This window comes from Convolutriloba macropyga, chromosome 4 (genome assembly GCF_964194025.1).
Source record: "Convolutriloba macropyga chromosome 4, txConMacr16.3, whole genome shotgun sequence".
NCBI lineage: Eukaryota > Metazoa > Xenacoelomorpha > Acoela > Convolutidae > Convolutriloba > Convolutriloba macropyga.
Genome location: NC_134471.1, coordinates 25,566,346 through 25,669,053, shown reverse-complemented (window position 1 = coordinate 25,669,053; position 102,708 = coordinate 25,566,346). Strand labels below are relative to the sequence as shown.

The 102,708-nt window shown below is 36.4% G+C and overlaps 3 protein-coding genes across 3 annotated transcripts; 2 read left to right on the top strand and 1 right to left on the bottom strand.

Moving 5' to 3' along the window:
• Positions 1 to 34,201: 34,201 nt before the first annotated feature.
• LOC142337554 (uncharacterized) lies at positions 34,202 to 83,737 on the top strand. Its single transcript, XM_075386864.1, has 9 exons — positions 34,202 to 34,288; positions 42,310 to 42,330; positions 42,910 to 43,028; positions 58,780 to 58,874; positions 59,296 to 59,479; positions 69,722 to 69,823; positions 69,901 to 70,074; positions 73,029 to 73,146; positions 82,829 to 83,737. The coding sequence occupies exons 1-9, from the start codon at positions 34,228 to 34,230 to the stop codon at positions 82,888 to 82,890; spliced, it is 936 nt and encodes a 311-aa protein (XP_075242979.1). The 5' UTR covers positions 34,202 to 34,227; the 3' UTR covers positions 82,891 to 83,737.
• Positions 83,738 to 88,900: 5,163 nt separating this feature from the next.
• LOC142338339 (NADH dehydrogenase [ubiquinone] iron-sulfur protein 4, mitochondrial-like) lies at positions 88,901 to 97,265 on the top strand. The gene is made up of 4 exons (XM_075388046.1): positions 88,901 to 89,095; positions 89,374 to 89,555; positions 96,765 to 96,838; positions 97,055 to 97,265. The coding sequence occupies exons 1-4, from the start codon at positions 88,940 to 88,942 to the stop codon at positions 97,162 to 97,164; spliced, it is 522 nt and encodes a 173-aa protein (XP_075244161.1). The 5' UTR covers positions 88,901 to 88,939; the 3' UTR covers positions 97,165 to 97,265.
• A 239-nt stretch (positions 97,266 to 97,504) lies between these two features.
• LOC142338033 (uncharacterized) lies at positions 97,505 to 101,287 on the bottom strand. The gene is made up of 5 exons (XM_075387666.1): positions 100,039 to 101,287; positions 99,459 to 99,791; positions 99,013 to 99,266; positions 98,367 to 98,637; positions 97,505 to 98,189 (listed from the first exon to the last, which is right to left on the bottom strand). Exons 1-5 carry the CDS (start codon positions 101,285 to 101,287, stop codon positions 97,993 to 97,995), a joined length of 2,304 nt encoding a protein of 767 aa, XP_075243781.1. The 3' UTR covers positions 97,505 to 97,992.
• Positions 101,288 to 102,708: the final 1,421 nt, after the last annotated feature.

Sequence of the window (102,708 nt, the reverse complement as noted above, 5' to 3'; positions counted from 1 at the left end):
AAATGATTACAGTTTAAGAAATAAGGTTTGTTCAACTCAATCACGAACAAGGAAGTAACTTTTAGACTTATTTATAGTATGAACAAATGAGTTTTCTGCATAGACAGTATGAACAGACATTACATTACTAAAAATGGGAGGAAGTAAAGTTAACTGAAATAAGAGTAGCACTTGCCCTTCAAATGGAACTAAATAATGAAATTGAACTAAATACGGACATGGATATGTGAAGAGTATCCATTGCCGTATGACAAGATGTACTGCATTTGGAATAAATTAGCCTTGAACTTGAAACTAAAAAGAAATACTGCTGTAATTGACATGAATCGGCAACTCTGCCCAACAGTTGTTATAGTTGAAAATTGATTACAATATCAGTAACAGAAAAAAATTTCTGCCCCGACAGTCCTGTTCACACTGTTACCTCTGAATCAGTGATATCCCATTTATGAGCACTGAGCTTATCGGGTCACACAGTGATGCACCCTAAATTGTTAAACTTTGTTTCAAATCTGGGCAAAGAAAATAAAAATTTTAAAAAAGTTTTCAACAAAATCACAAAAACCAAAAATTTTTAAATTCTTTTTTCCATTTTTTGTTATTTTTTGCTTCAAATATTAAATTAGCAATGATTTGTTTTTTATAGTGTATTAATAAAAGGCTTGTTGCTTTAGGTTTTTTTTTGTCTACAATCTCATTGATATCAATTTTTCACAAACTGTTTTCAGCATTATCAAGTTCCACTTCCCGCTTGTTGCTACATATCATGTACCACAGACCAAATAGCAGTAAAAACTGCTCGCTTGCTTAAACATTCCTTCTTTACCGCTTGCTTTATATCTTGAACTGAATCTTTTATGATCAAAATAACTACCTGAAGAAAACTTATTTCTGTTTTTTGTTTTTGAATAACATTGTGAATTACTTATAAGACAATGAATTCCTCAACTCCGACGGAGTGCAATATAAATTTGGGAGTGGAGAAAGAGCTGCAGGGTATATGCTACATAGATGCTGTACCATGTGAGCAAAACGGAAAAGCAAGTTTCACTGATCATCAAGAATCCCCCGTTGAAGACAGAAAACTGAAGAATTTTTTGAAACCATCAAAAACTTTTTGCAAAAACTTATTAAACTATTACATTGTTGAAAGTAATATGAGAACGTATGACGTGCTAACCACTAAACGCGTACTGCCTGGTAATCTTATGCAACTAGTAATTTTAAAATTTGAGCAGTCTTATGTAAAGGATAATGAAGACTAGCCAAAAAAGACAAGCTTTGAAGACTACTCAGAGAAGATTCCAAAAACAACCGCTACCCCGCTAATCCTGTGAATAGTAAATTGATTTATAATAATGAGCGCTTGCCTCCTATTGAATCAATGATCAAATCTGCAGGAGAAGACATGAACTTTGTAACCTCTACTTAAAAAGGTGCAGTTTCAGCCGTCTGTTCCAATCACAGTGACCCAAACGGCATCAATAAACTGTTTGTGCCAGTAAAAAGTAAAGAAGATCTGAATCAAATCCAATACCCGGTTGTAAAAAAAGATGAAATGCGTAACTACTCGGACAAAAGTGTATACAATAACCCCAATCCTTTCAAGAGAAAATCAATTGCACTTAATGATGGAAGTTTTGATGAATTCAAAAATATTTAATAGCCCTCAGACAAGAAACTATGTGAAGTTGCTGTGTCTGATTATAGTCTTCATAATATTATTTAAGAGTACCTGTAATATGTTTTTTTATTCTAATTCTCCTCTTATGATGATATGCTGAATTGTTAAAAATTTCTGATCTTTTGATTTCAGCAAAGACTGATATCTGGCTATTAAAATAACATAAATAATTTTTAGTCGCTAATATTGCTTATTATTATTAAGTTTTTCCTCTTTTTTCCTGGATGATTTTCTGATTCTTATCTCTTTTTTTTCTATTTTTCTCTTTTCTAGGCGCGCTTTCTTCCTCTAATTTTTTAAGCCAAAAAATTGTAGACATTTATAAGGCGTTAATCACTCAAAACTGTCAGTCAGAACTTCACATGCAGTAATTTTTTACACTAAGCAATATTGAATAAGATCACAAACACTCTTTGATTGTTACAAAAAAGGCTTGCCCGTTGCTATTGTCCACAGACAGTAAACTATAAAATGAAAGAAAATCGAAACATATCTTCAAAAACGTTAGCTTTGTCCAAGGTGTGGCGTTTGCTACATGCGATTGTCCTCATGCAACAGTCTGCACGCCTGATTTGACTCTTAAAAAGAGAATAGAAAGAGAGGAAGACTAGGGGGAGGAGAGGGAGGAGGGAGAAGTGAGGGGAGGAGGGTGGGGGAGGTTGCGGGAGGTGAAGAAGGGGATGAATCAGGGGAGGTGATTTAGATGAAGAAAAAAAGGGGGGAGAGAGAAAGAAGGGGGAAGAAACAGAACTTTTCCAAATTTCAATTGTTTCAAAAGCTCAATTAAAGAGTTTGCCTGATGCGATTATCCACTTCAGCAACAAACGCCAAACAGTTTATCACTAGACTCCATTATCTCTAATAACGCTTGCCTTGACCATTTTGCGACATACGGTTGACAATTTTGCAATTTGGACATATTACTGTTGTTTAACAGAATTAAACAGCATACGTAATTTCTGAAACTAATTTTTGTAACAAAAAGGTAAAATTCAAATTATGATAACAGAAGAGGTCATACGACAGTGTAAAATGTTACATCAAGAACAAGGGAAACTGCTCAATGAAGAAGAAAGGTTGAATAAGGCTTCAAAATAATGGTCCGCTAGGCGCTATTTACAATGGACTTACATTTAATGTCAAAAACATTTTCAACGAAGCTTCTTTCATTGCTCTGACTGGGAATTGGTTCGAAATAATGTCCAACCTATCAACAAATTGTCAAGATACAAACAAAAACAAATTAACAGGTAGCCGACAGAGAGGCGAAATTAGAGTTGTTGCAATTATGTATCGTGAGAAAACTAAAATGCACTCGTACAAAATGTGACTGTGAAAACTTACTTTTCGGTCCAACAGGGTTCATAACAGTCTTTAATTATGTTGCTAAATTGAGAGATGTATCATTTCGAGATGAATTGATGACTCACTTAATAAAAACTGGACATCATAATAATGGCAGGATGTAGTTTCTGAGGAGTTCAATACAGAATTTTAAAAAAGTCTTCTTTAAGAAAGACCTGATCTTTAAACAGGGTTAAAACTTAATCTCAACAACAAGTGAAACAACGAGAAATACAGCATTATCGGAAACCACGACTCAAGAATTTTTTGCAGATTTTAATTGCAAGTCAAACGTAATTGAAACTACGACAGATCACTGTAGTTTTTTGTTCGAACAACTAAAAATTTTAAAAACGATACTAACTCAATAAGAGGAAATTAAGAGGATCTTATTTGGTAGGAAAATATTCAAATCTTAAACAGCAAAAAAATTCAGCACTTTTGAGTTGTAGTTTGACATCTAAACTAAGAGAGGAAAACAAGTCGTTGAAAAAATCCTCAACACAGGAACTCTTCCGTTAAAATTAGGAAATACTGACCTTTGCCCTAGACAAAGTTATACCTCCCAAATAACTCTCAAATAAAACAACCCAGAGATCATGGATCAACAACGAGGTGAAGAACTCTTGTGTGAAAAACAAAATTATTTTCAAGTGTACCTCAAATTAAATACAAACAAAAACAAATGTATATATGTAAAACAAAAAACATTATAAAGACCGTAGCAAAGGAAATTAAATACAATTTAAAAAACCCATTAGCAAAGACAACGATTCGAAGAAATTTCTCTTTTACAAATTTATTAACAAAACTCAATTGGAAGCAAAGCAACAACCGCTGATAAATTCATTTTACGAACTGCCACCGAGATAAACTACTACGGAAATGGGCCAACATTCGACGCAAAATAGTTGCGAAAACGTAAACCATGTGAGAGAAATAGGCAAAAAATATATAGCAAAGCAAATACAGAAAGTGCAGTTCACAGCAAAACTAAAAGACTAAAAAATAAACTCAGCTTTGATCAGATGGGTTTTTAAACAAATTAAAAATTATTGCGCCAACCATTTCGTCATGTCTTTTTAATCAATTTGATAAAACATCAGATAATGGAGTCTATCCAGAATGTTGAAAATTTTCTGGCGTTATTCCTATAGATAAAGAGGGTCCTCTATCCGACGGGGGTAATTACCGGCTAATATCACTCATACCACTATTTGGAAATTTTTTCGAAAATCAGCATTGAAGATGTATTGTAACAAAACAACTCGTCTTTATACGTAAACGGTTGACAATAGGTGTTTTTTTGTGATAGTTGAACACATATGAGACTTGTGATTTTAATATACGTTGCTCACTGCTTTTTACTGGATCGCTCAATAGCATTTTATACTGTAGGTCATAAACTGTTAATCAGCAAGTTTGTGAGAGGTAAAGCATAGATTATCTTGGCATCGTATTTGAGTAATCGTTAACAGTTTGTAGACTTTATTGGCAAAAAATTGAGCAATGCAGGGGTTAGCTGTAGAGTACCACAAGGTTCTGTTTCGGTATTTGTTCCATATATCGACGACTTGGCGAACCTACAAAAGCATGGTGTTCTTGTACTTCATGCTGATGACGCCGCAATTCTTGATGAACTAAAATTAAATAATATACATAATGATCTGACAGCAGATGAAATATAAATTTCTCGAAGCAATTTTTAAAAAATCAGAGCAAAACTAAGACTACCACATTTGGGTTGAAAATGCCTTCTGAATTGAAATGGAATTAGGTCACACTAGAGCAACCTGCATTGCTCGGCGTTTCGTTAGATACATATCTTAATCAGAACGTGTACTAGTCTTAAAAATAAAGAAATAAGATCATCTCTCCCTCTCTTCTATCCGACAAAAATGTCAACCAGCATGATGATAATTATCTTAACAATATATGTTCAACCCATCTATCAATACGGATATTTCTTATGGCACAGCCGCAAGAAGTTACCTAGGGGATCTTCAAAGACAGCAAAATCATCTCAGAATAATTTTTGGGCTGAAACGAACTGATAGAGTGAGAACCTAATGAGAAAGATATCCCATTCTTTCATTATTTGAATTTCATGTATTCGAATTGTATAGGAACTTTGCAAAATAGTTCGCAGAAACGATCACAGTTCATTGGTTAACCACTTTGTATCTGCCGCTGGAATTTAATGATGGCTTTTTTGATCAGAGAAGACCCAAATCATTTCCTACTAAATGTAAAATGACAACTGCTAACAAAAAAGGGACCGGAACACGGATACTTATATTGTTCAACTCAATCATTAGTATGGACCGACAGATTTTGCGAGATATTATTAAGTGCTGAGAACAGCAATTTGAACAACTCTGTTCACACTTTCAGAGATTTGTATATAGAAGTCTCACAAGGTTTCATCAGTTTATTTTGGTTAGGCTTTTGATAAGTTGAACAATTCCTTTAAACTATCAAGTATTGTTTTTCTCTATGCTTTCTCTTCTTGTAATTGAGCAAAATTATTTTCAAGATATGATAAGCCGTCTGAAAACAGGCTTCTAGCATAACTGACGTACGTGATGTATGGATTATAGCATAATCAAACGATTTTTTTTTACTTTTGTTAGTTACATAAGTCAGAGTTATGGATAATGTTAATTTTCAGTTTGTATGGTATCTCTCTGTATTGTTAAGATCTGGCTTCAGTTCCAGCCATCCTTTTTTCTTGTTCTGCATTTTTTTGTTTGTTTCCTTGTCTTTATCGTTCCGACCAACTTTTAATGGGGGAGAAACTATATACTCAACCTGGTTTTTTTATTCAGTCAATATTCGCCGATCGATATATTAACAGTACAGGATTGCGAGTAATATCATTAGAAAGCTTGTCAAATGCTAATTACTAATATAAAGTGTGACAAAACTAAATTTCCGAAAATCAAGAAAACAGACTCTTGCGTGAACTGCAGTACAAAAAAAACAATGGAAATTGTTTTTGGTCGGTTCTACTTCTCCTCAAAGTCTAGCCAATATCGTTTCTCAACAAAAAGTTTCCTGAAACCGTTGAAAACTCTAACCGTGATCCAGTAGCTCCGATCGTAGAACGTCCTTATAATAAGTTTCAACCAGTCCTAAAATGTTTAGAATTTTTTCTTAAAAGATTATGACTGGGTGCTTACCTTCGTGTACAGAGAATCACATGATCTGTTGTGACAATGAAGCATTAACCATTTGATCTGGTCATTGCAAAGCACTGGAAATTTGAAGAAGTAGTTGAATGTTCTACGGATAACGCGTTCGGGGCTGAGCCGACCACTTTAAAAAACCAAGCTCCTCAGATTTTTTGATGAAAATAAAAACTCAGGAGCCAAGCCTAACTGGAAAAGCCTACTACGTCAACAAAAATTTTTGATTAGTAATACCAAATGCAGTCAAATTTGATATTTTACTATAGCAGGAGCATTTTTATAGGTCAGAAATCAATTTCAGTTTTTTGATAGTCTGCCTCAAAAACTATCAATTAACCATGTATGCATCGCTTACATCAAGGATCATATGAACAACAAATATTCCCTACTCTTCTACTCAATTCATGGGGTCAAACTTCTGAAACAGTTATTTCTTCTGATGTTTTTGCAGCAAACTGATCTGCTACTATCAAAAAATTATTCAGCTGTTGATGTAAAAATTGAACTGAGACTAAACGAGAGCGTCGAAAAAAACTTAGTCACCGAGTTAAATCTAAGCAGAACGCAAAAGGAGAAGGTGCGCTCCAAAATGATCTCTTTTACTTGCAAAATATGACGTCCCTGAAGTCTACTTCAAATCCTGAACACAGTAATCTTGTTCTATAATAATTGTTGAGCATAAATTTCCATTAGATGAAGTATGAAAATTGTTACCCTCTAAACAATGTGAAGGAACTCTACCTTTTATATAATGTGAAAAGCTTATTCTTTCTTCTACAATTATTATGTAAACAAGTAAACTTTAATTATACTACCATTGAAACCCACGGAAATCGATTTTACCCGGAAGTTGCTTTTTACCCTATTGCAAGAAATCATGTTGTTATTAAAGTAAATTTTTAAAGATTGCAAACTCACTACCCAGTTTTGTGAACAAGAAGTAAAAAGAGTCAGCCCAAGCATCTTTTGCTTAAAATTACTGCAGAGCGCATCCTCTGTCATTATATAAACAGGCAGCAGATATACACCATACCAGTGGTAAATTACATGATGACGAATTGAAGACTCAGCACCACTGCTTCTTGATTCAATTTCAACAGATTCCTCAGCTTTGAAAGAACTAACTGCACAACTTGATGTTTGATTCAGAAACACATTGGGCCGTTCAGCAGCTTCTTTAAATAGAAATTTTTAAGGCAGCATCAGAAGTTGATACCAGCAAACCATATCTTTCACGCAATGCTTTTCCGAATCAGCATTAGAAGTAGCCGAGTCGACCTTGGAGCCAAATTGGGCAGCCACTCAGCGCCCTTTTTTCGATTTTAACGAAAAATTCGAACAATTAAGTCCATAGGTAACAAGTCAGCCTTCCTAACAAGACGCTTTGTCGGCTCATAGGTGTTTCTACCGTCTGCTGCTAATTGGTTTGCGGGATATGAGCTACCATTACAGGTCTAGAGAATCTTCTTGGCTGTTGAAACTTAATTAATCATTCTTTTAACTATTGCAGTAAATTAATAACAGCAATGACTTGATAGGCACTCAGTTAATACGTGACAGCTTATAAACATGCATCTGAAACCATTCTTACTTGATGTTCAGACATTTGGAGTGCGCGAAGTAAATAGTCTGATACTGTAATAAATTTCTATAGCCCAAATCAAGCAACACTTTTTTCATCATTTATGATTATTGAAAACTGATCAAAAATGGCGCTCAGATAACTTTCGCAATTTTTTGCGGAAGTGAAACAGAATACTTTCATCAATTTGAGCAATTATTTCGAGGATACGTAGCAATCGCAGCAGTCAATCATTTGCAACAAGCAAACTTTCTGCAATTGCATTTTCGAGGTAACGCTCTACGTTTCAATCAGAGCTTACCGGAAGCCACTTGAATATGTTTTAACCTCAGTTTTGAGGCTTTACAAATCGATCTAAGCAATCTACAGGACCTAGAAATGTAAGTGCTCAAAAATAGAACAAGAAGAATTTGATCTAAAGAAAATCACGCCAAAAAATTTCCTTGTGAATCTAGAGCGAAAAGCAATTCGTGAGCACCAAAACCAATTTTGCCAGCGATTGTGCCACTTGATCCAAGAGCGCCAGATGCAGCGATAGAAGGAGCACGTTTCGCAAGAGAGATAGTGCACAGACAAGAAAAAGTCAATGCTGTAACATACGATGGAAATCAAAAAGTGAAACATTTGTTTACAAAAACTATGCGAGGTTGGCTGCGATCGAAACCCAATGTGCAACTTACAGCTACACCAAGTGAAGGTTTGTGTAATCTTTCGAGACGCCAGATGAAATTTCGAGAGATAAGCAGGAACCTAGATGATGGATTTAATGAAATAAGTGAATTTTTATCTGCAAATCTGATCAATGCTCTGTCAATGACCACATCAGCTCAATAAAAACTCAAAAAGAGATTCACGGACGTTGATCAAAGATTAGAATCACCGGCACCAAAAATTTCCAGTATTAACAAAGTGCACATATGTCAAAAAATTGGCGACCACATGGTCAAGGAAACTGCAGAAGAAACTCCAGAGGAAACAAAACAAATTGTCAACCTGATAACACTCAGAAAGGAGATGATAACAACCCAGATTAGCAATCATTCTACAATTCAAACTACAGACCTTATATATTCCAAAATCAAACACCTGGATTCCGAATCCGATCGCCAGGAAACGATTACAGTCGACACAACGGATTTACCAACTGGAATTAAAATTAGCATCTCAACGATACCACAATCCAGCCTTCCAAATTCAAATACTAGTTCATCTTAATTAAATATTCATGTAGAATATATACAAACACCAACTGGAACCTGCATGCCGGCTATCCATGGAACAAACAGCTTTAGCTAACTCTGTGGATATCCAAGTAACAAAGCCTCACAATGTGCAGCAAATAATCGGAAAACAGAACGAAATCAGTTTTTTCCCTGCAACAATAAAAATCTGAAAATGCCCCTGAATCCCCAACAATCACAATCATAACAATCATCTGGCTGAATAATTCATCTTTATGTAGTAATACCATTGAACGGGTTGACACTTTTGTCAGTTAAACTCCGATTTTTATTTCAAATATCGTTAAAAGAACTTATCAACACCGGTTCATGCGCGAACGAGATCCAAAAAAAATTGCGAACTGCGTCAAATCAGAGATATCAAAAAATTAATTCAGATTGAGAATACAACACTCTCTAATGTTGAAATGGCCAGTGGTCAGCTTTTTTTCGTTGATTCTGAAGTATCAAAACCGTTCAAATTGGGAAGCCAATGCTTCAATAAGAAGTTTATTGTCCTCAACTCTGCAAACTCTTTGATCCTTGGTAACACATTCTTCAGGAAACACAGCATCCAAATATGCCCTAAGCACAATCTGCAACAATTTCCTTACATGAGAATACAAGTAAATTCGATCAAGGAAATGGAGCATGAAACAACAAAAACAAAAAAATTGACATAAATCCTAGTTCTACTTTCAAAAAAGTACATCCTCAAACCAGAAAAACGAACGTCACTTGAATGTCAACTTCAGAGAGACAAAAAGTTTGAAGTGCTGGAAGAGCTTTGGTCCTAAATGAGTCAATCGAGGAATCAACACAAACTAGACTCATATCTTCATTAAGTACAATCTCGTCCAAAAATAAATTGTATAAAGCCAAAATAGGTTTCCAATTAACCCTAGTATTATATAACTAGCTAGAATGAAGAGCTTGGATGGCGTTAAAACTAAAATTAATCTGTTAATCCAAAACACAATTGCAAAACTTGAACGCCAATCTGCAAAACCTCCAGCCGAATACAACAAAGTGTGGCTCCCTACGCCATAAAACTTTACTGATTTTAATGGTTTATCTCACTCGCAGCCGGAAAACCATGAGCAAAACGTAATCCTGCAACAACTCAAAAAAATTGACCTTCCAGCTCAACGAAATAAAGAGAGACCTTTTGATACAAATTGATTGGGAAAACTCAGTTTTGACTGAAAACTAAAAATGAAAAAGTAGAATTACAGGTAGCATTTAAAGACGTGCTTGCAAAACACCAATTCGATGTTGGCCACACCCGAGCTAAAGATGAAGCTAACGCCCGAGCCCAATTTGACCATCTACACACAAGGACAACCGACACCGATACACCCTCGCGAGTATCTTATGATCGATTTTGGTCTGATGCCCTATTACACTATTACAGATTAATTACTACACTATCCAAGTCAAATTATACTAGCCTTCTGTTCGCTCATCGAAAACTATCGGGGAAGCTCAGAATCCTGATTTATCTAGGACGAATTAATCGCCGTCTTTGAAAAAATTATTTCAGCAGCAATTTGCCAATATCGAACATGGCCGACGCATCAAATCACTTTGCTTGGAAAATTCTGTTCACCAAGGTTGACTGGTCACAGGCTCATTATTTTGTACAGATGGCAGATGATATATCTACGCAAATGTTTGCCTTCAACTTCAACTCACGAACTTATGCATACAAATGTCTAGCCCCAGGACTGAGCAAATCAGTAACTGGATTCAGATCCTTCATACGACATTACTTGTATCTACACTTAGCAGCGGACTTGTGCACTCAATTCATGGATGACATAGAAAGTGCAGTCGAAAACTCTGATGGGCTTTTTTTTACGCTTAGAGAAACCTTCACGTATATTCAAGAATGTGGTCTAAAACTTTCGTCTGAAAAATGTGTGATTGGAACGCAGAAGATGAAACTTTTGGGAAACGTAGTTACACCATAAAGAATATCACCTGAAAAGACAAAAATCGATGAAGTCCTCAAAAAATTCAACTGCCGAAAACAAAAAACAACAAGTTAAACGAATAATAAGATGCGCACAATTGTTTCAAAATTACATGCCAGACCTTAAAACAAAGTTGATGCCATTTAATCATCTAACAAAAGCCAGAGAACTTGAAATTACTGAAGAACACCGGAACAGTTCAGGAACAATTGAATAGGATTTCTTCAGAGCAACAGAGATAACACTCAGACTACAAAAACCAGGAGGGCATTATGTATTACTCTGTGATGCTAGTTATCACGGAACTGGATTCGTATTGATTGTGGAATACTATAATAAGGAAATTATTTCAGGAGAAGAGAAGATCTACGCAACCATTCGATTTGGTTCCCGATTGTTCACAAGCCCGCAACTCAAATTTTCAGTTTATTGGCCGTGTATTTTGCATTGGATCATTTTGCAAACTATATATGCGGTAATACCAAACCAGTCAATATTCTCACAGATAACAAAAGCTTAACGCAATTTTTTCAGGCAAAATTAATACCACCTTTCTTGTGGATTTTATTGACAGAGTTTTGTAATATTGACGTTCAAAATTGTAATTGCACATATTCCAGGAAAGCTAAACCAAGAAGCACAATTTTTACTCGACTTACAGAAAAAGTGCCAGTCAGAGAATTCGAAATGAAATCGGAAGCAGAAAACCAGATGTTTCTTTGAACTCAATTGAGAAAACTATTGATGCTTTCAAAGAGGAAGACAAAAATGATAGGCAATGGCAGAAAAACTGAAACAACTCTCGAAATGAAAAAAACCTATTGCGGAGAACAAGTTATGAACCCAAAAAACTGAAAAGCAGAGATTTGATAAGACTGAAACGATCATTCAGAGCAATTTCAGCTGCAACCTTCCCAGACCCAACAGAATTACTGACCGACAGTGATGAGCAAATTGAACAACTTGAGATTAACACTGAACAAGATCAAGATCAAAGCATCCGAGAAGTCTAACAAGGGTTGCAAATTGGCGAAATTGAGGACCTTCGATGTGCAAATATCAAACTGAAGAATTATTACAAGCAATTGGACAGACTAGTAAAATAAAACGACATCATTTTTACCGCCAATTCTTCGACGATGATTAAACAGTTAAACATAAAGAACTCTATGTACCGCAAAGGTTTTGCAAAGAGTTCGTTTATTGCATTAGTTTAACTCGAAAACGGCAGGACAATCGGGAATTTAACAAGAAGCACAAGGGTTTTGGAAACGATTCTATTTTCCAGGTCTCGTTGAAAATCTCATCGAAGAAATAAACAATCGTTTGACTTATATGCAACTAAAACGAGCAAACGAACAACATCATCGACTTAACTCGCAAACTGTATCAACAGATCAATCTTTTTCCGGAGACATGATATAGGTTGATGTGATAGGACCACTACAGTGACCAATTTATAAGTACGGCTTAAGTGGAATCGGCGTTTTTTGAAATACCTATTTACCATCCCCCTCACAAATGCATCAGCAGATACTGTTTCAGACCTCGGAACAACCCTTACATCTATTTTGAAGTGTTGCATGAGCTCTGTCAGTTAATTAAAATTGGACTGAAGCAGGCAACACTGGAGTATCTACAAAATATCGGACTTATGGAACGCTCAAAAGCATCTCTGAAGCGCACATTGAAATTAAACACAAATAAGCAGTGGAACGACCGGCACAAAAACGTATCCTTAGCAACATTTATACAAAACACATCTTACAACTCGTTAATTTCTTGTTGCCGTAGTGCTGTTTTTCATAGACGAGAGCCTATAAAGCCGTTGAATTTACGATTTTTGGTCCAATCCTTTGAAAAAGCAACCGCCCAATCCGATTATGTATCAGCATTATTAGATGCCATGCTGGAAAAAATCAATGAAACCAGATGCAAGTTAATCGCATCGTACCAGCGTTACCGAAAAAACTACGAAAAAAAACAAGCGCACAACCTCATTAACTTCACGAAAACTGCATGCTTCTCAATTGAAAACTCACAGCACAGTCAGATTTTGCTAGTAAGTCATTGTCAATTTGTTTACCATTGTATCAAGATGAAAAATTTCAAATAAAATCGAACTACATCACTGGAAAAAATGGAACAAATTGTTTTCAATGCGTACAGAGAATCCGTCTCAACTCATTAAAACCAAACAAGGTACCCAATGATTTAGAACAGATTGACCATCGAAAATTCGAAGCATACCCAAGTCTCACCAAATACAGAAGTGACCCAACAATGTTCGATAATTGACTCATCATCAAAAAAAATTGTGCCAGAAAGTTAGTCTTGTGATACCTATAGGACGAGACAGATCAACAGCACCCGCACCACAGCAGCACCAATTCCTGCGCCAATGAGAATGCCACTTGTGGCAGCACCAGTGATGGCGCCCCCTTTATTATCCCACCAAACCAATAGAATCAATAGAACCACGTTTTCAACAAGCAGAAAATAGAAATGAACAAGACAACGATGATGATGGCAACGAGCAGGCAGACCACGACGGGTTCAACAATCAAGTTTTTCGACAGAACGGACAGGGAGCTGATAGCTTGGAAGTCCTCAACATGGAACGTTTGTCGAGAGAACAAATACCTGATAATCAACCAATCTCTCAACAAGCATCTCCGGCTTGTGTTAGTTCTAATGAAACCGTGAAAATTAGACCAATATCTCCAAGGGAAACATTCTAATGTCCTAAAACAAGAATGAGAACAAATAGAGGACATAAAATAACGCCACAGGTGTTCATGGACAAAAGTACACCCAGAGCAACCAAAAAATTCAAATTCAGGAACAAATTGCACAAGCGAAATGAAAAGGACTGTCAAAATAAATAAACCGAGACCGTTCAAAGAATGCAGGATACCGTTCAGAGTGGAAGCAGAACAACAAAAACAAAACGAACGGACGACGGAACTAATGTAATCGACAAGCAAAACATATTTTGTGTTCATGGCAGCATCCTGCAACATCCCAGAAACAATGCTCATTGCGTGTCTAGTGACATGAAAATGGGAAAAGGACTAGCGCTTAAGCTTAACGGAACCTATTCAAAAATAAACAAGCCTACATTTTACACAGTTAGGTTTCAATCGGATCTTCATTTTCTTACTTTCTACCACACGAGAACAAACACATCTTGAACTGAGTCACAAAGGAAAGTATATACGACAAACCATCATATTACTCACTATTGTGCAGTCTCAGTTCATTAGCGAAACAAATCGAAACAAAATAAAACAGAAACTGGGTTACCAAAACTTGAATGTGGACTCGACGGACTAAATTGTGAAACAGTTTTTCGTTTGATCGAAAACAAATTTTCTAATTCAGATGTCACTGTCATCATCTATGCTTGATGGTCACCTGTTTGTTCCCGCCCCACAGTCCGTGAGCAAGTTGCGAATGATGTCATCAGAAAATTTTACAATCAGTTTTATTTGAATAATTATTATAACAATGATTATTTCAATGATGATGATGAATCAATCGTTATGTTTGAATAGAACCCATCGCTATTTCACTTATGCCTAAATCAAACCCTAATGGGTTCAGTGCAACAGCTACACTTCTATCTGCGCCAAAGAGCGAAAATCGGGAAAAGTTGGTTTATTTATCTCGCAAAATTAAAATTTAGAATTTTATCAGTTTTTGTAAACTGGAATCTACTACAATGTACACGCAACAACTTTTTAAGACATTGGCAGCTCCTATGGACAGGTACACTGAAGAAGAATAGCAGAGAGGTTGAAGTAATCGACAAGATTGAACTTTGAAAGTAGAATTTGATCCTGCAGACAAAGTCGGAGATACCAATATAGGGGGTTTCAACCTTCATTTTAGACGAATTATACTGGGGAATCGTTGGTTTGGCGAAATTCCGACGAAAACCATTTGCCGAGCACGCGCATGCAAAAAATTTGGTGTTTTGGTTATGTTCTCTTGGAATTAACTTTACCTCACTGGCCAAAAGCAAACTCTGTGTCAAAACAAGAAAAGTGTACAAAACACTGTACAGCTTTTACGTACCTCTCAAGATACTCTGCAACTGGCAGGCCGTGGAAATGAAGTTCACTTTTCCAAAACCTCTCCTCACTGCACAATAAGAGTGTGGGATGGAGAATACCGGGCTGTGCATTCCCAAATTGATGCACAGTCCAATCAGAGTTGAGAGAATATTTGTAAAACACAGCAATGTCCACTCTGAGTAGACAGGCTAAGCCCAAATACTGAAAACAAAGCTAATATTATTAAACACGGAACATTATTGAGAAAAACTGCTAACTTGTGACTCTGAAAGTGGAAAATGAAGCCGGCTGATGTCGAAATTATGCCTCTGAGCAAATATCAAAGCCTTAATTTTATAAACTTGAGGAAATAACGTTCACTAACATAGTGTTCATCGACAGACACCGTATTCTCTCTTGTAAAGAGCACCAAACTCAATGGAGGAACATCCGCTTGTGATTGGCATTTGTGATTGTTATCAGGGACACCGAGAGGAATGCTATCGAAAGGGCAGAAACATGAATCCCTATTGAATTGGACCCCTTGTTCGGAGCACATTGCTTTTCTCCTGTTCTCCGTCATACCCCAATTTGATTTCACTGCTCTGAAAACTTGTCCATGTAGCAATCAGAACATGACCGCAGGATCCAAGCAGCGTAAATTTTGTTAGAATGAACGTGTGACCTAAATACGTGAAGTTACAAAGCTTAAAGAATATTGCGTTGAAAAGAAGTAAGAGATCTTGCACTAATTCTCGGACAACTCCTCCTAAGAAGGCCAGTGTAACCATAGATACGGACCCTAGAGCTTACTCTAAGGTTTTCAGTGGAATATGGCTACGCCCTTTACTGATATATTTGTCATGCAACGCAGTGATGGTCTCCTCTATGGTTGGCACCTTCCAAAACATTTTGTGCCATATATGAGTCGGCCAACTTGACGTCGAATCGAGCGAGCGCGATGGTGAAGAGTCTTCAGCAAGCCATCATCTGGCTTATACCTCTCCCTGAATTCTCTCGATTCGTCCAAAAAGCAGACAAGAGTTGGAAACGGATTCTGTTTCATTAGATCTGAACGGTTAATTGCTCTTTTACTTCCGTGGCGCCGATAGCCAGTATTGTTCACCAATTTTTATAAGATGTACTTGGGATAAAACCTATGAGGCTACGAACTTTCAAAACCGCAACAATTTGCCCTCCAGTCCCACTAGTATGTCCTCTACTGGATCTGTCATTGGAAAGCTTTCAGGAGCAATCATCAAATTATTGAATATAAACAATTCCAATGTCAACATAAAATTTGATGTTACCAGTTTGCTGTGATATTGTTTTGCCTTTCTAAACTCAAGTTCAAAACCAATCTATTTATGTCTGAAACTGAAAATTCCAAAAATTGATAAAATATCTGAAGTTTAGATTGCCCTCGATTTAGTGAAATTCGAAAATTCAACTCGAATGCTGAACGTTCAACACAAACAAACCAAGATTTTAAATGTCTAGCAAATAAATGATTATCACTATTTCTCATTTCACCATAATAATGAAAACTAGTGATGCATAGAATTGCCAATCTCAATTTCTGACAAACCACTTAAAAATCAACATTGAACAGGCCGCAGTCCAACGAACAAATCAGTTCGAACACATTGTCGTCGTTCAGACGGCTTTAATGCTGCATCTGTTCACTTCAGACGAAGCAACAGATAAGTATGACAAAGTTCTGAGAAGTGGATTATTTTTTCACCAAGAATCAAAGATTTTTTATAGTAAAGAATTTGCAAAAGAGAAGCTTCAACTCTTAATCCACAAATCCACAAATACAACTTCGAATTGAAAGTCGAAACTGCGGAAGTGCTATCAAAAGTAGGATACCAATGGTGAACCCCATCAGATTTTTGTCCAATTGATTTTTCTATACCATTTAATGCAACAGATGACCCTTTCACTGTATAATGGCCCAGACAAAAATCAACGAGGAACTCAAACTGGTACAACGGGAAACCGATTTAAATCGAATTGATACCGCCCTATTATTATTCAAACCACGAAAAAAGTCAAATTCTGTACAAAAGGGAAAAAGGCTCTTTTTAGGGACCATTGTCGGAGTTGTATTACTTGGTATCGGAGTTCTACTGACAGGTATTCGAGCGGATGCTTCAATACACAACAGACACTAACAGATTATGTCAATGAAATGGAAGACGCAACGCACAAAAAAATTTTTTCTCGTTACAAACGAATTTGCTGAAAATCGACGCATAGAGCAAATGATGGCTGAATACCAGGATAAGAATTGTAATATTACAGATAAAGTATTTCGAACCAAAGAAAGTAATTTTCTCATCCTAGGAGATTGCAGGCAATCCTTATACACTAATCAACAACTAAATTTATTCTTGGCACCATCGCTTTACTTTCTTAATCTTGTTCATGCTGACGTGAAGAGCTACAAAGCCGCACTTAATTGCTTCAAAGACAATCTTTTGAGCTCGGTGCCCACATTGCTGGATCAGAGATTGACAATATCATTGCTGCCATGCGAATAAGTACTCGCAGTCTTGAACTCAATATATAATAGCCAATCTCATTCTGCAGTCTGAGCCTAACAATACCAACAATCAAGCTTCACTCGTTTTACGACTCAAAACTGTCACTAGAAGTAGCAACAGTCCCAGAAGGTTTGCTGTTGATTGTTGCGATACCCCTTGCTTCCAGTCAGATGTCCTTTTAGATCTACAATGCGGTGACCGTGCCTACGTTGCAGCTTGACACAAAGCAAGCCTTTCGGTGGTCAATAGAGGGGAAATATCATAAAGTTCCTTGGAATCTACTGATCTAAGAGAGGAGTATTTTGACAACTGCCTCGGCTCCTCTACTTACAGAATCTGTCACCAGACGATGGAGATCCTGCTCACACCGCAAATAGCGCACGTTATGAGTCTTCTTAGGTCAACTCTAACATCGAAACTGGAAACTTATATGCCACTAAAACTTTCACTCGTTCTTACTGTAATATTCTTTTGCGCCAATGTTTTACTTTATATCTTTTTCACGCTTCCTTACCACAGGTTCAAAATTCTTCTAGAACTTAGACCAAACTTCTAAAAACGCAGCACGGTGACCTTCAAGTAAAACCTGTTTTCCATTAGAATCCAGATAAAATTGACATCATAGATATATCCATTAATGAATGAGAAGGCAAGATTGAGATGCAACCTGAAACTACGAGCCAAGAATGGGAAGAGGATACCAAAGAATCCTGAAACGAACTGACTTAGTTAGACGCGATTCCGTCGTCAATTTACACTTCCACGGCAAAAATTTTTGCGAGGTTTTAGAACTAGATTCGACAAAAGCAGGACCCTTTGGAATAATAAAAGGTCAAAAATTGCAGCACACGCTACAATGCACGACACTAAAGATTAACGTACTCCGAAAAAACAGGAAATTTTACTTTGCCAATAAAATTCATATTGAAATCATTAATCAGTCTTCCTATTGATTGGTACATAAAGTGGTTATTACAATTTGATTATTACGAATTGATAAAATGTCTATCTATAATTATGTTTAAGACTGGAATTTTAGTCGTTATGAATAAATGAACCCAATGTACCTACACAGCCTACTAATATTGTGTTAAAATTTTCTATGTTCAATTATTAAACTAGTAACCGGAGTTAAATTTTAATTGTTACTCGTGTAATTGGAAACCAGCGCTTTCCTATAATTATCTTTCCAGTGGGGAAAATTTCAAAAAGCAGCGTATTTTGACGTCTCTGAAAGTTACCTCATATCATGAACGGAGTAATCTTGCTTATGAAATTTGTTCACCATAAATTTGCATTAGTTGAAGTATGAAATTTTTTTATCTCTATATAATATGAAGGAATTCAACCCTTTATACAATATGACGGAATTCTCTTTTATTTACATTAATTATGTAAATAAGTAAGCGAAAATTGTACTACCATTCAGAACAACAAAAATCGGTTGTACACAAGAGTTGCTTTGTACCCAAGTGCGAGAAATCATATTGTTATTAAGCTAAATAATTAAAGATTGCAAACTCACTACCCAGTTTTATGAACAAGAAGTAGATAGAGTCAGCCCAAGTAACCCTTTGTATGAAGATACTGCAGAGCTCACCCTCTGCCATTATACAAACGGGCATCAGAAATACACCATACCAATGGTATATTACACAAAATAAAATGCAAACTTCAACAAACTGGTGATTTTCAGCAAAAAAACTACTGGGAACATCAGAAAAAAGACATAGATTTTTGTATTTCTGAAACTAACGCTCGTAGGTGGCAATTGATATGTGATTTCAACGAGGCCATAAATACGTCAAACAGACTAAGAAACGATCATCTTCCCTCAACAATGATGTATATGATGAGCAGAGAAAGTCAGCAATGGTCTTAATTATTTTATGAATGACTTTTTAATGCACCATGGTTAGCAAAAAGCAAAAATGCCTGCTTAAGTGGCCTCGGTATGATGTACTTCCAAATTACAGCAGAGCACTTTTAACAGCCAATAAAAAAGCAGGTATAGCAGTTCTCGGGCAGTATAGTTAGGAGAAATTGAAGAGGTCAATGACCAAAAATTACATTTGCGTACAGGTAATAAACGGAATGCCTATATTTCAAAAATTCAATGAACAAAAAGCCGGAGCAACAAAAAATGAATGACCGAACAGCTCAAAATAAGAAAAAAAGAATAAACATTGCCTGTTCAAAATGTGGTCAAGGAATGAAAAAATGGGAAGGAGAAAAAACATAGGACAGCAAAGGTTTTATTGCAGCGAAAAAAAAATCTATAGTTGTCCGTTTTAATTTTGCTAATTTTTAAATTTATCATGAAATCACAGGAACAATGAACAACATTTGACCTTTTGACGAAACTCTTATTATTTTTTATCACACAAATAATTCTTCATCAACTAATAACCGGTTCATTTGAGCCAGTTGTTTTTGAGCAAATTGATAGTTCGAAGCTTTTTTTGATTCACTGCTAGTTTTTGTTTAATTGACGGGCTCTAACTATAAACCATCTAACCAATTTAACTTTTATTTTTTCAATCGCCTTTTAATTTGGGAATATGAGTGCGCGATGTCCTTCTCACTGTGTCTCAGTTAATTTAATATCGTCAGGAAAAAGTGATGTTTCTCAACAAATCTTGACTAACCTCATCATACAAATTTTCAGGCTAAAAAACTATTGTACACTTGAGAAAAACTCTACGATATATTGAGTAAATATGATGTAGAGATAAGTCATGTTCTCAATTTAAATTTTTTTCTGATGCAACCCGTAGATTTTTTGATTTGCGCATTTCTTTTCTTTATGAAATCTCTACAAAAATCTTTTGTTTTTCTGCTTCCTTGTGCATTTAGTTCTCAAAGTGATATCTTTTTATTTTTCATTTCGGATTTTTTTCTGTTTTTCCATTTTTTTCCTCCATTTCTTTGCATCAAAAGCAGAGGAGGCAACCAGATCATTGTACATATTTATTCACGCTTGTAAAAAGAAATTGTAGAAGATCTGACGATTTTAACGGTTGCTCACATTTGACCGTTATTTTATTTTACTTTTTTTAAAACTATTTTCTGAATGAAACGTCTAATATTTCTCCAACGGAAAAATAGGAGATGGTCAAGATTTATAAAATGCAAAACAAACAATCTTGCTCGCTCCACCTCTCGATTGGTTTCTTTGAATCAATTCTCTTATTTTGCTTGGTAAAATTTCGTAGTAACCCTTTTGTTGGCCATTTTGTATTTTTATTTCATATTATTTCCTAACCCTTAACAGTTATTCTCCGTTTCTGTACCAAATTGCAGCTTTCGTTTAGTGGACAATGAAAAATTACTTTCCCATTATTTTATGTCATTTTTTGAGGACCTCGAAAATCAGTGAGGTGGAGCTGTTATTGACGACATGAGTGTATTTTTTCGTCACCAAGACTTCAAGACTTTCTTTAGTTTCTCTTAAAAATGTATCCGTCTGAGAGTCAGGACAAACACAATTTGTTTTTTGTTATCATGCAACAGAAACATGAAAAAAGCAGCTAGACTCGAGCAGTCCCGACGCTTTTCAGTTTTCCAGTCGTTTTTCCTACAAGTCAAACTAATAATATTTTCTAAAAAGCATTGGTTGGTAATGCAAAATTCATGTTTAACTTCCGTAAATAATTGCATTTTTGCCAAAACTGTGCTCCGCAGAATAGATTATGTTTATAAAAAATGAAGCAACTTACCATTATGCATCTGAATTAAACAGTTGGGCAAGCAAATTTACAACGCTTCAATTTTCAATTCTCAAAACGTGGAATTTTTTAATTTGTAAAGACATCTTTAAATATCGCGTGACTAAACATTTGATCGAGCCATGGAGTAAAACAGTTTTGATCACTCGATATCAGGCTTGAATACTCTGAAACAATTCTCATCTTTTTTGTTTACTAAGGTTTTGTAGCAGCGCTGGTGTTAGCCATCTTTGTATTTCATTTTCATAACTTTTCCCGATCCTTTAAAATTTTGCTTTTTTTCTGCACCGGATTGCATTTTCCAAATAGTGGTCGGTGGAAAAGTCCGCCCAATTCTTTTGTTAAATTTTTTTTGTATTTTAGAGAGACATCATTAAAGAAAGCACAACAAAATGTTTTGATCCTGCCCTGGACTACAGAAAGAAAAAAAGATGTTTGCATTAGTTCCTCTCTCTCCTTAATAATTTCTTGCCCGACCGTTCAGTGGCTTGTCTTTACTAAACATTCTAAAACGCAAATTCGTTTCCTCTGAAATGACACTTGATCTTTTATGGGGCTGCATAACATACGAGGGCACAACCGAAAAAAAGGCCAAGCTTTTTACGACTCGAAGAGGAGTAGTGGAGAACTCCTTTTTACGACTCGAAGAGGAGTATTGGAGAAGTCCTTTTTTTAAATCAATTTTATTGGAGTGATTTTTGAAGCGGGAAATGAAACGCGTGAAAAAATTTGGAGTGATTTTGGTGCTGAACAAAAGTGAAGAGCGGAGCGAAAAGAGAGTGGTTTTTGTTCATACCGCTGTTTTTGAGAGAGCGAAAAATTGATGTGTGAAAAAATTTTCTCTAAGCGAGCGAAAATTTTTGTTCACGTGCGGCATTTTAAAGCAGTTTTTTTTCCATTTATTTTGATTAAGAGGTTTGGTTATGATTTTGTTTTAATTTTAGGCTAGTTTCGGTAGTGGTTTGAAGGTTTCTGGAAATTAATATGAATTTTATGATAATTCGGAGGTTTTTATTGTATTCTGCTGATTTTCGGGCTAATTTTTGCGATTTTTTGACGATTATTTTGTTTTACTGTCTCAAATGGGTATTGAAGAAACCCCTTCTATTTGAACAATTTTATGGTAACAATTGGTTACAGTTTTCTGGGTACCAATCATTTTTTGTTGAGAAATATGACAAAAAAGGGCAAAAATTGGAACTATTTTTCTTAATTTTTTGCAGTTTTTCGTTTTTTTTTCTGTTTATAGTAAAGTTTCTTTCCCTATTATGACTTGCCTATTGTTTTGCGAGCATCTGAATACCCTATTGGCTGAAAGGAGTTTTTCTTTGGATTTATATGTTTTTGAAATATTAAAAAATTCAGTAACTTTTTCCGGTTTTTCAGTGAAAGTTGTTTTTAAGAGCTTTTTTTCATAATTTTAGCCTAAAGTATTTTTTCAAAATTCACATAAGTGGTTTTCGTAAGTACTAATTGTTTTGATGAAGTTATTTTGGCAGAAATAGTTTTTTCGGGATCTCAAATTAAAACAAAATTTGATCAGATTTTTTATCATATTTTAACAGATTTGATTTTATTGTTTTTACTTTTTTGTTTCATGACTTTATTTCACGCTAATAAAAAATTAGTGAAGGCACGTTTTGTTTGATAAGTAGTTGGATGGCGTTTAAATGGATTTTCACTTCGAGTCGTTTCCGGAATTCTTCCGGCTATGTTTTATTAATTAATTTTGTATTAATTTTCAACCGCCCATTGTCGGACTTTAAACAATCAAAATTTTTGGTTCAGCGTACTCGTAAATGGAGAAACTTGAAAATTACTGCACTTTTTTTCCAATTGCTGTTTTCTACCTTTGGAGGCTGTTTTTTATTCCTTTCTATCTATTTGTAGATCATGAATTAGCTAAGATTGCTAACAAAAAGGAGGTTTCAAAACTTTGCTTTTATTGAAAAGCATTTGAATTTCAGTCTCAAATTCTCATTTTCTTCAATTGCCAAATTTTTCTGGCAATTTATTTTGGATATAATTAGTAACTTAGTAGTTGTACTCAATTCACAAAATATTTTCAATGCTAAATAACTGGGAGAAAGCGTCAAATCCTTATCCCTTCAGTTATGTTTTTGATGCTAGTCCGGCACCACAATAGATCATGCTAATCTTGCCTGATGATTCAGGAGTGGATTCAACCCTTTTCTGTTGATACCTCCAGGGTTAGTAGGAGCGTATAATTTCGCCCCCACGCTCTTGTCCTAGTTTTACATAAGGTTTTCTAAGTAGGGCCACGTTTTCTGTAACTGTGGGCTTATTGTTTGGATCGAAAACAAAAAAAATCTGATTAGTTTCAGCTGATCTCTTGTGATGAACAAAGTCCAAAATGATGAAAATGAACGCAGTTGTTGAAAAAGTTAAGGTTAAATAATTTACTTTTTGTTTAACTATAATTTATTTTGAAAAAAACACCCACACAAAAGGGAGCATGATTCATGCAATTAACAGAACAGTTAGCCCCCACTATGAAACATCACAGCAGCGTTTTTTTAATTATCCCGAATGAGCTTTTTCGTTTGAAATTTTCCGCATCATGCCAGGCTCTCAGAGGATTTATACTACCTCTAATAATTGTCAAGTTCTCCCAACTGCATATGTTATCGAGCTCATTCAGATGTCTCCAGGGCAAAGACCTTGTTCAGGAAAGTTTCCAAAATTTCTTTATGCAGCCTGGTGCATCAAGCGAAATAATGTCAACAATTCCATTCAGCGGTTTTTCAAGACAGCTTGATGATCTCTTCCGTTTTTGCCCTGTGCTAAGTGTGCATAATTTTTGCATCCCCAGGTGCATGAAGCACAATTTAAAATAATAAGTTGTTCTGAAATGACGTATGATCATTCACGAAATTGCATATCGCACGGGGGCACAAAAAATACTAGCTTTTGATTAATCAATTTTTAATCAGTTTTCAACAGCCTAATCTTTGAGTTTTAAAACAAGAAACTATTGGTTCAAGGCAAATGTAAATGGAAAGGTGTGAATTTCATTATGCAGTTAATTTCTGCTAAATTTTTCGCATTTATTTCACCATTTTTTTCCAATTTCTGTTTTTCTAATTTTTTCTTGGGTTTAAGCAGCTCATTGATCAACAAGTAGTAATTACCAAAAAGTAGGTATCAAAATTCCTGTCCTTTTCGTGCAAATAATTAAATTCATTCTTTAAATTCACATTTTCCTCAATTGGTCATTTTTGTAAGAAGGAAGTTTTTAAAACGGTTATTTTATACGGAGCCAATTATTAATTTTAGTGCAAAGTAAGTGGGCGGAAGGGACCAATCCCCATCCTTTTGTTTCGTTAACCAAAACTGAGTCAGCATTTTTGATGCTAACCCGGCGCTTGAATTTAATTTGCTGAACTTACTTGATGATTCTGAAGTGAAAAATTGGAGCCTTTCTGATGATAACATTGATCGTAGTGGGTGCTTATTCTTTCAGCCCGCCCCACGCTCTTGCCTTTTTGCATAAAGATTTTCTAAGTATTGGTACGTTCTCTTTAACTGGGAGCTGCATAAGGTAATTGGGGCGCAAACAGGAAAGATCCGATTAGTTCCTGCTGCCATCTTTTGATGAACCAATTTTAAAATAATGGTAATGAAAGAAATTGTTGAAAAAGTTAAGTCTTAATTACACTTGACTAACTGCGACTTTTCAAACAAAAACACGCCAACACATAGGGGGTGTGATTCACGCAATTACCAGAACAGTGAGCCCCAACTATGAAACATTTCAACATCGTTTATGTATTCACCAGAAAAGAATGTCGTGTAAAAAGTTTTCAGCATCATGCAAAGCTCTTAGAGAGTTTTTAATACTTCATAGGTTTTGATTGTTCCCCACACCATATATGTTTGTCCCACTTGCCTAGAACAACGGCTGCCTGTGAGACAGATACATGCACTGCGTAGGAACACAGAACGTATAATTGCTTCAAATTACGTTATTATTTAGCCGCAACTTGTTTCTGAATTTTTTTCCGCCAATTGCTAAATAGTTGATGTTGCAGACAGCTCTACGCCTCCCATGTAAAAAAACGCGAACGCAACTAAACTTGTTTTTTCAATGTGAAAAACCGTTGATGATTTTTCAGTTTTTGAATTACTTAGTGATTTTTGTATGCTTCCTTGGCTTTTGCTTCCTAAGTTCAGCAATGGTTTATCTGATCATTTTATTACCTGTCGAAGAGAATGCTGAATCTTGACTCATCCAATCACTTGCTTAAATGTCATGTAGACCATTGTCTTCAGTTCTAGTAGAGTTATTGTTAAAATTTTTGCCTTCTACCATTTGAAGTGATGGCTCATTTTCGTCATCATAGCATACGTTTTGCATTATCATCACAAAACTCACTCCGAATTGGTTGCAGAGCTTGTTGGATGAGCACCTTTTGCACAGTGGAGGGCATGGGTCAAAGTAATTTTTTCCTACAAATATAACTGATAGGTGCAATTTTTACCGTAGGTCAAATATTGTTATCATGAAACCATTGCGCTTTAGTTAAATGACACTGACCTAGCTTGAGGCGCTTTCCTCTGATGTCACTCCAAAGATCTGTCGTTTAGTTTTGAGGTAACGTCAAGGACCACCTCTTCTTGGCAATTTTCCATCCTGTTAAGTCAAAAGTTGTGTTCGTCTTGGCCCAGGCTGAGGTGCCAGACCCAAAGTAGATATGTCCAGACAGGCCCAGACGGAAAGCACCTATGTCCAGACCGTCCCAGACTCAAAGTGCCTATGTCCAGACCGTCCAAATATTGCAATATATTTAGCCAAAATCGAGCGTATAATCAGCTGAGAATCGGGAAATCCGAAAAAGCCTATAAGAAACCAGCATTGAGGGTATTAACGCATATTGTGCGAGGTTTTTCAACCAAGCCAATGTAGTGGTGACTCGAAAATCAAGAGCGACTTAGACGGGTGGTTTGCGGAAGAAGCATCTCTCACCGAACACCAAAAAGACTGGTGGAAGCGAGAGTACGAAAAACTCACTGTTGATTGCATTTTCTATTGTTATTTGTACTCGGTTTGCAGGGTATTGTATTGAAACAGAACTCCAGGCGAATAAACACGGAAAAATTGATTGATAAAAAAGTGGTGCAGTTTACTGTCACACCCCAAAAAAGATCAAGACTTCAAAAGTTAGAGTACTTTTTGTCGGACGAATAGCGCTCAATATTCACAGTTCACTTTCCCGTAGGTTGGGCACTAACCGGCCCCCTTCCGTCAAGTTCAAATTTAGTCTTAGTGCGTTTCAAAGCCAACATTGAAACTGATTATAAAATGGCTCGTCAGATTATGTCATGGTGTGATATTTAGTTGTACGGTTCTTACAGGCAGGTTGAACCACGATCAGCAATGGATGCTCGAGCGTATGAACTACTTAAAACAACAACTTTTCCTAATTAGTAAAGATACGATTTTGGTATGTTTGGGGCTGAAGATAACATCCAGCTCCCGAACAACCACTTTTTGTCCCTGGTACTGCTCAAACATCTCAAAAAACGGCTTTCGAGAGATAAAACATTATTAAAAGTCCCTGATGCCCACAAAGTTTAGCAGCGGTCAAATAAAGAAAGGAACCCATCGCGTCAAACTGTAGTCAAACCGAACAAGTCGGGGGAGTTGAGTAGGTACTAAATAGCGCAGCAAAGTTCTCCGGCACTTCATTGAACAAACTTTATTCACTTGGCCCTACTTGCTCTAAAACTTAATCCGTGTGCTACTTAGGTTCTGTCATTATCAACTTGCTGTATCTGCAGATATCAAGAATATGTTCCTTCAGGTTGTTATCCCAGGCTGTGAACAATCAGCTTTGCGTTTTTTGTTGCAGGTGGACCCCAAAACAATTACTGCAGGTTATCAATATTTGGGGCTAAACAATGCAATCCTATAAAGTTTTTTACCTGGACGATTACTTGGATTTGGTGGATTCCAAAGAGAGAAACCTCAACAGATCGAACGAATATTTAGGTTGGTCCAAGCGTGCTTAGTTTGAAAGCATTTTACCAAATCTGGCTGATCAAATTGATGTGTCACCTCAACCTATCGAACCCAATGTAATTGCGTCATCTATGGACGAATCTTAGTAGGTGCTAGGATCTAAATGAGATCACAACAATGATAATCCATTTGTGAGATCGGGGTCCCTCACTAAATCAATAACAACGTCTCAGTTATCTGATCCCATTGGCTTAGAGGCATCATTTACTTTCCGTGATCGATTGTTACTAAAAGTAATATAGCGTGTCAGCGGGCAGCACTGGGATGAAAAAGTACCAAAAGAAGCGGTGGAAAGTTCTTCGAATGGAATGTGGTACTAACCAAGCCTGCTCAAAACACTTTTCAAACACCTTGAACTACATATGTTTGGCGATTGTTCGCAAAAAGTTTTTAGTGCCATTGTGTTTCCTCGAGGGGGGAAATTACTCCGCGTGGTTCACAAATGGAGCTTGCGTTTGTCTTCGACAAAGCTCACGTAGCACCTATGAAGGTGATGACAGTTCCCAAATTGGAACTACAGGCGGCGCTTTTGGCCGCACGATTGAAACAAGATTTCTGCGAGCTCTCACAGTACATCTCAACTGGGTCTTCATGTGGACTAACAGAACTATTGTCCAGCAAAGTTTTTGAATCTACAATCAAGCAACAAATATTTATTGGAAGCCGTGTTTGAGAGATCTTTGAACACCTTAGCGATGACGAATGGAGCCACGTTGTCTCAAGTAATAACCCAGCAGACCTCAGTAATTGTGGTACATCCGCTGATGTTTTGCAATCAGGAAGATGGGTGAGTGTCACAGAAATGTTAAGCATCAAACCATTCACGTTCAGGCCAAGCATTAAAGTAATTTTTAAAATCGACCTTGTTTTAGCAATCAACGAAAAATACAAAACAAACAAACCACTAGTCGCATCCGTCAATATTTTGACTAAAAAACCGCGCCCACAACTAGTTCTCTCCGATAAATTCAGTTCTTACCCAGAACTGCTACGGATAAAAACCTACGCACGACAATTTTTACCCTCCTAAAAATAGTATTATAGATCCCAGTGAGTTTGCCAAACCTGAGCGGCATCGTCAGTATCTCATACAAGTAAGGTCGAAAGAAAAAACTTCCTCAAACACAAATTCTTTAAACAGAGTAACCGTATTACTTCGTTTTCTCTCTTGTCGGACCAAACGGTCCAAACATTGTCTGGTCATGTCAAAAGTTTGCGCAAAGTGGATTTTCATGTAAAGCATCACATCATCCTAGACGCACGCCACGTATTTGTAAAGCTGTATTTTTGACATATTCAATTAAAAATTTCCAATCAAGTTGACTTTTTGCGCACTAGTGTACAGGAACCTTATTCTATCCGCAGACTATGGTTTTCAATGCGTTCAATTGAAGCCAACTGCGTTACGTACGAACTGTGGTGCGCTGCCAGTATTCAACCTATCTTGGCTGACCAACCAGTAGCCTTTTTCAAACACCGGATCGACTGCTTCGGTCCACTTTATGTCACTGTCTGTCGAACAACCAAAAGAGTTGTGGTTTCCTTCTCACTTATTTGACTAATCAAATTGTCCATGTGAAAATCGTCCCATCCATGGACGTTAATTCGTGTGGAATGGGAATAGAGTGGTTTGTTTCTCGTCGAGGTACTCCTGCCATGATCTGGTCCGATAACGGTACTATCTTAGTGGGTTTGAAAAAAAAGAGCTTAGCGGGAATATTATGAAGTGGAATAAAAACAAAATTGCTGCTGAATTCTACCACATAGGCATTAATTGGAGATTCAGTCCGCACAGTTCGCGAAAACAAGGTGGCATCTGGGAGAGGTTAAGCGCACTCTACACCACTCATGGAACACGTTGCTTTCAGACGATGTTTTAAGTACTAATTTATGTCTAATGTATAAGGCACTTAATTCACGTCCATAAACGCGCGTGAAGGCCGACAACCAGTCCGACCTAGGCAATTTAAAAAACAATCCAGTTCTTGGTAACCAAGCAGAAGGTATACCTTCGGTCATTGGGGTAGATGAGATCGATCATTAAAAACGGTACGCCCGCGCATAGTCTTACGCTAACGCTATTTGGTCACGTTTCTCATCTGATCACTTTTTTTCTATGCATTGGTACAATATTTTGACTGACGCTGAACTTATTCCTGATCAGACAAAGTACTGGCCCAATGAGCATCAAAAATTTCCATCTCAAAAAACAGTTACCTTTCCTTTTATTACTATCAGGCAAAAGTTACTTAGAATCCTTTCAGAGCTCGAACGTATATTTACACCTCCATCAACTTCCTTACCGTCGAAAAAACTTTCTTTCTTTATTAAGGGACTAAGTATAGTATTAAAAAAATTTAAAAACGTTTTCTATCTTAAATTTGGATTCATGTTCTTGTCATTATCGCTTCTAAGATTTCTATAAGTATCTAGCGTTTTGGAACATTTGAAAGTTTTAATTCGCTAAATTGTATTTTTCGAATAAAGTAACATTACCATTGGTAACTACTTTTTTAATGTAAGCTCCTGGCTTCTAATCGAGCGTGTTCAGCGATTGCTTCCGTTGTCCTATATGTCTTGCTCCGAGAGTCATAGTAGTAGTAGCAGTAAAAGACTTAATTCACCTTTCGGGATGTACAAAGGAGTATATAAAACGAAATGATATGAAACAAAAAGTATATAGGATTAGCTATTCAACGAGAGAAGTTACAGTAGCATTTTATGAAGAATGTACATGACACAGTAGAATTAAAATTTGAAATGGATGACTTTAGGAAGTTGTGGAGTGTATTTTTGTAGGATGTAAACGGCATGTCAAAAGAAATGATGTTTCGTCGCAGATGCTCGTTTGCTGCGCGTGTTGACCTCACGTAGAAATTCGCATCACTGTTGAATTTTTGAGTAGCTGGAACTTCGAATAGGCAGCGAGCTTGAGAGCGAGTCTGTTGTTGGGAGAATGACAATTTGTGATGTATGTCTATTGGATTGTGTTGGATTTTCCACAAGAGTATGAGATCTATTTTGATGAACTGGAAACAGATCGGTAGCATATCAAGCGACTGAAGAGCTGAAACATAACCTAATGACCGAAGAATCCAGTGTAAAATCTTTTTCTGGAAACTTTCAAGTGATTTTAGAGAGGATATTGATGCATTCCAGGCAGGTTACCCATATAGTATAACGGAAAGCAAGAGACTTTGATAAAGCATTTTTATTCTATGTACATGAGTGGAAAAAGGAATATGCCTTTCTAGAAAGTAGAATATTTTGTTGCATTTCGCTAGCTTATCCTGAATATGATTATTCCAAGACAGACTTTTGCAAACAAGCAGACCCAGGTCTTGAACGGAGTCTACAGTAGGTAAGACCACTTCACCCAGAATTAATTCATCCGATAAAGAATAATTGAATGGCAGAATCTTGCATTTTGCAGGATGAAATTTAAGACCATTTGATAAGCTCCATGAGTTGATACTGTCCAGATCATCTTGAATACGTTCAAGAGAAGCGACGGTGAAAATTTTTAAGTCGTCAGCAAATAAAAAACATGAGCCATGGAGTATTTTGAGGGGTAAGTTATTCATAAAAAGAATGAAGAAGAGGGGGCCAAGTACACTCCCCTGGGGAACATCAGAAGTAACAGGAATAGTGTTCGAATATGTTTGATTAATTTTGACACACTGCTTCCCATTGGAAAGGTAAGAACAAATTAGTGTGAGAAAATTCAAATCGAGCCCAACATTTGCCAATTTGTTCAGAAGAACATCATGAGGAACGGTATCGAAAGCCTTCTGTATATCAAAATATATGGCAAGGCATGGTATGTTTTGATCACGAGGCGTGTAAACAAGATCCAGATATTCGATGAGTTGGCTAACCGTACTGCGTTTTGAAATGAAACCATGTTGACCACGAAAAATGAGAGGCCGAACAATTGGGAAAAGATAATCAAAAATAGCTCGTTCGAGGACTAGTGACAGCACTGGTAAAATGCTGATTGGTCGGTAATTGGATATAAGTGCTGTAGATCCGGATTTATGAAGTGGAGTAACTATGGACGTTTTCCAAATAGTTGGCCATTTCTGGTTTTTCAAAATCCAGTAGAATAGTACTGCAACGAGAGGAGCTAGCTGAGAGGTACAATCTCGGGCAATGAAGGATGGGAATAAATCATTGCCCATTAAAGTAGAATCTGCACATGATGCCAAATACTTTTCAATAGACAGGACTGATATATTTACATTATCCAATAAAGCATTTTTTGCCCCCACGGTGCTAGGTAGAGCGGTGATTGGGCTTTCGCGATAAACCGAACCAAAATACGAGTTAAATCCCTCCGCTTTTTCCAAATCAGTATAGAGGACTGATTTTTCATTTCGCAAGGCTGTTGGAATCAATGACGAAAATCCAAAACTTCGCAAAAGCTTAAAGCAGTTTCGTGTGTCGTGTAGGTTAAACTGATTAATAAACACTTCTTTATCCAGATCAATGGATTCGGAGACAGCCCTACTCAGCTCCAGTTGCTTGAGAGAGAGCTCCAAGGACCATTTACGGAATAGTTTTCGAGAATTTGTGAACTTCTTTTTCAGAAAATGGATTGTATGGGAAGAATAGTAAGAGGGGAGTGCCAGCCGTTCATTGCGTTTTTTACGCAATGATTTTTCCAACGACAAGTTTAACAGGTAAAACCACGAGGCGAGAAATGATGGATCTGATGAGTTGTCTCGAGAAATATAATTGAAGAGGTCATGGAGAAAGGAGTTAAAAACTAAAGGATCAAAAGAAGATCGAGAGTAGCTTGACTGTACATGAGCTGGGTGTTCATTGATAGAGCAATGAAAATTATAGGATAATGATCGGAGAAAAGTTTATCAACAATTATGAAAGAAACTTCGTTAGCAGTGGTAAGAATTAGATCAAGAAAATTGTTCTGTTTGTGTGTTGGGCGGTCAATTACTTGTGTGACACCCAACTCATTGATTAGCTCCAGAAAAGAGCACTCATTACGAGAGGATCCAGTGTAAGTTTGCCAATTGATACCGGGTAAGTTGAAATCTCCCAATAAGTAAATAACCTAAGACAGACACCCATATTGATTTCTAATTTTTTCAAACAGCTGAAAGTCACTTCTTAAACACACAGAGAGATCATCAAAGTGAACATGGTATGAGGAAGATGCTGGTGGGTTGTAGAGAAGTAAGTAAAACAAAAGTGTATCAGAATGCAGAACACAAGCAAGAGAAGTGATAGTCGGAAATTGAGATATCCGTAACATGAAGATTTGACAATTTGGCATCAGCTATTAAAGGTCCGCCATGTTTGCCTGCACGTCGATCATTTCTTGAGACAACATCATATCCTGCTCCCAAAGATAATTCGCTGGTTTTGACGTTATCAGAAAACCACGTTTCTGTTATAAATAAAAGAGATATTGCATTGAGAGAGCACAATTTAGTAAGTTCATGCCTTTTTGAAACGCTGAGCAAAGATTGCGCTTTTACCAGTAGGCATTTTAATTCATGTCATTTGGTCGGCACTTCAACACCAATCGGCTGGTTGTTGTAGAATAATTTAAGTTTTTTGATTCTGAAAAAGGAACGATCGTATCTTTTGTTCTGGATTAGGTTGTACCGTGTTGACAGTATCTCTTTTTCGAGCTTGCGTTCGTCGGCTGATAATAACTTTTTCACGTAAATCGGTTAGCGGAAGTCTTGAAGATGGTGACTCCTCGCAAAACAGTTGTTCATGAAGTTACTGTTGTTTGAGGTAATCAAAAACGGGCGACATTTCCTGGGTTGATTTGATTCCGGGTTCAAACGCTTTCCAAGGCGCCGGACACTGCTGATGTTTCCACTTGGGTGAAAACCAATATGTTGCACAGCTTCATCGACAACTTTTGAATCTGCTTCCAGTTGTTTAAGGTATGAAGTTTCATTCTCGGGAACACCAGTGATAACAAATTGCAGATCAGCCGACTGCTTTACCTGGGTTGATTCCTTTTGGAGAGCATCGCGGTAAGACGGGAGGGAATCTGTAACCGCCTTTTGAACATTTTCAGTCAAGGCAGTTGGTAGAGCATCGGATAAGATTTTTGGTAGCAATTGTTTCAAAGATGACGTAATTTTTTTTATCAATATTTTCAACAATTAAATTTGAAAACTTAGCTGCGGAAGGCGAGGAGAGGCACGGGTCGCAAAGCTCGAAAAAGCTTCTTTTTGCCACATTTCACTGATCAATTGTTCGCTAATCAAACGCGCGTGAGGTGCCGCAACTTTCGCTTACGTGCTGACTTACCGGTAATTTTGTTTTTTGATGCTCTGCCATCCATAGTAATATGTCTGCAGGTTTGCCCGACATAGGTCGATTTGCATCCACCACAATTAATTTCGTATACCACGAACGATTTTAGATGCTGATCAAAACGATTATAATGATGGTAAACAGGTTTTGAGTTTCCTTGTTGTGTAGATCACTAATATCCGTAATTTTTTGCAGCTTTTCTTGTAATCTCATGCTTAATTGGTCTCTATTTTGCAGAAAAAGTGTGAGCATCTTCCGGTTTATGTTGTTCTTTAGTAGCTGTCTTACTCGTCCATTTCATACTCGTGTGCCAGAGCCACATGATGACGCCTCACTTCCTGACTGGAGTCGAATTTCTATTGACAAACTAACTTCAATGCCTGAGCTTTAAGTGATGAAAATTGTTATAAGTAAGACCTTCTGATGGATTAAATTTTGTCGGACACTCTTTACTTTTTCAAAAAATTGTTCAATTTTTTAATCGATCGCACTCAGATGGTAAAGACAACATTTATCTCTTTATTTCAGTAATAGAATGGTCTGTTGGGAAGTATGAATGCCATTCCCGGGATGATAAGAAGCATTAAAAACACATCTGCGCAGATATTTTCAGGTTAGAGCAGTTTTTTGTCACCCTATTTACTGGCGTTTGTTATTAAAGCAGTTGAAATGGTTTACAAAAGCGGACTTGGTGTTCAAAGGGTTTTTAATGAAGAACAAAGTCGTTAAGTACTTTTGCTAAGTACTTAAATGTTTAAATATAAATTTTAGCGGAACGAGGGACTGTGCCCTGACACGCTTGCGCCCAAGTGCTGGGTTCCAGTCCCCAAAATTTATAGTTTAACTTATTCAGAGAAGCAAAGGGTAAAAGTACATCAAATTCTAGCAGAGCGTTTAAAAATAAAAGGAGATGGTACAATTTATAGGTTGAGAAAAACAGTGGAACCATTTGCTTTGTAGATCACCTGCTGCTGCACGTGGTTTTTGGATGCGTTTTTTATTTTAACGCCTAATTATTTTTTTGCCCTGGGTGCTCTGACAACTTTTGCTGACTTCAGCTTGAGTATTTTATCCGAAAACACAGCATCCCAATTTTTCAGCAGTGTTATTCTTGTTCGATTTGCATTGCATAGGTCTTTTTACAGCCTGGTACTATTATGTCTCATCATTGTATACAAACATATCTCACTTTGTTCTTTGAAATGAATGTTATTGCGTTTTCATCAGACCGTTTCAAATTGTATAATGAGAGACCATTTTTTACAAGCGCCATTATCCAACTCAATGGAAATCAAGTATAAATTTTCCAACTTTATAGGAAAACAAGGAAAACTGAAACATGTAGCGATAAAGTGGATACTGGGGAGCTCACGAGCCTATAAACAGGCTGATAGCGCTTGAAATACTACCTTGAAGTCTGATAAACAGGCTGATAGCGCTTGAAATATTACCTTTAAGTCTGATCTTTGGAATGCATGACCCACTTTTCTTAATTTTTAAATTGAAGTAATTTTTTAAGGTCAATTAAGAGAAAGCCCCTCCCCTAAAAGGGTAGTCGGTCAACTCGGGGGCAGCAAGTCAACTCCTATGTGTATTTATAAATCCTGACAGTAGTCAAAAATTGAAGCATCAGATGCAAAAGATAGAGAAATTAAAGCATCGGAATTATAATCAAAATAGACATGGTAAATAGCAATCAAAGTATAATGTGTAGTGATTTTGAATCAAGATTAGAAAGAAGTAAAACATTTAAGACAACAGCATCCCTTCCTCTACAATGCTTCCTATTGACGCGTCTACTGCAGGTGCATGGATCGTGAGCCACGGAGGCATAGTATGAAGCTACGCGAAACTTATTTTTGTCCTTATGTACGTCAGATCACGTCCAAATATGAATCTTCTTTCTTATCGCTGATCCTGGAAGCCAATCTCTGTATGGCTTTTGATGGTGACGGACCAGCTCCTCCTGTAAATGAGAAGATCAACGGACAGAAGGTGGCTTTCTCGACTTCGATTATCCGTTGCTCGTATTTCAGCTTCTTGATGGACTGGTGATATTTGTAGGAATCCGGTATGCTTCTTGGGCAACTCTTCGCATACGTATTAAATTCTTTAACAGCAAAGAACGTTCTGCTGAAACGTGAATCGACGAAGCCATTTTTTTTGATATCTAGTCGAGCGTCATCATCAGTAGTGGTAGTTCTATTAGCGAAGGTTTCCCCTTGTAAAGTCTGATGACAGGGCTCTACTTCGACAACATCGCAGACCTCATTGAGCAGGTTAGCAAAAAAAGTCGCGGAGGTCCTTATGTCTTATGTGCGTATAGCCACCTTTTGGACAATGAAGAGCATGCGCTACATTAAAATTTTCTCCACATGCGCATGTTGATGGCCATTTTTCAATATTTTTTCAAGTGAAGTGCGTTTAGCCAGCATGATGCTCCTTTTTCAATAGTCAAATCTACAGGATATGCCTTTTTCATTGAGATCTTTGAATGCCCACGTTTTCGCTCAAGCTTGTTCCTGTTTTTCTTTTCTGATTTTCTGAAGGATTTTTCCTGATGAAACTCTGAATCTATAGCGTTATGATTCTGTAACGGCTCACAAAGCCGAACAGATCTTTCATATTAGTTTGCCCTGTCTTCAGGAAAAAAAATTATTAGGTCACCGTCCTTATCCGGAAGAGGAATCCTTCCGGTATGTCATTGTAAGAGTGTAATACGACACGGCTCCTAAATGAGTTCTCAAACGATTAGTCCTGTGGTCTCTTATACAATTTGTGGCTTGACTGATTGCTTTGTTTGATCCTTTCGACGACTGGATAAACAGGTAGCGCCCGGTGGGCTTTCAGGGATTCAGAGCTTTTTAGCTTACTGGACTCTAAGTATGCCAAAAGGCGCCAATCGTTTGAGAGCAATTCGCTCCACGTTATTCGGCTAAGGAATTTAAAAGTTTTGGTCGAAATGCGACCAAACAGAGAAGTAGAGGAAATTTTTTATCCAAAAACAGATCAAGTCATTCAATTAACCTGTTTATTTCCTGCGATGCAGAGTAAATGTGATTTTGCTACATTTCTTGAGACGATTTAATTTCAATGTTCCATTCAGCGTTTCTTCTTTCTGCGGAATGAATTTGAAGTCCTTTTAATATCCAAAGCTCTTGGCATCTAATATCGAATATGAAACTACAAATTCTATTGGATTAGACAAATGTGGCTGCTGGGTACACCACACATGCAAAAAGATTCCAACTGAAGCATTGATATAAATGTCCACCGAAGGAGTCTTATGGTTTTGAAATGATTGCACTAAAGCAGTGAAGAAGCTTGTGAGATTGAAGACAACCACAGAGATGGAATTCAAGGATGTCATAAACAGCAGTCTACAGAAAATCAAATCGACACTCTCAGACCTGAAATCTAAGTCCACTCACTCTGTAGTTCCTAGCCAACCAAAACTGCTTAATGTCAACAATGAAAGCTTCTCAAAGATACAAGTTTGGAAATTGAAGTTGCGGGTATACCAGAATTTTCCTCTCAACCAAATTCAAAATGATCAAACATTATGCAACAAATGAAAGAAACTGAGCTAATCGTTGGTTTTCTTGGAGAAGTTGAGATTACAGTTTCGAATATCAGTCGATTGGGTAAATTTACCAAATTAAGCTCTAATCCACGATGGCTGTTTGTGACTTTCCACAACTCCTTGACGGTAAGAAAATTGCTTGCAAACGCTCACAAATTTAAGTACTATAGTCAAGGCATTGATGGAAAGATCTTTGTCGACAAATCTCTGGCCAAGGAAGAACAAATCAAAGGGAAGGAATGTCTGATCAAACGATGTAAACTGATTAACTAAGAAGTATACCTTCGCAACCAATTTCGAATCTTCAACCAGGTCCTCTTCTCTGATGGGACTGAAATTGACGTATCTCAATGGTTACTAAATGTGAAACAGGAGTCCGATGAATATCTCGTTTCATTTGTATTCAATATACGTAGTATTATCAATCGAGATAAACGCACCAGACTTGCTAACTACTTAAATCTGAAAAGTGTAGACTTCTTTATGATAACAGGGACTTGGCTTAATTGCTCATTTCACGATTACGAGCTCTTTCCCAATTACGCAATCTTTCGATAAGAAAGCAAAGCTGAAAACGGAGGTGTTTTGATTTCTATCAAGAATAATTTAACCTCCTCTTTATGAAAGCATTGGTGGAGCGGTCTTAACATGTTCTCTCAGTTTTAACCTTCGGGATATTTTACTTGTGTGTTTTTATGGCCCCACGAATTCATCAAACTCCAGTCCTGATGCTATATCACCACAAAATTGTTATCTGTTTGAAAAAAAATCTTTACACTGTCAAAATCCTGTATTCGACAAATGTGTATGGTTATTTCAATTGCCTGAAATTGATTGGCACGATTACTCAACTAAGAACTCAGATAGACAGAATTTCGTTGAACTTATTAGCTTTTACAGCTTTCAGCAAATCATTGATTTCCCTACTGCAGCTTTCAGGTATCCTCGATCTCGTCTTAGTCAACTCAAAAACAGAAGTTATATCCTACAAGAAAGTTAATCTGGACATTAGTTCTCGAATTATGATGCAATTGCCTTTAAAGTAAGAGTCGGAAACCTAAGCTCCTCGTATCTACGGGAAACAAATTCAAAGATAGTTTACAGCTTCTGTAAGGCTAGATTTGATGAAACGAACGAACAGATAAGTGAATTACTTTTTCATGGATTTTGAGTAACATTAATAATCTGCTTGAACAGTGGTACGATTGGTTTAGACCCATAATATTTGAAAACGTTCTAAAAAGGGCAATGTATCGATCTCATTTATCACCTTGGGTAAATCAGCTTACGTCAAACGCAATTAAGAGTCTTGAAACAGCGAGAAGCAACAATATAAAGAAAATATATAAAGAAACTAGAGAGCATTGCTGAAACGTGGTTTGAAGAAGATAAAGCAGAATTTGAATCAGATTTAGCAGCATCCCGATCCATTGAAAATTTTTTCAAATACTATAGAATCTTCAAAGCGACTGCGATTCCAAGCTCTATCTCCTTTAGGAACCAAATAGCTAATTATCCAGTTCGTCAATGCTCTCTGCTCTCAACATTTTGTTTCAATCTTCAGAATTTCTTCCAGCTTCTTGCGGAAGAATTCGCCACGGTTGCTACCATTATTTACAGATTTTGACATTTCTCAACAAACGATTGAAAAGACTCCTTAAACAAATTTTCTACAAAATAAGAGAAGATGCTGTTTTTCCAGTTAGTTGGAAAAACTCAGCAGTCGTTCCCACCTACAAACGAGGTTGTAAGTCCGATGTGGAAAGTTATTGGCAGGTTTCTCTTCTGACAATTGCAATCCAAAATTTTGAACGTTTGTTTATTTGTCTTTACGTCATTTGATACCAAAATTCCAAGCCCTATATGGTTTTCGAAAAGGCCGCTCTTGCGTCGAACTCTTGGTTTACCAAGAATCTATCTATAAATAAATTGATTTAATTTATACCGACTATGAGAAACCTTTTGATAATGTCGATCACGGCGATCTTTTAACATAACTATTTAATCTTGGTGTCCGCGGGAAAATTATGAAATAACTGCAATCTTACCTAATCGGAACGATGCAAAGATATAGAATAAATGGTTATTTTTCTGGAAATGTTAACGTTACATGTGGAGTTCTGCAGGGATGTCTTCTGGCATCCCTCTTCTTTGTAATTTACGCCACTGATTTCCCAGAAACTTGCAGAGCTGTTATTCCTCTCCTCTTTGCTTAAAAAGTGCACATACAGAAGGAATTAGGAGTTTATGTAAGGGAGTTCTTTTTATGCTGAAAAGAAGCGCACCACGCCTAATTCCGTCAGTTAAATAAATCTATGGTTTTGCGCGTTTTGTTACACGAAGTGTTTGTTGGTTTGCTAATGTAACAAACACAAAAGTACTCGAAAATGTTCAGAAAAAGAGTATGAAATGGATCAACAAAACGAGCAATTTTTTACACGAAGTGTTTGTTGGTTTGCTAATGTAACAAACACAAAAGTACTCGAAAATGTTCAGAAAAAGAGTATGAAATGGATCAACAAAACGAGCAATAACAATTATGAAGAACTACTTTATTGCAGTCGTATCTTACCGCTTTCTTCATATCTGCTATTACAGGATTTACTTTTTCTTTCTAAATCTCTTACTGGTCATTTCACCTTCAACATTGGACAATTTGTTCGAGGACAACCACACGTTCATTACGGAGTGAAACGATTTGAAGTTCGACCATTCAGAACCACGCCTTGAAATTTGCCGTTTTTCTGATTCTGACTAGGTGATTACTTTGGATCACTTTTAGTGAAGATCAGACTGTGAAATCTGTGTAGGCAGGATCTATCAAGAGCGTCTCCTCTCTTAAGAACGTCTCTTATGAATAATTTTAAGGATTAAATTCTCGATCTGAACCAGGTTCGATTCATAGCAGAGTTTCGGGACGGAATACAGTCTTGACTTTTCATGCGCCACCCTCACTTCAACACTGAAATCCACCTCTGTTGTAGTAGGACGCATCTCCTGTATATAACTCTATCCTTTATACAACGTAAACATATCTTGTCTTGGTTAAACCGAAGTCTCAGGACGGCGTACGAGGCGGTTGTGACGAACGTATAGACACTTCCGACATTTTACTCAATCCTTGCTGGTACTCCACCGGTTACTGCTTTAAATAACGATTGTTTGTCTTCATTGTTGAAGTATTAGCTCCTGTTTGTTAAATATGTAAATATTTTAGCATCATTATTTTACTATCAATTACAAGAGATGACACTATGTTAATATACCTTTGGTACTCAAATTCGAGGTATAAAACAAAAACATAGTCTATACCTTTGATCTTACATTTGTCAATAAGGTTGAGCATATAGTTGAAACATGTTACAATAGAAGCCCCTTCTCTCGTTTGAGATATGTTTTACGACGTAGGAGTTGATCGTTTTTAATTGCTTTCTCATGTTACCTTTCCGCTGTTAATTAGTAGGCTCATTTTATTCATTGAGTGTGTGGTTGTTGTGTAAAGGAACGTATATTTTGAGTCAGCCCAGTAGTCTTGCGGTTATGTTTGTAAACGTTTCGGTATTTTTAATGCAAAATTTTTGCCTTACTGTTTTAGCACTTTTGTTCTATAGCATTCTTTGACTTCTGAAGTGACTTTATCGCGCTGCAATTCTTCATTTTTGAGCGATCTCAATTGCTGTCATTGCTTGTTGCTAATGTAAATTCGATTCAAGATCAAAGCCGTTGCAGTGTAGTGGGTAAGATCTCAGACTGATATCCTTCCGGGTTGGTTCAAGAGCAATTCTTCCGCCGCTAGTCGTTTTGATTTTTTGTACTTTATCAATAATTCCCCGTGCGGTATTTGATTCGTTATGTTTGATTAGATGGAGAACTTAGAAACTAGTGTTCTATTTGGAAATACTATTTTTTTAAACTTATGTTTAATAGCCGCACAGCGATAGCGGGGATCTTCTCTTGTTTTTTTTACAATTCGAAGAATTTGAATTGTATTGGGGCGCTCTTTTTTAAGATCTGTTCACACATTTTCATGATTTTTGAAGTCAAATTAGAGTAATGATTTTGGTCACGCCGAAACAGGAAGTGGAGCGAAAAAGCAAGTGGCTTTACGGCGTAAAATTTTTTTACTCTAATTTTAAAGTAGAGAGAGAAAACGGTGCTTGAACAAAAATTCGCTAGTGGTTTTTTGTTCACATGCGGCAACTTCACTTTGGTTTTTACTGTTTTTTTTTTCAATTTTTTGAATCGGATTTTTTTTTTCTAAATGATTTTCCCAATCCATTCGTTGTTCATTCTAGACCTAATTTTTGTTTGAACCAAATTTTTTTCTCGCTAGTGGTTTTTTGTTCACATGCGGCATTTTGACTTTGAGTTTCATTTTTTTCTAAATTTTTTTGATTTTTTTGGAAATGGTGTTCCCAATTCACTCATAGTCCGTTTTAGGTCTAGTTTTTGTTAAGGCAATTAAAATTTTTTGAATTGTACGTCAGGACTTGTCCTGTTATGTTTTTTATTTCGTCGTCAAGATTTTTGTCACAACTACTTCAAATATGACGTAATAACGACTTCAAATCTTCTTTTTGTTCATTCGTTCGTGCAATTTAATTGAATTGCGTGCGTGACGTCATTTTTCAATCTTAGTGAAGCTAGTTTTGTTCATTCGCGTGATAAAGTTTTTGGTCATACATGACGTACCTCATTATCAAAAATGACTTCCTCACTCTGAAATTGACTTTTATTTTCAATTCCAAGAAATAAGGTCAAATGATTCTGTGTCACTCTAATTGAAAGTTATTTGTGAGCACCTAATAGAAGCTGCAATAAGTTATACAGATTCGTAATCAAAATATAACACCTGAGTAAATAACAAAAGAAATTTATTTATTCGTGTGCTTCTGTTACTATCGTTTGAGACTGCAGGTCTACGAAGTTATTGCGGCTATTTTCTGGCAATTTGCCAGCAATGTTCCTAAAGTTTACATATAGTGTCTTTGCATGATTCTCATTTTGATTAACGGTTTTATTTGGGCAAATGGTTGCTAATTTTGGTTTAGAGACGGTGAGGTATTGGAATGGCAAGTAGAACACTTCATTTATTCACGCTATTCTTTCCTATCATGGTTAACACTTTTCCAATGTAGATATAGAACCCGATACAAATCCAAAAAAATCAAGAAGGAACATTCATATCATTTTCAAATATTTTTGGGAGGCTCGAAAAGGCAAACAATTATTAAGGGGTTTTGTAGACTACATCTGTACCATTGATCATGTCCTCAGAAATCGACTCAAGTTCATAAGGAATACACATACCAAATCTATATTTAAACACCTCTCTTGCGATAACAACAGTTTCATAATTTACTGGTGAAATAACTTGTTAGCTGCCGATGAATACTGCAAACATCTGGTGCAAGGATATTTAGTCTAATCAGCTGCGGTGTGACGTAAGTTGTATGTAGCTGTCAATCGCAGTGAGAGTACACTATCACACGGTTGTTATCGACCTCTCGAAGGTATTCAACAAGTCGGTTTCGCCCGCAAGTTTGATAACTTCTCGATGGCGATAACCCTGCGGTAATGCTCATTCCTGTGGATTTTTCCCATGGGACAATAACGAAAGGATTTTCTTTTGTTTATAAATTGGTGTTTAGGCACAAAGCAGTTGCTCTACCATGACAGGCTGAGATATAGAAAGATTCGGAGGAAGATCAAAGATGAAAAATTGCTTCCTCATCAGCTCTCAATTTCGGATGCCTTGCATCTCTATACAGTAAGATTTATAACATGGCTCCTTTTCTGATATAAGAACTAATGATGACAACTAATTGAATGTTCTTAGGATCAATGGGTTTGTTGGAACGCATTGTTAAATTGTATGAAATCATAGACGACATTTTTGACAATAATTTTTCAGCCAACGGCTATCTCACTTTCAAGGTGGTTTTTCACGCTTAACTAATGGATTATCGACTTGATGAGATTCAGATGATAAATCGCTGCAGATTCAGCTCTGAATTTCCGATTTTTTATTTCATCTGTTAACAGTTTTTAATAGCTCTCGAACAAAGTTTAAACATGTGTGCCTTTTTATGGAAAATTTTTGTTTGACCGTTTTTGTTCTAGAACGTTCTATCGATTTCACTTCTCGAGTGACTTTTTCACGCTTGAGTTTTGCGTGATATGAATTGCTCTTTCAATGAAATTATGTTTCTTACATCTTTGAAGATGAATTAGTACAATGCCCTGAAAGGTGTAGTCTTGCACGCCGTACAGTGTTGGATTGAACCCCCTGGTCATTGTTTTTTTTGCACCCATAAAATTTATTAGACTCAGGACCCATCTGAATAATTTCCTGCACTTGTCGTTCGAGAGCATATTGTCCAACATTAGTGGGAATCTGTTATGAAAAACTCTGAAAATATTTAAAAGAAAAATTGGTCGCTGTGAAAGTGTTAATTACCCTCGAACGAAGTTTGAGGCAATTTTGTAAACGTATGTTTTTTATGCAAATTTTTGATTAATGCTTATGTTTTTGAACATTCTTTGAGTTCTTGAGTGAATATTTTGCACTGTAGTTCTTCATTTCAGTGATCGAAGTTGCTCTCTTTCTGAGATAATGTTTGTTGCTTAAAGGGATTGTGAGTGAACGAAAATCAATGCCTTTGTCATTAAGTGATTAAGATGTCAGGCTGCCAATCGGGAGGTCAGGGTTCGAATACGAGTGAGGAATGGCTTTTTGCACGATATTGCGGCTGAGCTTATCAACTCAGAAATCAAATTGAATAGCGCTTCAAGGTCATTTCAAGCCTTAAAGCTAGACTAGTGTGACAAGCTAAATTTAATGCTACATTCTATCGAAGCCAAACGGATTTGTTCATTTTGTTCAACATTTATATTTAGCAACTATTATTAGTACGCAATCGTCATTCATGAAGTCAAACTATAACTCTAACTCGAACTACCTTAACAACCAGCAAAACAATACTACGACTTAACAGTATTGCATCAGATTCTTTGCGATTGGATTGCGAATCAACCTATTATTGATGCAGAATATTCGACAAAACTTCTACATGCTTAACAAATTTCCCATGACATCAATTTTACACTGAAAAAGTGACGTTATGGAAAAGTGTTCATATTCTGTCGACATTATTATCTACAACCAATCAACAGTTGAATTTGACATGTAAATCCACGTGACTAGCAGCATAAAAGGAGCTTGAAAAACTACCAAAAATCAGAAGAAACATGCAATTTTGGTTAGATTAAACTGACATACAGTGCGTATTGGAGCACACTTTCTCGAGCGGTAAATTACTTGTTATCGTGTCTTGATTCTGTAGATCATATTTGTGATTGTACAGCCTAACTTTAACTCTGACTTATTAAAAAATAGAATTGACTTTGAAATTCTCAAATTTTCACATTGCGGAACGAAGTTCTAATAAGTAGAGTTACAGAGCAGTTAAACTGTTCGTTCTTGTTTCATTCATTTACCAGTTGCCTAGGCTGACTCCAGTTTCTTGATCGATAGATCTGAGAACTTGGTTGCAAAGATATAAAAGACTTTGTTTTTCGCCCATGTATTAAGATTGGGTATAAAATATAAAAGGTAGCACCACCAACGCAGTTTACCCAGCGTTGCTTATTTTTACATCAGATAGTAGGCCTACCTAACGTTTATAACCCAGTGAAACCTTATCTCACTTGCATTTGTGGTTAAGAAGATATCATTGAAAAACCTCTAATTTGAGACTATTTGGTTATTTGAAATTTTGGATTTTTGCTTAGTTGAAGCAAAGTTATTTGTTATTCGGCAAAGCCGAACAAGTAGTTATTTGAAATTATTGAGTATCAAGTAATGCAACGGCATTCTACAGTATAGCGGATAATACAGTTCACAAAAGTTAACTGCAAAAACACAATATCCGGACAGATTTGAAACCGCTGAAACGAACTGGGCGGTGTAAAGTTTTCCTTGACTTTGATAGGAGAGCAGCCGTTACATTTGGTCCGCCGACCCGGACAGTGGAAGGCAAACTGCTGTCCAATCTGATGAAGAGAGTGCCGAAGGCACCCCCCAAAGAGAATCAAACAAATCAACAGCGCAACGCCAGTGAGGCAGAGCGAAAGTTGCGAGTGCACTTCACAAGTTACGTTGAAGAACTAACCTCGCTTAAAAGGAGCAAGCAAAGCAAAAGGCAATCCTAAAACAATCAGCAGAGAGGAGCTTCAATCAACAGCACAAAGGTACGACAAGAAGTTCCAAGATTTATTAGAATAAGTCAACACCAAAACAGGGATTGGCTACAAAATTATTGAAGATTCAGATCGACCCAACAAACTAAAGGTCCTCTACCAACAGACTGTTCACCTTCTAGAGGAAGAAATACCCATGCAACTGCAGCGTCGAAACAAGCTTGTGCCCTATCAAGCTAATTTTGTTGAAGAGCATCTGAAAGAAGCAAGGAAGTGCAAAGCAAGTTTGGACTATCATTGGCTTGCATATATAAGCAAAGGCACGCAACCAGAAATGAATGCAGAGCAAAGCAACGCAACCCAAGCAGTGAACGACAGCGAGAGCAACAACTACCAAACAGACAACCCAGTTGCTCAAACAGTGCAAAATGGAGCAACAGCAAGCGGCCAAGAGACGGAGAATGCTTCGGAAACATCTTCAGCAAAGCAAAGGCGCGAGGAAAGGATGATGAAATTCGATATCGAATTCGAAACCAAGATGCGACTCGAACAAGCACAGTTTGAGCGGAGGAGGCTAGAGCTGGAAATGCAAATGAAGGAACTGGAAACCAAGCATCAACTGCTGGAGGAAGAGCGTGAGCTAGAGCGCAAAGTGAAGAGAACAGCATTAGAGAACGATGATGCTCGTTCCCAATCAACCAGTGCTCGAGACACATCACCCTTCAACTGGACCCCCAAGAAGAGAGTTGTCTCTGACTGGGCCAGCAGGATCGACAACCTTCTAACACCAGAACGACCAACAGCTCGCTTCGAAGTAACCCCTGAAGTGAACAGGCATAGTCACGTCTCACGATATCGCAGTTCACGAGACCGATCCTCAAGTGTTGAAGACCAAGACGTTTCCCCAAGAGCTGGTCTATTACGATACAACACTGGCTATTCAGGTAGTAGTAGCCTACCAAAGCTGAAGTTGAACAACTTCGACGGAAACCCTCTCGAATGGCCGGAGTGGGCTAGTATGTTCATTGCTACAGTGGATCAACAACCAATACCAGACTCAGAGAAGATGAGCCATCTGAAAACTCTGCTGACAGGCAAGGCAAGGTCAGCAATCTCTGGAATGGGCTATTCTGGACAGTTCTATGGTGCTGCATGGAGTATTCTGGAGAGGAAGTTTGGAAGGCCTCATGTGATCATTGATGCACAACTGGAGAGCCTTCGCAAAGCAAGTCAGGTGAAATCACACGATTCAACAGGTCTGATCAGTTTCTCAGTTATTGTTTCGAACTTTGTGAATGTGCTCAAAGAGTACAAGCAGATTGGTGATCTGCAATCAAGCTCGACACTGTATATGGCAGTAGATAAACTACCCCAAGTTCTCAAAGAGAAGTGGTGGTTCTATGTTGATGATAAAGATGAAGATTGGCCTGATCTAATTATGTTTGAAAAGTGGCTATCTAGGATAGCATTCGTGCACGAAGGGTTTTCAGCTTTTCAAGGGAGAGCGAAGAGAAGAAGACCGAAGAAGCACAAATAGAGACAAACGGTTCTCGAAAACGTCGAACTTCAGTGCAAGTTCCAACGTGAAAGAAACGAAGCAAACGCAAAGTGATCACTGTCCGCTAGCTGATGGCACTCATAAAATATGGAACTGTCCACTATTCAGGAGCATGAGTGTGAATGATCGGTACGCAGCAGTGAGAAAGCAACGCTTATGTTACGGATGTCTAGGCAAAGGACATGCAATCAAAGATTGTAAAGTCAATGCGTGCGGCATCAATGGATGCATCAAGAAGCACAACCGATTGCTACACTCAGAAAACCAAATGGACGAGGGCAATCATGCAGTCAACTTAAGCGCAGCAACAATCAACCAGAGTAACGAAGTTACTAGCTTTCTTCAGATAGTTCCTGTCTCAATACAGAGCGGTGGCTACAGGCTGAACACATATGATTTCCTCGATAGTGGATCAACGGTTTCATTCATCGATCAAAGTGTGCAAGAGAAGTTACGGGCCCAAGGCACCGGTGTGACGCTCAACATAGCTGGCATACACGGAACGAAAGATCTGAAGACAGAAAAGGTTCCTCTCAAAATAAAGGGACTACATTTAAAGGTGCATTCAATCGAAGCGTTTGCACACCCGTCAATCTCCTTGGGAAACACAAACTACATCTACAACAAGCTGAAGCAAAGCTTCAACCACTTGAGTGTTTTGCCCAACAAAAGCTTCAACTTGATGGAAGTTGGCATCATCCTTGGTCAAGATGCTTATTAGCTACAACGTCCATTGGACTATAAGATAGGAACACGAAGTGAACCTTTCGCCGTTCTAACAGAGCTAGGATGGGTAGTCAGTGGACCCATGACGGGCAAAAGAAGACAAAATGTTTGTCATTTCGCCTTCACTGAAGATGTGAAAGTGGCAGAGAATATTCAAACCTGGTGGGACATAGAAACCTATGCTTCCAAAATCAACGTCGTCAGTCAGTCAAAGAAGGAACTGCAGGCACAAAAGATGCTAGAAAGTACGACAAAGTTCACAGGCGAGCGGTACGAAGTGGGAATGCTGTGGAGTGAACCAGAGCCAAACCTACCGAACAACTACAGCTCAGCCTTGGGTCAGCTTTACTCACTGGAGCGAAGATTCCAAAGGGACCCAAACCTGAAGAATTTGTATCAACAGTCAATAGATACAGATGTAGAAAAAGGATTCGTAAAGATATTGGACGAGTCCGAAGTGAAAGGCACCTTCGGGAAAGAATGGTATTTGCCACATCATCCAGTGCTAAACCCGAACAAGCCTGGCAAAGTAAGACGTGTTTGCAATGCCGCATCAAAGTACAAAGACATATGCCTAAATGATAAGCTACTAGCAGGACCTGATCTTCTACATGGGTTGATTGGAACAATATTCAGATTCCGTGAAGGACCAATAGCCCTGACAGCTGACATCGAATCGATGTTTCTACAAGTGCAAGTTCCCGAACAGGATAGAAGTTGCTTGAGGTTTTTATGGCGTCCAAGAACTAACGAACCTGTTCAGATATACGAATATCAGCGTCACGTATTTGGAGCTAAAAGTTCTCCAACTTGTGCAAACTATGCTCTCAAGCGAGTGGGACTGGACAACGAAAAAGAGTATCCGATTGCAGCAAAGGCAATACAAAACAACTTCTACATGGACGATTTCATCAAATCAGTAGAATCCCCGGAAGAAGCAATTGAAGTCTTCAATCAACTACAACCTCTTCTCTCACGACATGGATTTGAATTGAAGAAGTGGATTAGCAACAACGATGCAGTTACCAAAGCAATACCGGAAGACTTGAAGTCAATCAGCAACACGAAGCAAGTCGAAGTGGAACCCAGTACGGAGGGATCCTCAGTGCTAGGACTACAATGGACCGTTACTGATGATAGCCTTCAAGTCTGTAGAGGTACCAACAAGGAAGTGGAAGCACCTATAACCCAGAGGAAGATTCTGTCACTGGTATCTTCAGTATTCGACCCGATCGGATTGTTTGCTCCGTTCAGTGTTCATATCAGACGACTTCTGAAAGGCATCTGGACCAAGAATGGACAACATTGGGACAACGAAGTGGAGCCTAGTGAAGAAGAAGAATTCCTGAGATGGAAAGAACAACTTCCAATAGTGGCTGAGACAAGCATCGATAGAAGATACTTCAACAGAGAGAGGGATAAAACTGAGCTTCATGTGTTTGCTTACGCATCTGAAAACACGATGTGTGCAGTGGCCTATCTACGTTCACAACCAAAATAATACTCAGCTGACTTAGCATTTGTCATTGGAAAATGCAGAGTGGCACCGATGAGGCATCTTTCAATACCCCGATTGGAATTGCAAGCGGCAGTCATGGCAGTGAGGTTGAAGGACCCGTCAATCTCCTTGCACACCCGTCAATCTCCTTGGGAAACACAAACTACATCTACAACAAGCTGAAGCAAAGCTTCAACCACTTGAGTGTTTTACCCAACAAAAGCTTCAACTTGATGGAAGTTGGCATCGTCCTTGGTCAAGATGCTTATTAGCTACAACGCCCATTGGACTATAAGATAGGAACACGAAGTGAACCTTTCGCCGTTCTAACAGAGCTAGGATGGGTAGTCAGTGGACCCATGACGGGCAAAAGAAGACAAAATGTTTGTCATTTCGCCTTCACTGAAGATGTGAAAGTGGCAGAGAATATTCAAACCTGGTGGGACATAGAAACCTATGCTTCCAAAATCAACGTCGTCAGTCAGTCAAAGAAGGAACTGCAGGCACAAAAGATGCTAGAAAGTACGACAAAGTTCACAGGCGAGCGGTACGAAGTGGGAATGCTGTGGAGTGAACCAGAGCCAAACCTACCGAACAACTACAGCTCAGCCTTGGGTCAGCTTTACTCACTGGAGCGAAGATTCCAAAGGGACCCAAACCTGAAGAATTTGTATCAACAGTCAATAGATACAGATGTAGAAAAAGGATTCGTAAAGATATTGGACGAGTCCGAAGTGAAAGGCACCTTCGGGAAAGAATGGTATTTGCCACATCATCCAGTGCTAAACCCGAACAAGCCTGGCAAAGTAAGACGTGTTTGCAATGCCGCATCAAAGTACAAAGACATATGCCTAAATGATAAGCTACTAGCAGGACCTGATCTTCTACATGTGTTGATTGGAACAATATTCAGATTCCGTGAAGGACCAATAGCCCTGACAGCTGACATCGAATCGATGTTTCTACAAGTGCAAGTTCCCGAACAGGATAGAAGTTGCTTGAGGTTTTTATGGCGTCCAAGAACTAACGAACCTGTTCAGATATACGAATATCAGCGTCACGTATTTGGAGCTAAAAGTTCTCCAACTTGTGCAAACTATGCTCTCAAGCGAGTGGGACTGGACAACGAAAATGAGTATCCGATTGCAGCAAAGGCAATACAAAACAACTTCTACATGGACGATTTCATCAAATCAGTAGAATCCCCGGAAGAAGCAATTGAAGTCTTCAATCAACTACAACCTCTTCTCTCACGACATGGATTTGAATTGAAGAAGTGGATTAGCAACAACGATGCAGTTACCAAAGCAATACCGGAAGACTTGAAGTCAATCAGCAACACGAAGCAAGTCGAAGTGGAACCCAGTACGGAGGGATCCTCAGTGCTAGGACTACAATGGACCGTTACTGATGATAGCCTTCAAGTCTGTAGAGGTACCAACAAGGAAGTGGAAGCACCTATAACCCAGAGGAAGATTCTGTCACTGGTATCTTCAGTATTCGACCCGATCGGATTGTTTGCTCGCTCCGTTCAGTGTTCATATCAGACGACTTCTGAAAGGCATCTGGACCAAGAATGGACAACATTGGGACAACGAAGTGGAGCCTAGTGAAGAAGAAGAATTCCTGAGATGGAAAGAACAACTTCCAATAGTGGCTGAGACAAGCATCGATAGAAGATACTTCAACAGAGAGAGGGATAAAACTGAGCTTCATGTGTTTGCTGACGCATCTGAAAACACGATGTGTGCAGTGGCCTATCTACGTTCACAACCAAAATAATACTCAGCTGACTTAGCATTTGTCATTGGAAAATGCAGAGTGGCACCGATGAGGCATCTTTCAATACCCCGATTGGAATTGCAAGCGGCAGTCATGGCAGTGAGGTTGAAGGAACAGATAGTCAAAGAACACGAAAAGAAGATAAATAGTTGCAGTTTTTGGTCAGACTCAACTACAGTATTGCAGTGGATACACAGCTCCCATCGTAAGCAACAAGTTTGTGGCCAACCGAGTGGCTGAGATACTGGATACAACTGATGTTTCACAGTGGAAACACGTGAGCGGTATTAACAACCCAGCGGACATTGGCACCAGAGCAATCAACATTGAGGAACTCAAGAGGAGTGAGTGGCTCACTGGGCCGGCCTGGTTGAAACGACCAGAAAGTGAATGGCCAGAGCAAGTGAACCTACTCTTTGCATCAGATGAAGAGAATATACCCTCATCAGTATTTATGATACAGGCTGAAGAGAAGAAAGCTGTTATTCAGTGGGAACGATTCAGTAATTTTAATAGACTGGTAAACACAGTGGCATACGTACAGCGAGCACTGAACAAACACAAACCAGCAACACTCATAGTCAGCATCGAAGAAAGAAGAAAAGCAAAAGCAACAGTCTTCAAGCTACTACAGCAAGAACAGTTTGGTGAAGAGATGAAATCTCTCAAAGCTGAAAAGGAAATTCCAAAAGGCAGTAAAATCTTACAATTCTCACCCTTCCTAGACGAAGAAGGACTTATTCGAGCCAAAGGCAGAATAGGCAAAAGTAAATTGGACTTCAATGCAAAGCATCCAATTTTGCTACATTGGAAACATCATGCGGTTGAATTATTCTTGCGAAACGAGCACAAGGAAAATCAACGCGAGGGCACTGAGCATGTAAGAAACATTGTTCAGCAGAAGATCTGGATACTAGGCATACGGAACGCCTTAAGATCAATCAAGAACAAGTGCGTTACCTGCAGAAAAGGCAGAGCACAAACGATAACACCACTCATGGCAGATCTACCCGAAGAGCGGTTAGATGCTTCAACAGCCTTTACAAATGTTGGAGTTGACTACTTTGGCCCTTTCATTGTGAAGATTGGGCGAAGGAACGAAAAGCGATGGGTTGTCTCTTTACTTGTCTAACTATGAGAGCGGTGCATATAGAAGTGGTACCCAAGTTGGACACAGATAGTTGTCTCAATGCAATAATGAGATTTTGCCCGAAGAGGCAAACCAAGTACAATCATCAGTGACAACGGAACAAACTTTGTTGGAGCTGAAAGAGAGTTTGCGGAGTATGTTGTGGCATGGAACAAAGAAGGGATCGAAGAACATCTAATTCAACGAGGGATCAGATGGAAGTTCAACCCACCCGCAGCACCTCACTTTGGAGGAGTATGGGAGCGGTTGGTGAGAAAGCAAGAGTTGCAAGAAAGCAATGTATGCAGTGTTGGGGAACAGATCAGTCACTGAGGACGTTCTTTCAACAACGATGTGTATTGTTGAGCAGACTTTGAACGCAAGACCTTTGACTCCAGTCAGTTCAGATGTTAATGACTTAGAAGCATTGACTCCCAATCACTTCTTGCTTGGCAACAAGACCGTTTGCTTACCCTACCTACCATGCGCGGAGGAATTTGTCGATCATCGAAAGCTCTTTCGACAAACTCAAGCCTATGCAAATCTCATATGGGACAGACTTCGTAAAGAATATCTGCCAACTCTGAATAATCGGCAAAAATGGCGATCTACGGCGAACGAAACCCTTAAAGAAGGCGATCTCGTTTGGTTGATCGAAGACAGCAATAGGCGTGGATATTACAATCTAGGTCGAGTTGCGGAGACCATCGATGGGTCTGACGGTGTGATTCGATCAGCGATAGTTCGAACGAACGACGAAGTGTACAGGAGACCAGTAGTGAAGCTCGCCCCAGTACTACCTGGAAAAGATGTTTTCGCGATGGAAAACAGGGCCGGCGATATTGCGGCTGAGGTTATCAACTCAGAAATCAAATTGAATAGCGCTTCAAGGTCATTTCAAGCCTTAAAGCTAGAATAGTGTGACAAGCTAAATTTAATGCTACATTCTATCGAAGCCAAACGGATTTGTTCATTTTGTTCAACATTTATCTTTAGCAACTATTATTAGTACGCAATCGAATTCATGAAGTCAAACTATAACTCTAACTCGAACTACCTCAACAACCAGCAAAACAATACTACGACTTAACAGTATTGCATCAGGTTCTTTGCGATTGGATTGCGAATCAACCTATTATTGATACAGAATATTCGACAAAACTTCTACATGGTTAACAAATTTCCCATGACATCAATTTTACACTGAAAAAGTGACGTTATGGAAAAGTGTTCACATTCTGTCGACATTATTATCTACAACCAATCAACAGTTGAATTTGACATGTAAATCCACGTGACTAGCAGCATAAAAGGAGCTTGAAAAACTACCAAAAATCAGAAGAAACATGCAATTTTGGTTAGATTAAACTGACATACAGTGCGTATTGGAGCACACTTTCTCGAGCGGTAAATTACTTGTTATCGTGTCTTGATTCTGTAGATCATATTTGTGATTGTACAGCCTAACTTTAACTCTGACTTATTAAAAAATAGAATTGACTTTGAAATTCTCAAATTTTCACATTGCGGAACGAAGTTCTAATAAGTAGAGTTACAGAGCAGTTAAACTGTTCGTTCTTGTTTCATTCATTTACCAGTTGCCTAGGCTGACTCCAGTTTCTTGATCGGTAGATCTGAGAACTTGGTTGCAAAGATATGAAAGACTTTGTTTTTCGCCCATGTATTAAGATTGGGTATAAAATATAAAAGGTAGCACCACCAACGCAGTTTACCCAGCGTTGCTTATTTTTACATCAGATAGTAGGCCTACCTAACGTTTATAACCCAGTGAAACCTTATCTCACTTGCATTTGTGGTTAAGAAGATATCATTGAAAAACCTCTAATTTGAGACTATTTGGTTATTTGAAATTTTGGATTTTTGCTTAGTTGAAGCAAAGTTATTTGTTATTCGGCAAAGCCGAACAAGTAGTTATTTGAAATTATTGAGTATCAAGTAATGCAACGGCATTCTACAGTATAGCGGATAATACAGTTCACAAAAGTTAACTGCAAAAACACAATATCCGGACAGATTTGAAACCGCTGAAACGAACTGGGCGGTGTAAAGTTTTCCTTGACTTTGATAGGAGAGCAGCCGTTACACACACATAGGACATTTCTAAGCTGCGCCCCATCTAAATTAAATTGACCCCCTGTAACGGAGAGCAATTCATCCGACGTTAGCTGGTTTGTTTTTTTGCTCTCAAACACGCACTAAGCTAGTTACATTCAGAGACGACCGCACGCCAGCTGTTTTAGGGCGATTCCCGGGCTTTTTAAGCTGAAAAACGAGTCTTTCTTAGTTGATATTTTCTTTGGAATAACGTTGGCAACTACTAAACTAGAGAGGACAGGCAACGAGGCCCTAGGGCCTAACAAATGCCCACCCTGAGAAATAAGCACCAAACGGGAGGAAACAAAAAAAACAAAAGGTTTTTAAATTTTTTGGAATTGTCCGAGAGTTTTTTCCAAGTAACCCCTGCAGTTTTAACTGCAGAATTCTCACCTGCCGTGAGTTTTCGATGTCACCAAAAGAGAAAAATCCAAAAAAATGAAAATTTTGTTTTTCAGTGGAAAAAGCATAAAAAAATCGCAAAAACGGCCATATCTCGAGAACTAGGTTCTGGAGGGTCAAATTTTTACACATGAAAGTCAATCCTATTTTGAACAGCCTGTAGCATGCAGGCAAGCAGTCCCTTTTTACATGACACATTTATTGATTGTAAAAAGGAGCATTTGACATACTGCCCACTAAAAAACACAGTTGATCAGATCGTTATTTCCAATGAAAAAACTATATCGAGAACGATGAACTAAAGTGCTGAGTTGGCTAGCAGACAAGCTTTCTACATTTTCTGGTAGTATATTTGCTGATAGATTTGTATTATATAATCTTGCAGGTGTGAAGTATATAGAGTTTCTCTTCAGTTTGGTTCTAAATAATTTAATCTTTAGAAAAGATTTGTATGAACTTTTAGTAGAATGACTATTTGCTTCAAATTCGAACAAAAGGTTTGAATATTTCTCACAACAGTGCCTATCAATGGACAGCAAACTTCAGGAGCACATATATTAGCTCAAAAACACAGCTTCTTATGCTTGTCGAACAAATCGTACGAATGATATTTTTTTCCGGAAGTGTATTAGTTTCAAGATTTTTTGTAGGGATTTTACGAGAACATTTTTGGATGTTCTAAGGGGAGCGAACTGGTCTGTTGCCTGGCAGACAGTTTTGTGAAAGCTAAAAAACGAATCTTCAAAATTACTATCCAACACACTGAGACCTGATTTCCCCAACTCGTGACTCAGCTTGAATATGCAGTTCATAGTTAATTGATCAAACTTCAGAAAACTGGTATCCCGGAAGACGCTTTTATTTTCTATTCCACGCAAATTGATGGTACAAGAGAAAAGGATTGGGAAATGATCGGTGAAATTTTGGTCCTCAAGTACTTCAGTTGCACTTGTATTAATGTCTTTTGATAGAAAGTGATCAAGGCAGGTGGTTGACTGAATTTGACCTAACTTCTGTGGTTACACATGAAAACAATCCTATTTTGAACGTCCTGTAGCAAGCAGGAAAGCGGTCTCTTTTTTAACAAGACACGTTTATCAATCGTAAGAAAGAACAGTAAAGTCGTAAAGACGCAGTTGATCAGGTCGTTATTTCCAATTAAATAACGATCTCGAAAACGATGAAAAGCGCTGAGTTGGCTGGCAGTCAAGCTTTCGACATTTTCTGGTAGTATATATGCTGATATATTTGTATTGCATAATCTTGCAGGTGTGAAGTATATAGAGTTTCTCTTCAATTTGGTTCTAAATAATTTAATCTTTAGAAAAGGTTTGTATGAACTTTTGTTGGGATGACTATTTCCTTCAAATTCGAACAAAAAGTTCAAGTACTGCTCACAATAGGTCCTATTAATGGAACTCAAACTTAAGGAGCTCATATATATGTAGTTTAAAAACACACTGAGCACCTTATGCTTGTCGAACAAATCGTACGAATGATCTTTTTTCCCGGAAGTATATCAGTTTCAAGATTTTCTTTTTTTGTGTTTGCGAAATGCACAAGAGCGTGGAGGAACAGCAGCATCAGGTTACATATTGAATAATTGATTTGACATTAGAGTTATAGTACAGCTTGAGCGCCTTGTTGGGAACAAAATGTCGAAGCTCCGAAATTATCCCACATGGGGTTCCTAATCTGTTCATAACGTAGTCTACGTGAGAAACAAATGATAGCTTAGAATCCAGCATTATTCCTAAATACTTACACACAGATTCACATTGCATAATACTTTTAATAAGATAAGGGTACCTTATTGGAAGCACTGTTTCCTATGTTCATACGAATGGTTTATTTATATCAAGACTAGCTTATTGGGGTTCAGCCAATTTGTCACAGAATTTAGGTCATTTGCAATACTATTGAGTGCCAACCACAACCAGACAGACTGGTGTCATCTGCAAACAGAAACACGTCAACGCTGTCGAAGCACAACGGCAGATCATTTATGTGACTCAGGAAGAAATAGGTGACCCTTGTAGAACGGCACAAGACGTTCCACGCCAGCCAGACGTACAACCCTGTAACTCAACCTTTTGCACTCAAATAATTTCTGAACCATTTAAAGGTATTTCCACGAATACCATATTGAAGCCATTTTTGTGAAAAAAATTAGTGGATGCTTTGTTCTTTTGATGTCTCTGCCTCTCTGTCAGCTCTGCATTGCGTCTATACAATTATGTTCTGCGAAATCCGAATTTTTTGCTATAGAGTAAATTAAACGTTTCAAAATAGTAATATCAATGGTTGCACATGACCCCTCCAAATATTTTACTGAAGACCATCCGAAGAGAAATGGGCCTGTCATTGTTTTCATCTAATTTTGAGCCAGATTTGTATGTTGGTATCACCTTTGCTCTTTTTAATTCACTCAGAATAACACCTTGTCTGAACGATTTATTAATCAATTTAGTGAGATGCGTAATTGTGGACGCAATAACTTTCACCAGAGTGTTGCTTATGTGATCAACTCCTGATGAGCTTTTATTATCTAATTGGTTTATCATTTCTAAAATTTCTAATTCATCAGCGGGAATCACGAACATGGAATATGAGAGTTATGTTAGGAACATTTGGGAGGTCCATTTTAAAACGTTCACCAATCGAGCTGAAGTATTTGAATTTCTCAACAACCTCCAGATTCGAGGGTGACTCAGAACCAGTAACGCACGATGACAGAGCTGGCAGAGCATTATCTTTTATTGATTGCACGCTTTTAAATTCTTATGTAACTTAAATGTTTGCCTTTAGTCTCCAATGCATGATTTGAATCTCCATGATACGAATTTTTTGAGGTCTCAACCTCTTTTTCCGTAATTTTTTTTTGTTTTTTTCCTCGTATTGGCTGGGTGCAATTTCCACTGCCTGTGAATTTTTTTGCGCTTCGAGACCAAATTTTTTTAATTTGTTAGTAAACCACTCAGGCATTTTACGATAACATTTTTTGGATGTTCTAAAGGGAGCGAACTGGTCTGTTGCCTGGCAGACAGTTTTGTGAAAGCTATAAAACGAATCTTCAAAATTACTATCCAACACACTGAGACCTGATTTCCCCAACTCGTGACTCAGCTTGAATATGCAGTTCATAGTTAATTGATCAAACTTCAGAAAACTGGTATCCCGGAAGACGCTTTTATTTTCTATTCCACGCAAATTGATGGTACAAGAGAAAAGGATTGGGAAATGATCGGTGAAATTTTGGTCCTCAAGTACTTCAGTTGCACTTGTATTAATGTCTTTTGATAGAAAGTGATCAAGGCAAGTGGTTGACTCTTTGATGGCCCGGGTTGGTGTGGTAACTAACATATCAAATCCATTTGATTCAGTAATAACCATATACCGCCTGGTGAGATGATTGTTTGGTAGTATGTATATATTGAAATCACCACAGACTATTGATTGTATTGAGCTTGGTATCTCTTCCCAACACTTGTCGAATTTCTCAAGAAAGGGGATTTTATTAGAACGCGGTGTGTAGCAACACATGACTCTTGAGGTGAAAATCATCTTTTCGAAGGTGCACTAAAGTTGCTTCTTCAAGGCCTTCTGTACTTTCTTTTATCATGGAGATATCCTCTCTGATTTGGATCACTACAACACCTGCCCTAGAGTCTAGAGTTTTTGAGGTAAACTGATTATATCCTTTTATCAATAAACACCGCGGGTCATTATCTTCGTGAAGCCATGTTTCACTTAAATTACTGAAGGTGCAGACTCAAGGCTGTATACCAGTGTTTCCAATTTAGTTCAGTTTTTTGAAGTGATCGCACATTGACATGAAGGATGTATATTTTAGATAAACATTGGGATGTGGTATTAAAAGAAATTTCGTGGTATTAAGGTTATCAACCTTAACATCACCTTGAACAATTTCTGGTTGTTATTGGCGGTATTTGTTGAAACATTGTTCCATTGTGTCAAAAGAATACGTAATGATTTATCCTTTAACTACATTAAAAATGCGATCAGGCGCTTATGAAGTGAAAATTGGAACATTATTATTTTAGCTATATACTGTTTTTGGGTCATTTGCAGAAACTGCTTTGTTTTAGCATAGCAAGAACATGGCTAAATTCCGTGTGGCCACTCTGCCTGCTCTGACATTGTTCTGTGTGCCTGTTGTGGGATACCTGGCAATACCAGCATTGTAAGTCTTAATGATGATATCATTAGTTAATTGTTTACTCTGACCAATCAAAAGTTAAAAAATATTAAGAAACCTAGGAGTACGGACATAGGCACTCATTTCGGCAAAGTTTTCGAAATGTCTACAGATTACACTCAATTACTACAAGTTAATCTTGCAACATTTTGCAGAAAATAAATCTGTCGCCTAGTTAAAAGTTGCTAATCCTGTAGGCTGACGTGACATTAGTTGCTCTCAACTTGAATTTCGATATGGCTATCAACCCTGGATTACTGTCTTAGCGAGATTACGTTGTGAGAGAATCAGGATGTTTTCCTCATCGGCTCAAAACATTGACTTTGAAATCGTTCTCCAATTGTATATAGAGACCTCAGCACCGAGACTGAAAAGAACTGAGCGTATGCTTGTTTGTATGTTTTAGTCTGTTTTTCCCAAAAATTTTCCTGGTGAATCCGATGATGACTTCAGAGCAGCAGAAGATGGTGACTGAGAAGCGACATCAAATGAGGAGATCAAACTACAAACTAGCTTTACTGTCGATGGGCGAAACCCTCTCGGACGCTGGAAGGCTAGAAGACATTGAACAGCTCAAACGGATTTGCTCGGTAAGTTGCTTTGTAAATTGTTTTTATTCTATCAAGAGTATAATTGGTCTTTTCTTGGGTTTTTATTTCATTTCAATTATTTTTGGGCTTTTCTCTATTGTTGTTTTACCCAAGATCGCCTTTTATTGCTTTCTTCGGTTTCTCAAGTAGATGATAGTTATGCCAAAAGCTGGATTTTTAGTGAAAACTACTTTTCCGGCTGTTTTTTGTTTCTTCGTCAGAGGCTTATTTTAGCTACGAAGCTAAAAGCTGAATGGAGCTATATTGCGGTGATCTTGGTTTTTACAATCCAAGAAATGGATTGTATTGGAGCTCTGTCTTTTTTTGTAAGATGTTTTCACACATTTTGCAATGACTTTGATCACTCAAAACAGGTTAGGGCCATTGGGCTTAAGTTTCATTAGAGGCCCAATGCTGGCTTTAGTATTCCTTCAAGTGCTTAGAGTTATGCAGCTGCTGCTAAGGCCTTAATTCAAGGTTAAAAGGTCAGTTTAGTTTTTGAGCCCAAAATGGTGCAAAATTTTTCACGTTTTCGATTTTTTTTGTTTTTTGGTTTTGCTGCTCCAGGGGCCATGGAATCTCCTCTAGGGTGTGATGATAGGTTACTGCCTAGTTTTTAGTGGCAATGGAAGTGTTTTTAAATGTTTCTATCACGGGTTTTAGCAATTTTTTGATAAAATTTGCCTTTTTTTGATAAAATTTGCCTCCTTTAGGGTTTGATATTATGTAACGCTTGATATTAGTTCATGGAATTGTTTGCAACATTTTAACATCACGAGTTTATGCAATTTGAAAAAATTTGAAAATGTTTGTCAAATTTTCTGACACCTATTGGCTTGTTCTTCCTAGCTTTGGGCCAATGAAACATTTTAAAGCTTCAAATAGGGTTACTGTATAGCCTCTGGGACAAGTTTCTGATGAAACTCTTTTAAGCTTAAAATTGGGTCGCTGGTTAGTTGGAATAGCTTTTAATTTTTTAAGACAAATTTTAGCAATTTTTTAAATAAAACTTGCATTTTTTGAGTTTTTTGAAAATTTTTGTTGGTTTTTAGGTTTCTTCAACGCAAGAGCCAAGGAACCTCTTATAGATTTTGACAATAAGTTACTGCATAGTTTCTAATTGTAATGGAATGTTTTTAAAGATTTCAACGCCACGAATTTTAGCATTTTTTTTTTACAAAACTTCCAATTTTTTTCATATTTTTGTCATTTATTGTCATTATTCGGGTTTTTTGAGCCTTACCGAAAGTCTCCGTTAGGGTTTGATAATAAGTTATTGTGTTTTTTTTGTTCATGGATTAGTTTTCAACTTTTATTATCACAAGTTTTATCAGATTTCTATGCAACTTCTAAAAATTTTTTAAGGTTTCTCCAACAACTTCTAATGTTTTTTAGGTTTCTCCAACATCAAAAGCCTCGTAACCTCCTCTAGGTTTTGATTATATGTTACTGCATAGCTTCTAGATGTAATGGAATGTTTTTCAAAATTTTAGTATCAGCAATTTTTAAAATTATTTGCAATTTTTCAAGTTTTTTTTTAACCTTTTTGAATTTTGTATCATTTTTCCCGGCACCAGGGTCCTAGTTATCGTCAAGGTTTGATAATAAGCTATCGCATAGTTAATGGAATAGTTATCATTTTAATGACTCCGGCTTTACCAATTTTTTGATATTTTTTTTCTAATTTTTGGAAATTTGTTAACATGTTCCAAGTTTATCGATCTTTATGAGCCAGTGAAACTATTTATAACTTGAGATAGGGATACCGGATAGTCTCTTGAGACAATTAAATGGTTTTAAAGATTTTATTATCTTGAATATTAGCAAGATTTTGTTAAAAATTGCTATCGTTTTTAAATTTTTTGAATTTTTTTCCTGAGTTTAACAATCATTACTGGCCAAGGAAGCATTTCAAATCTCGCAGATGGGTTACTTGACATAACTCAAGAGACTGAAACTAGTTTTTTTGCCTTTTCTATGCAAATTTTGGATGCGTTTCTGTTAAATTTTGCAATATTGCAAATTTTTAAAGTATCAGTGTTTTAAATTGATTTTTTTTTTCTAACAAGGCTAGAAAACTAAAAGTTGCTGAGGTCGAATCGAGCTAAAGTTAGCCTCACTAAACCGTGGCTAGCTACTGACGAATGCAACTGCTCGCCAGTTGTTTGAGAGGAGTTCGCTCGACGTTAGTCCGTTATGTTTAATTATGTTATATTTTAATATTGCGATATTAAGAAACTTCCTTTAAATTTTGCAATTGAAAACTATTTTTCATGTTTCTCAAATTTTTCTAACTTTACTGGTCAATAAACCTCCTTCAAGGCTTGCGATTGTGTTAATGGAAATATGTAAATGGACTAATTTTGGCCATCAGGGTAAAAACCTCAGGGCCATCAGGGTAAAGAGTTTTGGCAATGGTTCTTTCTATGTTTAGTTTGATTATCATCTAAATTTTTATAGCCGCCTTCATCCCTTCAAACTCTTGACTGCCGACTTATCTCACTCGCTGTTTCAACTGGATGGTTTTTAAATCCATTCACGCATTGCATTACGCAAGATAGTGAATACAGTCAAGGTCAAAAGAGCAAAATTAAAAGCGAATGGATAAACCGATAAGTCGGTAAAGTCATTGAGAATTAGGTTATCAAAGTTCATTAGAGTGTTTGCTAGCTGACATTGGTATAAACCTCTTTAGGTTTCAGTTTGGAAGCTGAATTAAGTGTAGTTTTAGAATCCAACTGAAACTGCACGCCGAATTAGAACATCTTTTTTCTTTTCCTGTTTCAATCCCGATGTGCATCAAACGCGTCAACGGCGGCTATTTTCCGGCAATCTTCCGGCTGTGTCAAAAGAATAGATCTCAGTTTTTATTCAATTCTTTCGATTGTATTTCAGGACTTCTATTTTTTGTGTTTTGTCGTCTAATGCTCTTTCCTTTTTTTGTTCACAGTAAAGCTGGAAAAGTCAAATTTTGTGAATTAGTTTTTCCTCTGATTCAAAGCATTTGCATACGTGACGTCATTTTTCTCTCTCCTTGCAAAATATAGTTGGTCATTTGCGTGATTAGATTTGATCATACGTGACTCGCCTCACTCAATAAAATACTTGTGCATTTTAAAACTGAAATTTAATTTGAGTTCGTTTACCGTCAAGGGAACTGACATTATTATTTAAGGTCCCTAATAGAAAGGCTTCTGCGGAATTAGTTTTTTACAATCGTTTTTAATTTACCGCTGACTGTTTTTCATAGCTTTTTAGTCTATGACTTCACGCATGTCTATTTCTTTCGCAGCTGTTCGGCAATGCGATGGTTCTGTTTGTTGGTTCTACTTTTCACACCGAACCTCAGAACAGAATTTTTGGTTTAGCGCTCTAAAACAACGTTTGTAGCAATTATTAAAGCCGCCGACAGCCTCTCAACGGTTATTATTTAGGCGCTCTCATTTTTTTATTAGCTTTACCTTTTGATCACGTTTTTCGTTTTACATAAGTCACGATTTTCACGGTTGACATCTGGCTTAGTTCACTAACTGTTTCAACTGAATGGATTTTAATTTCTTTCACGCATTGAATTACGCAATGTTGTGAATACGGTTAATGTCGAAAGAGCAAACTCAAAGGAAAAGGGCTATACTTATAAATCCCGTCCGTTAAGTCAGTGCATTAGGTTGTGAAAGTTCGTTAGTGATTGCTAGCTGATTTGAGTATTAAGCTTAATAGCTTTCGATTTAGAAGCTGAATTTTGTATAGTTTGGACTCTAGCGGAAACTGCACGTCGAATTAGAACACATGAAGTTGACTGGAAAAAGTTCTGTTATTTCTATGTCGTTTAACGCTCACTGTTTCAACTGAATGGTTTTTAAATCCATTCACGCATTAGATTAAGCAAGAAATTGAACACAGTCAGGGTCAAAAGAGCAAAATTAACAGAAGTGTTAAACCGATAAAGCCCTGTCTTTAAGTCATTGAGAATTAGGTTATCAAAGTTCATTAGAGTGTTTGCTAGCTGACATTGGTATTAAGCTCTTTCGCTTTCAGTTTGGAAGCTGAATCAAGTGTAGTTTTAGAATCCAACTGAAACTGCACGCTTAATTAGAACACTTTCTGACATTGAAAAAAATAGAGAAAAATTGGTCAATTTATTTCTTTTTTCTTTTTCTGTTTCAATCACGATGTGCATCAAGCGCGTCAACGACGGCGATTTTCCGGCAATCTGCCGGCTGTGTTTCAACTTTTTTGATTTTTTTTTGGATGGCTTTGTTTAATTGATCTGCTGGTCATTTAGAATAGATCTCAGTTTTTATTCAATTCTTTCGATTGTATTTCAGTACTTCTATTTTTTTTGTTTTGTCGTCTAACGCTCTTCCCTTTTTTTGTTCACAGTAAATCTGGAAAAGTCAAATTTTGTGAATTAGTTTTTCCTCTGATTCAAAGCATTTGCATACGTGACGTCATTTTTCTCTCCTTGCAAAATATAGTTGGTCATTTGCGTGATTAGATTTGATCATACGTGACTCGCCTCACTCAATAAAATACTTGTGCATTTTAAAACTGAAATTTAATTTGAGTTTGTTTACCGTCAAGGGAACTGACATTTATATGTAAGGTCCCTAATAGAAAGGCTTCTGCGGAATCAGTTTTTAACAATCGTTTTTAATTTACCGCTGACTGTTTTTCATAGCTTTTTTGTCTATGACTTCACGCAAGTCTTATTTCTTCCGCAGCTGTTCGGCAATGCGATGGTTCTGTTTGTTGGTTTTACTTTTCACACCGAACCTCAGAACAGAATTTTTGGTTTAGCGCTCTAAAACAACGTTTGTAGCAATTATTAAAGCCGCCGACAGCCTCTCAACGGTTATTATTTAGGCGCTCTCATTTTTTTATTAGCTTTACCTTTTGATCACGTTTTTTGTTTTACATAAGTCACGATTTTCACGGTTGACATCTGACTTACTTCACTAACTGTTTCAACTGAATGGATTTTAATTTCACGCATTGAATTACGTAATGTTGTGAATACGGTTAATGTCGAAAGAACAAACTCAAATGAAAAGGGCTATACCGATAAATCCCGGCCATTAAGTCAGTGCATTAGGTTATGAAAGTTCATTAGAGTGATTGCTAGCTGATTTGAGTATTAAGCTTAATAGCTTTTGATTTAGAAGCTGAATTTTGTATAGTTTAGACTCTAGCGGAAACTGCACGCCGAATTAGAACACTTGAAGTTGACTGGAAAAAGTTCTGTTATTTCTATGTCGTTTAACGCTCACTGTTTCAACTGAATGGTTTTTAAATCCATTCACGAATTAGATTACGCAAGATATTGAACACAGTCAGGGTCAAAAGAGCAAAATTAACAGAAGTGTTAAACCGATAAAGCCCTGTCTTTAAGTCATTGAGAATTAAGTTATCAAAGTTCATTAGAGTGTTTGCTAGCTGACATTGGTATTAAGCTCTTTCGCTTTCAGTTTTGAAGCTGAATCAAGTGTAGTTTTAGAATCCAACTGAAACTGCACGCTTAATTAGAACACTTTCTGACATTGAAAAAAATAGAGAAAAATTGGTCAATTTGTTTCTTTTTTCTTTTTCTGTTTCAATCACGCTGTGCATCAAGCGCGTCAACGACGGCGATTTTCCGGCAATCTGCCGGCTGTGTTTCAACTTTTTTGATTTTTTTGGATGGCATTGTTTAATTGATCTGCTGGTCATTTAGAATAGATCTCAGTTTTTATTCAATTCTTTCGATTGCATTTCAGTACTTCTATTTTTTTTTGTTTTGTCGTCTAACGCTCTTCCCTTTTTTGTTCACAGTAAAGCTGGAAAAGTCAAATTTTGTGAAATAGTTTTTCCTCTGATTCAAAGCATTTGCATACGTGACGTCATTTTTCTCTCTCCTTGCAAAATATAGTTGGTCATTTGCGTGATTAGATTTGATCATACGTGACTCGCCTCACTCAATAAAATACTTGTGCATTTTAAAACTGAAATTTAATTTGAGTTCGTTTACCGTCAAGGGAACTGACATTATTATTTAAGGTCCCTAATAGAAAGGCTTCTGCGGAATTAGTTTTTTACAATCGTTTTTAATTTACCGCTGACTGTTTTTCATAGCTTTTTAGTCTATGACTTCACGCGAGTCTTATTTCTTCCGCAGCTGTCCGGCAATGCGATATTTCTGTTTGTTGGTTTTACTTTTCACACCGAAACCTCAGAACAGAATTTTTGGTTTAGCGCTCTAAAACAACGTTTGTAGCAATTATTAAAGCCGCCGACAGCCTCTCAACGGTTATTATTTAGGCGCTCTCACTTTTTTATTAGCTTTACCGTTTGATCACGTTTTTCGTTTTACATAAGTCACGATTTTCACGGTTGACATCTGACTTACTTCACTAACTGTTTCAACTGAATGGATTTTAATTTCTTTCACGCATTGAATTACGCAATGTTGTGATTACGGTTAATGTCGAAAGAACAAACTCAAAGGAAAAGGGCTATACCGATAAATCCCGTCCATTAAGTCAGTGCATTAGCTTGTGAAAGTTCGTTAGAGTGATTGCTAGCTGATTTTAGTATTAAGCTTAATAGCTTTCAATTTAGAAGCTGAATTTTGTATAGTTTTAAACTCTAGCTGAAACTGCACACCGAATTAGAACACTTGAATTTCACTGGAAAAAGTTCTGTTATTTCTATGTACTCCCGATGCGCGTCAGCGGTGGCTGTTTGTCCGGTAATCCGTCCGCTACGGTGTTTGCTCTGTGGTCTTTTTTATGCCATTTTTTGCTCGACTGTTTTTTCGTCTGATCCTTATGACGTATCGTCCTCAAGAACAGGATGAACAGGTAACGCCCGGAGGGAATCATTGAAGGCTCTTAGAACTTTTCTTTTACTAAACTCCAAGTCTATTCACCGGAACTGTTTTGAAGACAGAAATTCATGGTAAATGGCGGTTGTTAGAGTTCCTTTGATAATTATCAACGTCGCTTTAATAATTCTTTCATTGATTTCCTGTTTTTTGACGTGTTTTTTTTTTGTAAAATTTTACTTAATTTCCGCTTTTCTGAGTTTTATAATGAATGAGCTTTCGAGGTTGAGTGTTTTTTTGTTCCTGTTAAATTTGAATTTTGTAATAGTTTGAAGTTATTTTAACAACGATATGCAACAAGAGATAAGTTTTTTGAATTGCTGTGATGAGTTTTTTGTATTCCTTAACTTTAAATTTCAGTTCAGTTTCTAAGAATGTTATCTGAGACTTTTCTACGTTAACAGATGGTTTTCTATAAATACTCGACGCTTAGAGGCGCTTCTCCATTTTCTTCCGGCTACGTTTTTCTGTTAAATATTATCACGCTTGAGATCTTTTGAGTGATCGAAGTAACTCTTTTTCTATAAAGTTTGTTGCTAATATAAAAGCGTTATGGAGCCGATGCCTTTGTAGGTTAGTAAGATGTTGGACTGACATCCCCAAGGTCCGGGGTTTGAACGCCCTGTGGGGTCTTTTTTGCGCGCCTAAAATACTTCTACGCTACACCTCTAATTAAATTGCCCTCGCCAGTCCCTCGAGAGCAATTCAGCAGACGATAGTCGGTTTTTGTCAATTGTAGCTGTAAGCTGATAGTAGTTATTTTGCGATGGTTTTGATTTCTGAGGACTACAAGAGTATTGGGTTTTCGTGCTTTTCTCTACCGGAAGCACTATTTGTTCGGTCCACTTTCTGACCTTAAGGGATTGTCACTAATATTGACGTGATGAATTTTTCATCTTCGTGTTTGACAGTACTTGGTAACAAAAAATAGTTTTGCAGTATTTCGGTTTTTAATGTTTGATTTCTGGTCTACATGTTTACATTACGATTTTCAAGTTTGACTTTTGACTTAGCTATACTTTATTGGCATAAACTGTTAGCGCCAGTTTAGGCAACGTGCAATAGGTTATCAGAATTTCTCTAGGCTGAAGCTTTTCAGTTAAGAAGCTGAAATTTAATAATTCTCTGATCTAAACTTACTAAATTAGAGCACATTCTGACTCGTTGAGAAAGCGTTAAATTTAAATAGCCGCCGTCAACCTCTCAACGGCTATTATTTAGGCGCTCTCCTTATTTAAAAATCGATTTACCTTTTTATCACTTCTTTCGTTTTACATAAGTCGATTTGCGTGTTTGACTTCTGACTTACCTCACTCACTTTTTCAACTGAATAGATTTTAAATTTCTTCACTTATTGAAGTATGTCGATAATACTGATTCAATACGGTCGAAGTCAAAAAGAGCAAAATCAAAAGAAACGAGATAAACGTAAGCCCGTTCTTATTGCATTAGGTTATCAGAGTTCATTAGAGTGATTGCTAGCTGACATTAAGCCTAATAGCTTTCAGTTTAGAAGCTGAATTAAGTGTAATTTTCGAATCTAACCAAATTTGCACACCAAATAAGAACACTTTGACACTTAGAAAAATTCCGTCAATTTCTCTCCTATTTTTTATCTTTTTCTTTTTCAGTCGCAATGCGCGTCAAGTGGGTCAACGGCGTCTATTTTCCGGCAAATTTTCGACTGTTTTTTTTCTATTTTAATTGCAATGCACGTCAAGCGGGGCAACGGATAAAGTTTTCCAACGGTAAATGGGCTATAGTTTTATGTTAGTTATCAGTTTTCGTAGTTTTTCTTTTGTTTAGATTAATTTCTGAATCCTTGTTGTTACATGTAGCTCTATATAAATAAAACCAAGTTCACAATTTTTGCTATGAATATTTGTCCCACTGTCTTTTGTAATGAGTTTTGGGTTCGTTTTATTACCATTCTTTCCACAATGATTGTTTTGGTCTCTTATTGCTCTTAAATGCAGTTTCAAGTAATTATTGTAAACGTGTGCGTTTTTTAATGGTCGACGTTAAAATTCAGCCTCTAAATTTTTTCACTCGTTGAATTGCGCAATGTAGTGATTATGGTCAAGGTCAAAAGATTCAAATCAAATGAAAGCGGGTGAACTGATAAAACCTAGTAATTAAGTAGCAGTTCATTAGGTTATCAAAATTCATTAGAGAGGTTGCTAGCTGTGTTAAGCTTAATAGCCTTCAGTTTAGAAAACGAATTGACTATAATTTTAGAATCTAGCTGAAACTGCACATAAGATTAGAACTTTTTGTCACTTCGCAACAAGTTCCGTCAATTTTATCTATTCTTTTTCTGTTTCACTCCTGATGTGCGTCAATCTGGTTAACCTCGTTTTTTTCCGGGAATTTTTCTACTGGTTTTATGCAAAAATTCGTCGCTGTGCAAAATCTTGTCGCGATTTTGTCTCGCTTGACTTCTTGATTTTTGCTTGACCTATATGGCTTTTCCAGATAAAAGTCTGCTCTTGAAACAAAAGAAAGCAATTGTAAAATAAGCTACAACCAGTTCATGATATCCGAGTGGCTAGTGCTTCAGTCTATTACGCCGGAGGTGGGGGAATTGAATTGGATTTTTTGCGACCATAGAAAATTATCTAGGGCACAGCTTTCCCTGAATAAAATTGCCCCGCCTGTCGTGCGTGAGCAATTTGTCCGGCATTAGTCGGTTTGCCGTGTTTTTGAGTTGTGCATTTTTGTTCAACGGAAACCTCAAGAGAGGTCAATTCTGTTAATCTTTTCGTTTCGCTCGTTAACTGCGTTTTCTGCTGTTTTGATGTGCGTAACCTCATTTCTTACACCATTTACCACATACTTTATGCTGACTTGCTTAACTAAGTTTTTTTCCGTCCTAAATGACTTACCTCACTCTTGATAAGTTTTAACACTAATATTAAGGTCCCTTAATGTTAATCTGAGCCTTTCAGGATCAATAAAGGAGTCCTATATAATGAAGTCTGTTTATAAAGCATCGGGACCAAAATATAAAGAATGTGTATTTTTCCTAAAAAGAACGGAATTTAAAACACTTAAAGGTTAAAATTGTTTTCCAATAGGTTTTAGATTTCATCAACGCAGTTCTCTCTTCACAGCTATTTATATATTACAACCCGTAAATCTGCTTCGCAGATATTTCGGCAATCTGCCCGCTGTTTAATTCAAATTTGTCCCTTTCTCATGGTTTTTGAAATGTTTGAATTACAATATAAGCATAATTAGTAGTTGAATGAAACTATTCTCGGAGTATTTTTTTCAAAGTTAATTGCGGAGCGAACCGAGAAAGGTTATATCGTGATTATCCATCCTGGTTTCTCATTTTTGAGTAAAAAATAATCTGTCTATACTATAGAATGTTTCAGAGTGCGTCGAAGAAACTGGATCCATGTGACTTAATAGTGGAGTCACTTCCCGTCTTCTCATCAGGCGCTCTTTCAATCAGTTCACTAAGCAGAGATGCTTTGGTAATATCTGATCAACCAAATATCATTTTTGAACCTATTTTTTTGTATGTAGTGACTTTAAGAGTTGCTCTGTTTAGTTAGACATAGCTGCGTGTTGTGAGGTACCTCAGCATAAAATGCTGCCCTCTTTTATCCTCAAATACGCCATTGAGCGACGTGCCAAAGGATACAAGCTGCTTACTGATACCCTACAAGAAAATCTCACTGATACATCAGCTCTGTCAACTATGGGCCAACATGAAATGAAAGCGGTGAGTCATTTTGACTGTTCTTCAGAGGGCAACGTTGACCGGAGTTAAAAAGTTCTTTTAAGTTAATAAAATGAGTTACTTAATCGACTCTATGAACTTGAGCTTGAATTCAAAGCAATTTTCCGTCGGTACGATTCAGCGAGAGGATTACTTATTTTGGTCGCTAAGTTGTTGGCGATGATAAGGACTCAAGAGTTAACTGAATTGTTGGGGATAAAGATGGGAACCATGAGTAAAAAACCTAAATATGCGTTGGCTTGTGCTGAGAACTAAATAAAACTCATAGCAGGACAAGTCATGAATTTTAGTCCGAAAAATTAAGCAACCTAAAGACCTACTATCAGCCTTATTAGAATAACAGCCGTTCATAGGCACGGCATAAACCAATACAAACACGAATAAAACTCTTCCAATTATTTAGAAAGCAGTTCTTTAGCGTTAAGTTAAGTCATTCAAACATATTAAGTAAACCTTTACACTACGGTTCCGAAGACAGAAAACACCACATTTGTACAAAACAAATAAGAGACGAAATAAAAGAAAATAACTTTGGAGAAATTGGAATTTCGCCAAAGTTTTTGCAAATGAGTGGCAAAAAAGTTATAAAATACGTTAATACATTTTCAAATTGTTGGAACATAAAAATATTACTTATAGCATTGCCTATAAAAACTTTATTAAATATCTAAGTTATCATTTATCTAAACAGAACAAATTAAGGCAATAATAAAACAGTAAAAAAACTTAGATTTAAATTGGACCCTTTAACTAGAGCTAATGTTGTCTCAAGGAAAGTAATAAGACCGGTAATACTGAGACTAAGAGACTAGAAACCAATCAGAATAACAAGCACGGACAAAACCAAAAACACTTCTGATTTTTTGAAAAATTGTCTCAAAGATCTATAACCAGCTACTAAGTAGAAAAAAACGACAAGTGTCAATTTTGCAATTTTGTGTTAATCAGAAGTCGTTGACACCTGTCAAAACTGAAACTGAGTTTCAAGACGACAAGCATAGCAACGAGCTTGCAAAACAAAAAAATAACTGATATTTATGTAGAAAAATAGTGTTAAAATGTTAGAATTTTGATATAGGAATCAAAAAGAGATATTTTTGACTCATTAAAGAGCCAATGAGACCTTCATTAACGGTACTGATATAGTGAAATAATTTCAAAGTCATTAGAAACGTTAAGTATGAATTGGAGCTATTGAATAGCTTCGATTATGCCTCATTAGTGAGTCAATGCTAACTGCCATTAACGAGACTAAGTGTCAGGATTACAAAAGGAAAAAAATGGACAATACTCTCAGTTGTGCCTCATCAAAGAAACCGTCATTAATGTGACGAAGTGGCATGGCAGTAAATAAACAACAAAACGAGCAAAATTCAGAAACCTGTGATATTTTGTTTACGAAATAATGTCAGCCACTAGAGACGTTAGATAAGAGTTGAAACTTTTGTATAGCTTTCATTATGCCTCATAAGAAAGCCAATGAGAGCTGACATTAACTAGACCAAGTGACAGGACTACAAAGAGAACAATAAAAATGGACAATAATTACTATCAATTGCGCCTCAGTACAGCCGTCATTAATGCGGTGAAGTGACATGAAAACAAGGAAACTTTCTTGAAATCAAACGCAAACAAGTATGCATTATTAGAACTAATTTGGCTTTTTAAGAACATTCGCAACTGAATAATAAAAAAATTATTTGAAATAGTCATAAATAATCAAAAGCAGGCCAGATCTTGGCCTAATTTGATGAATTTTCTATGATATAAACAACTTATTTGTTATTACTGATCGAATCTAAAGATAACCAAAGCCACCGTGAATATTAATAAGTGCAAACAAAACGTCCATGTAGACTGTGAAAAATTGAAAAACAATAAAACCGCTAAAAAGATTTCTAAAACGGCAAAAATGATATAAAGAATAGCTAAAATTTGCTCCAATAGCTCTAAAATATCTTCAAAGTTTTTAAAGAACCTTCTCACAGATCAACTAATTGTTAATGTAACTGAAAAACAATTTGTGCTGATAGAATTTTGTTAAAACTAAAAAGTGCTTTGAAAATGGTGCTCGTGAAAAATGTACTCAATTAGCTCTTACTTCGCTCTCAGAAAAATGCATGAAGGAAAACCAGTTTCTCTTTTCGTTCTTTTGTTCACCAAATTGACCGCAACCCTTTTTTTCACCTGCGGCATTGACACCATCCCGTTTCTTTGACACTTAACATTTTTAAAAAAAACATGATCACCATAACTCCTCCGAGTCGTAAAAACGCCCCTATACAATTCAAATTCTTCGACTTGCAAAAGAATTAGACTTAAAGCTATACGAATCCAGTAACTACGACTAACTGAAATAATGTAGGGCATTCTCTGGACAAAGAATACGCGTTTGTGAATTGCATTTTTGCATTTAAAGAGGTTAAGGCTGTCTACTAAAATAATTCCAATTGCACCCAGAATCTTTTCAATAGCCGCACAGCGACAGCTGGGCTATTATTGGAGTTATCTTGATTTTTTTTCATTTCGTCGTCAATATTTTTGTTACGACCATATGACGCCACAACCAATTCAAATCTGCTTTTGGTTCATTCTTTCATGCGATTTCAACTGAATTGCGTGCGTGACGTTATTTTTCACTCTTAGGAGAGCGAGTTTATTTGGTTCATTCGCGTGATGAAGTTTTTGGTCACACGTGACTCTCCTCATTCTCAAAAATGACTTCCTCACTATTAACGTTTCTTTGCTTAAATTCAAAGAGTTAAGGTCAAGTGAGTGTGTGTGTGTGTGCCACTCTAATTTAAGGTTATTTTAGAAGCAGCAATAAGTTTGTTTCTCTAATTCTTAAAAGAAAAGCAAGGTAGCCAGTGTTTTATGGTGCCAATTATCTATGTTGCTTAAACACTACCGGAAGTTTTAAATTTCCGTGTTTTCAGTTGGCATTTGAGTTGCTCCACGAACAGCCAAAAGATGACGAAAATCTAGAAGTTGCCGTTTCTCGCCTTCGTCAGTTCTCTGTTTTGCTCAAAGAACAAAAACAGCAGTATTCAAAAGGTAAGTATCAAATTTTCTGTTGCCACTGAAATGAAGTTGACTAATTTTTTGTGGGCTGCGAACTTATACCAGACCGACTTTTTAATTGAGCCAATTTTAGCCGAGATATCTTTTGCAAAGAGATACAAATAAAGTATCATTGAAGAGCTCTTGAAAACTGAATCGATTTTGGAATAGTATAAATTTAATATCAGAGAAAGAAATGAAAAATTTATTTAAGTGCTCTCTAAATTAAATAAATTACTTATTTTTTGTTGAATTATCTGTGTGTCTGGTATCGATCCCCGAAAATCAAATACTTGAAAATTGAGGTCAACAAAATGCTGTTTTAGAGAAACAATGATTGTTACGGCCCTTTAATATTGCTGGAGAACATTTATTTTGAACGTCAAAAGTCTTATCTTCTAATAATTCTTATTACGTATTTTTTTCTATAATTTTGGATCGGTAAAGTTTCCTATTCCGTATTTTTATTTCTTTTTTCTTAGATTTTATTTCTTTTTCTAGATTTTATTAAGGATCTTGGATTTTGTTTCTTTTTCTAGATTTTATTAAGGAGACTTTGAAATAATGTATTTTCTAGCTGCCACGAAGAATTAAGTAGTAAAGAGTAAAAACGGTTCTTGTGCTATGCTTCTGTCACCAAACATTGTTTCCCATATGGTCGAGGGTAGTATGAACTAAGCATTGCCAATGTGAATGAAAAGCATCAGCTAATAATTAAAAATTTTTGAAAACCTGATTTTCAATTTTTGATCTTGATTGAAAAAATAAAATTTCAGTACGCTCAAATTCTGATTGAAAAATGTTCAAAAAAAGTAGACGAAAAAGGAAACACATCAAGGAATGTATTGCCCTTTTTTCTAAGTTCAGTTTGAAAGAGAGAGTCTGTTTTCTTTAAAGAAAAAAATGTCACAAATCATTAAGTGTTACCAAACTTACCCTTGAAATATGAAAAATATGATCAGATTAAAAAAACGTCTGATTGTCGCGTTTCTTGCATAGGAAATAAAGCTGATGTTTGTTTGATTGACATCATGTGTCAGCAAAGTTAGAACTTCTTTGAAATGAGAAACCACAAAAAGGGCAACTTTTGGAACCAAATGACAACTTGAGAATGCAAACTTTAAGCTCCCTTTTTTTAAAGAAAAAAACAGCCCACTAACATCAATCTGGAGGCAATAAAACTTACGATAGTATTTAGTACTGGTCAGTCAGCTAATGTAGCAAGAGCTTGATTAGTTTCAAATCTTTCGCGCAAGATACTATCAATGATAATTGTATATTTTATTAGTTAATCTGGTAGAGAAGCAATTATTGTAAACGTGTCTTTTTTTATGCAAAATTTTGCCTGACCGTTTTAACTTTTCGAGTTACTTTTTATGCAAAAAATTCGCTTGACAATCTTGACTTTTCAAGTGACTTTTACGCCCTTGACTTTTTGCGTTTCGCGTGATCTAAAATTATCTCTCAATCACAGTTTCAAGGAGCTGAACACAATTTGCGGCGATTTAATACTAAAAGTCAATTGAAAAGTGCGCCGAAACTGGGTGAAACTTAAAAATCTTGATAGTGCTATATGTTATCCTCTAATATAGTTATTTGAAGCACACTATTGAACTTCTTAGTCCCATTTAGGCTCCCCCCCCCCCCCCGACTGAAGCAGGCTGCAATTGATTAGAGCTCCCACTAGTCGTTCGAGGGCAATTCTTCCGACGTTTAGTCGGCCATGTTTGTATGATTCATTGTTGATCATTTGACAGGTTGGAACATAATGCAAACGCACATTAAGCATTTTCCCTGATGTGATCCTGTTGGTCTTTTTATGCGATAGTCATCCAGACGTGCGTGATTTAATGGTTCTCTAAATCAGAAGCTTCAACAGCTGAGCTCAATTGTTCATACCATTTAGTTTTCAACCAACTAGTGCTTGACTGTTCTACAATATTGACCTTAAATCAAGATTTCGGCGGGATAGCCTGTTCCTGTTATAACTTTTTCGCAGCTGGTGAAGTTTAAAAGGCCTTCAAACGTGAGAGCAATTCATAAGTGACCAATCGTTGGTTTTAATGCTCTCAAACGAAGTTTTAAGTAATTTTATTTGCCCTGGTGGTCTTTTATAAGCGTTTTGTGGCTTCACCGATTTTTTTTCTTGCTCTTCGACTTTTCAAGTAAATTTTTTACTCCTCAGTTTTACGTGATCTAAATTGCTCTCATTCAGAATTTTAGCAGCTAATTAAAGACGCTGAAGGTTAGACTGTCAAATCATGAATGCGCCAAGATTTTTATTTTTTCAATTTATATTTTAGCAGTGGTCTACAATAAGCACTGGTTTTAACCTCCTTAGAGACAGTATACTCACTCTCTGTCAAAATTCAGGCACAATTGGCCCCGCATGACGTTTAAGAGCAATTGTACCAACCGTAGTTGGTAATGTTTCAATAGCCGCCGTCAGCCTATCAACGGCTATTATTTAGGGGCTCGTCTTTGGATTGGTGTGCTGTCTTATATTTGGATTTTATTTGTTTGCTGTTTTTTTTAAAGATCTGTGCACACTTTTTTCAACTTTTTCATGTAGTGAGAAGTCAAAATAGAGTGGTGATTTTAGTCTCACTGAAGTAAAGGGAACAAAAAATCGAGTAGGTTTCAGGCGTGATTGTTTTCAAACTACCTTTAAAGTTGAGTGAGAAGTTGGTGGAGTGAGAAGTTTTTGAGAGGGAATTTTTTGCGTCAGTTCGGCTTTTTTCCAGTGTTTTTAATGGCCGCCGTCAGCCTCTCAAACTGCTATTATTTAGGTGCTATCCTTTTTTACAATCCAAGAATTGGATTGTATTGGTGCTCTGTCTTTTTACAATTTAAAGAATTTTAATTGTATTGGGGCGCTGTCTTTTTTTTAAGATCTGTTCACACATTTTCATGATTTTTGAAGTCAAATTTCACTTTTTTTCGATTTTTGGATCGGATTTTTTTCTAAATGGTTTTTGCAATCCATTCATAGTTTATTCTAGATCTAGTTTTTTTTTGTTTGAACCAAGTTTCCATTTCTCGCTAGTTGTTTTTTGTTCACATGCGGCATTTTGACATCGGTTTTCTGTTTCTTTTATCTGATTGTTTTTGCAAATGGTTTTTCCAATTCACTCAAAGTGCATTCTAGGTCTAGTTTTTCTTTAGTTAATGAAAATTCTTTGAATTGTACGTCAGGACTTGTCCTGCTGTGTTTTTTTTTATTTTTGTAAGATGTTTTTACACCATTTTTCATGACTTTGAGCTTTCAAAACGGGATAAACATGTAAAGCTCAGCGGGTATCAAGTTTCATTAAGGGCCCTTAGCTGGGAAGGTGGTGAAGCTACTGGGAAGGCCGTGATTTGAGGTAAAAAGGTCATTTTTAGGAGTTTTGGAGCCGAAAATGAAATTTTTTGCGTTGTTTCGTCATTTTTTCGAAAATTTTGTTGAACCTTAAAATCTAGGGTTTGTAAAAGTTGTTTTGCAATACAAAGTTGCTTTTTACGACCGTTTTAGAGCTATATGTTTTGGTACTAAAAAAAAATAAACAAGCAATTTTATACTAATTTTTAGAAGTTTTCTGAAGATTTTTGTCGTTTCTGGAAATTTTTCAGCTCTCGGTGTCAAGGAATCTCCTCTAGGGTTTGATGATATGTTAGTGCATAGTTTCTAGTGATACAGGAATAGTTTTCGACATTTTAAGATCACGAGTTTTGGCAATTTTTTGATAAAAACTAGCATTTTTTTTAAAGTTTCTTAACATGTTATGTCATTATTTAAGTTTTCCAGCCCCTGGTGCATAGAACCCTTCTATGGGATTTGATAATGGGTTACTGAAAAGTTGTTATCGGCCTGGGAATAGTTTTCAACATTTTAATATTGCAAATTGTATAGGTTTAAAATTCGTTCAATTGATTTGCTGGGCAGGTACAATAGTTCTGTTTTTCTTTCAATTCTTTGGATTGTATTTCAGGACTTCTATGTTTTTTAATTTGCTTTACCTTTTGATTATGTCAAGATTTTCACGGTTGACATCTGACTTACCTCACTCACTGTTTCAACTGAGTGGTTTTTAAATCAATTCAAGCATTGCATTAAGCAAGATAGTGAATACAGTCAAGGTCAAAAGAGCAAAATTAAAAGGGGGATGAACCGATAAAGCCCGGTCATTAAGTCCTTGAGAACTAGGTTATCAATGTTCATTAGAGTGCTGGCTAGCTTATTTAATCTTATTTTAGTTTTAATCTTATTAGCTTATTATCAATTATTTGCTTATTTTCAATTTGACGCAATTTGTAGTTATAAAATATCGAGTTTTTGATTTTTGCCCCGTTTTCTATTATTTCTGTTGTCTTATCAATTAGAATCATAGATCACGCAATCATGAGGCATAATTGAACATAGTTATGGGTTTCAGTTAATAGCAACTGTTTTTCTTGACTTGGACACTACTTTTTCTCAAAAATTTTGGTTAATTTTTGAGTTTTGCTACTATTTGTACTTTGTTGTCTTTCAATCCCATCAGGGACAGGTCTCATTGGGTGAAAATTGGGGTTATGCGAATCGATTTAACAGTTTCTCTTGCAAGCTAATCCTATCTATGACTTTGACAACAAAAAATATTTTATCGAACTTTGAGTTTTGCGGTTTTTTTTATTGTACACTTCGCTTAGTCTTGTTAATGACTGGTCTCATTGTTGCTAATGACAATTGAATTAATCAAAGTAGTTGGTTCAAAACCAACTTTTGATTTCTGTGGTTTTTAAACTAATTGTTTTTTGACGCTTTTTCAGAAAGTGAAAATTGATTCGTTGAGTCTGGCATGTTTTGGTTGTTTTTCTAATGGTCTTATCGCTTTTTTTAATCAAAATTATTCCTTCTTTGGCAGATCATTAGAAAATTAAATTCTTTGGATTGTAATCCAGGAGTTGTCCTTTGTTTTTACTAGATTGTTCACACTTATTTCTACGTTTTCACGTCAGTGAGAAGTCAAGTTAGAGTAGCGATTTCAATCATGCTGGAGAAGTAAAGGGAGAGAAAAACAGGTAGGTTTGAAGTGTGATCTGTTTCAAATTAACTTTAACGTTTAGTAGAAGTTGGTATATTCTGTTTTTGAAACCAAATTGTTCTTCACGTGCTGCAATTTTACTTCTGCTTTCAGTAATTCTTGTGCAATGCTAATATGATACATATGTTATAATTTTTCCTATTTGCAATTGTGTGAATTCAGCAACGGTCAGCTAATGCTTTTTTTGACTTTGATACTTCGTTGGCATAAAGTATTTTTGCCCCTTATTACATTTTTGTTGTCTTAATACTTACTATCATTGATATTAGGTCTTTTTAGTTGCTAATGAGACATAAATGAAGCTAAATATTGGTTTGAGTTCATGACTAGTGGTTTTGCGAGTATATTTGTTGTAATTTTTGTTGTTTAACCCTTCATTCTCATTAATGACTGGTCTGATAGGTTGCTAATATTGTTCATTTTATTTTATACAATTGTTCAAGTTAAACGTTGATGCTTTCTATGATTTTGACACTAATTTTTTGGCAATTATAAGTTTCAGGTTTTTTGTTCATTATTGTGTTCTCTTTATGTCTCATAACTGGTCTAATCTGTTGCCAAAGTTGCTCGAGTTAACCTAGTTAATTTGTTCAGTTTAGTTATTGTTTTCTATGACGATGCGGTGTACGTTTTCCAAATAAATTTAATTAATTTTTTGTGGCACTTTTTATTGTTCTTTGTTGTTTTATAACAAAGTCTCATTAATGACAAGGTTCATTGGTTGTGAAAAGGTAAAGAAGCGATGGAAAATAGTAAATGACTTCTAAAGTAATATTGTATTATGCTTATTTGTATGCTGATTTTGGCAGGTAGTTGTGAGGTTGTTTTACTTTAAGATATTTCGATACTCCTGGAAAAGTACTGGTCGTGGACCTGGTTGATTGTCATGGTTTGATGATAACTCAAAAAAGTGTAATATTGATCAAATAATTAGTTCTTTAGATTGTAATTGAGGACTTGTCCTGCTATGTTTTTTAACTCGCTTTACCTTTTGATCACGTTTTCTGTTTTTCAGAAGTCAGGATTTTCACGTTTGATTCGTGACTTACCTCACTCGGTCTTAACTGAATAGATTTTGAAATCTTTTACTTTTACGCAGTGTGGTGAATACGGTCAATGTCAGAAGAGAAAAATCTAAAGAAACTGGATAAAACCCAGTCATTAAGTAGTAGTGCATTAGCTTATCAAACTTCATTAGAGGAATTGCTAGCTGACATTAGTATTGAGCTTAATAGGTTTCAGTTTAAAAGTTGAATTAGGTACAGTTTTAGAATCTCACTGAAACTGCACGCCGAATTAGAAGACTTGACACTTAGGAAGAAGTTCTGTCAATTTCTATCTATTCTTTTTCTGTTTCAATCGCGATGTGCGTCGGCTGTTTTCCGAAATCTGCTTGCTATGTTTTATTAGTTGCCGCAAAGTGATAGCTTGGTCATTATTGGCGTTCTCTTGGTTTTTACAATTCAATGAATTTGAATGGTATTGGGGCGCTGTCTTTGTTAAGATCTGTTCGCACATTTTTGTGTGATGATTGTGGGCACGCCGAAAAAGGAAGTGGAGCAAAATTGCAAGGGTATTTTCGGCGTGACATTTTTTGCTCCAATTTCAAAGCAGTGAGAAAATGGTGTTTGAACACAAAAATTCGGTTTTTGCTATTGGTTTTTGTACATATGTGGAATTTTTTTTTCTGTTTTTTGGATCTGATTTTTTTTTCTAAATGGTTTTGCTCACCCATTCAGGATTCATTCTACGTCTCATTTTTTGTGTGATAAATGAATGTTTTAAATTGTGTCAGGACTTGCTCGGCTGTTTTTTATTTCGTGCTACGATTATGTAACGTCACGATCACTTCAAATCTGCTGTTTGTTCATTCATTCATACTCTTTTGACTGAATTGCAAAAGTGACGTCTTTTTTTCACTGTTAATTAGTTTTTTGCTTACATGCGTGACTAATGTTTTGGTCACACGTGCCTTACCTCAATCTCAAAAACCAAATTCCTCACAATCAAAACTTCGCATCTTTACTTTAATTAAAGGAGATAAGGTCAACTGATTTGTCTTTCTAATTAAAGGTTACTTGAGAGCAGCTAATAGAAGCAGCAATACATATTCTAAATCAAGTTACAACATCTTAGCAATTAATAAAAATTTATATGTCTGTTTTTTATATCTTCCTGAGACTGCAGGTCTACGAAGCTATCGCGGCTATTTTTGTCGATCTGCCAGCTATGTTGTTGATTTAATAAAAATCTAACCACCGGCCTTTGGTTTTGTGAGATTGTTTTTAGTTTTTAATAGCCGCCCTCATCTTCTCAGCCGGCTATTATAGCGCTCCTATTTTTTACAATCCAAGAATTGGATTGTATTGGTGCTCTGTCTTTTTTTTATTTTTGTAAGATGTTTTCACATCTTTTCATGACTTTGAGCTTTCAAAACGGGATAAACAGGTAAAGCTCAGCGGGCATGAAGTTTCATTAGAGGCCCTTAGCCACGTTTAGTTGTCCTTCAAGTGTTTAGAGTGTTGAAGCTACTGGGAAGGCCGTAATTCAAGGTTATAAGGTCATTTTTAGGAGTTTTTGAGCCCAAAATGTTGCAAATTTTTGCATTTTTTCGTTATTTTTCCAATTTTTTGTTGGACCAGTCTGAAATTGAGCTTTGTAAAGCTTCATAATGGTGTTTGGCGTGAGGTAATTACGTTTTATGGCCATTTTAAGAGCTAGATATTTTGGTACTCAAAACGTAAACGCGCAAGTTTATACCATTTCTTAACAAATTTTTCAAGGTTTTTGACAATTTTTGTCATTTTTTGAGGTTTTTCAGCCCCTGGTGTCAAGAAGCCTTCTCATGTTTATAATAATAGGTTATTGCATAATTTCTAGTGGTTGTGGAGTGGTTTTCAACATTTTAACATCACAAATTTTAGCAGTTTTTTGGATAGAAATTTTTTCAAGTTTTTGAAAATTCTTCTCAATTTTTGGGTTTCTCTAACCTCAATGGCCAAAGCATCTCTAGGTTTTGATAATAGTTTACTGCATAGTTTTATTTGTAATGTGGAATGTGTTTTAAGATTTTAGTATTTAGAATTTAACGATTTTTTAAAAGAAAAATTGCATTTTTTTTTAAATTTCTGTAAAATTTGGCATTTTTTCTCACTGGTCAGCGAACCTCCTATAAGGTTTGCAAGTATGTTGCTGCATAGTTTCTAGTGGCAATAAAATGGTTGTCAATTTTTTAGTATCACAAATTTTAGCAGGTTTTTAAAATAAAACTTGCAATTTTTCAAGTTTTTTTTTAAATGTATTGAAAATTTTTGTTTTCCCTGCACCAGGAACCTCCTCCAGAGTTTGATAATAAGTTACTGCATAGCTTATAGAGGTGATGGAATGGTTCTCAACGCATTAATAGCACGAATATCAGCAATATCTTGATAAAATTCTCTGAAAATTATTATGTTGCAATTTTGTGGACCTTTTTGAGCCAGTGAAGCTATTCAAGGCTTGGAGTAGGGATAATGGATAGTCTCCAGAGACAATGAAAGGGTTCTGAAGATTATAATATCACGTTTTTAGCAAGATTTTATGAAAATTTTATTTTCTTTTAAATGTTAGAATTCTTCGTCATTTCTGAGTTTAACGACCTTTACTGTCCCACGAAGCTTTTCTAAGTCTTGTAGATGTGTTACATGACAGAATTCCAGACATAAAAAATTGGTTTTTAACTTTTTTCCAGCGATATTTGGAACCTTTCTTTAAATTTTGCTTTTCTCAGTTTTTTGAAGCATTTGTCATATCTCTCGAGTTTATCTACCTTTGGTGGCAAAATAATCTCTTTCAAAGCTTTTGCGTGAACTAATGATATTTTTTAATTGTGTCATTTATGGCCTTCAGGTTAAAAGCTTCAAGAGTTTTAGCATTGATTATTTTTTTGTTTAGTTTGTTTCTTTTGGGCTCTCAACTTTTGAGATTTTGTCTTTATGGTTGGGATTGTTCAATTGATCTGCTGATCAGGTACATTAGGTCTGTTTGTCATTCAATTTTTTGGATTGTATTTCAGGACTTGTCTTGCAATGTTTTTTTTTACTTCGTCGAATAAAAAAATGTTTCGCTTTACCTCATTTTGCCGCTTTTTCAACATTTTGCGTGATATCTTTTTGACTTCTCTAGGCTAGTTTCTCTCTTCTCTCATTCTGCTAAAAGTGATTTTGAAAATCAGTTGCTCAGCAAAGCAATTCAAAATGAACAGAGTCAGTATAAAAAATTGAAGTCAGAAGTAGAAACGGGATAAACCCATAAACCCCAATTTTAGATGCCCGCTATTTGAACGTCGTGCCTATAAGTCTTAGTTACCATCTCTAATGCTTATTGGTATTGAGAGTAGCCCCTGTATTCTCTCTCTAAGGAACAGAAGTACGTTATGTTCAACTACGAAATGCCATCAAATTAAATCGGACTTAAAAAATTTTTTTGTACAAAAATCTTTTTTTTTCAATATCTTCTATTCTTTCAATCCCAATCATGCTTATTGGAATCAACAGCGGCTATTTTCCGGCAATCTGCCGGGTATGTTTATTTGAGCTTGGAATAATATTTGTGAGGTTATTTTTATTTAGATGCCGAGACATCGGTGTTCTTACATGGCCTCATCTACCTCGCTACAAAGCAGAACAAGTGACAAGACTGCAGTCAATTAATTCGCCAAGTCATCAAAACTCGATTACTAAAATCTTCCATCAAAAGGTGCACAATTGTCAGATAAACATTTGTAAATTTCGCCAAATTTGTATACAATTTTTGCTATGAAAGTTGATTAAATACATTCTTACGTTTCAAAATTTGTCTTCATTTATTAGTTTAGTTCAGGCCATTTAAGACCGGTGGCCTAGTGTTGTTAACTGAGGGTTTTTCATGTTATCATAATGGACTGATGACTAAGTTTGCGATACTTTTTGAGAGCATGAGATTTTAGTTGCATATATTGACGAGGTTTAGATATTAGTTCATGAAAACGGTATTTGATTTAATTTACTTGGTACTTTTGATATCGTTAAGAAAATTAAGGAGGAAAAGTTTCAGATACTTCATGAGTTCAAAGCGAGGCGGCCGAATTTAGGATATCCGGTAAAAATTGGAATATCTATTACCTGTGTATGAATCGCCAACAAAATGGTCTCCCTTGAACTGGAAATGGAAATGATGAAAGACATGTACAATCGCCTGAACGAATCATGCACTAAGTTATGCTTAGTGCACGATTACAGAATGCAAGAAACGCAACACTTCAGTGGATCTACAGGTGCACTAACGATGCCCGAGAGGATATGTTTGGATAGGTGTGTGGCGAAGTACATGAGAATACACGAGAGAATGGGGGCGAAATTGACAGATCTTGCCAATCCTAAAAAACCTAGATGACGTTTTTGTATTTTCGTTTAAACTTAAATACTGATTGAAATGTTTTTGATTGCTAAAAAGTTTAGTTTTGGAGGATTGCTAAAAAAAACTTGAATTTTTTTAAGCTAGTCTTGGTTATAGAAATTTACAGTCAGTGACAGCTTTTGCTGATCAAAGCAGCCATCGTTGGCATCTTTTTTAATTGCCGCGTCATTGTAGCGGGCATTAAGTTCTCTTAGAGCCTTCAGCTCACTAGTCTCCAAGTATGCGATTCACTGAAACGGTTTTGGAGACTTGCACTTATGGTGTGAAGGGCGGATCTTAGAGGTTGACCCCTCCCCCCACCTACACCTGTCTAAGCTACATTTTTGAAGCTAATCTTTTGAATTTCTTTAGATGTCATTTTTTGTCTAACAGTTTGCTGGTGGTTGTGTGTTTTGACGTCGTTTGTCACGCGAAGACTGCTTTTTTGGTCAATTCATTGAAATTTATTCGAGAACTCTCGATAATTCTTGATTGAGAAAACAATATCTAAAGTGAATAGGGGTTAACCAATCTGGATAATTTCCTGGATTTGTTCTTGACGTTCCTTAATGTTTAAGTTTTATTTCAAGTACCGGTAGAAGTTCAATTCAGATTCTCGTTTGTATGGTTCGACAAAAACCGGTTTTCACTCGACCAAATTTTTGTTTTTTTTATGTAGAAATTATATAAATGTTCAGTTCTTTATTCAAATTAATGTGAAGTGTGTTGCTCAATTTTTTTTTGTGAGTGAACAAATAACATCACTGGAATATGTGTCGTCCTAATTTTGAAAATTCATCAAGTTTTATAAAAAAGCATATTGTCTACCCTTTACTATTTTTACTATCTCGGCTGGATTTGGTGGTTACTTAAGCCAAAATATTGAGGGATGGCGTCGGAGCATTTTCTGCAAACTCACATAACCGAGCCTCCTTGTGTTTTTAATGTTTATGAATTCCATCAGTAGTTCCGTCATTTCAGTTCATTACCTTTTGTTATTAATAGCCTCATCTTCTCAGCTGGCTATTATAGCGCTCCTATTTTTACAATTCAAGAATTGGATTGTACTGGTGTTCCTTTTTTTGTAAGACATTTTCACTACTTTTTTCATGACTTTTGAGATACAAAACGGGATAAGCAGGTCAAGCTCAGCGGGCATCAGATTTCATTAGAGGCCCTTAGACGCGTTTTGTAGTCCTTCAAGTGCTTAGAGTGGTGAGGCTACTGGGAAGTCCGTAATTCAAATTTAAAGTGTCATTTAGAAGTTTTTGAGACCAAAATGTTGCAATTTTTTTGGTTTTTGTCATTTTTCGAAGTTTTTGTTGGACCAGTCTAAAATGGAAGTTTTTAAATGTTGATAAAGGTCTTTTGCAAGACGTAATTACTTTTTATGACCATTTTAAGAGCTATATTTTTTGGTACTCCAAACATACACACGCAAATTTATACTAATTTTTACACTTTTTAAGTTTTTTGAAAATTTTTGTCATTTTTTCAGCTCTGTGTCAAGGAACCTCCTGTAGAGTTTAATAATAGATTACTGCTTACTCTCTAGTGCTAATTAAATGATTTTCAACATTCTAACATCACGAATTCTAGCAATTTCTTAATATAAAGCTTGCGATTTTAATTTTTTTTGACATTTACTGTCATTATTCAAGTTTTCCAGTCAGGGGCCAAGAAACCTCAAGTCTCAGGTTTGATAATTGGATAATGAAAAACATAGCAGGACAAGTCCTGAAATACAATCCAACGAATTGAATGAAACACTTTGAAGTACTCTACCTGACCAGATCAATTGAATAATGACAACCTAAACACAAACGAAATCATCTCAAAATTTGCGAAACTAAAACAATTAAACAAACTAAACAAAAACACTCATTGCCAAAACTCATAAAGTCTTAAACCCAAAGTCAAAATTTGGATCTCCTTAAATATACCTACTTCAAAAATTTTTTCAAAGCTAATTTTTTCTCTGAAACTGGTCCAATATCATGTCCTGCAAGACCTGAAAAAAATTTATTGGCCCTTGACGGTCGATTAACTCAGAAAATGACATAAAATTTCAAAAAAATTGAAATCATTTGCGAATTTAAATGAAGTGTTGCTGAAAATTATGATATTAATATCTTCAGAACCATTTCTATGTCTCTAGAGGCTATCCAGTTATCCAAAAAATCATTGGCTTATAAAGATCGATAAACTAAGTAAAAGACAACAATTTTTAGAAAAAAGTTCAATTTTTAAAAAAACTTTGGTCTATTAAAATGTTGAAAACCATTCCATTTCCCCTGGCAACTACGTAAAAATATGCTATCAAATAATCCTGGACAAGGTTACTTGGCTACTGAAGCAAGAAAAACTGAATAAAAAAATGTTTTCAAAATACTTGAAAAAATGCAATTTTTTAAATAGAAATTTCTAAAATTCCAAGGCTTAAATTCGTTGACTATTCAATTGACAGTGACGCCATTGCAGTAACTTTTTATCAGACCGTGGAATAGGTGTTGTGGCCCCTGAAGCTGGACAAAATTCAAAAATTTTAGGAAAACATCAACTTTTAAAAACTTCAATCTAATACTAATCAAACAAACAACTCAAAAAATCACAAGAAATATCAACTGCACAATTTTGAGCTCAAAACTCCTAACAATGACCTCGTAATCTTAAATTAAAGCCATCTCAGCAACAGCAGCACTCTGAGCACTTGAACGACTACTAAAGCCCACTTTCGGCCTCTAATGAAAATTAATGCCTGCTAGGCTTTACCTGTTTATCCCGTTTTGAAAGATGAAAGTCATTGAAAGATGTGTGAACACATCTTAAAAAATCACAGTGCACCAAAAATTCCTTAAATTATAAAAAAATTTTTTGTCCATGAATGGTTTTCAACGTTTTAATATCACAAATATTAGCAATTTTTTGATAAAACTTGAAATTTTCAAGTTTTCGTTATTTTTAGTCATTTTTAGGTAACTTTTTATAAAACTTCCAAGTTTTTCAAGTTTTTTAAAAAAATTTTTGAATGTTTTGAGTTTTTCAGGCATCTAGAGCCCAAGCAGCTCTTCCAGGGTTTGATAATAAGTAACTGCATAGCTTCTGGAGGTAATGGACTGTTTGTCAATATTTTAATAACACGAGTTCAAGCTATTTTTTTAATGAAATTTCCAAGTTTCTTAATTTTTCTCAATTTTTTTCAGTTTTTCTAAAAATTATTATCATGTTCCAAGTTTATGGATCTTTAGGAGCCAGTGAAATTATTTAAGGCTTGAAATTGGGATAATGGATAGTCTCTGGAGACGATGAAATGATTCTGAAGATAATAATATCGCGAATTTTGGCAAGATTTTGTTAAAAGTTAGAATTGTTTTAAAAGTTTTGAGTGTTTTGCCGTTTTGTGAGTTTAACTATCTTTACTGACCAAAGTTTTTAAGATGGGTTAAATGACAGAACTGCAATGCTAAAAAATGGTGTTGAACGTTTTTTCAGCGAAGTTTAACTTTCTTTAAATATTGCACTTCTCCGTGTTTGAAGCATTTTTCTCGAATTTATCTACCTTTAGTGGGAAATAATTTTCTTTCAAGGTTTGTGCGTGTGTTAATGAATATATTGAATTGTATCATAGTTGGACTTCAGGGTAAAAGCTTCAAGAGTTTTAGCAATGATTTTTTTTGTTTAACACCCCCGGTGCACTCAACCCCGCTGCGCTCACTCACGCCCCTTCAATTATGCTAAGGCAATTCTCACTAAACCGTGGCCAGCTACTGGGGAAGCGAAGTGCTCGCTGGTTGTTTGAGAGCAATTCGGCCGACGGTAGTCGGTTATGTTTTTATTTTCTCAGCTTTTGAGATTGTCTTTTTTGTTGGGATTGTTCATTTGATCTTCTGGTCAGGTACATTAATTTTCAGGTTCTCATTCAATTCGTTTGGATTGTAATTTAAGTTTTGTCGTTCTATGTTTTTTTTCGTCGAGCAAAAATGTGTTGCGCTTTGCCTCAGTTTTCAGCTTGTTCTACATTTTGCGTGAAATCTTTTTGACTTCTCTAGGCTGGTTTTACTTTTCTTTCCTTCTGCTCAAATTGCTTTTAAACAGCAGTTGCTCAGCAAAACAATTCACAATGAATAGAGCCAGTATAAAAAACTGAAATTAGGAATAGAAATTGGATAAACTCATGAAGCCCAATTTTATATACCCTTTACTTGAACTTCTTGTAAGTCTTAGTTACCATCTCTAATGCTTGTTGGTATTTATACTAGCCCCTGTATCCTCTTACTAAGAAACAGGAGTATGTCCAACTACCTAATCGTATCAAGACAGTTTCCAGTTTGAAAATGTTTTTGTACAAAAATCTTTTTTTTTCATTTTTTTCTTTTGATCACAATGGTGGTTATGTGAGTCAACGGCGGCTATTTTTATTTTCAATTCATCCATTTTACTGGCTATGCTGGTACTTTTGGCAGCACTCTTGATCATTTTAAACATTTGTTTGACTTTTAGACGCATTTTAGGATCATTTTTCTTGTTGTACCGTTTTAGACGAAGATCTGTTAGTTTTTTAAATGATTTTAGTGACTATTTGATTTCATTGGAAGCTCTTTTTGTTAAAGAAAATTGATAAATGATTCTTGTGCTTCTTCTGACAATTTCTCATGTAGTTTTTCACATTTTCTGTGTTTCTAGTCTGCTACTAGTTTTTATTGACAGCATTTTTTTTTTAATTTTTGGCTAATATCGACAATTTTTTGTCCTTTTTTCATTTGGTTTTCTAGCCTCCTATTGATTTTAATTTATTGTTGCCCCGGATTTCACAGGACTCTCACCTAACTGGAGGTAGATTTATGAGGAACATTTCAGCAGTTTAAGTCTGCTAGGTATATACAATGTCAGCCTCTTTTCAATTTCTGAGCTCTCCCCTTCGTTTGTCTTGGCATCTATGAAGTTATCTAGGCTTCAACCCTCCCTCCCCCCCCGTTTCTTAACCGGATAAAAGAAGAAACATTTGTGAAAACACTCATTACTGAACCTCTTCATGTAGTTTAATATTTTAACAAAAGCTCGCAAGATTGAATGTCAACTGTATTGTGTAAATTTGAAAAACTGTTTGTTTGGTTTTTGAGTTTTTTGTTATCCACAACGCTATTTTTGAATTTCTGTTCTATTTATGCAGTTCTGTTGGGTCAGCACAGAGTTTGTCGCGAATAAGCACAGCGCAAAATTTCGACCTTGTAACTTTATCTCGCAAGTTTGAAATCATTGTTGTAATTGAAATATTTTTATTTCAGGTATACATGAATATTTAAGCCATGGCTCTTAGGTCTATTGCAAGTAGAAATGTAAAGATTACTTCCTCTTTGAGATTCGTTCGAAACTTGGAAACACCTGGGATTTTGCCAGCAGCTGCAGTTCCAGTGGACAAGACAAAAGATCCCAAAGACCAGCTAGCCGAGTCCCTCAATGCGGTTAGAGTGTTATTTAGAGAGCTTTTATGTCTTCGACTTGAAGTATAATGGTTTAAAAATTAACGAATATAACGATGAAGTCCAAAACATAGTTTGAGTTTTCTTCCCAAACAATTTTCCTTAAGTTAAGATGATGAGCTGCATTTATTCTTCTGTGTTCACTGTTGAAATATGTTTTATTAATCGCTACGATAACTAATTATTGGCATTTATGCGGAAATATTGTTCATCTCCTTATGATTTTTATTATTGATGGGCCACTTGCTTTTTTAATGCAGGTCGCAAGCACACCCGGTGCAGTTAGCGGAGTTCCTGATGAACACCGTGTGGGTAGACGAGTACGCATTTACCAGCCAGCGAAGATGGCGACTCAGAGTGGAGACTTCTCCTCTGGTTTGTGGCTCATCGACTATGAGAACAGAGAGAGATGGGAGAACCAGTGCATGGGATGGGGGTCCACGTAAGTGATGGTCATTTTGGCTTCAAACATCAAAGACTTCAAAGTTTAATAAGACTTCAAAGTTTAATAATCTTAAATGTTTGTTTAATAGCCGCGAAGCGATAGCGGCTATTATTGGGGACATCATAGTTTTCTACGACTCGAAGAGGAGTATTAGTTTTTTTTAAACGGTAGTATTATTCGTTCAACCGGAAGTACTATTCGTTCTTTTGGCCTAAAAGCGAAAGAGTAAAATTGCCGTGTGAACCAATTTCTTCTGAGCGAGAGAAGTTTTTTGATCATGCGCTTCGATCAGTGAAGGACTTTTTGACTTTGAAAAGTGTTTTTGAGAGAATGGTGCATATAGATAACCATTTTTGACCGTTTTTTTGTCGATTTGACTCCATTTCTTTGGTTGTGATTTGTTTTTTTAATGTATTAATAGATTTGGCCAATGCTGCATAAACATGTAGCTCGCTGAAATTGATACCACAAAGCTTTTGAGAGCCTAACAGTGAAAAAATGGCACATATTTCTCTATTTTTTTAATAGCCGCCCTCATCTTCTCAGCCGGCTATTATAGCGCTCCTATTTTTTACAATTCAAAGAATTTGAATTGTATTGGGGCGCTGTTTTTTTACAATTCAAAGAATTTGAATTGTATTGGGGCGCTGTCTTTTTTTTTTAAGATCTGTTCACACATTTTCATGATTTTTGAAGTCAAATTGGAGTAGTGATTTTGGTCACACCGAAACAGGAAATGGAGCGAAAAAGCGAGTGGTTTTGCGGCGTGAATTTTTTTCGCTCTAATTTTAAAGTAGAGTGAGAAAACGGGGTTTGAACAAAAATTCGGTTTCTCGGTAGTGGTTTTTTGTTCACATGCGGCAATTTAACTCTGATTTTTACTGTTTTTTCGATTTTTTGGATCGGATTTTTTTCTAAATGGTTTTCCCAATCCATTAACAGCTCATTCTAGGCCTAGCTTTTTGTTTGAATTAAATTTTCATTTCTCGCTAGTGGTTTTTTTGTTCACATGCGGCATTTTGACATTGATTTTCTGTTTATTTCTAATTTTTTTATCTGATTTTTTTAAAAATGGTTTTCTCAATTCACTCATAGTCCATTCTAGGTCTACTTTTTCTGTTTAGTCAATGAAAATTCTTTGAATTGTACGTCAGGACTTGTCCTGCTATGTTTTTTTTTAAGATCTGTTCACACATTTTCATGATTTTTGAAGTCAAATTGGAGTAGTGATTTTGGTCACGCCGAAACAGGAAATGGAGCGAAAAAGCGAGTGGTTTTGCGGCGTGAAATTTTTTCGCTCTAATTTTAAAGTAGAGTGAGAATACGGTGTTTGAACAAAAATTCGCTTTATCTGTAGTGGTTTTTTGTTCACATGCGGCAATTTCACTTTGATTTTTACTGTTTTTTCGATTTTTTGGATCGGATTTTTTTCTATATGGTTTTTCCAATCCATTCATAGTCCGTTCTAGGTCTAGTTTTCTGTTTAGTCAATGAAAATTCTTTGAATTGTACGTCAGGACTTGTCCTGCTATGTTTTTTTACTTTGTCGAACTTTTTTTCGCTTTACCCATTCTGCCGCTTTCTCGACATTTTGCATGAAATCTTTTTGACTTCTCTAGGCTAGTTTCACTCTTCTGTCATTCTGCTCAAAGTCCTTTTAAACAGCAGCTGCTCAGCAAAGCAATTCAAAATGAAGAGATGCAGTATAAAAGAAATCAAAGTCAGAAACAGAAACGGGATAAACCCATAAAGCCCATTTTTAGATGCCCGGTACTTGAACTTTGTTCTCATAAGTTTTAGTTACTATCTATAATGCTTATTGGTATTGATTTTAGACCCTGTTGCCTCTCACTGAGAGACAGGAGTATGTTCAAATACGAAATGACATCAAAATAAATCGCACTTAAAAATGATTTTATACAAAAATCAATTTTTGTTGATATTTTTTTCCTTCAATCGCAATAGAGTTATGGGAATCAACGGCGGCTATTTTCCGGCAATCTGCCGGGTATGTTTTGTTTCTGGATTTCTTCTTTTTTGGATCTTTGAAAGGACATTTTTCTAGAGAAAAGTATATTTGACAACGTCCTCTAGACAGTTAATACATTATGCACTTATCTATAGCTTACCTCGTTTCTGTTTCGTCAAAATTTTGATTATGATTTTTGCCATTTTGTCCAATTTTCTCAGTTTGTTAATTTTTTTGGTGGTTTTAGTTAGTATAAAGGCTTTTTGTGTACAGGCATGAATTTTTTTGTTTTGAATAATTGGTATAGTTCTCGGCGTTATCGTAGAAATTCAGTGAAAAATTCATTTCATAAACGCAGTTTCAACAATATTTTCACGACGATTTTTTTTGCAAAGCATTTTAGTGTTCCAAATATTTAAACGTTTCCAACTTTTTTTCGTTTAGACAAGAGATTGGGAATGTAATCTTCTGAGTCATAAATGCCAGGTAAAGTTTCTGTTTTCTAGTTCACTTTCCAATTTGATTTTCAAATTTACGAAGTACTCTTTTTGTTCTGTCCTTTTTTTTGGCAGTTTTTTTTATTATACAAACTCTAGGAAGTATCATTCTAGCTTTCTCCTCAGACCTAGAATGGTTTTTTTCCACTGATTTTTTTACTCGTTTAAAAATTTTAATTTCGTACTTGTTCGATTTTTCAAAGGTTTTGTTTTTCAATAGGTTTCATATAAAATGTACCACTTAGGCTTTTCTGGGTTTAGTTTTAGAAACCTTGACTGTTTTTTAGTTCTTATTAAACTATTTAAGTGTTACTCTGTTCGTTTTTTTAAGGTTGTTTGTATTTTGCAGTATTTTGATCTCCAAGAATTAAATCTATCTTATGTTCTTCAGTCCTAATTTTCTAAGTGCTGTGACGCCGAAAAATTATTTATTGTGTTTTTGAGTCCTCTTAATTTCGATTGAGAAAAGTAATTTTTAAGTAAAGCAATTTTATTCCTAAGACTGATACCTGCCTTATGCTTTCCGACTGTCTTTTGGGTCGCAGAGTTAATGGTGGAGCGCTGATTTAAAAATAATTTTAGCTTGTGACAATTTTTCGCCGGTCAGTTTTTTGAGCCTATCAATGTTCAATTGCTCTCAACCGAAGTTTGTAGCAATTATATTAGACCTGTCGGTCTTTTTTATGCGATTTTTCGCTTGACCGAATCTTCGTCTGACGCTTTTGTTTTTTCGTTCTCAAGAACGGGATTAACAGGTAGCGCCCAGTGGGCATTAAGTGCTCTTAGAGCCCTTCAGCTGTTTCAGCTCAAACTGTTTTGGAGACTTATACTTATGGTGTGAAGGGTGGTTCATAGAGGTTGAAGACCCATCCACTGTTGAACCCCCCTACTATTTCCCCACCCCCCGCGCGCTGTTACCCCTCCACCCACCCCACTGTTGCTCTAACCCCCCATCAGCCCTCGGTGCATAACCACCTCCCCCCTTTCTAGCTACTGACGAACAACCGCTCGCCAAAACCACGCAAATTTATACTATTTTGCACAAATTGTTTCAAGCTTTATGAAAATAGATGAAAATATAGCTTCTAATTGTAATGGATCGTTTTTCAAGATTTCAACACCCCGAATTTTAGCTTTTTTTTTTTACAAAACTTGAATTTTTTTAAAAAATTTTTTGACATTTTTTGTCATTATTCAAGTTTTTCAGCCTAACAGAACATCTCCCTTAGGGTTTGATAATAAGTTATTGGCAATTATTTTGCCATGGATTGGTTTTCAACTTTTATTATTACAAATTTCAGCAGTTTTTTATGCAACCTGCAATTTTTTTGCAAGTTTTTTGAAATTTTTTGTCCTTTTTTTAGTTCCTCGAGCCTCAAGAGCAACAGAACCTCCTCTAGGGTTCGTTTGTAGGTTACTGCATGACTTCTAGATGCAATGGAATGTTTTAATATCAGCAATTTTTAAAAAATTTTTTAAGTTTTTTTTCTTTTTGAAATTTTTTTTCCGGCACCAGGGTCCTAAAAACCTCCTCCAAGGTTTGATGATAAATTGTCAGATTGTTTCCAGAGTTAATGGGATTGTTATCAATAATTTAATGACTCTAGCTTTGGCAATTTTTTGATAAAATTTATTTTTTTTTAGTTTTTCGGAAATTTTTTATTGTGTTCCAAGTTTATGGATCTTTTTGAGCCAGTGAAACCATTTGAAGCTTGAATTCGGGATACTGGATAGTTTCTTGAGACAATGAAATTGTTTTGAAGATTTTAATATCTTGAATTCTAGCAAGATTTTGTTAAAATTTGCGATTGTTTGCAAAATTTTTCAATTTTGTCCTTTTCTGAGTTCAACGATCATTACTGGCCAACAAAACTTTTTAAGTCTTGCTCCAAATACAAAAAATGGCTTTAAGCATTTTTTCGCTGCGAAATCTGGAAACTTTCTACACTTTGCAATATTTTGCAAATTTATAAAATATCAGCTTTTTTCTATTCGATTTATTTACTAAAAAGGCGAGAAAACTAAAAGTTTTAGAGTCGAATCAAGCTAAAGCTGGCCTCACCAAACCGGTGCTAGCTACTGATGAAGCCAACTGCTGGCCGGTTGTTTGAGAGCAATTCGCCTGACGTTAGTCGGTTATGTTTTAGCCTTCTTAGAATTTTGGGCAAATTTTCAACGCTTTCAGATGTTTTTATTAATATGAAAGTTTGCGGTATAAAGATATCGCAGTGGGTGTCTTCTGTCAACATTTAAGATTTTGAGCGTTTTTGTGTCTTTTGATTTAAGATTGAGCGTTTTTGTTTGATCTCGAATGATTTACCTGTTTTTTTTTTTGTTAGCTGGTTTCAGTGATGTCAAGGCTCAAATCTTTCTCGTTATTGTGTATCAATTTTTTACCAAATTTTTTATCAAAGCTGGCGAAGTAAAAAATAAGCTGGTGAAGACAAAAGAGAATGGTTTTGGTTGGAGCTATGGTTTTGTTGGTGAATTTCCGATGCTTCCGGCTATATTTTTTAATTCGTCGTCTCCATCGATGATTCTGACGACCTGCCTCCTTGGAATTGACTTTTTCAATGACTTCAGTGATTTCTACTGCTTTACAGGTAAAATTTGTGTGCGTGACTTCATTTCTGCTTTTAGGTCAATTGCGTGACTTGCCTCACTCAAAAAAATGACTTCTGAACTTTAAGTTTTATGAACATTTACTAGTTAAAGATCAATTTTGTGCATCTAAGTAGTGCCAAACGTATATGAGTCTTGAGTTTTTAATTTCAAATATTTTTTTGAAAAAATTCTTAGAGCTTTTTCCTTATAGAGCGTATGTGTCTCATAAAAATGACAGTCCGAATCTAACCCAAAAAGTCTAGTGGTCTATTAAAAGACTGGTGGTCAATCTGCCTATCTTATTTCTTTAGTTGTTTCAATTCATGGAAGGCCACAAGCGTCTATCGTGGCTATTTTCAGGCAATCTGCCGGCTATGTTTGTTTTATAAACACAAGCAAAAATAGTCTTGCGTATGTCACTACGTGACACAGAATTTACCGACCTTCATGATGGACAGCAAAAATACCTGACAGAAAGCTGGCACCTTCTATCGAGTTTAATCAACTGTTTCCATACCAATAGTTGCATAGATTGTCGTAAAGTTGTTGCTTTAATAATGCTATAGAAATCATTAATACTATAGAAAGCCACAAGCGTTTATCGCGGATATTTTCCGGCAATCTGCTCGTTATGTTCAGTTCTAGCTTTCTTTGGACTGAGACTTAAGAGTCGTTTTTTTTCCGGTTGAAATACTGGGAATGATTTTTCTCTTGTAAGATATATAGTAATATATGAACGCTAATCCTGTTAATTAAAGCTGTTTCAATAGTTTCTTACCGACCCGTGGGACTTGATTTTAATCTATCATAAAGGAACGTGAGATCAGTTGCCCCAAAAACGTTTTTCTCTTTTGGATAAACGTGATATCTGAGTATATTTAAGTGCTCTCGAACGGAGTTTGAGCAGTTATTGTAAACGTGTCAGTCTTTTTTTACTGCAAAATTTTTGCGTGACCATTTTTGCGCTTTTGTTCTAGAACATTCTGTGACTTCTCGGTGACAGAAGCGTGAAAAAAAAGTTTCAAGTTTCACTTCTTCATTTGGATTGATTTCAATTGCTCTCATTCGGAAATGAAGTTTGTTGCTAATTTGAAAATCAGCGCTCGAGTAACAACTCCGTCGATGCCTAATGGTTAAGATGTCTGACTGCTATCCTGGCGGTCGAGGGCTCGAACCCCTATCAGGTCTAAGATTTTACACCCAAAAATTTTTAAGCTACACCCCTAAATTAAATTGCTCCTCTCATATCGTTTGAGAACAATTCATCCGACGTTAGTCGGTTGGTGTTTATATTAATTTTTATATCTTTTTTAAAGCATGGAGAATTTCATGAGTGCATTATTAAATCAGCAAATCGGAAAACCTTGTTAACACAATTCTGATCGGCTAGCAATGAAATTTCTATGTTTTGATACTTCTGCCATTTTCACTAATGCCTATCTTTGTTTGCTAACAATTTTTATGTAACTGAGTGTTGAATAAAATAATTCAAAAATTTTGAACAAGAATTCGTCGGTTGGAGATGATTTCTTTCATTTGTGCTGCCCTTGATTAATTGCTCTCAAATGAATTTCGTAGCAATTACATTAGTCATATTGGTCTGATATAGGCAATTTTTGTTGAATGGGTGTATTAAGTCACTGAACAGTTCTAGAGCCTTAACTAGAAGTATGCGGAATTTCAAAATCGCATACTTCTAGTCGAAGTATGCGGTTTTTTGAAATTCTGAAATTAAATTCTGAAATTAAGTCTAAGTATTAAGTCTGAAATTAACTACCAAACTAAACTATCAGGCTGGTCATGGGGATTATAGTGCAGCCCTTTGTGTGGGTTACAATTTCGAGATGTGCCGAAATGAAAATTTGACTGTTCATGAATTGAATTGATTGTAAATTTGCGATTGACTAAGATTCTCTAATGAATTAATTTAAACTTTGAAAAAAAAAATGCGATTCACAGTCTTACCGACGTTAGTAGGTTATGTTTTTTATAGCTTTTAGAAAAAGAACGTCTATATTTGTTCCTTTTTGTTAGTTTTTTGTCATTAGTTCTTTTTCATTTGCATTGTTTGACAATTAACCGTTGTTTTGGCTATTGCGAGCGATCCTTCTTTTTATTTTTCAATGTCAATTTTAGAGGTGACCCGATGTCGAATCTGCTGGTGAAATTCAACTCAAAAGAACAGGCAATTCAGTTCGCAGAAAGCATGGGTTAGTTCCTCTGAACTATGATTAGGAATAAGTAAAATTTTAACTCGCTTATATTGATGAATTACATTTCTACTCGTTTTAACACCATCATTTTATGGTTCGCGAGTCATTGTCAATGCAAAAACGCACATTAGTGTTTTCAGACAGGCATCTGTTTCTTTTTGCATTGAAGGTGGGTCCCACTAATCAAGCTATTCATTTTTTATAAATTAACAGGCTATACCTACGAAGTCGAACAGGAACTGCCGACATTCACCCGGGATCCAAGAAAGACTTACGGAGCCAACTTTTCATGGAACAAAAGAACTCGAACAAACACTAAGTAAACTGAAATAGATCCCCTTTTTATGATCAGTTGATAGCTTGTAGTGGCATTTCAAAACAGATGGAATTATCATAGAATTGAATTTGAACAACTTTTTTCACATGACATTTTCAAAGCAGGTTTTAATAAAAGATTCATAATGGAAAACATTTAGAGTTGAAACAAAGGTGCACAAAATAAAAGCAACGTATGAAATGGATATGAAAAGATATGGAATGGTTTTCAATATAGAGCAAAACTAAATGAGAATGAACTGTTTCTTTCCTTAAAGCCCACTATTGATTGCAAAAATAGCATGTATATAATTTTGTAATTGAATCATTATCGACAAATCGGTCAAGTATGGGGAGAAGCAGTTCAGTTTTTATGTTTAGCACATGAGCAGCTACTACAATATTCATCAGAGAAATGTACACAAAGCAAAAGATTTCATGCATTTTTTTAAATGAATTGAGTTCTGTTGCGAGAACTGTTGTTAAAATGGTCGGTTTGACCTTGCCATTTTTCCGGTTGTTCAACTTGAAAGTTTCTTCTGCATTATTCATCCTCATAACCGAAGATAAAAATGACCCCGTCACTTGAGAATTAAGGTACTTTTCACTGTCTCGGCCAGTCGTATCACTGTAATAGCCTGTAGATCCTGTGATACATTCTGTATTTCCACTGTCACAGACTGTAGTGTCAATGAGACAGCCTATTGTCTAACTGTCAAAGCCTAGTAAATTCAGAGCTAATTAAATGAGTCGTTTTAACAGCCTGTACCGCCATCACCTCCTGTTGAATCCTTGTGAAGCCTTCCTGTGTTGAGACGAGTTTCAGGAGAGGCAAATCAATGCTCGTCATTAGCGGCGAGTTCTTGTGTACTGTAGTAGGTAATGTTGCTTCCATCGGAGAGGGAATTTGGGTGGATTTCCTGGATTTGTTGTTCCATTTGTTCTTCTGTAGTCACAGGGAATAGGTAGTTGGCGAAGTCATGGAAAATCTGATTGGTCTGATTTTCATCAGCTGATCCTTCAATGATTTCAACTGAAATACAATTATGAAATAAAATTATGAAAATCTGAAATTGTGAATATTATCAATCGAATTGGCCAAATTTTTCGGTTGTAGTTTCCTTAAATATTTAGAGTGGACGAGTAAAGCGTTGCGTAAAGCATAGAAGTTACTTAAGACAACGGCAACTTTGATTGAAGAGAAACTAACTTTGTTGCAATTCTGTGTGACAATCGCTGGCTTCTTGAATATCTGTTAATGCAACAATTGTGCTATTCATGTCCACATTTTCTTTGGCAACCATTTCACTTTCAACTATTTCACTGGCAACAATAGTTGCGCTTTCTGGAGTTGCATCAGTAGCATTGGTTTCTTCAGTATTCACATCATCAGATTCATTTGAGGTGGAGGTGGTGGGCATTGGGACATATTTGTCTCCTCTCCTTACTTTCGCTCGTTTGTTTTGGAACCAAATCTTCACCTGGACAACAAATAAGGAACGAATCAATTTCAGTCTTTTGCATAGAGAGAACAACAGTAAAATTCAATTACATCTAAGGCGACCTTTGAGGTTCCTGCCGAGCATTTTCTGTACCCTTTCACATTTAAAAAAATCTGTGCTCCTCTAAACTGTGATAGTTGTGCAAAATTTTGTTTTGCAAATTCCAGGTCACTAGAACTTCAAACAAAATCAATAATTGCCTAAGCTGCGTTTTTCTTTTACGAATTTCTAGGTGAAAATGGAACGGCTCTGGGTAAGAGGAAAAGCCAAGGTAAACACGAAACGTCCTGGTGAGAAAAATTAAAAATGAAGGTTTTTCATGCAGTACCCCAACCAGTATTACACACTGCCCACCTGTGACTGAGAGAGATTGAGATGAGATGCGATAGTGGCTCTCTGCTGTAGTCCTATGTACTGACTCTGTTTGAAGTGCCACTCCAACACCTGCGTCTGCAGTTTAGAATACATCGTCCTGATCCGTTTCCCTTTCGTCCCAGCTGCTGGCGAATCGGAGCTGGGATGCGCAACCTGTTGTTGTTGTTGTTGTTGGGCTGGTTTGAACTGTTGGCTGTGCTGTCCTGTTTGGTAGTTAAATTGATGCGCGGCTCCTATAATACGATGGTTGCATAAGAATTAGAATTTTGTGTGATATTGAATTCATTGCACTGATCGGTTAGCAAATACAAACTGGTACAGCTTAAGGGATTTTTTTGAAATATTGAACAGCTGTGAAATTGAATCGAAATCAAAACGAACAGATCTTTCTCGGAATTTTTCCCGGAAAAAGCACAAATGCTAACCTTGGCTATAGAAATCCGGGAACTGGTGTCGAATGTTGGTTGCATGTCCTTGTAACTGCTGTTGATGCATGTGTTGCATAACTTGCTGCCAGTGAGCATATCCTGAAGATTGAAAACCCTGGTTTTGGAATGCGTTTCTGCCGCCAGCTGTGAATTGGTTCCCGGTGGTCTCTCTGGAACCCTGGAACCATTGAGGACCTTGCACTCTCTGGTAGTTAGGAACCTGGGGTATTGTCATGTTAGCGACAGTGGTGTTGACAAGGGTACTGTTGTTGCCAAGAATTGGTTTGCTTGTCAGTACATGTGGCGGAGCGTGGGCTGAAGATTGTGCTGCTAAAATATGCCAGTAATATTTTATAATGAGAAAATAACCAAGAAATATAGCCACACACGCATTGATAAAAATTGCGAATAAAAGAACAGTGTAACTAATTTCTCGACATAGAAGTATGCTCGTTTGTTGAGAGTTTTTGTTTCTTAATGAACCACCAACCCCCCCCCCCTCCCCCGATTAGATGGTGGATTTGTTTTTGAACAATCACGCGGAAATTTACAATAATAACCGATGATCTGCTCTCACCTGAATCATTTTTGAAGGGCGCAACTGTTTGTACGGGTCGCATACCATGGCTCACTGCAGTTGTAGTACTCGGTTCGGTTGCAGAAGCGACAACTTCAGTTGCAACATCAGATGCAAACTCACACGTACGATTGACAGACTCAATCGGACCAGTTTGATCAAACACCAAAAACTCACTCAGATCATTCGTCGATAGTCGTCGACAATGGGCACTCTGTGATTGCCCGCTGACGTTCACATCCCCAACAAGCACATCCGCGGATCCAGAACTGCAAGCAATTCCCAAAGTTTGCGCCTCAGATTTTATTAACTCAGGAACTGCAAACGTAGCCGAACGTTTGTCAAGCGAGAAGTCCAGCGGACTTGCCTTCACGGCAGAACCTGGAACCACCTGAGAATCGGGAACTACTGATTCTTGAAATGTTGGTTCGATGTTGATTGGCTCAACTTTTGCTGTAACTGCATGGGTATTTTGAGAAGTGTTGAATCCAAATCCTTGTTGGGAATTAATCTGACTCCAGTACTGGTTCATATATTGTGCATGGCTGTGGTTGTTGAGGTAGTACTGGTTATGATTGGGATTGTAATAAGTTTGGTTATTGTACATCATAAATTGACTCATTGGATCTTGATGGTTAACCTCCTGTTTCACTTCGTAATTTAGAGGCTGATCATTGAACGAAATTAAATGATTAATGTCTTTTTGAAGATTAGTTTGTGAATTGAGCGAGTAGTTTTCTGCAGAATGTTTCATAATATTGGTATATAAAGGCGACGTTTTAATATTTTGGGAAGTTTGGTGAATCTGGCTATTTGAATTTCCTGTAACTTTGTCAATAATTTTCTTCTGCAACGCTTTAACAGCGGGCGGAGTTGGAAAATCAGTTTGGGGCAAAGACATTTTTCGTTTCGAAGATTTTCTCACTTTAGCGGGAGGGGTGTTGGTTCCCAAATTTTGCCCGACAGGGTTTGAATTGGTTTCAGCTGTTTGCTGGTTAGAGTTAATGCTTGGTGTAATATTATCAATTTGATTAATATTCCCGACAGTCTCCAAAGCAGGCGTTTGGTGGATAATGTCTGATATTTTGTATGAATTTGAGATGATATTTGATGGCGGAATAGTAAGCGGGGTATTGGTGCCATCAATTTGTGAGTTATCATAACTAGTAGACAGAATATTGGGATTACTAGACTGTTCGATAATTTTGCTCCACGGGTTGAACGAATTCTGGTCTGACAAGTGAAACATTTTGAAATCCGAGCAAGATGAATTGTTTATTTCAAATCTCTAGATAATTGATTTCCAGCTGTGATAATAGTTTTATTTCGGTTTATAATAATAATTAACTAATTTCAGACTGTTGAGTTTTAAAAATGTTTATTTGGAACTGATTTTGAAGAGACGTAGAACAATAATGAATTTCACAAGGCGTCAAAAAGTCCCAAAGTTTTGGTTAATTGGTGTTAATTACCAGTTTTAACTAATAAACAATTCGAGTTATTACTTCTAATCGATTTTAGTTTATTTCGATGTTTTCTGTTCGTAGTGGGCAGTTTTAGTATTATAGGATTATTTATCGAACAATTAGTTAATTAGTTAATCCCTATGCTTGATTGAAAGGTAAGCTAACTTTATTACGTAACAATGAAAGCGTTAATTGCCATCCGCACTCTGATTGGCTGGAATTTTAAGTTAACTGACTTCATCGTATGTGTTAACGCGTTGTTAATTATAGTAAATTATGGTAATCAAGGCTTGGAGTTCTTACTTCAAGTTGCCCGCTCTTTTAAGTTCTCATGGGTAAATAAAGAATTCGGGTAAAAAACATGAGAAAAAGCTTTGCTAAATTCCGTAATAGTGACGAAAGCATGATTGAAGCGCGTGCTATGAACTTACGCACGGCCTCTAATTATGCCGAAGTGGGTTTAAACCGACATTCTAGCAATTCTTTAGAGAGTCATTTTACCAATAAGAGGCGTTTTAAAATTTTTGGTTCGATGGTAGAAAAAAATTGTGCCAAAAAGATGCCAAAATCAGTCTCGAATCTAGAATTTGAGCGAGGATTGTATTTAACGAATTTCTGAATCTGAAAACTACCCATGACTGTGATTAATGCGAGGAAAGTTGTGTAAACAAAAAAATTTGTAAATTGAGTACATTTTTGTAGCCTGTAGATAATTGAAATTACGAATTCATACAAAAAGAGGTGCTAAATGATGTTTCAGATCGAACGATAGCTAGCTAAGAATTTCGAATTTCGGTTCTTTTCCGATAGTTCCTAAAAATAATCTCTTCAAAAAAGCTCGATATTACCTAAGACCAATTGTTAAGCTCTCCCTCCGTGAACTGGTGGCCTGAAAGCATCAAAAGTTCCTAAATCAAATAGACAAAAATTTGTATAGGTAAGCATGGAAGTTCTTGAAAGGCGGTTACTGAGGTGGCACTTTAATCTAATTTGACAACTATTAATTACTAATTGATCAAAGTGGCAATCGGCGTGACGGAAAAAACGAATAAACAGATATATAACAGCGAGTACAAATTACAATGCGGATCAAAGCTGGCGGCAATTTTTGAAGGAAAACCCTGGACCGAACCACCGACTACTGCAAAATAATACCAATTAGAATTTTAGTAATCATTCTGGTCATATTAGCATTTTCTAACAC

Bases quoted from the DNA above. Each gene is read 5' to 3' on its own strand.
- LOC142338339 (XM_075388046.1), top strand. From the start codon at position 88,940: ATGGCTCTTAGGTCTATTGCAAGTAGAAATGTAAAGATTACTTCCTCT. The intron at 89,556-96,764 runs GTAAGTGATGGT...TGTCAATTTTAG, and splicing joins TGCATGGGATGGGGGTCCAC to AGGTGACCCGATGTCGAATC. The intron at 96,839-97,054 runs GTTAGTTCCTCT...ATAAATTAACAG, and splicing joins TCAGTTCGCAGAAAGCATGG to GCTATACCTACGAAGTCGAA.
- LOC142337554 (XM_075386864.1), top strand. From the start codon at position 34,228: ATGAATGCCATTCCCGGGATGATAAGAAGCATTAAAAACACATCTGCG. The intron at 34,289-42,309 runs GTTAGAGCAGTT...ATTTTGGTTTAG, and splicing joins ATCTGCGCAGATATTTTCAG to AGACGGTGAGGTATTGGAAT. The intron at 73,147-82,828 runs GTAAGTATCAAA...ATTTTTATTTAG, and splicing joins AAAACAGCAGTATTCAAAAG to ATGCCGAGACATCGGTGTTC.
- LOC142338033 (XM_075387666.1), bottom strand. From the start codon at position 101,287: ATGTTTCACTTGTCAGACCAGAATTCGTTCAACCCGTGGAGCAAAATT. The intron at 99,792-100,038 runs GTGAGAGCAGAT...GGCATATTTTAG, and splicing joins GCCCTTCAAAAATGATTCAG to CAGCACAATCTTCAGCCCAC. The intron at 99,267-99,458 runs GTTAGCATTTGT...ATCGTATTATAG, and splicing joins CCCGGATTTCTATAGCCAAG to GAGCCGCGCATCAATTTAAC.